This window comes from Manis pentadactyla, chromosome 9, assembly GCF_030020395.1.
Source record: "Manis pentadactyla isolate mManPen7 chromosome 9, mManPen7.hap1, whole genome shotgun sequence".
Lineage (NCBI taxonomy): Eukaryota > Metazoa > Chordata > Mammalia > Pholidota > Manidae > Manis > Manis pentadactyla.
In genome coordinates, this window is record NC_080027.1 from 11011161 (window position 1) to 11147754 (window position 136594).

Genomic DNA, 136594 nt, shown 5'->3' on the forward strand with positions numbered 1-136594 from the left:
ATTTAACCTAGTCGGTCCTCTAGCTCATCTACATAAATTTATTTGAACCGTTTGTGTACACTGATACTTTCCCTTAATTGTATGGTTATTTCATTTTTTATTTCAGATTTTTTCTTTGCCTTCTGTTTATCTCCTTTGGCTCCCAAAACACACCCCTACCAACTCGGTGTTTAAACAACAGGAATTTTTTTTTCCTCACAATTGTGAAGGCTACAAATACAATATCTAAGGGTTCATCCACATCGTTTCCGGATGAGGGTTCCGGTGCCATCCTCTCTCTGTGGCCTCAGGTGGCCTTTCTGCCTCCTTTCTTGTAAGACACCAGTCTATGGAATTAGGGCCCTACCTTGTGACCTCATTTAACTTTAATCACTACACTAAGGGCCCTGTTTCTAATTATAGGCACATTGGGGGTTACAGCTTCAATGTGTGAGTATCAGGGGCACGTCCAGCCCGGGGCGACTGTGTGCAGAGCGGCCCTGTGCACATCCCGAGGCTCTGCTCGCTCTCGTTCCTGCTCCTTTTCTTCCCCTCCCATGACTGCATTCCATCCGTCTCTGGCCCACTGACTCATCCCCTGAACTCAGCCCTCTCAGACCCTTCAGCCGATTCCTCATCTCAGTGATTGTTCTTCTTTACTGTTGAGTTTTAAGAATTCTTTGTGTATTTTAGTTAGCAATTTTTCTATCAGTAATGACTCTTTGCAAATGTTTTCTTCCAGTGTGTGGAATGTCTTTTTATTTTCTTCAATTAATTTTCATTTCACTCAAATTTGTTTTTTATTTTATACTTAAACATTGTTAGCTGACCTAGAAAAGCATAATATGCATTGTTTCTCTTTAATCTTAATTTACAGACTGCAAAACAAGCTTCCCTGAGATTTCTGTTGTCAGGAAAAGGAATCTTTTCTGGATGGGGCAGCAATATACAAACAGATGACAGAGAAGCTAATTCCAAATAAATGGAGACAAAGAGTTCATATTCTTTTTACTTGGAAGAACAGCCTCTCATTTACAGTGTAGCCATCATTGGGGCGTTATATGTAGAGCTATACTAGCTAATAAACAATAAAACTATCAGAACTCAGGCATGATTTACATATAAATTATAAATAAGTTCAAAACCAAATGAATTTCTTGAAAGAAATAATATTAAGGTAAAAATCTAACAGAGAAGGGTTGATATCCAAAATATATAAAGGGCTCGTGCACCTCAACAAACAAAAAGGAAGTAATCCAATTAAAAAATGGGCAGAGGAGCTGAACAGACACTTCTCCAAAGAAGAAATTCAGATGGCCAACAGGCACATGAAAAGATGCTCCACATCGCTAATCATCAGAGAAATGCAAATTAAAACCACAATGAGATATCACCTTACACCAGTAAGGATGGCTACCATCCAAAAGACAAACAACAACAAATGTTGGCAAGGTTGTGGAAAAAGGGGAACCCACCTACACTGCTGGTGGGAATGTAAATTAGTTCAACCATTGTGGAAAGCAGTATGGAGGTTCCTCAAAAAACTAAAAATAGAAATACCTTTTGACCCAGGAATTCTACTCCTAGGAATTTACCCTAAGAATGCAGCAGCCCAGTTTGAAAAAGTCATATGCACCCCTATGTTTATCACAGCACTATTTACAATAGCCAAGATATGGAAGCAACCTAAGTGTCCATCAGCAGATGAATGGATAAAGAAGATGTGGTACATATACACAGTGGAATATTATTCAGCCATAAGAAGAAAACAAATCCTACCATTTGCAACAACATGGATGGAGCTGGAGGGTATTATGCTCAGTGAAATAAGCCAGGCAGAGAAAGACAAGTACCAAATGATTTCACTCATCTGTGGAGTATAACAACAAAGAAAAAAACTGAAGGAACAAAACAGCAGCAGAATCACAGAACCCAAGAATGGATTAACAGTTACCAAAGGGAAAGGGACTGGGGATGGGTGGGAAGGGAGGGATAAGGGGGGGAAAAAGGGGGACATTACTATTAGCAGACATATGTAGGGGGGCACAAGGAGGGTTGTACAACACAGAGAGGACAAGTAGTGATTCTACAGCATCTTACTACGCAGATGGACAGTGACTGTAGTGGGAGGGGACTTGGTGAAGGGGGGAGTCTAGTAAACATAATGTTCCTCATGTAATTGTAGATTAATGATACCAAAATAATAAAATAAAATAAAATAAATCTAACGCCCATTTCATTTATTAGAGATACAATATCTCACATCTGTGAACATTAACATTTTGCAGGCTTTGTACCCAGCTCTGAGTCCCCAAGGCCACATCCCGGAAGGTGGCACCCAGCCTTGAAGCATCATCATTGCTGGAAAACGTCAGGTACATCTGATATCGTGGCATGGAAAATAGCTCAGACACCACTTTCCAAAGCCACCACCACACAACATACTAAGGGCCTGGCTAACGAGACAGACTCAGAACAAGTAACAGTAGCAAAAATATTTTTCATTACAACTTGATGAATCCAGTTATTGATAACATAGAAATTCTTTCAGCATATAGGTGATTTGAATATAGCGATGATGTGAAAATGAGAATTTTGTTTTTAGCTTCACTGCCATCCAAACTATGAGCTCTGAACCAAATGAAACCATGAAGGTTGCCCTGCCAAGAGATGTAGTTTGATGTAGTGTATAGTTTGGGGTTGTGTGTTCTGATGGCACAGCCACAGTGAGAGGAAACTGCTGCACAGCAGTCAGCAGAGCAATGAGCTTAGGCCAGAATCTGAGCCAATGCATCGCTTTCTTTAGTGACGATGTCTTGCTTTGGAAAAGATGTCAGCTGACCCAAGCAGTATGCTTATGGATACACTGAAACCGTGGCTTCCATAAACACTCATGCATTAGATTTGAGATCGTTCTATTGTAGAACAATATGGAAGCTGATCCTAAACAACTGTTGATGCCTTTTTAGATATGATGGTTATTAAGGGGAAAGAGTCCTGCTAAGAATGCTTGATTACAGAATGACTTACTGCTTCTGCAAGAAAAGAAGCCACTTCGGTCCCTGCTTGTTGATGTTGTGACTTGGACAGTCTGACTAGCTGGTTTGTCTCGTATCTTCAGTGTTTGATGACCTTAGTATTTCCATGCAAGAACAGTATTTTTATTATGGTACTGTGTGGAAGTTGGGGTTCCTATGGCCAGGATCCTCACTGAACTTAAACCACCTGATGATGTAACTGGCCTGTTGCTAGGCTACCATTTCCACACCTTTGGGAAATTAGCTATTATTGCTCTATATAGAGAGCTCGGCCCAGTGCTCTGGGTGGAGACAGAGATGCTAGTGCTCAACCTACCACCAGGAGAACAAGCCAGATAATAAACCCTTTCACCCCAAAGAACATTTTGCTGTCAATTTCTTTGGTCACATTGACTCCATAGCGAACTTGCCTGGGGCTGAAACCCATTGGCAAGACAATTGGCATAGTTGGCAGGGTTCACTGTTGACCAAGGAAAAAGACAGGCTGCCCTTATGGGAGGGGTGCTTCAGCGGGCTGCCCCTGTGAATGGGGAGACAGTGGATTGTCCCTCAATGGGTATGGGGTCTGAGGTGGCTTGCCTCCTGGAGGACTGGGCCCCACCCCAGGACTGAAGGCAAGTGGAGTGACACCTGAGGCAGTAGGGGTGATCCTTGGTATAGTAAGTAGATCTTTTGAGAGACAGAGTGCCCATGAGGCAGCGGGGACTGTGGGTTGGCTGCTTCTCACAGTATTAAAAAAGTCTACAGAAGAGACAGACGTGTTCCTGAAAAAGATCCAAGAAATGTGGCCCAAGAATGCAAGCTGCAAACTTCTGTGGATTCCCTGAGGAAGGAAATGGTATTGATGCAAGAGGAGGCAGCATGAGAACACCAGCAGCGAGGTGCCATTGAATATTCCTTACAGAACAAGATGGCAGAGCTGCCAGGTGCTCTGAAGGAGGAAAAGGCCATCAAGGAAAAAGACGAACTCCTGAGGGAAGCACGGGCAGAGGTGGCACAAGAACGTCAGCTGCGAAGTATTGAGGTGAAGGTAAAAGAGCTGCTGAAGACTGAGCTGGCATTGCTGCGAGGCACGGTGGAAAAGGTAAAGGATGTGGCGGAGAAGGACTTTGGGGAGGGGAGAGAAAAGTGCCATCAGCCCCGGAAACGGAGGAGCTGGGGAGGGATGAAGGGCTGGTGCTGGAGGCACTGGCCCCTCCTGTATTGAAAGCACGCCAAGTGGTTGTAAAGAAAATAAAGACCCAGCAGCTGAAAGTTCCCCAAGGAGAGGAGCGGCCCCCTCCCAGGTCACAGAGGACTCTATGCTCCGCCCTTGTACTCAGGCTGGGCTGGTGGGTTTGGGCTCCCCGTTTAGGCAGAAGCCATCGGAGTCAGTATCAGCTTGGCTCCTGCGTCTGTGGGACTTGGGGGTGGATGGAATTGCTCTGTGGGGATCAGAGATGGGAAAGCTGGCTTCCCTGGTGGTTCAGCCCATCTTGAGGCAGCGATTGCAAAATACACATCAGACCCCAGGGAGTCACTCCCTCCTCAATTGGCTTATGGCTGCACTTCATGCTGTGTGGCCCAGTCAGGGTGATCTGCCATCCTCTCCTGTTAGATGGCAGATGTATGCTGAGCTCCAACAGGTGTCAGGAGAGCTAGGCATAAGAAATGCCATCTATAGTCCAGAGAATTATGGCCTAGATCAAGAGATTTTCACTGCTGGGATGAGAAATGTTGTGCTTCAAATGGCTCCCACATTCCTCTTTGGGTCTCTAGCGGCCATTCTTTCCCCTCTCTTAGGGCAGCCCATAAGCGAGGTGACATGTACAGTAGCAGACTTAGGAGAGGCAGAAGCAATGAGAACATGGAAAGAAATAAGATCTGCTACTCACAAGAAGAATTTACAGGGCCCCATGAAGGTTACGAGGACCCAGATGTGGGTTGATTTAATACGGGCAGGAGCAGATGGAAGGAAATTAGATGGGAAGCCAAATAGGATCTTACTAGAGCTATGGCAACAGCTGAAACCAGAGCAGCAGTTCCAGCCATTAAGACCAAAGAGGCAGAGGCCAGAGACAGAGCCATGAGTCTGGCCTGTGTGTTTGCAAGACTTCCTTCAACCTCACCCAAGCCCACACAGAAAGGTGATTGGGGAACATGGTTTGACTCAGGGGAGGGTCAAGGTACCTGCCCTGAGGGAGCAGCGGGGGACTGGAGGCCACATGTCGAAATAGCTGTCCATCAGTCCCCAGTGAACATACAACGTGTCCTGGCCCTAGTGGACACAGGGGCTGAATGTTCACTGATTCATGGTAACCCTGAGTGGTTCCCCGGGACCCCCACTATCATAGATGGATACACAGGGGTAAGGCTATCAGAATGAAACAAGCCCAAATCCCTTTGGGAATAGGGCATCTATCCCCAAAGGAGTATACTGTATATATATCTCCTATCCCCGAGTATATTTTGGGGATTGATCTCCTGCAGGGTCTATGGCTGCAGACCACTGCACATGAGTTCAGTCTGAGAGTACCTGTGGTGAAGGCAGTTCTGAGGGGACATGCTGGGCACCCGCCCATAGCTTTGCCTGTGCCTCGGTGGGTGACTAATACCAAACAATACAAACTGCCTGGAGGGCATAAAGAGATTGCAGAAACTCCAGGAGCTGGAAAAGGTGGGTATTATAAAGCCCACTCATAGTCCTTTCAATTCCCCAGTGTGGCCAGTAAAAAAGCCAGATGGCTCCTGGTGTATGACTGTGGATTGCAGAGAATTGAATAAAGTCATACCCCCTATGCATGCTGCTGTTCCCTCTATTGCAGGCCTGATGGATACCCTCAGCCATGAACTAGGAACGTACCACTATGTGGCAGATCTTGTTAATGCCTTCTTTTCCATTGACATTGAGCAGGAAAGTCAGGAACAGTTTGCCTTCAGGTGGGAAGGACAGCAGTGGACTTCCACATCCTGCTGAGTTGGCAGGCAGGGAGGAAGAGGTGCAGTTGTCCAGAGCTGGTGACATGGTGGGAGGCAGCCAGGGACGCAGGTGTGAGTCGGGGCTGGTTGTGCTGAAGGTGCAGCAGACCCAGGCCAGGTGGATTCAAGCGGGTGAGGGCTGTGGTGGCCTGCCAGAGTGCTCCCTGAGGAACAGCAGGGCACCAGAGGCAGCCAGCACAGGGCGGGGAAATGTACTTGGAGTAGAAATGTAGAAAGGAGGGCATCAGGTGCTGTCAAGGCGAGGGAGGTGAGGAAGCCGGGGCCGAGGGCTGAGGTGTCAGGCGGGTCAGCTCTGTGCATGGCAAAGTCGCCAAGAAGGCAGACTGTGGTGAACAGAGCCAGGCAGAGTCTCATCTCAGATCCTCAGCACTCGCAGGGACTGTCAGTGACTCTGTGGCTGGCAGTGCCCAGGAAGGGGTGCAGAGCATGTGTTTCAGGGGTGCTATGGGCTGGGGCAGAAGGGAAAAACCACAACCTGAATGCAGGCAAGGGGGCACCTAGTTCACCCCCAGTTCAGGGAGCACCCTGGAGAAGTGGGAGGAAAATGGGCAGGAAGGGAAATAAAAGCTGGGTGAGCAAACTCCATGAGAACGAGCCCAGTGCGTCAGAATCATCTGGACTGATTCTGAGCAACAGATGCCCAGGCCCACCCTCTGCTCCTGGGAGCCAGGTGGCCAGGGAAGCACTGAGTTAAAGAAGGTGATGAAGAAGCCAAACTGTCACTGTTTGCAGATGACATGATATTGTACATAAAAAACCCTAAAGACTCCACTCCAAAACTCTTAGAATAGCTGAATTCAGCAAAGTTGCAGATACAAAATTAATACACAGATATCTGTTGCTTTCCTATACACTAACAATGAGCTAGCAGAAAGAGAAATCAGGAAAACAATTCCATTCGCAACTGCATCAAAAAGAATAAAATACCTAGGAATAAACCTAACCAAGGAAGTGAAAGACCTATACCCTGAAAACTACAGACACTCTTAAGAGAAATTAAAGAGGACACTAACAAATGGAAACTCATCCCATGCTCTTACGTAGGAAGAATTAATATTGTCAAAATGGCCATCCTGCCTAAAGCAATCTACAGATTCAATGCAATCCCTATCAAAATACCAACAGCATTCCTCAATGAACTGTAACAAATAATTCTAAAATTCATATGGAACCACCAAAGACCCCGAATAGCCAAAGCAATCCTGAGAAGGAAGAATAAAGTGGGGGGGATCTCGCTTCTCAACTTGACGCTCTACTACAAAGCCATAGTAATCAAGACAATTTGGTACTGGCACAAGAACAGATCCACAGACCAGTGGAACAGAATAGAGACTCCAGACATTAACCCAAACATATGTGGCCAATTAATATATGATAAAGGAGCAATGGACATACAATGGGGAAATGACAGCCTCTTCAACAGCTGGTGTTGGCAAAACTGGACAGCTACATGCAAGAGAATGAAACTGGATCACTGTCTAACCCCATACACAAAAGTAAACTCAGAATGGATCAAAGACCTGAATGTAAGTCATGAAACCATAAAACTCTTAAAAGAAAACATAGGCAAAAATCTCTTGGACATAAACACGAGCAATTTCTTCATGAACATATCTCCCCAGGCAAGGGAAACAAAAGCAAAAATGAACAAGTGGGACTATATCAAGCTGAAAAGCTTCTGTACATCAAAGGACACCATCAGTAGACCAAAAAGGCATCCTACAGTATGGGAGAATATATTTGTAAATGACAGATCCGATAAAGGCTTGACATCCAAAATATATAAGGAGCTCATGCACCTCAACAAACAAAAAGAAAGTAATCCAATTAAAAAATGGGCAGAGGAGCTGAACAGACACTTCTCCAAAGAAGAAATTCAGATGGCCAACAGACACATGAAAAGATGCTCCACATCGCTAATCATCAGAGAAATGCAAATTAAAACCACAATGAGATATCACCTCACACTAGTTAGGATGGCCAACATCCAAAAGACAAACAACAAATGTTGGTGAGGATGTGGAGACAGGGGAACCCTCCTACACTGCTGGTGGGAATGTAAACTAGTTCAACTATTGTGGAAAGCAGTATGGAGGTTCCTCAAAAAACTAAAAATAGAAATACCCTTTGACCCAGGAATTCCACTCCTAGGAATTTACCCTAAGAATGCAGCAGCCCAGTCTGAAAAAGACATATGCACCCCTCTGTTTATCGCTGCACTATTTATAATAGCCAAGAAATGGAAGAAAACTAAGTGTCCATCAGTAGATGAGTAGATAAAAGACGATGTGGTACATATACAATGGGACATTATTCAGCCATAAGAAGAAAACGAATCCTACCATTTACAACAACATGGATGGAGCTAGAGGGTATTATGCTCAGTGAAATAAGCCAGGCGGAGAAAGACAAGCACCAAATGATTTCACTCATCTGTGGAGTATAAGAACAAAGAAAAAAACTGAAGGAACAAAACAGCACCAGACTCACAGAACCCAAGAATGGACTAACAGGTACCAAAGGGAAAGGGACTGGGGAGGATGGGTGGGAAGGGAGGGATAAGGGGATAAAGAGGCATTATGATCAGCACACATAACATGGGGGAAGGCAGTATAGCACAGAGAAGACAAGTAGTGACTCTATAGCATCTTACTACACGGATGGGCAGTGACTAATGGGGTATGTGGGGGGGACTTGATAATGGGGGGAGTCTAGTAACCATAATGTTGCTCATGTAATTGTATATTAATGATACCAACAGAAAAAGAAAAAGAAGGTTATGAATCCCCCCAAGGTGGGACAGCCCGGCTGGAGAGCTGGCACTCTGGGCCTTTGCAAACGGGATCAGGTTTGTGCTGAGTGTTGTCTGGCCGCACAGCCGTACTGTTTTGTTACTAATGACCTGACTGCACATCACTTGTCCTATGCTTCTGGGGTCGTGCGCTAGTGCCTTTTATGTATATCATTACGGACTTCACCTCATGCTAGCACCAGGGATTGCAGGGTACCTGCTGTGCACAGCCGCTTGAGGAGAAGCTCTGTGTGTTTGCAAGGGCACCAGACTAGGACATAGGGTCTGTGGCAGACTCGGGGCCAAAGGGAGGCAAGTGAAGGACAGGGTGACAAGGGACGCCATGGTACGGAGCCCAGACAGGTCGACCTGGGGGCCTGGGGGAGTGCAAGCTGGCACTGAATGAGGAGCGCCCAAGGGCGGGTGAGGGGCTGAACCCCTGGTTCCTCCCAAGGGTCCTGCGGGCGAGAAGGCCGGTCCCGCCGGACACCATCAGCCACCAGGTGGCAGCAAAGGGACAGGAGGACAGGGGCCAGGTCCCACAGTGGAAGTGCCAGGACTCCATCAGCCCTGAACAGCGGCCCTGAGGGTGGTCGGGTTGGAGGCCTGAGTCTCCTACCCTCCCTCCATTAAAACATGTCTCCCCCAGACCCTAGACCTCCCTGGGGTGGCCATACGCAGACGTGTCCCAGACTGCAGCCCCTCCTCACGTCCCGCCATGCCCCAGTGTGGCCAGCTGCTCACCCTGGTCCCTCTCAGCCCACTCCCACCCGGACGCCCCGCCCATTTCAGGCCCCACGGAGTCCTGGGCCCATCCTCGCCCCCACCTCTGAAGGTCCCAGGAAGCTCCCAACCCCTGCCCAGTGGAGATCTAAGGCTGAGTCGCAGGGCTCAGAGCCGGTGCCAGCCCATGAGCCTGCATTCCCAGTTCCGGGCGGGTGTGGCCAGAGGCCCTCCACGTCCCATCCCCCCAACCTTCCTCACTGACCAGGCTCACATCCCCCTCACCCCAAACCATTTGCCAACCGCCCCTCACTGCTAGTTGGCAGCCCCAGGTGGGGGGTGAGGACGCGCCCTTGGCATCCCCACCTGTGCTCGCTGCCAAAGTCCTGTGGGGCCGTCTGGGCCCGCCCCCGGGCCCCGTGCCACCTGGGAGGCATAAAGCCGGCCGCCGCAGCTCCCGAGGGACCTCTGATGTCGGCCATGAAGGGGAGCGGCGCCCTTCTGCTGGCCCTCACGCTGCTCTGCACCTGCGGTGAGTCTGTGCACATGCGCGGGGGGGTGGGGGGGCGAGAAGCTGAACTCCAGGCACCGGGCCCCTCACAGTGACGGGTGTTCCCTTCCCCGAGGCCCGACCCTCCTCCATTACGACACAGACGTGAGCCGTGGTCCCGGGGTCCCTGCTGACCCTAGTCCCCACCCTAACCACAGACCAATCCCAACTGACCCCAACCCCAACCCGGCTCCAAGCTCTGCTCCAGGCCAGTGTCACCACCAAGCCCAGTGCCACTAGCCCAGCCTGAACCCAACCCTCCAAGTCCCAGGTCAGCCAAACTCACATGGAGGGGAAATCCCTGCCACGTCAAGGGCCTGACTTTCCTTCCCCAGTGACGCCAGGGAGCCCAGAGTGGACAAAGGCAGCAGCATTAGGGGTGATGGGAGGGGTCTAAAGGCAGGTAGAGCTGGGGGGTGTTATGAAGGAAGATTTGGGGCCGGAGAGGAGGGATGGCCATGGGGCACACCTGGGCATGTGAAGGGGGCAGTGACGGGGAAATCTGGAGACCACTGAGATTCCGGGGTTGGCAGGGAGTTCTCCCATCCCAGTGTCATCTCACCCCCACGACACAGGGCTGGCTGCAGGGGAGGACAACACTGAGCTTTTCATGGACTTCCTGCAAACGCTGCTGGTGGGGTCCCCGGAGGAGCTCTATGAGGGGCCCCTGAGCAACTATGATGTTAATGCTGATGCCAAAGCAGCGATGAATGAGCTCAAGTCCTGCATAGACAGCCTGCAGCCCATGCACAAGGCAGAGCTGGTCAAGCTGCTGGTATTGTGGCTGGGGGGTGGGGACACCCATTCCCTAAAGGCCTGCAGCCATAGCAGGACCCACAGCCCTGCTCCCCAGGCCCCCCACCAAATGCCATTGCCCCTGGTTGCTTGCTCAAGGAAGCTCCCATAGCCCACCATCCCAGAGACACCCTATCTGTCTCAGCCAGCAGAGGTGGACACCCCAGCCCTTGCTGTCCACAGGCGACTCAGTCTCTCTTGCGCACACAAACATGCATATGCAGGTGTGCACATGCAAACACAGCTGCACGCACCGATCCACATGTGCTCTCACACTATGACCCCAGCTGCTAGGAGGGGACAGGCCAGCAATGCCAGAGCCCACCATTCCCCTAGCGGCAGCCCTGGTCTGCTTAGCTGATGCGACGATGCCTCTCTAGTTACTGACCACCAGGCATGGGCCCCCCCAGCCTCTTGGCCCACACAAGTCTGTCTTTCAGGTGCAAGTGCTGGGCAGTCAGGATGGCGCCTAGTGGACCCCAGATGTGGCTCCAGCGGCCACAGAAACAGCTACCCAAGCAGCCAAGGCCACACCACCTCACTACCCCTTCCCCGGGTGTGAATTTGCCCTCAAGCTGCTCAATCAATAAAGCTTCCTGCAGCTCAGTCTCCGGCTTGTCTCTTTCCACACTCAGGGATACAACTACGCACTTGCAGACTCACACATGTGGGGTCGCATGCTCAGAGCACACACGTATATGTGACTCCACACAGGGCAGGCCCGCCAACCCATCCAAGGTGGATAGAACAAGACAGGCAGACGGGAGGATGCAGGGAGGCCTGCAGAGGCAGCAGAGGGAGGCAGCATCAGGGACTCAGAGCAGGGAGGGGAAAGAGCCCCAGAGAGAGGAGGTGGTCGGGCTGGGTGCGCGCACGTGCGCACAAGCACACACCACAGACACGGTGGCTCGGGTCCGGGGCTGAGAGCAATCTTTCTCCCCAAGTCACCCAAGGAAACAGTCTGACTGGAAGGGGCACAGACCCAAGCAGGACTCCTTAAGAGCAGAAAAGGTGCACCTGCTCACAGGGACACCCAGGGGGCCCGACGGAGGGCAGAGTCTCAGGAGAGCCCCATGGGAGAGCAGCTGCTCCCCATGCTGACTGCCCCCCACCCCCTGCAGCCAGTGCAGACCCCACCTCAGCCTGCACCCCAGGGCCCCCATGCCTGTCTCCTCAGATCAGACGTCCCTGCCAGGGGCAGGGCTAAACAAGGTCAGCTCTGCCCTCACACACTGCTCCTTGGCCACACCGGCTCCGGGTCCCACGGCCATGCTGTCCCTGCCTGGGACCTCACCCTCCTCTTTGCTGCCCTCGGGGCCTCTGCCCGCCCACCACAATGAAAAGCCAAGTCCTGGGCCTGAGCCATGCCTAGGGAGGGGGATCCTTTGAGCAGAGGTCATTGTCTCATCATACAGACAGTGATCTAGAACCCGCCTCCCACAGAACCACATTCTAGAGCTCGGGGGCCAGGACCCCTCCCAGTTCTCAGCACCCAGCAGGGAGAACAGGGGAGAGGCCCTCCTCTCCGTGCTCCTTTTTCGCGAACTCCCTGGCAGCGAGGCTGGCGTGACAGGACCACCTCTGAGGTGGCTGGGTCCATAGATTGCTCTGAGTGCCACTCCTGGACTGGAGAGGTAAAGGCCCCACCCCACCCCACGCACAGCCTCACCCAGGGTGTTCCCCACCTGTGCCCACTGTGCTGGCCCAGTTGCACCAGGGTTTCCTGGGGAGGAGGAACCTGCCAGTGAGCCAGTGAGGGGTGGTCAGAGAGGGCTTGCCCACAGGGGCCTGATGCCCCTCCTCTTGGGGGCTGGTCAGGGACAGGGACAGGCAACCCACTGCCTTGGCCCAGGCTCCAGCCTGAGACCCCACCAGGGCGGCTGTAGCTGCAGTTCTACTATCAGTAGGAGCAAGGATCGGGGGGTGCCTCCAGCACCTGGTCACCCTCCCATCCGTGGACAGAGCCGGCCATGGCCAAGGAGGTGTGGGTGGGCACCTGGAGGCCCCACCGGCCCCGGGGGCCTATCGTGGCCCTCTACAGCAGCCCTGGGCCCAAGTACCTGATTCCACCCACCACAGGTAAGCCCCTGGGGGCCTGGGAGGGGAGGGGTGGGAGGCCGGAGCCAGGAGTGCGGTGGGCCCGGGGAGGCCTGGGGTTCATCCCTAACTCCAAGCCCATTGACCCTTCTGGGGCCAGTCGGCTGGGAGGAAGGGCAGGGTCTGCTCCAGGCCGCTCAGAGCCGCTGCCCCACAGGCTTTGTGAAGCACACGCCCACCAAGCTGCGCGCACCAGCCTACAGCTTCCGTGGGGCTCCCATGCTCCTGGCAGAGAACTGCTCCCCAGGGCCCCGCCACAGCGTGAACCCCAAGGTACTGAGGACTGGCAAGGACCTCGGCCCTGCCTACTCCATCCTGGGGCGCTACCGCACGAAGATCACGCTGACCCCTGGCCCCAGTGAGTGACCCCGGCCCGGCTGCAGCACCTCGTAGCGCAGCTGCTGGCCCTGCACATCCTGGGGAGGCACCCCCCACCTGACCCATCTTCCCCACGTGAGGGGACATCAGGCCTGGGCGGGGCAGTCGCTGACCCTGTGCAGCCTCTAAGACCCCCAATCCTGGCTCAGACCTGGGCCTTTTGGCCAAGTCCCAACTCCAGGTCCACGTCAGACCCTCCCTCCGTCCTCAGGTGGCCTGTCTCCTGCCTCTGCACCAGGGCTTCTGCCCGGACACCCCCGACCAATGCTGGTCGCCATCATGTTGGGCTCAGAGGCCCCGTGCCTGGGACGTCAGGGGCTCCTCGAGCCTCCGAGCCAGGCCAGGCACCCACCTGTGTGGCCCGTCCCCTCCTGGCACCCCCTCTGCTCCCTCCTCCCCCAGGTGACTACTTTCCAGAGAAGTCTACCAAGCACATATTCGACTCGGCGCCCAGCCACTCCATTTCTGCCCGGTCCAAGACCTTCCGAGTGGACAGCACCCCAGGTCCTGGGCAGTCCCGACAGCCCCCAGCTGGCGCAGTTGGGCCCCGGGTGGGGGTGGTGAGGCAGGGCAGCCTGCCGGCTGGAGGCAGCAAACCCCAGGGAAGGAAGCAGCAGGGATCCCGGGTGAGGACTACAGTCCAGCCTGAAGCTCAGTGCCCGTGCACCGCACAGGTCCCGGCGCCTACATGCTGCCCGTGGTGATGGGGCCCCACACGGTTGGCAAGGTCACGCAGCCCTCCTTCTCCATCAAAGGCCGCAGCAAGCTGGGCAGCTTCAGCGACGACCTGCACAAGGCAAGGGCCCCCCCTCCCCAGCTGGGGCAGAAGGCCGCCTCTCCCCCAGGAGATGGCCCAGGAGCCGCCAGCCTGGCCTCACTCCTGTGACGCCCCTACACCCTCCGTCCTCGGTGCCTGGCACCACCTGCATCTCCACAGGTCACATTCCAGTGCTCGGGAGGGTTGAGCAGGGAAGGTGAGCACAGCACCCGGGGTCAAAGACCCTGAGGTGAACGTGTGCCCAGGAGCCTGAGGTGCCCGGGAAGCCTGGCGAGGTGGCTTCACAGCACGGCAGGCCTCGCCAGCACAACACAGCCCCTGGTCCCCAAGTCCCACAGGGCAGCGTCCCAGCCGGGATGGAGCCTCTCACACACGGAGAGGGCAAGCCTGGGGGTGGCACACACTGGTGTCACTGCCACGATGAGGCCAAAGCTGAGCGGCGACATCGCTGAGATGGGGCCCCACAGCACTGGGGATGTCCCCACAGAGTGACTACTGTTGGGAGAAGGGTAGTAGAAGCAGCCCTGACACACAGACACGCAGTGACCCAGGGCCTGCAACCCACTGTCCACTGTTGACCCCCTGCCCTCTGGGGTCACGTGCCCTGTGAAGCTGAGACTATCAGAGCCTCTCTTGCCTCCCAGACCCCAGGTCCTGCCGCCTACCACCAGACTGACATGCGGGTGACTAGGTTCAAGGCTCCACAGTACACCATGGCGGCCCGGGTGGAACCCCCAGGGGATAAGACCCTCAAGCCAGGACCAGGAGCCCACAGTCCTGAGAAGGTCTGAGAGGTGCCCAGCCCACGGGGGTGGGGGGTCGGGGGGAGGTGGGAGTGACAGCCCAGAGGGGATGGGGCAGGGGGCCACTGGGAGCCTGCAAGGGGCACGGGGGCCATGCACCCCCAGAGTGCTGTGCGCCTCCAGCACCCGGTCCTTCTCCCCAGAGGACAGGCTCGGAATCCCCAGGCAGTAGTGACAGCCAACACTGAGTGCTCACTGCTACCGGCTCTTTGCTCCAACCTGGCAGCGTGGCCTTTGGCTGGTCAGCTCAGGCTGAGACTCAGGAGCCCCAGAAGGGCAAGGCCTGTGGGTGGGGGCAGGGTGGCTCCTCCCACAGCCTCTCCTCTCCTAGGTGACAGTGACCAAGTACTGCGCCCCCATCGTCACCTTCGGCATCAAGCATTCTGACTACATGACACCCCTGGTTGTGGATGTGGACTAGCCCTGCCCCCCCCCGTCACCCAGAGCCTCTGCCCACCACGTTCCCACAGCAGGCTCCTCGGCCACAGGCTCAGGAGGCCTCTTCTACCAGCTGGGCTGCAGCTGCCTGGCCCTGCAGGGCAGCGTGCGCATTTGGACAATTACGAGCAGCTACTTTTTCTGTGCCACTTTCCCATTTGTTATATTGTTTCCTGCTCTGCCCAGATATTTAATAAACAGGATTCTATTAGCATCGGGCTTGTCTTGGGGGAAGAGCAAGCTTTTCCAGAAAGGAGCCCCCTGGGCCGTCAGTGCCAGCCGTGTTGGGTCCCATCCTGGCTTCCAGGACCAGGGTCTGAGTGGAGAGGGCGCCAGACACCCTGCCCGCCTGCCCTCCACGTTGCTGTACACTCCCCGCGCTCGTACGTGCATCCATCCCCTCCCACACGGTCTTCCCCCTGCGTGACTGATGCTCCCCGCGGAGAGATGGGGTCTTGTCCCTCCCTCAGATCTGGGTCAGAGCCTGGAACCGCCCTGAATAAAATGCCGCTGTGACTTCCATGGAGAGGGCATAACACACCACGGAAACAGCTTCGGCCACACGCCCCCCACCCTGCTCACCTTCTCCAGGCACCACGCTGCGAGGAGGCCACACAGTGAGGCCACGTGTGGCATCCAGCCCAGCGGGCCCCAAGCTCACGGCAACACTGACCTGCAGACCCGAGCGAGCCTCAGGTGATGGCAGCCCAGCCTCCCATCTCCCAGCCGAGGCCCTGACACGCCAGAGCAGACACAGGCAATGGCGACCTGAGTTCTAGGTGATGTTACACATCAGAGCCAACATGGGCAGCACAGCAGGACACAGGCAGGGAAGGGCGGTGAGCAGGGCCTGAGGGGCACTTCCAGAGGCCGCCCTGGAGTCCAAGGCCAGGCCTGAGGAGTGGGGTCTGGATTCCGCCTCAGCCTCGGGGAGGTTGCGAGGACTCCGGGGCAGGTGGCCCTGTCACCCCGTGGGACTGCCTCAGCTGTGACCGTGTCATGCTGTCCGAGCATCTGCTTATCATTTAATTGTTGAAGCAATTCTATCATCATCCCCATTTGAGTTACAGGAACTTGGGGATCAAGTCGAGCAGCAGAAGTAGTGAGCCTTGGTAGTCCCTACAAGCAGGGACGCGTGAGCCGTGCAGGGACCCGGAAAAACCAGACAGGGAAGGAAGTGGGGTCTACCAACAGTGCCCACAGCCAGTCTGTGGGTCAGGGTCAGTTCCAGACAAAACTCTATTAAAGCCCCCAAATGAGGACGCCAAACACTGTGTTTGCATCATCACAGAGCTGTTTATTCCACTGTTATTGTCAGTGTCCTGTCCACAATGACGGGTAGAGCCTGGCGTTCATCCTCATGTGGCACAGGCTGGGCCAAGGCCCTTTTGTTTTACTGGCCTCAAGCATCAACATCCGCAACCCAGGATCAGGTGCTGAATGTACAGGGCTGAGCAAGAGGGTGCAGGCCCTGCGGGACCCCTTCACGCCCCCTTCAGAGTTCATCCTAATACACAAGAATGAGAAGCAAAAGAGTAAGTCAAAAAGGCATCCAAACCCAGACCGCAGAAGAGCTGGAAGGGCTGCAGAGAGCTGCGGAGGTGGAGAGCACGAGCCCCCCGAGGCCTGCGGCAGTGCATGTGGTTCTCAAGGCCCCCCGAGGCTCAGACCTACCCTGCCGACTGCATCAGCAGGAGGGGCACGGCACAGCGGCATCCTTGGGTGTGGTGTGCTGGCACGGCTGAGCCAGGCTCTCAGGAACTGAGGTTGGCACGGGCCCAGGACAAGGTGGGGGACACGGAGCTCGGGTTCAGGTGTCTGTGGTGCCCATGGCTGCCAGATGGAGACACCACCCAGGCAGGAGCTATGGGGTCTGGTGACCACGGACAGGCCCCTGTGGTGAGGCTTAATACAAGTTGAGCAGATGGCTGGCCCACAGCCGGAGCCCAGGGACATGGCTGCGAGCAGGACCACGGGACCTGCCGAGGAGTCAAGGATGAGGTGGAAACAGCAAAGCCCCAGGTGCACGCAGGTGCGCCTCACTGCCTTGCTGTAGAGTTGGATCCCCCGCCTCCAGGAGGCTGAGGGGCCGGCCAGCGTGAGGGAAGCCCGTGAGTGCAGGGAAGAGCAGGGCGTGCGGACAAGGAGAGGAGGGAGGGCCGGGAGGAGGGGGAAGAGGGCCACGGCCAGGGCTGGGCGGGCTGTGGGAGCCATGGCTCATGTGTGGTGCTTGTGGTGAGAGCGCGTCGGTGGGCAGTGAGCTGCTAGTTCCCAGTGGGAGGCAGAAGATGGGAGCGAGGCCTGAGGACACACAGCGGACAGCCGGTGCTTTCAAGTGCTTCAGGTGCAGACAGGCTCTCACTGTAGGGTGACAAGAAGCCGCTGGTCCAACTAGGTCTGCAGTTCAGTTCCTGTGAGCAGGCCAGCCAAGTGGGCCGTGAGGGCCCAGGGAGAGGTGGGCGGGGACGGCAGTGTGCAGAGGCTGGGGACAGTGGGGGTTCAGAGCTCCCTCATAGCAAGGTGAGGCGCACGTGGCGGCAGCCTTGGTGGAAGGAGAACTGACCAGTGACCCTCAGGCAATGACCTATGGATCCTATGAAAAGAATCCTTTGTGGAAAAGCCTCCTGTCTTAACCCAAAAAGGCCCCCCCGACCCTGCCTGACTCTGAAATGCCAGATGAGCCTTTCTGGACATCTCCCAGAAATATATCTACGGTGCTGGGTAGACGCTGAGCCTTGGTGTTTCTTCTCCCAGATACATGGCTGTGAGGTCTGAAGTGCAGGCCTGGTGTCTCCAGCCAGAGCCCCAGTACACTCCTCCATCCACAGCCTCTCCCCTTCCCCGAGGGTGTGGCTTCACTGGGGGGCTGCAGGGCAGGCACAGAGACCTAGCAGAGAGACCCCCAGCACTGGCCAACCCGCACTCCACAGCCCTGGCCAAGAGTAGCCCCCATCTCTGGGTCAAGGACTCTGGGTTGGAGAAGATGGCACTGATTTGAGATTCACGGCCATACCCCATCCTGCGTCAGCTCCAAGTACTTCAGGCACCAGACATGTCCTCATGCGAACAAGAATGAGGCAAAGGAGGCTTGAGATGTCAGAGCCCCAAGGGCAGGAGAAGGGCTGTTGGCCTCAGGTAGCCCCATCAGCATTCCCAGCTACTCTGCTCAGACCTGGCTCTGCTGGCATCTCTGGCACCAGGGTGGTAAAGGGGGCTGGACCTCTTGGACCTCGGTTTCCCCAAGAGAAAGAGCCCCTTGAACCCATGGCAACAGCCAACATGAGTTTGTCGGGTCAGATAAATGTGGGCTTCCAGCCACACAAGAAGATTCCTAAGTCACAAACATCATTTCAAAGACATATTTCGCTGGTAGGTCCTCTGGAGTCCAGGACACCAGGCAAGGGAAGGCCCTGGTTTTCCTGGGCATCCACAGAAGCCAGCTCCCACTAGCTCATGTCCTTGCCCTCGATAGGAGGTAGGAGAGGATGAAGAAAGCCACAATCAAGCCCATGGCCATACTGCACAGAAGCTTCCGGTTGTCTCGCCCAGATTGTGCCATTGTGGAAAAGCGCTTCACGCTCCCCGTGAGCAGGCCTGTCATGCTTGTGAAGTCCGAGTCCTGAGGGAGCAATCCGACTTGGTTACATGGGAGCGGTGCTTCCATGGCCCACGTGTGGGTGCTGCAGGGTATGCTGGGGCCCACACTGCAGGTGGTACAGGGCAGAGCTGATGACACTCACGCACGATGCAGGCCCTTACCATGCCATCCAGGTACCGATTTTGGTCCTCCGTGTCTCTGTCGATGTCCAGGGCCAGCTGGTCAGGACACAGAAGGGGCAGGGTCAGGCCAGGGCAGACACCCTAGACATCCCCCCAAGACCAGCAGATCCTGCCCACTCTGCCACACAGTGCCATCAGCCAAGGTCAGGAGATCCAGGTATCACTCAGGCCCCACACAGGTAAGCACTGCCACGGATGGGACAAGGATGGGAACTACCTGAAACCCTTCTGGGCCTCCACCCTCCTTCTGATCCACATTCCAGGGCACCAGTTGGAGGTAAAAGGGGGCCCACCACTAACCGATTTGAGCCTGGTGACCTTGGAGGCCAGGCTGTCGGCCATCCTCTTGTTCTCCCGGTCTAGAATCTCCTCCACAGTGCCAGAGCTCTGAGCTATGAAAAGAAAGACGCTGGTGGGGTGCATCCATCCACAAGCACTGCCTTTCAGCTCTGCCTGTCAGGCCTTTGTGGCCTCAGGGTTCTCAGTCCATCCCACCTGGCCCAGTCAGACATCTGGGGGCCTGGACACACTTCAGCCCTGATACACCTGACAGACTGCATGAATGACAATGTATGCGTACGCGTCCACGCCAGGACAGGCAGGCTCCCTCAAACACACACACACCCAAAGGGTTTGATTTAGTCTAACCAGCACTTTCTCATACTGTGACAGAACCTGTACCATTGCTTTGAGGACGTCGCCATCAGTGTATACATGACCTGCTCTCAAAAAAAAAACCCCTGTAAATTCCAGTATGGACCTAGGAAGACGCAGGACGAGCACCAGGGGGTGAAGAGTAGAAGGAAGGCCCTTTCAGGGACGACTTGTACACTGGTCCTTGAGAAGTGACAAATTAACCACGGAGGAAAAAGCCGATCAAAGCTCCCAAACACCCAAAATCGCGGCTGAGGTCGACTCCGAGGGCGGGGCCTATGGCCGCTCACCCAGGGCCCAGAGACCCAGAGCTTGATGCTTGCTGAGATATGGCCTAGCGCTAGGGCTGGGCCGGGTGATCCAGACTCGTCACACCACGCGGGTGAGAACCGCCTCCCCCAAATTAGGACTGCAAGTTTGCCGCAGGCCAGACGCCTCAACGGGACCCATTTAATGGGGGCGCAGCCCAAGGACGCATTGACGTGTACAGATAGATTCAAAGGAAGGAATATCAGGGTCCCACCAACCACTTCCAATTTGTTCATTCCTTAACGGCCACAACAGCCCTGCGAGGCGAGCTCCGGCACCCCATCGGGCAGATGAGAAGAGCTCCCAGAGAGCAAATGCACGACGCTCCCGGGCACTGGGGGACAGCTTGGGGGCCGCAGCCGCCACGCCCAAGGGCTAGTTCCCGGGGCCCTGTCGACCGGGTGGCCCGGGGCTGAACGACCTCGAGGGGAACGGACGGAGAAACAACTGCGGGCGTTGCGGACCGCTTCGCAGAGCAGCCGGACGGGAGCCCCCGCAGGGCCCTGACGACCCCCGCACGGCGCGGCTGATCTACCGCCCAGGGCTCCCAGAGAGGCAGGGCGGCTCCTGAGGGCGGTGGCGTCGGCCACGGCCGGCCCCATAGCCATCCGGTTTCGTTTCCCCGCGCTCACCCCGAGCCCAGTCCGCCATCGTGCCTGCCACAGTAACGGAGACCGTCAGCGTCACATCCACCACCTCGTCGGACGTGGCGCAGTTGTGGCAAAGGGCTTCCGGCACCGCCCCTTCCGTCCCGGGGTGGTCAGCTTCCGGCCGAGGCCCTGGCCGCGAGGGCTTCTGGGGTGACGCCATGGGAACGGAAGTGACGTGCGCTCCGACGCCTAACTCGGGACGGGCGAAGCATTTGCTCTAGGAGCCGCTTGATGGTTAGCGTTATTCTCGCCAGCCGTGGTGCAGACGGTCACCGTGGTCCGCCATTCCCGCCAAAGGCGACGGCGGGGCCTAAGAGGAGCTCGCAGGCCTTTTCCCAGGCGAGAAGCGGTGCCGGGGCGCGACGAGGGGCCGCCTCTACCGGCTGTTAAGGCGCGGACTCGGTGCGAACCCGGCCCCTGTTCCTGTGGGCGGGACAAAGTGAATCAGTGTCTAGTACAGGGCCTGGGACAAGCGAGCCCTGCAGATGCTGGGGTGGGAGTGTGGCCGTTAGGAGCCAGTGCCTCTTGCCTTTACCCTGGCACTGAGGGCCTGGCGTAGGGTAGATGCTCGAGTAAGGCCTGCTGCGGATTGGGTGGACTGTACCTACTACCCGCTCTACTGGAGCATTTGCTGTGTCATTTGCGCTTCCTGACAACCCACTGAAATAGAACTTTTTGTTATTTCTGCTTTTCAAAAAGGGAAACAGTCCAGGCGAGTGTGTGGGATACAGCTAGGAAGTCGCCGCACGTGATAAGGCCTTGCCTTCATCCTGACGTCCTCTCCCCATTCTCCCGTCAGCCCCAACAATGATGTCTATTTCGCCCTCCCGCCACAGCCATTTCCACTTTAGCACTGACTGTTGCTTCTGACTAGAATGACCTTACCCCAGATCCTTTTGTGGCTCATTACCTACCCGCCAGTCCCAGAAAAAAAAAGGCATTTCCTTGGATCCCTTTGCCAGCCCACCAGGCTCCTTTTCTTTTTCAATTACGGCACTATGACTGCCTAAAGTCTTATTTCTTGGTATGCCTGTCTATTTCCACCAACGGAAAGCTTCACAAAGGCAGGGACCTGTGGGTCCTGTTCATTCGCATCTCAGTGCCTCGCATGCTGTAGGTACTCAAATCCCAGTTCAGCAAATAAAGCGTTCCGGGGCTGCAGATTACTTTCCCCCGGGACGTCCCTTTAGTTTTGTGCATCAAGAGCGGCTTCGGTGTGCTTGTGCTAGGAACGGGGCTGACGGGAATTCCGGCCCAGGAAGCTAGGGTCACTGTTCGGTTCGACGGAGAGAACCAAAGGTTGGACCACTACCGAGTGACATCTTTGAGGCGCAGGCTAAGTGGATGGCAAAGCCTTTAATCTCCAGGCGGCTGTTTAGGGTCTTGCCACCTTAAGGCGCACCGCCTTAAGAAGACGCCGCTCACGGCACCCCGCGCACGCGCGTCCCGGTCTGCCCCGCGCGCAACCCAGTTCGCGTCCCGGCCTGCCTCGCGCGGAGGCTGGGAGGGGCGCGCGGACTCTAGCTCGAGCCTCGGGGCTAGCTGCTCGCACCTTACCGCCGCCTTTCCCAGGGGCGCCATGGAGCCCCGGGCAGTTGCGGAGGCTGTGGAGACGGGGGAGGAGGACGTGATTATGGACGCCCTGCGCACCTATAACCGGGAGGTGAGCAGGAGCTGTGGCTCAGGGAGGCGGCGGGGCTGGGTGCGGCGCGCGCGGCCGCTGCGGGGCGGGAGCGAGGGGTGGCGGGGCGGGGGCGTGGCAGGGCGAGGGCGGGGAGGGCTCGGTGACCGCGGGTTGGGGTGGGAGCGCGGGGCCGTCGGCTCCCGTGGGGTCCCGTCCATGGGGCCGGGACCTTCCCGCGGAAAGCGGAGCCCCCTGTGCCTCTGGTCTCTGCAGAACTCCCAGAGCTTCGCGTTTGATGCCGCCCAGCAGGAGGACAGGAAGGTGGGTGCTCGCTGAGGGCAGGGGGCCGGGGGCGGGGCCAGCAGAGAGATCTGGTGGAGCCGCTCTCCTCCCTGTGCACAGAGGCTGGCGAAGCTCCTGGTCTCGGTCCTGGAGCAGGGCTTGCCCCCCTCGCGCCGCGTCACTTGGCTGCAGAGCATCCGCATCCTGTCCAGGGACCGCAGCTGCCTGGACCCGTTCACCGGCCGCCAGAGCCTGCAGGCGCTTGCCTGCTACGCTGGCATCGCTGCTTCAGAGTCGGATCCTGAGCCCTTGGACGCAGACGTTGTGCTCGAGTCCCTCAAGTGCCTGTGCAACCTTGTGCTCAGCAGCCCGGCTGCACAGGTGCTGGCGGCAGAGGCCCGCCTGGTGGTGAGGCTGGCGGAGCGCGTGGGGCCGCATCGCCAGAGCTGCTTTCCGCACGACATCCAGTTCTTCGACCTGCGCCTGCTCTTCCTGCTGACGGCCCTTCGCGCGGACGTGCGCCAGCAGCTATTTGCTGAGCTGCAGGGCGTGCTCCTGCTGACCAAGACGCTGGAGCAGACGCTGGGGGCAGCCCCAGAAGAGAGTCCTCCCGAGCGCCTCCCTCCCCAGGAGACCGAGCGGGCCATGGAGATCCTGAAGGTGCTCTTCAACATCACCTTTGACTCCATCACCAAGGATGTGGATGAGGTGAGGCTGGCCGGAGCCTGCAGGCAGGGCTTGACTGCTTGGACGTCTGGGCCTGCCTCCCTGCAGGTACCTTGGAGTTTCTGGGTGTCGCATGCAGGGAGGACAGGAGGCAAAGGAACAGATGTCTGTTCTGGCCAGGGACCTCAGGAGGGTTTCTGAGGGAGGTGGAGGTCCATCTGGCTCTTGCGCCTGGAAGGGGAGAGCTGTGTGGTGCTCTGGGAGCTGTGGCAGTCCAGGGGATCCTCCCCCAGGGGATCACGCTGAAAGTCACATCGGCAAGGAGGAGTGGAGTTGCTGCACAGTCAGTGTGGGTAATCCTGGCATGGGGCAGGCAGTAGGGCCTCAGCTGGCAGCTGCGACGGGCAGGGCTCCCTCACAGGAACCTTCCTTTCTTTGGTCAGGAAGACACTGCCCTTTACCGGCACCTGGGGACCCTCCTGCGGCACTGTGTGATGGTCACTGCTGCCGGAGACCGCACGGAGGAGTTCCATGGGTGAGGGAGCCTGTTGCGAGGGGGTCCCTGGCTCGCATGTCAAGACCTGCCCAGCCCTGCCCATGCACCAGGCTTCGCCCAGAGACTCTTCACCCAGTGGGTGGGACCAGATATCAATGTGTTTCCTGGGGGCCTCAGCGCTTACAATACATGGCTAGATGAGAGCTATGAGTTGGGATGGGAACGTGCACTGGGCCTCGGGCAGGAGCAGTGGACAGTGTGGCCACTTACCCATTCTCTGCGACCTGTGCCTCAGCAGGTCCTGTTTCTCCATATGTCGTCTGTGGTGCTTCAGCCCAGACAAGAGGACAGCAGGTGGGGTGTCTGCAGAGAGTGCCCCACTCTGAGCGGGATACCCCTAAGATCAGTCCCCTCTCAGCTCTGGCCCCTCGTGCTGCTCCTCAGACCCCAGACACTGGCTCCCGTCACATGTGGCCCCAGCAGGACTTAAAAGCCCCCCTCTCCGTCTTTCAGCCATGCGGTGAACCTCCTGGGGAATTTGCCCCTCAAGTGTCTGGACGTCCTCCTCACCCTGGAGCCACTCGAAGGCTCCCTGGAGTTCCTGGGAGCAAACATGGATGTGATTCGTGTCCTCCTCAGCTTCCTGGAGAAGCGTCTGCAACAGGTGGGCAGGGAGCCCTGCTGGGTGGGCTCCCCAGTGGCTCTGGCCCAGGCTTTCCCGAGCAGCTGGGGTCACTGCTTTACACCATATGCACTGGTAAGTAGAGATCGGCCCAGCAGGGTGAGGCTGGCGATTCCTCCAGCTGCTCTGTGGTCCAGCCAGGCAGAAGGCCAGGCCCCTCCTCCCTGAGCAGCATGCAGATCCTCCCCCACACACTCGAAGCTCTCTGTTGTTCTGGTCACAAGGAAACAGGTTTTCAGTCTAGCAAAGTACTTGTGGAGCTCTTTGTGGGTCCCTCTTGAGTGGTCCTGAGAAGCCCCCTGTCCCTGTTTATGACCCTGGACTCTTAGCGCTGCTGTGCACAGGTGCCTTAGATGGGCCAGCTGTCCTTCCACATCTCTGATGGGATCCAGGAACCTTGAGCCAGAGGCACTCTGGATCCTGCTGCTCGCTGGCCAGGGGGTCCTACCAGCTCCTCCAGGATCCAGGATCCAGCAGACGGCCTGTGGGCTGAAGGGCAGGTGGCTCCCTGGGGATCTCCATCACCCTGAGCTGCGTCACACACACCTGGCAATGGAAACCCTGGCCGTGACTATCCTACCACTGCTGGTGGTATTGGGGTCCAGGGAGGTAACTGGGAAGAGGCCCAAGTGGGGACAGGAGTTCCCTGCTCTCTGTCCACAAGGCTACAGCACAGGGATTTTGTTTCTTTGGCCACCGTTTTCTGAGGGCAGCTTGTGTGCCCGTGTGCTGACAGCTACACACTGGCTTATGGGTGAGGAGGTCAGACTCAGTGCAGAGGAGTGGTTTTCCCAAAGTCACAGGTAGTGGCCTCCTGCGTTAGGTTCCGTCCCCGTCCCTCTTGAAGCTCCCGCAGACTCCCCATTGCCTGCACTTGACCCCTCAGCTGAGGAACAGCAATGGGGCCTCTGCCCACGCACCTCCTTCCAGGACCCCCTGGTGCACATGTAGCGCCCATCTCAAGTCCCGTGGGGGCACAGCCCTGGTGACACAGGCTCTTCTGCAGACACACAGGCTGAAGGAGAGAGTGGCCCCCGTGCTGAGCGTGCTGACCGAGTGCGCCCGCATGCACCGCCCTGCCAGGAAGTTCCTGAAGGCCCAGGTAGGGACAGAGGGGATGGGGCCAGTCCCAGGCGCAGACCCTGGCCGCTCCAGGCCCAGGCTGAGGGACGGCTGCCCCCCAGGTGCTACCCCCGCTACGGGATGTGAGGACGCGGCCTGAGGTCGGGGAGCTGTTGCGGAACAAGCTCGTCCGCCTGATGACGCACTTGGACACCGACGTGAAGCGAGTGGCAGCCGAGTTCCTGTTCGTCTTGTGCTCCGAGAGTGGTGAGTGCACAGGGAGGGCCAGCCCTGCCTGCGGCCTCCCAGCCCCGCCTGCATGCTGACCTGCACCTTGCCCCTCAGTGCCCCGGTTCATCAAGTACACAGGCTACGGGAACGCCGCGGGCCTGCTGGCTGCCAGGGGCCTCGTGGTGGGGGGCCGGCCGGAGGGCCAGTACTCGGAAGACGAGGACACAGACACGGATGAGTACAAGGAAGCCAAGGCCAGGTGTGCACCCCAGCACTCAGCCTCCTCAGTCTGTATCCCTGCTCCCGTGAGGGGGGTGGGACAGGTTGACAGATGCCTGAACCTTCCCGGATCAGATACCTGCGCCTGAGTGACGCTCTCCTGACTTCAGCATGTTTTGCAGAGAACACAGAGGCTGCAGGGGCCCAGGCAGCCTGGGGCACCAGCTGGGCAGCTGTCACTCCTGGAGGGAGGAGTCTTACAAGTTGCCTTGCCTCCCCCATCCCCAGGAAAGTGGGTTTCTTGCCAGTCTAGGCCCAGGCAGGAGGCCCTGGGATCCGACCCACCCCACGCAGCCCCTCCTGTCCGGGAGAACCTCTAATGCATTCCCCCACCCCCTTTCTGGGAAGCAGCATCAACCCTGTGACTGGGAGGGTGGAGGAAAAGCCGCCCAACCCCATGGAGGGCATGACGGAGGAGCAGAAGGAGCACGAAGCCTTGAAGCTGGTGAGCATGTTTGACAAGCTCTCCAGGTAGGTGTCTGGCAGAGAAGGGAGAATGGGCCCGCATCCTTACTGTGAGCTCCAGTGGGTGGTGTCCGAGCTGGGCTTAGGATCCTGGCAAGGCTGCATTACTAATGTCAGGTATTACCTGCCCTGGGGGAAATCCCCCAGGGAAGGGTTAGGGTTAGGTCAGTGTTGTGTCCATTCCACAGATGATGTAAACTGAGACTCAGAGAAATCAGGAGACTGTCTAAGGTCTCAAAACCACTGGGTAGCAGGGAGGATCCAGGCCTGACTGACACAAGTCTGCACCCAGGCTTCAGCAAACAGGAGCAGCTTGGTGGGACAGGTCAGAGTAGGGCTGGTTCCCAGACCCCACTGTGCCTTTCTTCCATAGGCACAGAGTTATCCAGCCCATGGGCATGAGTCCCCGGGGTCAGCTCACATCCCTGCAGGATGCCATGTGCGAGACCATGGCAGGGCAGCTGTCCTCAGACCCAGACTCGGACCCCGACTGAAGACAGACCCCCTTCTGCTCCCCTTCAGAACCGGTGCTGCTGGCAGAGATGTCCTTGGGACTGTGACCTGGGGAAGCCATGTCCAGCTTAGAGACCCCTCTTTACTTGCAAAGTTCTTGTCATGATTTACCTCTGGTCCAATTTCTTATCTCTGGGACTGCAGGGGTCTTGTCCTCTGGGAATTCAGCCTTGATTTCTGCAAATGAAGTAGTTTCGTGGATGTGTGCAGAGGCTGCTGCCTGAGCGCAGGATTTAACTGCACATACTAATGAACTTGTGGGAGGGCAGGGGCTGAGTACATGCATGGCTTGCTGGCCCCGAGCTGGTATGTCAGGCAAGCACTGCATTTCACAGGGGAAAAGAACCTGCTAGCAACTTTATGTGCTAACATCAGAAACACTTCCAAGGTGTGCTGTGCTATTTCTGTCCCCACTGAGCTACAGACTGGTGGCCTCTTCTACATTCTCAGTCCTGTCTCAGCCACCTGCTGCGGCGTCCACTGCACCTGAGTTCTCACTGGTTGTGACATCAAATCTCGATGCCTCCCCACTGGCTTAGAACATAAATGCATGGAGGAAAATGCCCCCGTAAACCATAATTCTGCACTTCTCCCACATGCCACAAGTGTCACGGGAACATATCCTGAAATAGAGTTTCAGGCAAGAATGTATACATGTGAGAAAGTGTAAAATACCAAGTAAAGGAACCAGTAGAAATGTTAATCTCATTCTTTCCAAAATTCAGTGCTTCTCCTAGATCACCACTGATATCTTTTGTTCTGTGGAATGAGACTACCACACCCTCTTCTGGGGAGTCTGTCAGTCAAATCAGCTCTAGATGGGCCGTGGAAGGGTCCTGGGGGGAAACAGGACGCTAGGAAGGAGGGTGCACACAGCGGGGGTGGGGGCAGCTGGGTACCAGGTATGCCCGGGAGGGCTTTGGGGCAATCCCAGTACAGGAGCAGGAAGCTCAAGGCTTCAAGTCCTGCCCAGACTGCACCATGGCCTGAGCACAGGTTGGGGAGCTCAGCAGGTGCGCAGGAGCCAGCCAGTTTCAGAGCAATGCCGTTCACATTTAGACGCTAGTTCTATAGCTAGGAGACACGAGGAGGTGGCTTTTTAACCACCTGCAATGGTCTGAATATGAACTGCTGTGGGGAGGCTGATGTGGGCATCACGGTAGAAGGACCAGGGTGTGGTGACCTCCGGCTGGGTGCTGAGGGCTGTCAGCTGGAAGAGTGCTAGGCCCTCCAGGGCGAATCCAGGGGTAAGTGTTCTCAGTTCTCAGATTGTCTCATAGAGGGGAAACCACCACACCTCCCCAAAGTCGTCTCCACATTCACAGTCAACAGTCGCCACCTCTGAGACAAAAATAAAGCAATGCTCAATCTTTAAAGTGTATTTCATGCCAGAAATGAAGGGCAAGCTTTCTGTAATTAGAAACAACTACCACAGAGACCAACATGCTAGAAGACCCTAGTGCATTACTTGGGACCCAGGAACACACTGTAGGATGTGACAGGCTGTGTGGTCCATGACGGTCTAACGGGCAGAAATGCTGAGCCTGCCCTTCAGCTGGAGGTCTGGACATAGTAAAAGTGGAACCAATCTGGGATTCCAACCAGTCTGAGTTCAAAAGGGTCACCCCAGAGGGCAGCTTTTGGCACGAACAGCTTCAGCAGACTGACATTAAATAGCATAAAGGTAGGCCAGGCAGTTCCTCGGCTGGTGTGGCTGAGCATAAACTCAACCATCCATCAGTGCAGAGCTCGAAACAGGGAAGACGTCCCGTGGCAACCTCAAGCTCCATTCCTCAGGGCATGTGTGGTTCTCCTGAAGTTTATAAAGCTGCCCAGGCTGTCCAGGCATACGATCGCATCAGAAAAGGGCAGTGACCCTGCCATGAAACCATTTCCGGTGCGGGGGCAGCCATCACCCTCTTGCTCATCCATCGAGCTGGAACACGGGAGAAGAGCAATCAGTTACCCGAAAGCACACCTGGGCAGGCCTGCGGCTCTCAGCGTCGGGACTCCAACTCTTATAAAAGGGATGCTTTTCTCTCTACGTATATTGCTGTTGAGCTGAGTGAAGACGATGCCAACTGGGCTTACAAAGCTGGGTAGCTAAATGGGGCGCCTTTTGGCTCTTTGGTTTAAGTAGCCACCTGAGATGCGCTGAAGCTCACCTGCTCGAGAATAGTTACTACTTGGAAAAGTAACTCAAGACTAGAATTCATCCGATGTTTATTCTTGAAGAGCAACTCTAAAACAAAATTTAAATAAATAAAAATGACACCCCACTTTACATAAATGTCTGTGAAACCAGAAAATAGCATAGGTAAAATCCCACAGAAGTACTTCCAAAAATCCACTGTGGCCACTCGACTTACTCTTGCTGTTGTATGCAAGTACCAAGTAGAGAGCCTGTAGGGGCCCCGTACAAGCTGCCGGGGGGCTGCCCTGTGGGCAAACACCTGCTGCCTCTCCTCCCGTGTGAAGTGCAAGCTTCAGTATTAGCCAGACCTGCTGCTTCCGTCGAGTGACCCAGCAAAGGCACCGTGGCATTCACAGGGCCTCACTTCCCTCCGTATAACGAGGTGGGAAATGGCACCAGCCTACGTATGAGCCACGGGCGCCACGGGGAGATGGAAGGGTGGAAGTACCGGTGGATGAAGTTGGACGCCTCTTATCCTTAGTTAGCCTTGCAACTGTGACGGGATGGGGTGCAAACTCCAGGTGGCCTGCACCTGCCACCCTCTCCCCATCCCGGCCCACTTGGCGCCAGGTTCGCCACCTCCAAACAGGTGGTTAGAATCACAAGACCCGACTCAAAACCCCAGAGAGGCCGGGCAGCACCTGGCGCAGGACTGCCTGCCAGGACCAGCTCCTATTGCTCGAGCCAAATGGTTTGACATGGGGTCCAGACGCCGCAGCCGTGAGGGGACAGCCCCCCAGATGGCCCAGCTCAGCAGCCTTTACCTTCCCTTCTTCCCGCCGCATGAGCCCCTGAAGCTCCTCCGTCCAGCCCAGAAGCTCCACCAGCTTTTCCACGCTGCGCACCACATCCCCCAGCTCAACCACATCCCTACGGCGAGGACGCCAAGCCAAGGGCCCCACCAGGTCCCGGTTGATGAGCAGTCGGGGCACCGAGCTTCCCACAGCCTCAGACAAGCTGGCGAAGGGCTCCACCTGGAAAACGGTCCAAACGTGAGGACACGGTGCCCAACCCCGAGCCCCTGAGGGCCTTGGGGGGACGGCACAGACTGGTGAGATGGACACAGGGAGGACCCACAGCCCCCCTCTTCCAGTCGTGCTGCCCCCCTCTTCCACCCTCCATCCACATCCACCTTTCTGCTCCCACACCTGACTCTGCGGGTCCCCCGCCCAGGCTCACGCGGGCTCAGCTCCAGCAAGGACACACAGTCTGAGCTGCCCTCCCCCACACCCCATCTTGTGCCAGCACACCAGCTTCACACACCACCACCCATCTGTCTGCCAAGGACCTGGTCCCACACCAAGGGTCCTGACGTGCCCACAGACAGGGTGGTTGTCCCACCTCCACAGCCTTCACCATCTAGACCTCCTGAGAGGCCTCACTAGGCGCCTGTGGGCTTCTTCATCCAGCTCCCAAATGAAATTTTCACTTGAGTAATAAGGTAAAAAATGGAGATTACTACATGCTATTGAGACTGGCCCTTTTATCTGGGAGGAAAATGCTCAATTCCTGCCATCACCGAAAAAAATTCAAATAGATTAAAGATTTTAAAAGGACAGTTCTTAAATAACGCAGCAGGGGAGGGCGCGGCATGGAGGAAACGCTGTCCCCGTCTATTCATGACTTGGCACCAGAGGGTCAGAACATCTGACTGCTGTCCTTCACGCCCATCACTGCTGGCTTCTTCTCCTCACCTGTCACACATGGTCCGTGGGACACCAGCAGTGTCTCCTTAGCTGGCACCCTCACCTTCAACTCACCTCCTGAGCACCTGGGGCCCACCCCACCAGCCCCCACCTCCGCTGCCCCGGCCGCCAGCCTCCTCCCCACATACTCGGTGCGCCACCAGGTCGGCTGACAAACCTCCAGGGAAGTCCCAAGGATGAGCAGCAGATCTGCCATGGGGAAATCAACCACATGCAGCATGAACCTCTGGGGTAGCAGCTCCCCGAAGAACACGATGTCCGGCTTCACAATGCCAGTGCAGACCGGGCAGCAGGGCACCCGGCCCTCCATCACATCGGCCTGGGGCAACACAAACAAAAAATGGGCCCAAGGAAGATCTCACAGCACACTTTAAAAGGAAAAGGCTCAAGAGCACCTGGAGACATTTTCAGGCCTTCACTGTAACCGAGGGTAGTATGATGAGCCCCAAGGTAGACAATGAGCCGGGCTCCAGCAACTGTGCACATTTTGTCAGTTTTGCTTCATAAACCACCAAAACTTGGAGGCACATCCTGGAGACCACATGGCCGCTACACCCTGCACCCTGGGGGGTCACCAGAGACACCCAAGTGCTAAGAAAATACTCGAAAGTTCACACAGAAGGCATGCTGTAGGCATCTGGCCTATAAGGGGGTGTGACACAGATCCCTGATTTGAGTTGAAGTGATGGTGACTGGAAAACATTGTCAGCTTCAATCCACTGGCTGGAGGCACAAGAAACGGCATTTGCCACTGCTCCTCCTGGCGGGCCAAAGCGCGGAGAAGGCATGGTGCTTCTGCACCCCACGACCCCTGATTCAGCGTTAAGAGGAGGCAGCCCAAGGAAGAAGCATTTGGCGGAGACGCACCGTGACGGCTAAGACGGCTAATGGGATTCACTTTGCAGGATGAACCCAGAGAGACCCCGTAGAAACAATGGGTAAATGAGGCCGACTACAGAAAGACTTCAGATGTTATCAGATAAGGTTAAAGCTCTATTACGTTTAAGTTTAAGGAAAAATGAGACAGTCTAGAAATGTGTATTGGAGGTATAAAAAATAATGTAGCAGATTTGAAAAACCAAACATAACCAAACAGAACACTCAGTAATAAAAAGTAGAGTAATGAAAACAAAAACTCGTGGAAGGGCTTTACTCTGCACAGCAGAGTAGAATACTGATAAACTGGAAATAGACCAAAGGAAATTTCTCAGAATGGAACATGCAGAGGAGCGGCCAGCACCTGTGGGCAAGAGGGTGAGGGCGTCTACTGGCGTGTCTAATCCGCGTTCCGGCGGTGGGGTGGGGTGGGTCAATCTCTAAACAGATGATGGACAGTTCTAGCAATAATAAAAGATACAAAAACACAGATGCGGAAAACCTTACAAATTTAAAGCAGAATAAACATCCACATAGAGACACACCACAGTAAAGTCCAAAACCCCAAAGACAAAGAGAGAAGTTCTGAGAACATGAAGAGAACAGACAGTGACAAACTGACTCTAACGTCTACATGGAGAGTCAGAAGACCCGGAAGAGCCAGCACAGTGCCGAAGGAGAGCAGAGCTGGAGGGACAGCCCCTGACGGCGGTGCTGCTGAGAAACAGGTCGGCGGGACAGCAGACGACCCAGGAAAAGGGCCACCACAGAAACACTCACTCGCCTTTGACAAAGGAGCCAAGGCGATGCCAGGGAGCACAGAGTTTGCTGAGCAACTGGTGCTAGAACTAGACTTTGTGAAATGATAAAATAAATAAATAAAGGGAAACCTCACCAAACTGGAGTCCAGAGGCTAGAGGAGGGAGCCCAACCCTGCCACTTCAGTTACAGGAAAAATCTCATTTACGAACCCCAACAGAAACAAACACTCACCAATTACAGCCCAAACAGGGCAAGATGCACACGGCATCCCCTGCAAGAAACTGACTACCTCTGCCAGTGAGGAACCATCACCACCCTGGGTTCTTGCTTTTCTCCAGTGGACTTTCTTCATAACACTCCCTCCCAACTTCCTCCTCCTTTTCCATTAAATAACATCCCTCTCCTTTGCTGGACCTGCCTAAGGTTTTGCCATTGCTTGCTTGTCCCGAAACGCAATTCTCTCCTGTTCCTGAATAAGCCCATTTTGCTGGCAAAATGAGTGACAGTTTTAAGGGAAATGTTACCTGGTGTCAGAAGTGGGACCCAGAAAAAAACCCCAAGAGCTCTGGGGCTTGTGAGCACACAGGTGAGGTGCCCACAGCCGACAGCTCACTGCTTCCCTGCCGACCCTGGAGCTGGAGGGTCAGTTTTCTCCTGGATTTCGAGCTCCGCCGTCTTTGCCTTTTGAGCTCCCCCTGCTTTATTTGGGACCTGCTTTAAGGCCTTGTTCTTTACTTGTTTGGCCTTTGGTCCAATTCCTTTCTGGAACCGGACTGTGGAGCTGTGCTGCTTAGGAATAGTCCTTATTGCTCCAGAGGAAAACCGCTCAGGAACAGGATCCCATTCATTTAAGTACTTTGAGGGGCCCCCCAAAGCATTTCCAGGGCCACAGCTGGTTTTGTGTTTAAAAGCCATGAGCCCTCCTCACGCACACTTCTAACTAAATGGGCCAACATAACTAAAACTGATTCAGGGCACCAATGGCTATTAAATATGGGGAACTTTTCATCTCCCTGAACCTAGTGTAAGATAAATTCTAACCGAAATAAGCAGGCAAAGAGAGGCAACAAAGGGCCAGGTAGTTTATTTGAATGCAATTCTCGGGCGAGGTTTCTCAGTCTACAGAAATGAAGGCTGGGAAAGTCACACCCAGCAGGGCAGGCAGCAAGTTTTTAAAGAAGGTAGGGGGAGGGAGAGCTTAGATTTACAGCGGGGAGAGGATTGGCCAGCCTAAGGCACATTTTTCAGGTTGGGAGGGGGTAGCAGCCGGGGACTTTGGCACATCATCAGTGTCTGACGTGCTCACTCCTCCCCCCAGTGCCTTCAACCTTACATTCCAGCCTTTTGGTCATAATGGGCAACGACTTGATCTGGCTACTTCTGGGTGACAAGGGGCGTCATGGGGGGGGGGGGGGGAGTTTCGTAGCATGTAGTTACATTGCTCTGACTGCAAATATTTTGCCTTGCTTTCTCCAGAGGCTCTCACTTTATTCTGTCTAAGCTTATGGTCCCTGTCTCATTCTCTCCTCTACAGATAGAGAGTCTAGCTGCTGCTAGGGAAAAGGGGCAACCACCACTCTGGCTGCTTCATGCTGAGAGGGGGCGCAGTAAAGGGTGCAGCCAGATCTCCATCACTGGTCAGTTGAGAGGGCCTCAGAAGGTTGGCACTTTTATTCTGGGTTTCATTTCTATTACTATTTGTAGTTTTGTGGCTTCTAGGCAAGATAGAACAAATTGTTATTAGGTTAAGTAGCAACATCTGGAGTTGGATTTTCTATTCTGGAAGGACGAACTTAACGAGATTAAGAATGCATGGCTGAATATGAGAACTAGAAATATGAAGGGTTTAATTGAGAATCACAGCCAGGTGTCATGGGGAAACTAGAATTCTGGATCGAGTTTACATCTCAATGACTAGTATTAGGATTTAGTATAGATAAGACTGCATTGTTGAAACAATACTTTTCTCTAAAATCACCCTCATTTTTATTAGAAGTAACTAGGTTAAGAAAATAAGTAACACTTGGCTTTATTATTTGCGTAAATGCAGCAAGAAGAGCAATTGATTACATAGGCTCTTTTAAATATGCTTCGCTGGAACTTTTTGTGAGGAATTTCAGATTGAACTTTTAAGGGCTTTTTGAGGTCAGAAAGCCAAGCCAGACTTGCCATCAGGTTGTGCCTACAGTACCTGCAGATTTGGGTGAATTCCTCTCTTCTTGAGCTTCCCAAGACATTTCTGAGGTTCCTGCACCTGCCAGGAAGTGACCTTCCTTACTCACCTGGTAAGGCTGCTGGGAACTCTGTAAGCAAGGTACCAGGCCAGTTCTTCTAAGGGGCTTTGTTGGCTTTATAAAGTCAATCTTAGTTCCTTAAAGCTGTCTGTTCATATCTGAGTTTACACACGTGTCTCTCAGGTATGACGTTCCAGTCAAAGCCTTGGTAATATAACCAGTGTTTCTAATTGGTCTTCTTACAAGGAAAGCAGATTCTTATTGAACTTGTGCAAATAAACATACTGCCATGAAATATAAAAATAGTCATTGAGAGTTTTTTTTTTAATTCTGGAGGGATCAGGTAGAGAGAAAGATAAAGTCTCAATTCTGCTTATAAAGGCAGTCATTTACTAAACTGTTGTCAGCTTAAGAGAAAAAGCTTAAAACACTTTATCAGCAACATTTGAAACAAAAAGCTACAAAATCATCTTCTTTAGTTTACTTAATCCTATGTAACTAATACCTGTTCTGCTGAAATCTAGTTCTTTACTAGCTTAAGAGTAATAAAACTGACTATAAATACTAAAAGACTTACAAATGACAATGGTTAAAGATCTGATGAGAGCTTACTGTAAGACAGTTGACAAGGAAATTCGGATATTTCTACAACACAAAACATTCAGTAACAAAGTTTAGCATTATTCTTTTTGACAGTGCTTTCTAGGTAATTAAGCAGGTGATTATATATCAGGTAAATAAGCTAAATTAGCTAAATACTTTCTCCAATGAGAAAAAGTTCCTCTGACATGTTCCAGGGGCCCTCTGGAAAATATCAGACTTAACTAGAGGTAAAAGTACCTTTTTGAATTTGATTTTGGGAAGCTGTTAAAAGTTTTAAGGCACTTGCTTAAATAGGATTATAGGTTGCTATGAAGCAATACTTATCTATTTAACCAAAATGACAACAAAATACCTAAAAGGCAAATAAAGAAGGTTACACAGTTGTTAGCACTTTAGCTTTTAGTCCTTTTAATATTAAGATCTCATTTTCTTAAATAATCCGACAACTCATTGAGACTTTAAGCATGAGAAACTGCTTTGATAAAACAATTAGAGAACTTTTTGCAATTTTTCAATATTAAGAGCAGACTAACAGTTAAGAAAACTTTGTCTTTTTAACTAAAAACAAAATTCTAATTTTGCTATGTACTTGATACTGAGATTTATTTGCTTTAATTTTATATAGCAGGACCATATTAAATTCTTCTACAAACTTTCTACAACTTTCTTTTTATGTTTAGAGTTCTCTCTCTAAATAAACAGCTGTACTTTAGAACAAAGTTACTTTCTTTTATCAAGACACATTCTTTAGTATGCAGAAATGTTTTCTTTATTACTTTAAGTAGTTTTAATTAGAACTTAAAGCCATTAGGTACTTTAATTTTTAGTGAACACTGAGTGGCAGGCTATTGTAAACTGTTACACTAGCATTGTTTGGACTGACAAATTTATGAACATTTTATAATTTCTGTTAACTATGAGCTTTATAACACAATCTCTCACTAAGCACAAAGTATATCTTTTTAACTTAGCAAAATTTTAAGGTTTTAGGTTACTACAAAGATTTTTAGGCTCTAGATAGGTATACACACTGTAACACACAATTAAAAAGGTGTTCACTTGCCACATTTACTTAATTCACTCATTCGTAACAACTATGCTAGATTACTTACAAGACCTTTACTGAATATTAGACAAAGCTAAGCCTTTAAGCATTTTATTCTTATAAGATTTAGCAGATAACATCAACTTAAATGACCTTAGGTAAACTTAGGCAGCTGATAACCACAAGGACATGCCTGCCTCAGCCAAACCCAAATTAGCATTAATGCTTAACATTTTTTATCAGATTTTCTGGAAGTTTTAGAATGCCCACTTTTCACAAGTGCTTGTTTTTAAATCAATTTTTATTAATACCATCCGGAGGTAGGAAAATATTTTTCATTTACACACTTAGACACACAAACATACAAACTGAGACACGACTACAGTCAGCAATACTTCCCACACAAAAACATATACACAGACAGACAAACAGATATAAAGACTTGAGTCACTGATATCCAACTGCCTTCCTTCTCTTCAGCTTCTAGTCTGTGGCTTCCGGAACCTGAGGGCGGGAGGAGCGTGTTCCGGTGGGGGAAGAGGGCGGTGAAGGCGGAAGAAGAGGGGGAGGGGGTGGTGCAGCCACCGGAAGAGGAGAGCAGGACAACGGCATGGCTGAGAATGCAGGACTTAAAGATGGAGGCGACACATGGGAAGACAAAGGACTTAGAGATGGTGGTAGAGAGAGGGGGAGGGGATTGCGAGCTGAGGGAGGCGGGCGACTGAGGTTTTCTGGTGGATCTGAAAAGGAGGACTGGGCAGAGTAAGAGGCTGACAATCCTTAACTGGAGGTCGGGCCAGGAGAACCTGAGTCATTGAACACTTAACATAAAGGTCTGAACGGGAGCACAAAGTCCAAAAAGCCTGCACATATGGGATTTCACTCTATTCTCCGCTCTAGTGGCAATAATTAATCAAGTCGGTGAGGAGGCCAAAATTGAAAGTTCCCTCAGGGGGCCAGCGGGATTGATTGTCCAAGGGATACTGAGGCCCGGCCTCAGAGCAAAGAAAGACTAGCTTCCGTTTGCAAACTTCCCGGGACAAATATAGAGCAGCCAGATTAGAAATGAGACACCGCAGCGGGGTCTGAGCCTCTGCTTTTGAGGCCTGGTTCCCCATGTCTGCGCCACTCCCCAACTAATCCCGCTGAGAGGAGCGCCCAGCATCCCAAGTGCACCAAGTCAGGGGAGACGTCCTGAGAGCTTGGGTGAAGGACGTTTCCCACACCACAGGGCCAGGGGCAGGCTGGATGCCCGCAGAGGGTGGGCTGGATGCCCCACCTGGACGTAGCTACGATTTCTAATAGACCAGGTAAAATGGAGTTAGGAAGGGAAGCAGACCGGGGGAAGCTGAGGGACTCACTGGAAAATAGTCCACGCAACGGAGAGCAGGCTGAAGTCCCAGGTCGGGGAAGGAGGGGGCAGGGCCACCGGTGGCCAGTCGGGACCCCACGCTCACGCTCCTTCCTGGGATTTCAGCACCAAATGTAAGATAAATTCTAACCGAAATAAGCAGGCAAAGAGAGGCAACAAAGGGCCAGGTAGTTTATTTGAATGCAGTTCTTGGGCGAGGTTTCTCGTCTACAGAAATGGAGGCTGGGAAAGTCGCACCCAGCAGGGCAGGCAGCAAGTTTTGAAAGAAGGTAGGGGAAGGGAGAGCTTAGATTTACAGCGGGGCGAGGATTGGCCAGTCTAAGGCACATTTTTCAGGTTGGGAGGGGGCCGCAGCCGGGGACTTTGGCACGTCATCAGTGTCTGATGTGCTCACTCCTCCCCCTCAATGCCTTCAACCTTACACCTAGTCTTCCAAACCTGAATTTAACAGCGTGGCTCTAAAAATAGTCAAAGCTGAACAGGGCACCTATGTTAATTGGTATAAGTTTGGGAAGAGGAAATCTGGGGGCAAAAATACCTCTAAAACCAAAATGAGTCAAAGGGAGAGATAAAGTTTAAAACCCGTTTATTGCTTACAAACTGCAGACTGGGCCCTTTCTCTTTCCTGCTCCAGCAGAAGCAAAACCAACGCCTCCCCCCCCTCAGGTACAGATAAGCTCTCTGTTGCCCAGGTAACTACCCACTGATACAGAGATGAACTTCTCTCCACCCCTGAGGAGTGATGCAAATGCACTACAGCCATACTTCTCTCCACCCTTCAGTGCCTGTAAAGCCAAGAGAGATATTCTGGAAATATTACAATTTTACCCACAATTGGTATCTTGAAGCTTTCAAATGTTACCAGGAATCGCAAACTGCCTCGCTGCAAGGTACAATTTCTGGACTAACTACAGAAACCAACAATTGAAAGAGGCCCAAATGGCCTGGGAGGCCTCTTCTTCCCCTTCCCCATTTTCTTTGTCCCCAGACATGGGGCAGCCCCCTCGGGCTCAGGGTCCGCCTCCAGCGACAGTTTCCTCTACTGCCTCTGCACTGTCCCCACCTCCTCTGCTCCCTCCTCTCCTAGTCAACTAGAACCTGTCTTGTAGAGTTAAGTCTTCTGAGGATCCCAATAAATGCCAAGTCTCTCATGTTCCCTGGACTAAGGCTGAAATTTGAGGCATAGTCAGAGTTCCCTAGAGTGACTGAGGAACCCATAGATTTGCTAAGCTTAACATAGCTTTTCAAGCTTACCAACCTGGTTTCTCAGATTCATGTACTTTTTCTTGAGGGTTTTTTAAAAATTTTGGTATCATTAATCTACAGTTACATGAGCAACATTATGGTTACTAGACCCCCCCCCATCACCAAGTACCCCCCACATACATTACAGTCACTGTCCACAGCGTAGTAATATGCTATAGAATCACTACTTGTCTTCTCTGTGTTGTACAGCCCTCCCCATGCCCCCCCTACATTATGTGTCCTAATTGTAAAGCCACTTATTCCCCCTTATCCCTCCCTTCCCACCCACCCTCCACAGTCCCTTTCCCTTTGGTAACTGTTAGTCCATTCTTGGGTTCTGTGAGTCTGCTGCTGTTTTGTTCCTTCAGTTTCTTTCTTTACTCTTATACTCCACATAGGAGTGAAATCATTTGGTACTTCTCTTTTTCCACCAGGCTATTTCACTGAGCTCCATCCATGTTGTTACAAATGGTAGGATTTGTTTTCTTTTATGGCTGAATAATATTCCACTGTGTATATGTACCACCTCTTCTTTATCCATTCATCTACTGATGGACACTTAGGTTGCTTCCATTTCTTGGCTATTGTAATAGTGCTGCGATAAACATAGGGGTGCATATGTCTTTTTCAAACTGGGCTGCTGCATTCTTAGGGTAAATTCCTAGAAGTGGAATTCCTGGGTCAAATGGTATTTCTTTCTATTTTTAGTTTTTTGAGGAACCTCCATACTGCTTTCCACAATGGTTGAACTAATTTACATTCCCACCAGCAGTGTAGACGGGTTCCCTCAGATTCATATTAATTAGTTAACCCACATGCTTATAGCTGACGGCCAGGCCAAGTAGCCTGATGGGAACATCCTATCCTGAAAGGGATCAGGAGAAACAGACTCCTAACTTTCGCAAGATGCTAGAACACTCGCTGGAAACCTCCAGGGAGCAATGACAGTTGCTTCTCCTAAGCCTGTTGATTGGAATAAATTCAGGTTTCCGTACAAAGCCTGATGCACCTGTTCATGACTATTACAACTGACTTCAGATTATTCTCAAAGAAAACCTTGGTCTCCTTTAGACGCTGAATCCAGCCCAGTAGCATTTCACTCTATTAAACAGGCTAAAACCTGGGTCTTAACCTTTTCGTTAAAAGGACTAGGACAGAATGGAGACCTGAAGGGACTGGAATCTGTCCTCTCCGATTTGGCTGACCTGGCAAGCCAGCATGCTCACACCCTGGAGGAGTCACCTAAAACAGCAATGCCAACATCCCAACTTTCAGCTCTGGCAAGTGAAGCAGCCCTGGCCTTGGGGCACTAAAGCGGCTCCAGCAGCGGGGCCTCCACAGATTCCTGTCTCTGAACCTGTCCCCTTCTGTTTAGGCCCTGGAGAGAGACACACCCCTTCCTCAGTTCCTCTGCCCTATTCTTGGACCGGGCCGAGATTTCTTAGAAAAATACCAGGCTGTAATTTCTTTCCCTCCAAAGGGGGAAATAATGTAGAACTTGACATTAGTAATCAAGATGGCCAACCAGGGGATTTAAATGACACTTTGACACCTTTTATCTGCTGTCTCTGGCAGCACCATAGCTGAGTCTGTGGGCACTGATCACCTGTTCTTGCAGGATCAGCCAACATCCTCCTTATGAACCAATCTTCCAGTGATATTCCAGAATTTACAGTGTACCCCCCATTAAGATTCAAAGAGATCCCTCAAAATTAATCAGTACCAAGAATTAATCAATACCGTATGGCTAAGAAGCCCTTTTAAGGCATTGAGCCCAGAATAGAGGAGCACAGGCTCGGGGACTCATCATCCCATGCACCCCATGCCCTAGTCCTACCGATACCCCCATTTTACCTGTGAGAAAACCCAAAGGCCAAGGATGGAGGTGTGTCCAGGACCTCCAAGCAGTGAATTACATGCTATCCCCTGGCACCCTGTTGTACACGAGCCCCATAAGCTGCTGACATCCACTCCCCCAAACGCACATTAGTCACTGTAACTGACCCACAGCACCCCAGCTGGTAAGGGCAACAAGCATCGTTTTGCTTTCACTTGGGAAGGACAGCAATCCACCTGCACCGCACAGTGACGCCCTTACTTTCCACAACCCTTAAAGGCTGAGCTGGAGGATGGGAAGTGTTCTGTGGGCCCCACCCGGTTCCAATGCCCAGATAGATGGTCTGCTTCCCTGCTCTCTTCTCAATCCTCTGCACGGGAAGACAGCACCTGCCTGTCAGAGCTTCTGGCCTTAGAGGAGCACAAAGTCTCCTAAGAAAAATTGCAGTTTGCTCAAACTCAGGTTCAATACTTAGGACATCTGATCTCGGAACGGCGACTACATTTGGATCCAGGGAGGCTTCATGGCCTCATCCCAAACTTCCCAAAACCTAAAACAAAGCACCACTTATAAGGTTTTATTGGGCTGGCTGCCTACTGCTGGAACTGGACCCAACCTTCTCTCTTAAGGCTCAATCTCTATACGCCTTACTGTAACAATGAACCTGACCATTATTTGGAAAATATGGACGACATAGCTTTCGGGACTTTAAAGAGAAGCCTAATAAGCCCCTGCCCTCGGACACCCTGACCATAACTTCATTTTATCCTCTTTGTATGTGAGAAGTAAGGGAACGCCCTTGGGTCCTCACCAATAAAGCACGGGGACCGTCATCGACCGACAAGGTGTTAGAGCCAACACCTGGGCCCTGTGGCACCAGGACACACCCTTGCCCTGGAGCCACTCCTGCCTCTGCCCTTTTGGTTAAGGACACTGAAGAAACACCACAGGATGCCCCTTAACCATCCTCGTGCCTTAGCCAAGGGCAAAACCACAAGCATTTACACGGGTAGCCCGTGTGCCTGCAGGGCACCTCGTGACTTCAGAAAGTCATGCAGAGAGCAAGGCTTCCCTACTGTCAATGGGGATAAGATAAAAAATGGCTCCTATGCCCAACATTTATTAGATGCCATGCTTCTGCCGGCTGCTCCAGCTAGCATGAGGTTCCTGACTCAGACCCTGTTGGCCGAAGGAAGGCACCTTGCTGATACTTCTGCCAGAAACACTGCTGTCAAGGAAACCAACAGCCAAACCTTGTCATGTTCCAAAGGGATGGTCTCCCAGGTGGCAATCTGGAATAAGTGGACAGAGATGCCCAGCACTTGGCCCCAGAAGAGGAATAATGATACTAGAAGTATCATAATTGTTGATTTGATGAAAAGAACTTGGCTTGGACCGGTAACAATCTGGCCCTACCAGAAAGTCTGAAAGTCTTTCTGTTTACCACTGTGCATGCATTAATCCATTGGCCTACTGACAAAATAATGATAGTGCTATTGACTCAGTATTGGGGGTGAAATATTAATAAGGCCACAGGAAGTGCCCACTTTCCTTGCCCCACCTGTCCAACCCAGGGAAACCTGTCTGCACAAACGTGTTTCATGCAGCTTCTCCATCTCAAAGATACAAATATGTTTTAGTCGTGGTTTGCATGTTTTCCCACTGGACCGAAGCTCTTCCTGGTAGACAGGCCACTGCTTCTTCTCTGGCCAAAATTCTGCTAGAAAGAACTGTCCCTACCTGGGGAGCCCCCTCAAACTTCGTAGCGCATCGGGAACCCATTTTACCGGTCAGCTGCTTTGGCGGGTCCATGCTGTCCGCCGGCTCTCACCACACTTCCGCTGGGCGCACCACCCTCAGGCCCGGGGGAGAGCCGTATGCACTAAGGGCACCGTAAGGTCAGCGGGGAAAGATCTGTAGACAATCCAAACCGGGGCCAACAGTGCAGCTGCTGGGCCTTCTCATCTCAGATCCACCCCTTTGGGGCTCGTAGACTCTCACCCTTTGAGATGCCCAGGACGTTCAATGCACGTGGCCCTGCTTCCTTTGACCCACAGCTGATAAAGGACATATACTTCAGGACAGTGAAAGGGTGACGCCTCTGCTAAAAATAACCACACCTCAGTGGAGCAGTGTTTTCACAGTGCACTCCCAGGAGATGACCTTAAGCATCACACCTAACGTGGAAACATCAACTCCTGGATAAGGCACCCCCAGAAATACACGTCACCCTCACTGGAAAGGGCCTCATCAGGAACTCCTAGCCACCCCTTGTGCCGCCAGACTCCAAAAAAATAACACTCTTGGAGTCACATGACATCTTAAGAGAGCACCAAATCCTGACCGGGCCTGAACTCCCTCTAGTGACCTGAAAATAAAAATTTCCCAGAACTGAAGCAGATGACATCTGATAGGACAGCATCCCCAAGATATCTGCACCAGGCCTGTTAGCAGGTCCGACATACACCGAGTCTCTTTTTCATCTGGACTAGTAACTGACTGTGGATCCTTATCCAGATTTATGGTCACTGAATTTACAACTTCAGTGGCTCTATTATTGATACGACAGTTGGTTTCACGGCTGGTTAACGTGGGGAGGCATGGACAGCTCTGGGGTTGCCTGTGTAAGAACTTTTCTCCCCTAAGTCAGAGTACCGATAAATATTTGCAGACCAGCTTCCTGGCTTAGAACCATCATACAATCTGTAATCGTCATGTTATGTTGGATTCTGAACTCACTGCCTGTTAAACTTTTGCAAAAACGATGTCCCCAATACAGAGATGACCTCCAGTGCTTCTGACCTCCATATATACAGACTTCAGCTGGGATGTGCCTGCGAATTCTCCCTTCTCCCCCTCCTCGTTATTTGAATGTGACCTCAGTAGGTTTCCAAGCTGTAGTTTCCCTGAGGTGGGACATGCCACCCAAGAAAAGTCCTTCCTATAGCACTTAGAGACAAAAGGCCACTGAATTAAGAACACCTGGCCCTTGATCAGCAGTGCTTTCCAAGAAAGGGGGAAATAAGAAAACTGATAAATGGAAGCCTCACTGACATGGTGAGGGAAGGGGCAGTGGCACCACTCCGTGCCAGTTACAGGAAGAAGGGCCAACTGTAGCCTCTGACAGAAGAGTTGTCACAGTGAGCAACACCCACACGCAGAACAGCGAACCTAGTCACAGACCTTACACCTTTCAAGGGCCTAAAGGTAAAACGTGGAACAGTCAACTTCTAAAAGGTAACAGGAGAAAATCCAGGTGATTTGGAGTTTGGCAATGAGTTTTCAGGTCCAACAACATTGAAAAATATACACGACAAGTCAGACTGTATTCAACACTTCTGCTCTATAATAAAGACACCATCCAGAGAATGAGAAGACGAGCTGCAAACTGGAAGAAAATATTTGCAAGAGACATATGTGATGACGGACTGTTAGCCAATCTGTTAGCACCAAGAACCCTTAAAACTCATGTGATATAATGAGTTATAAGAAACACGTTTGGTCACTCAGATGACCAAATACATTATTTCTTGGGTATATTTGGTCTTCATCCACAGTTCCTGAAAACACTGCGGAGTCTTAAAGGTGAAATGGGTGTTTCTGTCATGTTCAGGAGAGACTTCTGGACTCCCATCCGAGGGCGGGCGCTGGAGGCTGTACCAGCTAATGGCCAATAATTTAGTCCATCGTGACTACGCTAAGACACCCTCACAAAACCCATGAGAAGAGGCTTTTGCACTCGCTGTCTGCTCTGCTCTGCTCGGTTGGATCCTGCTTCTTGGTCGGAGAAAGCTTCTATGCCTGGGGAACCAGACTCTTCACCTGCCATGGAGCCCGGCCCCAAGCTCCAGGAGGACAGAAGCTCCTTTATTTGGGACCTTGCCCTACATCTCTCTTCATCTGGCTGTTAACATATCCTTCATGGGATCCTTTATTAAACTGGTAAATGTAAGTGTTTTCCTGAGTTCTGTGAGCTGCTCTAGCAAATTAATTGCACCTGAGCAGGAGGCTGTGTGAACCTCCAATCTGTAGCTGGGAGGTCAGAAGCACAGGGACCTGCCGGGGGCTTGAGACCAGCACCTGGAGTCGGGGGTGGAGGGCAGTCTTGCAGGATGGAGCCCCTAACCTGGGGAATGTGGTGCTGTCTCCAGGCGGATAGCATCAGAATTGAGTTGAGTTCTCAGACATGCTCCTGGTGTTCAAGAATTGCCTGGTGTAAGTTTATGTGGGAAGACCCCCTCCCACATACTTACACACATTGGCATCAGATCCGGGTGCCCAAATGAAATTATACTACTATTACTGCAGTGTATAATATTGTTACCCTTACACATATATGAAGGGAAACAAACACACCATTGCATTTGTGTTCGACAAGTGGGAAATCACAACTCAACATTAAGAAAATGAGCAGCCCAATTAAAAAATGGGCCAAAAACCACAACAGACACCTAACCAGACACAAGATGGCAAATGTGCACATTAAAGATGTTCCACATCTGAGTCGCCAGGGAGATGAGTGCAAATTAAACACACATGAGACCCCACCGCACTGTACCTATGAGAGTGGCCAAAATCCGGAACACTGAGACCCCAAATGCTGGCGAGGACGAGGTGAGGCAGGGACCCCCACTAGCCGCAGGTGGGAAAGCAGGTGGTGCGGTTGCACCAGAAGACAGTTTGACTGTTCCTTACAAAGCCAAACACACTCTTACCATGCAATCCAGCAATCACATTCCTTGTATTTACAAGAAGCTGAAAACTACGTCCACACCAAACCCCGCACACGGATGTTTACAGCAGATTTATCCGTAACTGCCCAAACCTGGAAGCAACTAAGGTGTCCTTCACGGGTGACGGACAGACTGTGGGCCATCCCGATGATGGGATGTTATTCGGCACTAAAGAGAGACGCACAATCAGACCAGGAAAAGACAGAGGGCCCTCACACGCTCAGAACCACAGGGGAGAAGCCGACCTGGGAAGGCCACGCGCTGTGAGTCCCTCTGTGATACTCTGGAAAAGGCGGCACTGTGGGCGGTGGGGGGGTCAGTGGTGGCCAGGGGCTTGGAGGAGGGAGAAAATGGGGTTGGCTAGTAGCTGCAGGATGAGGTGTCGCGGGATTTACCGAGACGGCGGCTGCACAGCACTGAATGTACCAGTGTCAGGGACACGCCCACTCTGAAATGGTAAATTCTATGCTGTGAGTTTCTCCTCAACAGGAAGTACAGACAGTCCTCTGCCATGCTGGTACTTCAGTTTCATTTTTACTTAAGATTCTCCACTTCATCCTATTCTACCTGAAGAAACCATCCTATGGAAATATTCCCAAAGTACACAGGGGTGTAAGCATGGATATCACGGCTATGTTGTATTTAATAGCAAAAATTACAAACATCAGAAAAGATGCCTCAGTAATACTCCATAGTTACTAAAACCATAAGCAGAGATGTAGATATAAACATAAGATGTCCATGTTGCTTGGTAACCAAGCAAGTTGTAGAATATTAAGTTTAATGATCCCATTACTGAAAAAAAAATAGTAACCATGTACTGTAGGTACACAGGTATGTGTGTATGTGTGCATAGTTTTTAAAAGGCCTGAAACATTGTACAGCAAACTTAAAAGTGGCCTATAGGCACTGACTGAAGGGAAATTCCTTTTTCCTGCATTCTGTACAGCCTTAATTTTTACAATATGTATTGCTCTATTTTAAAAATAACATTTTCACACTATTACTGTTCTGCTGTCCTCCCAATGTGATGCTTACAAAATACTATTTCTCCAGATCACTCCCACCGCAAAGCACAGAAGGGAGAGAACCATCCACGTGACAACTCACCCAGAAGTCCTCCCCTGGGCAGGGTCTTCGGCAGACAGTGCAGGTGGCAGAGGCAAAGGACCCGTGCGCTTCAACCAGTTTCGAGGCAGGGATTCCAGACACTGAAATTCAAACCAAAGCCAAGAGCTGCTGCCTCCAGGGTGGGCATACAAGCCCCAAAGCACAATCTCTGGGCTTGGCAGGACCCCCAAGAGTCACAGCCCTTAGTGGAAGCCTCTATTACCTACAGATGGCACCCCACTGACCAGAACTAGCACTGGGAGGAGGGCTTCCAGATGGAGCCAGTCACACTTAAAACAAAGAAACATTTGATATAAATTCAGATAAAATTAATCTAATCCCAGGGAAAACATTTTCTAATCTATAGACAGCAAGTTACCAAGTTAGAAAATAATATAAATATGTTTCCCAAAAACTCTGCTTCCAAACTCACGTCACCACTGTCAGCTTCTGAGAGGCTGTGGAAGGCAGACTTGGTCCCGACTGCAGGCACTGACCCCTGCCCCCTTCGCTGTCCCAACCACGACGCCGAAGCCCACAGCCAGATGCTCCCACCACCCCAGAGGATGCACTGCTGCATCTCCAGGAGAGGCCATCACCCCACAGATGTCTATGTGGTTCCAAGCTGAACGTGGTTCCAGAATCATCTGGCAAGGAAACATGTTCCTGGAGTCAAGGTGACTCCTGTCAAATCTCAAGATACATGCAGCCTGGCTGGGCCGCTGCTGACTTGCTGGCAGCTGACTGTCAGGACCTTCCGCATCACTGTGTGTAAGAAAAAGGCCCAGTAAATGCTTCCCCTGCAATGTACAGCCAGAGGTCGGCACCATCTGCAAGTCCCTGGATGTGGTCACCATCTAGACAGTTGAGAAACCATCACGCACAGAGTCTGATGCTATAAAGTAATTAGTGACTTGTGTGATAAATATGTCATAGCTATGTTTTAAAAGTTATCTTCTAGAAATACCTGTTGATGGCTTCATGCATTATTTACCGGTTAAGTCTGGGAGGGATCTGCTTCCCAATAACCCAGGACTGCAGGGCAGGGTGGGGGAGGACACAGACAGAACAAGGCCTGGCGTGACAAGGTGATGTTGGCATGAGGACTCATTACCTCCCTCGCTTCATTTCTGTGTACTCAGAAAATTCCATAATAAACTTTTTTACAAGGAAATCATTGTATCAGCTCAGCAAAACTAGAAGCTCCCTATGTATCATTTTTACTTCTATCCAAAACTCACGGCCTGGCAGGCATGCCACAAAAATGGGTCTGCAGGTGAGATCTTAGCAGTGAGCCTCGAACACACAGCAGACTTTCCGTTGGGGACAAAGGCTCAAATCAGTCATGAGGAGGCTGCAGCCCCACCTGACAGCAGATAGCTGAGCCCTTCCCACAGGAGGGCAGGCGTGAGAGGCCCGAGAGCTCACCTCTCTCCAGCCCGTCGATGTTCTGTGTGTACAGCCGCAGAAGCAGCCCCTTGTCATGCAGCAGTCGGAAGAAGTAGTGAGTGACATTGGGCCTGTACTTCCCGGGGTGCAGCTCCCTGGCCAAAGCGAAGAATGGCTTCGGGTTGTGGTGGAAGAAAGAGAGATCGAAGATGGCCTCGGGGTATGGGATGTCATACTGCCCCAGGTTGCTGTACAGGCCGCTCCCTGGAGATCTGCAGAGAGAAGCTAGGGGCTCTGAGCTTTAGGCGAGGGCAGGATGCGGGGCAACCCCCAGGGGCCAGAAGGAGCATGGGGCACCTGAAGTCCGGGATCCCGCTGGGTGTGCTGATGCCTGCCCCCACCATGCCCACCACCCTCGGGCAGGCTCCAGCTCGGATCAGCTCAGCCACATCTGGCAGAAAAAGCTTCTCCTCCTTCCTGTTGCCTCCACTTCCAAAGATGCTTGAGGCATTAGCAGAGAGAGAGATGGGCCTTCTTCCACCTGTAATACTGACATAAAAACAGGAAACTGAGCGTATTTCCCTTACTCATTTGTCCTACAAGCGAGAAATAAGCACCCCAAACACACACCTTTTAATACACGTCAGGATGACTGAGAGCTTATCTTCTAGGGACATGACCCTAACTTACTGTTTGCCTTGTCTTTTCCATTTTTCTTCTGCTTCTTAGAAAATCAATGTTGTAAAATCCCTGCACAGACTGATCCCTTTCACACCCTACTCCCCAGCCACGCTCTGCTTCCCACAGATGCTGACGGCCTAGTTCAGCATACCCCACCCACCCAGCTCCCCTGCCTGAAATGACCTTTCTCTACCTCAGCATGTCCACTCCCTGAGCCAAGGCGAGGACCCAATGCCACCTCCTTCATGAAGCCACTGCTGAACCCGAGGAGTCATGCCACCCTTTTCTGGAAGGTGGCCCCTCTGGCTCCCCACTCCTTTTAGGGTGCCTGCCACCACTTCCCTTCCTGCAGTCATACACAGCTGCCTCTCACATGTCATCTGGGGTGAGGGACTTGCTTGCCATTCAGTTCACTTGCATGCTTCCGTGCTGTCACCTCCAGTCACACAGAGCATTGTCTTGGTTTTCAAAAGAACAGACCTCTGAAAGGTATGTCAAGAGAAAGAGGCATGTGACAAGGGAAGTCGTGTTTATGTGCAGAGCTGAGGGTACCAAAGGAGAGGCAGAGCCCTAGCTGGCTGCCTGTGTCAAGTCACTCAAAGCTCTGAGCCTCAGCTGCAAAAGCCAAAGAGCAAGGGGGTGAGTGGTTTACAGCCTGCCTTTCAGACCTACAGCTGTGAACCTCCCAGCAGGAAGCACAGGAAATAAGCCCACCAGGAAAGGCAGTGCTGCCCCCTCCTCCCACGCTCCCGCAGAGATGCCCCTAGCTTCTCCGTCCGCGGGGTCAGACTCGCCTCAAGCACCCATCAAGGCAGTCCTAAGCTGGCGAAGTCTCCAATGGGGTTTCCTAATGAAAGGTGGCCAGCTGGTCAGAAGGAAAGAGAATGCTCTGGCTCCACTCACCCACTTACAGAGGTCGTCTTAAGTGCAAATTATTATGAGAAACAGAAAAGGAATGAGAAGGAAGTTGTGATATCACAATTCATAATAAACATGTACTTGGTCTTCATCCACGGCTCCCGGCTCCCCAAACCCTTGGCATTTCCCGAGGACGAGAGCAACGGGAGCAGCTCGGTACAGTACCTGGTCTCGTCCCCATCCTAAGCTCAGAGCCATGAGCGGAAGCGGGTGTCTTGTTACTCCTCCCAAGCCCCTCTCCCCGACACCTGAGTCTGTGTTCATGGGTGACTTTTGGAAATCCCCTAAGCACGGGGGGCCGGTGGCCAGGGGAACCTCCCTGCTTAGAGGGTTGGAGCCTCCATAAAAACCCAGAAGGGGCTTGGAGAGCGTCCATGTTGGTGAAGCAGAACATGTCCACGCACCAGGCCCCAGGGCTCCAAGGTCCACAGGGACAGCAGCTCCTTTGTTCAGGACCTTGCCCCACATGGCCCTTCATCTGCCTGCTCATGTGTACCCTTTGATTTTCTTTATAATAAACCAGTGATCTAGTGAGTAAACTGGTTTCCTGAGCCCTGTGAGCCACTCTAGCAAATTACTCAAACCCGAGGTGGGGGTGCTGTGCTGGGAACCTCAGACTTTCAGCTGGTTGGCCAGAAGCACAGGTGACACCCTGGATTGGCTTCTGAAGTGGGGGCCACCTTGTGGGACGGATGCCTTGACCTGTGGGATCTGACTCAAATCTCTGGGTAGACCATGTTAGAACTGAGTCACCTTTGTAGGATATCTGGTCAGTGTCCATGGAAAATTAGAGAGTTGGTGGTGTTGGAAAAAAAGAGTTATCATAGAAGTTGCCATCATTGGGTGCCTACTGAGTGCAAGGTATTGCTCCCAGTACTTTATGTGTATTTCTCATTTATGTAAATAAAACATTTGGCAGTGAAAAATACGTGGACAGAATTTTACCAGCTATCAAGACAATGCTTACAGGTGTGACAAAGTATGTCTTTAAAGAATGAGACTTACTGGGAGTAGGGGGCCCTGAGAAGCAGGCACAGGTACTGCCTGGGTCTAAGTCCGGGGAGTGGAAATCTCGGGGCAAAATACCTCTAAAAAACGCAATCAGTCAAAGGGAGAAATAAAGTTTAAAACCCCTTTATTGCTCACAAACTGCAGACCCGGGCCAACTTTCCCCTCTGCTCTGGAAGAAGCAAAACCGGCCCCGCCCCTTACCTCTTCGGTACAGATAAGCCCTCGCAGCCCAGGTAATTACCCATTGTTACGGAGATGAACTTCTCTCCAACCCTGAGGAATGATGCAAATGTACTAAGGCCATACTTCTTTCCACCTCTGAACGCCTATTGATATGCAGATAAAGCCAGGCGAGATACTCTGGAAATGTTACAATTTTACCCACACTGGGAAAGGAAAATAAAGCATGATTTCACACACGGGGACAACTCAAAGGGCAGAAATTCCAAACTACTGCCCACAGGCACCCCATGCCTCCTGTTTCGGGTGAGTGGCAGCAAGGATGAGATTGCTATCTCAAGAAGCCCTTGGTAGACCATGTCACTATTCAGCCATGTCCCACTCACACAACTGCCTGCAGAGTCTGATATTGGAATATGTTCCATGGAAGCAAGCGTTTGGCCCTACTCTATTCTCAGCCCTCAGAAAAGGAGTCTGGCACAGAACAAGAGTTCAATAAAGGTTTCTTGGATAAACAAAAGAATCGTCAGTATGCATTCAACTCTTCACCAGTATTTTCAGTAGCTGCTTAAGATGGCATTAAGTGGATGTACCATTATTTATTTAAATATTCAACCATGAATGCGCTTCTAAATTAGTGTCCTAACAACTATGAGTAAAGACTATGGGCCTTAAGTTTAACATATGTAGGCTCAGGTCCTAGGCAATAGGAATCTGATAAAAGGAACCTCCACAACATGGCAGGGAGGACGCGGCAGGAGCTGTGGCGCCCACCCACCTCCTCGACTGCACCCCACCAGAAAGAAGAGTTTTACTCCCAGCAGGCGCAGGGGATTTCCACCTCCCAGGAAGAGCACAGCCAATAAGAAGCTGTCACAATTCAGCCAAGGAGCAGCCAGGACACATGACACCTACCTTCCTCCAATAGGCTTTCCGCTTAGAACAGCCCCCAACTCTTCCTTTATGAAAGTGCCTCCAATCTGTTCTCTGAAATTGCCTGCGGATTCTGCACAGCCGGCTCGGCCTGCATTGTAATTATCTGCTGTTCCTAAACAAACTCACTTTGCTAATAAAATTACTGATAGTCGAATTTTTAATGTTAACAAATCTAGCTTTAGGGTGGAAGGGTCAACAGAGAACATACAAGTGTTGCTTGCACGCAGCCAAAGCACCCATCAGGAGAAACAAGAAACCGAAGCCACTAGTGGCCTCCAGAACTCCCTTCCAACTGGTGGACGAGAACCTGGCATTTTCAGACTCTGCGCTGCCCCCCGCCACGCAGGGCCACCCTGCGTGCTTAGACGCCCGGTGGCCCAGCAGTCCACCTTCGCTCCGCAGGGCTGCCGCCCCACACGAGCGGAGGCCGGCTGGCCCAGGCCCACTCACCTCCCCGAGCCGAAAGCCAGAGGGAAAGGACGGCAGGACGAACCCACGTCGCCATGTCGCTCCACCGCCCGCCGGCGAGCGGGTCCCCGAGAGTCACGTGCCAGCCCGTGCGCCTGGCCCCGCCCCGCGCGCCCCTGCTCGGCGCCACGCCCCCGCTCCTCTTGCACCGCCCAGCGCGCCGGGGTGAAGCGGCCCGCGTGAAGGTAGACGCCAGGTGCGGGCGCTTCCCTGGTCTGTTGAGGGTCCGCCTCTCGTCCGCCGACCAAGCCGGCGTCCTACATTGCTCTCCGGCGCTTCCCCGTTTCTCACCGGGGTCAGGCATTACGTTTACACTTGGTCCTCGCAGGACACTAGAGGGAGACACTGCTGTTCTCAACCCCATTCGAGAGGAGAACCTGCGGACCACAGAGGCCGAGGCCACACAGCCAGTCGATGGCCGAGCCGACCCCAGGCGCCTCAGTGGCCCTCAGAGGCGCGGGAAATCCTGTACACGCCCAGGCGGAGATGCTCCTCCAGCACAGAGGTGCGGTCACCGGGGCAACCAGCGGCGCTCCCAGGCTGCCCCGCGCGCGCGCGCGCCGCCGGAAGTGAGTGAGCACTTCCGGCGGCCATACCTGCGGCGCTGCTGTCTCTGTGGTGCTGCTGTCCCGGTCTCGCTGCCGTCATGAAGGATGTACCCGGCTTCTTGCAGCAGAGCCAGAGCTCAGGGCCCGGCCCGGCCGCTGTGTGGCACCGCCTGGAGGAGCTCTACACGAAGAAGTGAGCCGCGGGCCGCGAGCCCCGGGGTGGGGAGACCCGAGGCGCCGAGGGGCGGGGCCTGGGTGGAGCCATGTGGGGACGCGGGGCCGGGGCCCGGCGGCGTGACAGCTCGGGAGGCCTGAGGAGCAGAGGCGTCCGCAGGGTGTGGGGTCTCGGGTTCCCTGCCTTCCCGACCGACGCTTCTGAACTAGTTCTATGAAAAGATCTCAGGGCTTTAAAAGATTCTATCTCTTGATTCCAGTCAAACAAGCAAATGCCCTTTCAGGATTAGGCTGCCGTCCGTTTTCGATGACAGATCCTTGTGTTGCGCGTAGCCCTGTTACAGTGGGACTGTGTCTACAGCTCTCAGCGGTCTGCGGTCTGCAGCGCATAAGCCAGGCGCCAGTGCAGTCGTTTCTTTTCCCTGTTAGTTCTGCGACTGGCTGCACTCTAAGGCACAACCCTTCTCCCTCCCACGGTCCCAAAGTTTGGGTTTGTTTATAGACAGGGTAAATTTCGAGTTCTCTGTTGCTAAGCACCAACTTCTTGTTAAATGAATAGACTAAATTGCTGGCATTGAGCTAGCGATGTTCTATAGGAAAATACAGCCCTGTTAACCCTAGCGTCAGCCGGGTTGCCTTCCACTTAGATAGTGTGTTATGATGTTCAGCAGCCTCTGCCATTAGCGGTTTTGAGAAGAAGTTATTTGCTAAGTAATTGTTGTGCTGGCTAGAACTTTGCATTCTTCAGAGCATTTTTTTGCATTTTTTAAAATTAGCCTTTGGTCTCCAATGTGCTATAGCATTTTTCTAGAGGTTTTATGCATAGCTCATTCTTTCCTTCATCCCATTCGCAGGTGAGGACACTGAAACTCAGTTTCAGCTCCTTCCCTGAGATACTCAGCTGATAAGTAGAAGAGCCAGGATTTCAACTTAGATACGTATGTTTCCAAAGTTCTTGTTTCCAGCCACACCTCACATTAACCCTTTGAGGTAGTCTAGAAAGATAACCTCCATTTATAACGGAACACCTGAGTCTTGGAGAAGTTGGGTGATCTGGGGTGACATAACTGTTGAGTAGCAGAGCCAGGGAAAGAACCCAGGCTTACTAGCATCCGCGTTAGCATTCTTCCTGTTAGCAAGTAGAGGCCGGTTGCTGTTGTTATTTGATAGGACTATCAAGGCTGAAGGTGCCTGTGACCGGATATTAGTTTATAGGTGTTAAGGGCCTTATGTCTTGCAGGTTGTGGCATCAGCTGACACTTCAGGTGCTTGATTTTGTGCAGGATCCATGCTTTGCCCAAGGAGATGGTCTCATTAAGGTAAATGATTTGCCATGTTAGGTCAGATTATATAAATATGCTCAAGGACTTTTTAAAATAATAGGTGGGCTTCAAAATAATGTACTATACCTATCCAGCAATCACTTTATGTCAGGTGGTATTCTAAGAACTTTATATATTTACTTGTTTACTCCTCATAACAACATTGAGAGATAGGTTATCTCTCAATAGATACTGTTATCCTCTTTATTTGTGTGGAAGCAGATACCAAGAGATTACATAACTTGGCATAGATCACAGGTAGTAAGTGGCAGAAGAGGGTTCAAACACAAACATTCCAACTCCTTCTAAAATTCCAGCCAGCGTATATCATAGTATGGCCCTGTACCTTATTGTTCATAGACTTTTTAAAAGTACTGTACTTTTGGAAAACTTACTCAAGATTGAAAGTTCAAAACCAGTTAGGGGTGCAGTGGGTTACAGAGGAAAATGACCATAGGAAACTGAGAGGGCTGCCATCAGTGCTCTCTCCTCCCCCTACCGACTCTGCCTGCTTTGCCCAGACACTTTGTCGTGGTACCGTGGAAGGTCAAGCACCCTTTGTGCTTCACTTGGAGGTGAAGAGGTTTGCAGGGGGAAATCCTGTGTAATACCACGCTGCCCTGTGATAGAGCACTTTTACAATTTTGTCAGCAGGGAAAAAAACACTGCCCCAGCTTTCCCCCATATCCTGACAAACCCCCATGAATTTGTTCACTCATAGCTTCCTCTTTGAAATCTTCCCGGACATCTTATACTTTGATGCATTTCTCTTGGATTCTCAGTAAATCAGAGATTTGTACCTGCATTGGAATTGAAAGTTAGTTCAAGATAGTTGAGTTAACTGCCCCAAAAACACTGTATTTTCTCACAATGAAGCTTGCCACCTGTCACTCCATCACCTGGGCTCCTAAGATTTTCTTGTGGTTTATACCCATCGGTCTGAAATTTTACTACTCAAAGAACTTGGAATGATACATAAGCCTAAAGCTTTTGCTGGGCACTCTTTGTCTTCTAAATTATATGGGAAAATGATAGAATTGTCTTAGGATTTGTTCCCTAAGGTTCTGTATCATAGTGATGGATAATATAATTGTCTCTATCCTTTGCTTGCTTGTCTTTAAATAATTTTCTACACATAGCAAAATATGTCCTCAATCTCATGGTAACATGACACTTATTCAGGTCAGCAGATTAAGTTAACTATTTCAATAGACAAAATAAACCTCTAAAAATTGTTGGGACCTGGCCACATAACTTACAGATAGGTAGTATTCATGAATATGCAGTCGTCAGAAGCAAATTTTGAGTGTCTAGATTTAGTGGACTTACTTTTTTTTTTAGGTGGTCCCATAAATTAGATATCAGAAAGTTGAAATATTCCCTTTTAAAGAGGACAATATATTTGAAGTAACTCTTTGTAGTGAAAAACCCATTTTATTTAGATGGCACTTTGCTCGGTGCCAGGTTTAAATATCAATTGGCTGCCTCAGGGACATTTTCTTTCTCCTAGTTTTAATGAGAAATAATTGATATATAACTGTGTTACTTTAGCATGTAGTATGTAATGATGTGATACTTGTGTATATGGGAAAGGACCATCACAATAAGTCTAGTTAACACCCATCACTACACACAGTTAATAGTTTTTTTCCTTGTGGTGAGAATGTGTAAGATCTCTCTTAGCAACTTTCAGCTATACTGGACAGTGTCATTAAGTATAGTCACCATGCTGTGCACCGCACCGCACCCCCAGGACTTGTAACTGGAAGCTCGTGCCTTGTGACCCCCTTCACCCATTCCCCCCCACCCCCACACACACCTCTGGCAACCATCGGTTTGGTCTGTTTGTATGAGGTCACTTTTTTTTACATTGCTTATGTGAGTGAGATCATACAGTATTTGTCTTTTCCTGACTTGTAGCATAATGCCCCCAAGGTCCATCCACGTTGTTGCAAATGTCACAGGATTTCCTTCTTCTTCAGGGCTTAGTAGTTTTCTGCTGTGTATAAACATATATACACATACATATGCCCCAAATTTCCTTTTGCAAGGACAGTGCCATCTTCATATCCGAGAGGAACTTAACTTCAGACTCCCCATATCCAAAGCTGACCTCATCTAGAGGTCCCTCTCCCAGCTTTGCCCCACTGAGCACCCCTTTTGCAGTTACCCAGCCATAAGCTCCAAGGTTGTCAGCTCCCCTTCCCTGTGACGTGCCCGTATCTATCTGATCAAGTCTAGTTCACCTCACCAGCAAACCTCCCTCAGACTCTCCGTCTGTCTTTGCTGCTATTGGCCTTCCCTCAGTGTCTTGCCTGGTAGCCTCAGCTGGTCTCTCCCCTGGTCTTTTCCCTTGCCATCCTCTGCCCTGAGTCATGTTTCTAAAATGGAAGTTGATCATGTGTCTCCACTGTTTTAGCCTTGCCGTTAGGACAGGCATCAAGCCCCAGTGCTACCCACTCTATGCCCTTCAGAAGTACTCTGAAGACATCGTGTGGTTTTTTTCTTCAATGCTTTTGAACGTGTTTGTTACTATCTAGAATGTTCTCCCAGCTACACCCATCGCACAACAAATTTGTCCACCTCTCTAACTGCTCTTCATTCCTTAAAACTCAGTTATCACCATTTCTAGAATAACCTTTGAAACCTCTCCCTTTGGCTGATCCACCTATGTCCTATTTTTCCTTTGCTCGTAAATTCACAGTATTGTCATTTTTCTGTTTCCAAGTCTGCTCCACTAAGCCAGGAGTTCCTTGAAAGATCAACTTTTGTCCTACACTTTCTGTGTCTATAGTACCTAGCAGAGTCTGAGTAAGTGCTCAGATGTTTGTCAAATGGCTAATAAATGTGGTAGTGGTACATAATTAGTCTGCAACCTTCTAAAATCTGAGGGGACTCCAATCTGTTAGGTTAGTGATAGTCAACTGAGAGTCTATTTTACTTAGGAAGAATATGGGAATTGGGTTTCAGGAGTTTCTTATAGGGCAGTGCTCTTAATTCCCAAAGCCAGAAAAAGCCCTAGCTTTCTTCAGTAATCCATTGGTGGTCATTTATGTAAACTTAATAAACCCAAATATGGAAGTCCTGTTATTCAGCAAAAAATGTATGCAGTGCCTACTGTGTGATGGGCATTGTGGTAGTGTTCAGAATCTTGATTTTGCAAAATGAAAAGTATCCTATAATTACTCCATGTTTTGGTTCCACAGCTTTATGAAAACTTCATCAGTGAATTCGAACACAGGTAAAAGTCTTTTGTCATTTTTTTTACTTTGAAAAATGAAAACATTGGTAGTTGTTGGCACTCAAAGATTGGTGGTCTTTATTTCAGGGTGAACCCTTTGTCTCTGGTAGAAATCATTCTTCACGTAGTTAGACAGATGACTGGTGAGTCTCACTTTGTTTCCTAAAGGAGCAGATCCAAATGTTAACGATAAAAGTTAATTGAATGTTTACATTGTAAGTAATGGTTCTTGTGTATTTTGTGGCCTAAGCATAAAGATTATCCTACCTACAAATCTCCTGGTTGGTAGAGACCAATCTGTAAAAACACTCTTGGATGGTTCTTCTGACTTTGTTCTTCTGTTCTTTCTAGATCCTAATGTAGCTCTTACTTTTCTGGAAAAGACTCGTGAGAAGGTAAATGTGAAGTCTGAGCCAGACCTTTTAGAGTAGGTGTGACTTAAAGTTTGCATGTGTATCACTGTCACACCGCTAGAAACCAGTATGTCTCTAGCTGTGCAGGTTAAGCCAGCGTATAGACGCCTTGCCTTGCTCTCTGCAGCCCACACTTCTGAGGTCCCCTCTCTGATGTCTTAGGTAAAGAGCAGCGACGAGGCAGTGATCCTGTGTAAAACTGCGGTTGGAGCTCTAAAATTAAACATCGGGGACCTCCAGGTCACCAAGGTGAGGCCACCAAGCGACAGACTTAGCTTTGGTTTAGATGCTTGTTTAGAACTGTAGGGGGAAAAGTCCTATTTTTCCTCTTTAACTCTTACTTTTAAACAATTGTAAGTTACCGAAAAGTTGTAAAATTTGCACAAAGAACTCTTCCTCTACCCTCACCTCGTGTTCCCGTTGTTAACATGTTACCATTTGGCTGTCATTCTATGCGTGCAGGGGCTTTTTTCCTTTCAAAACCAGTTAGGAGTACTTCACTGACATGATGCCTGTTAACCCTTAAACAAAGAGCCCCGGCCCATGTGACACAGCATGCTCATGGAGCCGGAGTCCAGGCCTGACCGCCCGCAGCACGGGGGCCTCACTGGCCGGGCCGGCCTCCTCACCACCGACAGACAGCTCGGAGCCATGCCCTCGCTCTCATTCCACCTGCTGATTGGTGAACTTCCCTGTGTTTATGCCTTTCCTGCTTTTATTTCAGTATAATTTGGGGGGCAGGTGTGGATATGGGTAAGACCAACTTGTGTGGTCAGTTCACTTTTTTTAACCAGAGACTGCATGTGTTTATTTGGGGGAACCATAATCTTAAATATTGGGGGTAAGTGTTCATGTTCTCATTGCCCTCAGAGAACATTGTTTCATGCTGATTCCGAGCCCTAGCCTGCATGCGTACTCACTGCATTTTGTCGACTGTGTAAGACATGCCGACAGCTATGAACTGCGGACCGCAGTGGGCCTGCCCGTGCCACAGACACCTGAGGGCTGAGCAGCACAGCACAGGGGACTCCTGGGCACCTCAGGCACATTCCTCCCCGGCAGCGCCTCCCTGCTTGCGCTTCGTTTTGCTCCACTAGATAAGGGTGTACAGTTCCAGGGACACATGGCATTGTTTTATCTTGTTGGCTTGAGGTTAGGTGACCAGTTTATTTTCACTGTTTTTTGGTTTTATGGTTTTTCACTGTAGAAATGTTTCACAGCCTACATATCCAGTCTCCTAGTGAAGGAATTCAGGGTTTTTTTCCTATTGTTAAGCATGCTGTTGTCAGCAATTCTGTGTCCGGTTCCTTGTGTATAAGGGCAAAATCTCACCAGTTACACACCTGGAGGTGACACCACAGGTGTAAGGCATGTGCGTTCCACCTTTACCAGATATTGCCAGTGTTCCTCCAACGTGGCCTTGCACCACCTCTTCAGCGCTTGGTATTTTCAGACTGTTTCATTCTTGTCAGTCTAATGGAGATGAAAGGGTATTTCGTTCGGGGGTTAATTTGCATTTCTTGATTACTACTAGTTTCCTGACCACTCCATTCATGTCTCCACTTCTGTAAATTGCCTGTTAATACCTTTTCTTTGCCTGTTTCTCTGTATTGCTTGTCTCCTGTTGATCTGTTGGAGCTCTTTATATAGCTTTGGTCACATTCCCTTGTGGGTTACGTGGGCTATAAACATCTTTTCCCAGTCTGTACCTTGTCTTTGTTCTTTTTCCTGTTTTGGATGAACTAAAGTTTTCCATGTTAGTGTAGTCATATATTTTTTTTATTAAGGTATCATTAATATACACTCTTATGAAGGTTTCATAAGAAAAACAATGTGGTTATTACATTCACCCTTCTTATCCCATTACAGGCACTGTCCATCAGTGTAGTAAGATGCCACAGAGTCCCTATTTGTCTTCTCTGAGTAGTGTAGTCATATTTATCAATTTTTGTGGCTTATGCTTTTCATCTTGTCATGTATTATTCTAAAAATGCTTTGAGTTGAAAAGAAAGGGCATCTTGCATCCTGTGTTTAGGAAACAATTGAAGATGTGGAAGAAATGCTCAACAACCTCCCCGGAGTGACATCAGTTCACAGTCGTTTCTACGATCTCTCCAGTAAATACTACCAGACAGTTGGGAACCATGCATCCTACTACAAAGATGCGCTGCGATTCCTGGGCTGTGTTGACATCAAGGACCTGCCAGGTAACCCGGGGTTGCTGAAGCCCATGTGCGTGAGGAGCTGTCTCTCGACAGCAGCTGTGCAGTGGTTGAGGCAGCAAGTCTCAGACGAGACGTGTTGTCTCACCTTTTTGAATAAAGCCCATGTGATCAGAGGGTGGGGACAGCTCTTGGAGTTTTAGTTTCACCTTGTATTTGTCTTCTGCATTTGGTTCAGAAGAAAATCAGGCTAACTCCTCAAGCCCCCTCCCCACCCCTTCTCCAAGTCTTCACCATACCTGAGTCAGAGGTCTTGGTGAGAAGCCCAGGTGCGGGGTGAAGGGCACCGTGAGATCCCGTCCCCTGAGGAGCTTGTTCTGCAAGCCCAAGGGCCGGGCCCAGCGGATAAGTTACAAGAACCTTTCAAGGATTTGAAGGTGAAGAGAAAAGTGACCAGTGAGTTTTGTGGACAGTGCAAGGAATGTGTGTTTAGAAAAAAAATTATAGCATGTTTTAAATGTTCCTAACAGTCTACTGTTGAAGCTGAAAAGATCAGCAACTCTAAATATGTCACTGCAGTTTTAACTGCTGCATCTCAAGACAAATGCATTGGAAAAAACAACTGATGTGGTTAAAAGATTAAGGGAATCATTTATTGGAACAGAAAGGAGTTAATTCTAGTCTGAAAAGAGACTAAATGGGATGACTTCAAGATAAGTAGAATGTGGTACTAGTTCCCATAGCAGGCAAGGGACGCACTACTCTAGGAAGTAGATAGGTCGGCTGGAAATATAGGCTCCCATGTATTAAGGTAAGAGTAAATAAGCAAATGAATGGCTTTCCCGTAAAACCCGTGTATGTGGATCCAGGTATAATCTAAGGGCTTTTTAACGACCGTTACAGAGAATGGCTTCTTACTTTTTCATGTGAGGTTTTCAGAGCCAAACAGGGTGGGTTCTTGTAACTGGCACTGTGCTATTACCGTAGTGTCTGAGCAGCAGGAGAGAGCGTTCACACTGGGACTGGCAGGACTTCTTGGCGAGGGAGTCTTCAACTTCGGAGAGCTCGTAAGTGGACCCTGGGCACAGGATCCTTAACGAGGGGGAGACTGTGCTCCTCGCTGACTGACCCCCTCCACCCTCACAGCTCATGCACCCCGTGCTAGACTCGCTGAGGAGCACCGACCGGCAGTGGCTGATTGACACCCTTTATGCCTTCAACAGTGGCAACGTGGAGAGATTCCAGACCCTGAAGGCCTCTTGGGGCCAGCAGGTCTGTCACGGGGAGGGTGGCTGAGCGCTCCCACACTTCATCCAGTGCCTAAAGATGCTGATGTGCCCCTTCCTTCTCCAGGGCAGGCCCTGGGGAGAGCCAGTCCTGCTCTCAGAGCAGGTGGCTAAGTAGTTACTTACTTATCATAGTAACTCGGGTATTAAAAGAGTACTCGGTACTACAGATGGACAGAATATGATGTGGGAGCTTCATCAGTGCTGGGCGGAGGGGTGTCACAGAGGCTGCCCAAAAGAAGCTCGGTTTGTGGCCTTAGGGATGAATAGGATTAGCAAATGCAGCATAGGAAGCTTTTAGTGTATTCAACTGAAACAGGGTGTGTGAGGCCAAAAAGAGGGAGCATTTAGAGTGGAGGAGAGCAAGGGGTGTGAGAGAGGGTCGGTAATGGGGGGCCGGTGCTTGAGGGAGGGGCCAGCAGGGGAGGGAGCACCGAGTAAGGGGAGGGAGAAGAGGTGCTTGAGGAGGAGGCCTTGAGCTTTAATAACAGTAAGTTCTTTTTTAAATGAAAATATCAGGAGCAAGTATTATTGAAATGTTATGCTGATAGGAATAGGGCTGTTACTATGTTTTTACTTTTCTGAACTTTTCCATTTTCTTGAAGTTCCAAATAAGCTTGTAGAATCACACAAATGGAGCAGAGTAGATAGAAGTGGACTGTGATGAGGCCACAAGCAGGTCCAGAAAGCAAAAAGTAAGACACACATCCCACCAGCACCTGTCAGAGGGAGCGGGCCCTTTGTGGCGAGCCTGACCTGTCCAGTGCCTGTGGCAGGATGTCCCTGTCAGGCTGTCTGTGGCAGGGGATGAGCTGAATGTTGGAATCAAGTAATCCACTCTCCTTGCTTTGGTTCTGTGCTCAGCAAATGACCTTTTGATCCACCTGCAAGGAGAGTGTGTAGGTCATGCCGAAGGGCATTTTCAGTTCAGAATGAGTCCCTGGAATTTAAAGAGTGCGTCCCTCCGGCCCTGCTTCCCCCAGCTGATTGAGCAGGCCGAGCCTCCAGCCCCTCTCACATGGCCATGTTCTTCCACACCTGCGGTCCTGCGCCCTGGTGTTTGTGGCATTAGTACAAATCTCATTTGCAAATTCCTTGTCTTGGAAAATGGCCTTTCAGCTAGGCACTGTTCTAGTGGTTTCCTAAGGAAAGTGACATTCCTGTCCCTTGAAGCTGGTAACAAGTCTCTGATCTCTGTGCAGGGTTTGGACCTGCCTAGTTTCTTCCTGTTCGATCTACTGTTGTAGAAAGAATTCCAAAGCCCAGTTAGGCCACTGATGTCTTTCCACTCTGTAGCCTGATTTAGCAGCCAACGAAGCCCAACTTCTGAGGAAGATCCAGCTGTTGTGCCTCATGGAGGTAAGCAAGCACACTGACCCGCTCTGATTCAGGACCCTGTAGGCAAGCCCGAGGGTGCTGCAGACGCCCCAAGCCTCCCTGAGTGCCCTTGGAACTGCAGTGGTAATTTTTCTATCCCCTCCCCTCTCTATTAACTTTCCTGTTTGTCTGCCACCACTTGCTTTTTAAAGTTTGTATTTTGGTCTCAGCTTAGGTGACCCCTCCTAGAGAGGTATTCCCCGGTCATCTGAGCTAAGGTAGCTGCCACTTCATCGCACTTACCATCCTCTGTCTACATTCGTGTCTGCCTTTCCCTACTAGAATTTAAGCTTCTTGAGGAAATGGACCTTGTTCACCCAGTCCAGGTACAGCCCTGGCACTCAGCAGCCTCAAGTACTTGTTCAGGAAATGAAAAATGACTGTTGTAGATGAGACTGTAGGGCTATTTCCCCTTCCTGTCTAAACACCAAAAGCTTGTTCTCATTAAGCTACGTGACTAAGGAAACTTGAGTATTTGGGTACTAAGAAAATCTATTTTCAGAGCAGGTATTGACAAAAATAACCTTAGCAAGCAGTTCTGTGACAAATTTTATTTTGAAAAGTAGTTAATAAGCAGACCTTTGTTTCCAGATGACTTTCACACGACCTGCCAACCACAGACAACTCACTTTTGAAGAAATAGCCAAAAGTGCTAAAATCGCTGTGAATGAGGTACAGTCGTTGGGCTCGGGATTCATAACAAAGCTGTGGCCAGAGGGTCAGGGCCCTGTGCCAGCACGCTGCCCCCTAGACCCAGAAACCACACCCAAGGAGCTCCTGCCCCTTCATGTTGCAGGGCGGGCAGGCCCACGGCTCGGGCCTGTCGGCAGCGCGCGTCTCACTGCAGCCCCTCTCCATGCAGGTGGAGCTGCTGGTGATGAAGGCGCTGTCGGTGGGCCTGGTGAGAGGCAGTATTGACGAAGTGGATGAGCGGGTTCACATGACCTGGGTGCAGCCCCGCGTGCTCGATCTGCAACAGGTGATCAATAGGAATGCGTGGTTCTCCTTTAAACAGTGTTCTGGGTTATATCTGTGTGTGTGTAAGTTCCGTTTGGGTGGAAGCCATGTAGGAAGAAGGCATTATTAGACAAACTTTAGAGGATGAATTGCTGCTGTAGGGGTGCACCTGATTTAATGCAAGCCCGGGGTTTGAACCCTGTATTTAAAAGCTTATCTCTTAATAACAGTGCTGGTTGTCCTGGTGCTGCCTTTTAATCTTAAAATTGGCACTTTGATAAAATACACCCCTGGCTCTGTGATTTGAGCCCAAATCCATCTTGTATCATATTTGCTGGAAATTTAATCCTGTGGATTTCCTCTATTCTTGCCTGTTTGCCTTCATTCAAGTTTTTTAAATGTCCTTGTGACAAGAATTGACTGGGATAGCCCATTGCCCACACCCTGCTCCCACTCTGATGCCTCTTCTGTTCGTGCTGCCCCGAGGCACCCGCTGGAAAGCTAGACCTGCACCACCAGGTGCCGGCTGCCCAGTGTCCTAATGCCTGTGTGTGGCCCTGGCTTGCCTCAGATCAAGGGCATGAAGGACCGCCTGGAGTTCTGGTGCACGGACGTGAGGAGTATGGAGATGCTGCTGGAGCATCAGGCCCACGACATCCTCACCTAGATGCCCCGCCTCGGCCTTCTGTGGCCCGTGACGCTGGCCGCCCAGTTCTGCATTTCACTGGGGGTGTGGCTGGGATTCTGTTTGGCGTCAGGACTGTTCTCACCTTAGACACAGGACCATCACTGATGGGGTCCTGGTCACAGGGAGAAGCCTCCTTTGTGGGCATCTTGTGTAGCCTGCAGTGGGAAGGGGTCCCTGGGTCTCAGGCGATGGGCAGGCAAGGGTATGGGCCCGAGGGCTGGGAAGGAGTAGGCCAGAGGCTGAGGAGGACGCCCACACAGATGCTCTCCATCGCACCCTCCTGCAAGGACCTTTCCCAGCAGGTGTGAGAACCTTCCTGTAATAAACACCTTTGCTCTGTCCTCCTGTGGCTGTTCCTTGGGCAAAGACGTCAGACAGCAGGGGATGGCGCCTAGGGAGGGCCTGGCGGGGATTTGGCTGTGGCCCTCCTTTCCCACCCTGGGAAAAGGGCCTCTGCGCAGAGGGTGCAATGACCTGGCAAACGAGTCCTGACTGCAGCGGCTGCCCCACCACTGCCTGGCCTGCAGCTTGTCCCCCCAGTGCTGACACAGCCAGGGCCCAGCCCAGTGCTGGTGGGGCAGGGGCAGAGCGAGTACACAAGAAACACTGAGGAGTGTTAGTTGGCAGGAGGGGTTTAATATGGTCTCCCGTGCGCGGATCCCTGGCCTCAGGCCTTCAGTGCGTGGAGCCGCTCTTGTAGCTCTCCAGGTGGGCCAGGACCCAGCCTGCAGGAGTCAGGAAGCTGAGGATCATCACCGAGAGCCCGAAGGCCTGCTCCTGGGGTGAGGGAAGCACACACGAGGCCGCCAGGTCACCGGGGAGGTTGTCAGCAGGCCTGTCTGTCCTGGGGCTGGCGTGGGGGGCCAAGACCCAAGCAGGGTGGCAGGCAGAGGCGGGCTGTGCCTCTGCTCGATGGCGGCCGACTGCCCTGGCTCCGGCCCTGACCTGTGTCAGTGGAGGGAGCCTGTCTGTGGGGCCGTGTCCTCTGAGCCCCACCCCTGCGAGCCTCCCTGGCAGCCTGTGCCTTCCCCAGGGCCCCATGCCCCTCGACCTTGAGCTCTACCCTTTAGGCACGAATTATGCCCCACTCTGGTTACCCGTGGATGTGTGCATGTCAGGTGCCATGCAGAAAGGGTCTTTGTGTGTGTGCGTGCGTGCGTGCGTGTGTGTGTGTGTACAGATTCCCCGCACTGCGTGTGGCTGGGGTGGGGGGTTCCCTGCTGGCTGTACTCCACTTCCACTCAGTTGCCATCTGAAACAGTGAAACAACCCGGGCCAGGCACCCTCCCATTTCTAAGCTGCCTCGGATGGCAGGTTGGAGACCCCCTTCCCTTTTGACTTTAACCCCCAGAGGCTAAACCGCAACATTGGCCTAGAACAGAGACCTGACTGGATTCACATTGGAGCCGCGTGCAGCCGTATGACCTTGGGCAGACCTTCAAGACCTTGGTTTTTTTATCCTTAAAATAGGTACTTGTGCTCTCCTAAAGGGAAACAGGTTTGCATTTCCTCCTGTGCTCTTGTGGTCCCTCGAAGCAGCCCCCCAGTTCCCTCTAACGGTGGTGGGACCGAGTACACACTGAGCCTCCAAGCTCAGTTGCTAGCACCCCTCACCTGCCAGGTGAGTGGGAGTCTGAGAACGGGGGGCCTCTGCCTCTGAGTGACTCTACTGGCTGCTTTGGGACCCCGGCAAGAGCCCCTTCCCTGGAGCAGGGATGTCGTCACCGCCGTAGGACTGAGACCCAGCCCCAGGGTTACCTCCAGACGCTGCTGGGCTGCGGATGTCCCCTCCCCTTCATCAGCCTGGCCTTCTGTGGGGTCCGCAAACCCACCCCAATCTTGAGCAGGTCTCAGGACCGCCCGCGCCCCTGCCCCATCAGCCCCCTGCCGCCTTGGAGGGACTCACTGCAGGAGAAGTGGGTGTTCTGGCCGGCTTGGCGGAGATGTGCGCCTTGGGTACCAGCCAGCCCCTCAGGGGGACCTGCAGCAGCCTGATGGTGGGGACCAGCCTCAGCATGTCTTGGGGCCCAGCTCCTTCCTGAGTCCAGCGAGGTTCTGTGTGACCGCTCAGTGTGTCCTCTGCTTGCTTGGGCGTTGGGCTTTTTATAGCTTGATGGGGGAGCAGCAGCTGTCCCCTCCTGTCACAGGCTTGGCAGAGAGGCCGCGGGCTTGGAACTGAGCCTCAGACCAGCAGCCTCCAGGCAGTGTCCCCTTGCTGTGGCGCCTGGGGGGCTTGCAGCGCTCCCGGGAGGCTGGGCCTTCTCTGGAAAGGGCCGTCACTTGTGAACAAGGGAGCCCACCAAGGAGCAGGGCCAGTGAGGTCAGGTGCGAGGTGCTGCAGGGAGGTGACACTGTTTAGGAGTAAGCCTGACTCCCGGGTGTCTGCTGGCAGAACCATGGGGCTACTTTAAATTCTCTGATAGGAATTCCTGGCAGAGCTGCCCAGCTGTCTTTGTTGCCTGAGGGGCTCCCGGTCAAGGAGCCCTGCTGTACTCTGGGCACAGTGTGTGGTGGGTGGCCGATGCTGAGTCGGGCAGCGCAGTGACCCTCACGATGGCGCCGTGGAGGTGGTGGTGGGAAGGAGCAGAGCTCTGTGGGCTCTCAGACCCTGGCCCGCGGTGGCTGCCCATGCCGGTCAATGCTGCCCACTGGCCCACACACCATGGTGTGAGCTCAGAGCCTACCTGCCTCTCTTCTCTCGCTTCCGCAATGCTCATTCCTGCCACGGCAAACATTTTTGGGTGACCTTACTCTGCGACCCAGGCCTGCAGGTGGTGGCCACAGACCTTGGAGAGATGCTTTGCCCCTTTCCTCTGCAAACACCCTGCCCCTGCGCATTGGAGGCCCTGCCTGCGCTTTCCCTGAGAGAATGGAAGGGCCCACATGAGACCCACTGCCCAGCCCAGTGGGTCCTCCAGGGGAGCAGCAGCGCTGCCACCCAGGCAGCCCCTGCCTGCGCCCCTTGCCCTTCCTGCCAGGTGAAGGGTCAAGTGTCCGAGTCTTCCCCAGCTGCCCTCTCCTTGGCTGCTGGACACAGGCCCTGGTTTTCCTCCCACTTTGTCCAGACCCTGCCTAACGTGAGGGCCCCAGGACCCTGGCAGTCTCCATCTGCCCTCCCCAGACCTCAGCCAGCCTTCACACCCAGCTGATTTGCAGTCATGATATTCAGGACGTGCTGACACCGCTTGCCCCAGGACCTGAGAGAACTGACCAGCACCTGCTCTCTCCCCGACCTGCTCCCCACACCCCAAACACCAGCTCCCTCACACCTCCTGCTTTGTCCGGACACACCAGCCCCACCCCATCTGGTGCCTTTCCCTCCTGTTTTCATGTTTTCAGATCATTTGGGCCCTGTTCAATGACATCACAGATGTACTTGTTGGCTTTTGTGGCTGGAATATAAGCCCCACAAGGGCAAGGACTCTTGTGCTCGCCACTGAAGCTCTGAGGCCCAGAGCAGTGCTGGCTGAGCAGATTTTCAACCCATGTTGGAGGGGCTTGGGTGGATGGACAGGTGGAGCTGCATTTTACTCCAGGCACTGGGCTGCGCTTGAGGGATGGAGAGCTGCAGAGTTAACCACATCCATTCCCTTGGCCCCAGGACTCAGCTACGGTCGCTGTCCTCAGCAGGGCCGACCATGCCCCGATCGGTCTGTTAGAGACAGTGTTGAAGTGAATACATTGCACAAGGAACATTTTCTCTTGCATTCTTGCCTGGAAATCACACTTGCTCTGAACGTGGGATGTTTCTGGGGTCCCTGCCCTGCCTCCCAGGGCCCACGCTAAGCCATCTCCCTGTGACTTGGTTTCCCAGACAGAAGCCAAGTCCCGGGAGGCCAGGGGAGGAGCATATCCTGAATGTTATCTCGGGTGGTGCAGGGTTCCGCTGCCAGCCTCAGCCCATGGGGGCATCCACCCCTCCTGTGGGATAATCCCTTCCGCCTGAAACTTTAATTATAGCTTTGGGGTCCAGCGGGGGATAAGGCCGTGGATCAGAGGATCAACCACCCAGCCTTCGGTGTTTCTTCTTTCACAGATAAGATGTGCTACCCCAGCCACCCCGGCCTGGCTCTGAGGGGGGCCTTCTCCATCCTCCCCAGCTTGGATGGGGATCACTGTGCTCCAGGTGTCAGACCAGGCTTCCTCGCATGTCCCCAGCCAGCCCAGCACTGGACGGGTGAGGCTCCCAGGGAGGGCCAGGCCAGGAGAGCTGGGGGCTGCCCTCCAGCAGGGAGACATGGCAGGCCTGCCCCTGCAGCCTAGATGGCCACACCAGCCCCAGCCTTCCATGCCCCAGGCCTTCTGACCTTCCCGACGGCTCCAAGCTCAAACCTGCCTTGCTCCCCTGTGCTTGCAGCCCTGGACGGCTCCTACAGCCCACAGCCGGGAGCCTCAGGCCCCCCGCTGGGGCTTTAGTCTCCCAAAAGCACTTGCCCAAACCAAACCCAATCCAGGGCCTGCTGTCCCCACCCCACACGAGGCTGCCAGAGGTGAGCAGCCTGGGACCACCCCAAGACCATGCTGGGCCCACCCAGAGCACAGCCCTGTGTCCTGGACCCTCCTCCACCAGCATCTGCCTTTTCCTGCATACAGGTGGTAGCCAGGTGGGGGTCACATGGAACAAGGCCGTGGGGCGTGCGGGGTGGGGATAAGGCCCCTATGACAGCTAGAGAAACCGAGGTGTGGAGAGAAAGCCGCGACCAGGGCTCCGGCCCAGCCAGGCCTGTTTTGGCCTGTGTTGGATCGGGTGGCATCAGGAACAGCTGTCGGGCTCTGCTGGACAGAAGTAGCCCTATTGCTTCAATCCTCACCCTCACCTCCATCCTGCAGCCACTCGGCCTCCCTCATCCCTCGTCCATCATCTATCATCATCTGCATCTCTCTGCTCTGGACCTGTCCCTCTGCCCCTCGGGGATGGGGTGGGGAGACCAGCCATTGTGCACACCCTCCTTCACAAAGCTGCATGGCCACCTGGAAGGTCTGGGGCGGGCACTGTGGGCACATGGCACCACCCTGTGTCCACACTCAGAACCGCAGACTGGAGAAAGGTACTGGCTGTGGGGCACCGCTCTCTACAGCCAAGGTTCTTTGCATCGGGGACCCAGAACAAATGCACATGCATGCAAACATTTGCATATCATCTTCATTGCATGAGAAATCTGTTTTCATCACATAAAACATTCTCAAAGTGTGGCCCAGCAGCAACAATGTCACTGGGGACTTGTTAGAAGTCAATCCTCACTCAACTCTGGGGTGGTCAGTCATCCATTATAACAAGCCTCGCAGGGAATTCTGACACACAGACAAGTTTGAGAATCATTTTCATGTCATATAAACGTGATGCTTCACACTTTTTCATTCAAAACTAAATGGCCACCTTCAGAAAAATTAAAATCTCATCCAGATTGCAAAATTCAGCCCCTTCCATCTACAAGAACACACTTCCACTAGGTGTTTCTTAGGTTTAGCAGGATTTACTGAAACCCCGGGGCTCATGAGTACAGATCCAAAGGAGGCGACTTGCTCCCACCCCACCCCCACACCTTCTCTGGGGCTCACCTTCCACCCAGGCCTTCATCACCTGGGACATGCCCGCAGAGCAACCCCGGCTGCTTTCAGTAGCCACGGCATTTCACAGCCCTGGCGAGCTGGTGTGAGGGTTAATTTATGGGTCAACTTGGCTGGGCCACGAAGCCATGATACACAGTCAAAGGCTATTCCAGGCGTATCTGTGAGGGTGTTTCTGGATGAGACTAACATTTGAATTGGTGGACTGAGACGACTCCCCCCACTGTGGGTGGGCCTCGTCCAATCAGTTGAAGGCTTGAATAAAACAAAAAAAAGGTTGACCCTCCCACAAGTGAAAGCAAACTCCTGCCTGGCTGCTTCATCTGGGACACAGGTCTCTTCCTGCCTTTGGAGTCTAACTGAAAAACCAGCTCCTCTTGGATTCCAAGCCTTCCAGCTTTCAGACTGGAACTTACATGATCAGTTCTCCTGGGTCTCCAGCTTGCTGACTGCGGATCTTGGGAGTTCTCAGCCTCCGTAATTGCATGAGCCAATTCCTTATAATTAATCTATATCTAGACTCTATCTCCAGCTCCCTATCTTGTTAGTTCTGTTTCCCTGGAGAACTCTACTAATAAAATTGGTGTGGTACATTTGTCACAATTAGGAACCAATATTCATACATCATTATTAACTAAATAAAGTCCACACCTTATTCAGATTTCCTCAGTTTCCCACAAGGTCTCTTTCTGTCCCAGGATCCCATCCAGGATACCACATGACATTTAGTTGTCAGTCTCCTTAGGCTCCTCTGGGCTGTGACAGTTTCCCAGCCTTGGCCTGTTCTGGATGGTCCAAGGAAGGCTGTCCAGGTGTATTGTGTGATGTCCCTCTATTGGGATTTGTCTGCTGTTGTTTCTCACAATTAGTTTGGGGCTGTGGGGGCTTAGGAGGCAACCAGGAGGTACAGTGCCATTCTTACCACATCATATCAAGGGCACACATTCTCAACATGACTTACCACTGTGATGTTGACCTTGGTCACCTGGCTTGGTCATTAGGTAAGGTCTGTCAGTTTTCTCCACTATAAAATACACTTTTTATCCCCTGTTTGTATGGAACCATGAAAGACCTCTAATAGCCAAAGCAATCTTAAGAACAAAGCTGGAGGCAGCATGCTTTCCAATTTCAAAGAAATCAATGCAAAGCTACAGTGCTCAAAACAGTATGGTATTGGCATAACAACAGATAGTTCAACGGTACTGAATAGAGATCTTAGAAATAAACCCACACATACACAGTCAATTAGCTTATGACAAAAGAGTGAAGGATATACAATGGGGAAATGACAGTCTCTTCATTAAATGGTGTTGAGTATAACCAGTGATGTTGAATAATGGACCCCTAGCTTACACTAGTCACAAAAATTAACTGAGAATGAGTTAAAGATGTGAATATAAGACCTGAAACCATAGAACTTCTAGAAGAAAATATAGGTGGTGAGCTCCATGACATCAGTCTTGGTAATGATTTTTGCATTTGAACACTGAAAGCACAGGCGACAAAGGCAAAAAGTAAACAAGTGAGATGACTTTTAACTAAAAAGCTTCAGCACAGCAAAGGACGCCATCAACAAAATGAAACGCAACCTACTGAATAGGAGAAAATATTTTCAAATCATATATCTGGTAAGGGGTTAATATCTAAAAAATATAAAGAACACATACAACTCAATAGCTGAAAACAAACTGATTTTAACATGAGCAGAGGATCTGAATACACTGAATTTTCCAAAGAAGAAAATCTGAATATTTCCAAAGAAGACATACAGATGGCCAACTGGCACATGAAAAGGTGCTAAGCATGCATCATCAGGGCACTGCAAATCCAAACCGCAATGAGATATCCCCTCACACCTCTTAAATGACTAGTACCAAAAGGGCCAGAAATAATAAGTGCTGGTGAGAATGTGGACTAAAGGATACCTTTATGCACTGTTGGTGGGAATGTGAATTGGTGTAGCCACCATGGAAAACAGTATGGGTTCCTCAAAAAATTAGAAATAGAAATACCTTATGATCCAGCAATTCCACTTCTGGGCATTTATCTGAAAGAAACACCTTTCAAGGATTTGAGGGTGGAGAGAAAAGTGACCAGTGAGTTTTGTAGAAAGTGAAAAGATACCTGCACCCCCTTGCTCACTGCAACATTATTTATAATACCCAAGACATGGAAGCAACCTGACTGTCCATTGATGGATGAATGAATAAAGAAAACATGGTACATATACACAATGGGATATTAGACATAAAGGAGAATGAAATCTTGCCATTTGCAATAACATGAGTGGAACTTGAAGGCATTATGGTAAGTGAAAAAGGTTAAACAGAGAAAGACAGACACCATATGATTTAATTTATATGTAGAATCTAAACAGACAAACAAAAACCAAACTCACAGATACAGAGAACAGATTAATTACTGTCAGAGTTGGGGATAGGTAGGAGGTGGATGAAATGGGTGAAGGTGGTAAAAAGGTACAGACTTCCAGTTATAAATTATATACATCCTGGGGATGCAATGTACAGTATATAGTTAATAATACTGCATTGCATGTTTGAGTAGATAAGAGAGTAGATCTTAAGAGTTCTCATCATAAGAAAAAATTGTAACTGTGTACAGGTGGATATTAACTAGACTTTCTGTGGTCATTTTGCAGTATTTACAAATATTAAATCATGGTGTCACATACCTGAAAATAACAGTAAGTCAATTCTATCTTGTTTTTAATGACCCATTATTTCTCTAAGGCCTGATCCCATCTTTCTGCATCACTCTACCTGTTGCCTGGCCCTCTGGCACTAAAAAGCAAACCAAACAACCACAACAATCATAGCAAATCACTAAGGCCATCAAAACATATGCTTTACTAACAATCTACCCTACCTACGAAAGAAATGGGAGAAAGGACCGTCGATCTCCCACCTCTTCTCCCTCATTTTATATCCCACATATTTTGTTACTTCTCTTCTACTTCAAGTCTTCTTTAAGCATTTATTCTTTCCTAATTTCACCTGCATGAAAATAGTGGAGCCCAGAATGAAAATGGGCTACAGGACCTGGTTACCTGTCCTTGGTAAGGATGTTGATGGAAAAAAACATCTAAGCAAATCTCTCATGATAGACAAAAATTCTCAAGAAAATGTTAGCAAATCAAATCCAGCAATATATAAAAAGAATATGACATTGTGACTAAATTCAGTTTATAAGCTTGTTTAAATTAAAAAAAAAATCAAACAATGCAATTCACTATGTCAACAGATGAAGGAAAAAATCATATAGCTACCTCACTAATACAGAAAATACATGTGATACAAATCAATTTCCATTCATCGTTTTTTTTGTTTTTTTTTTGAGGGCATCTCTCATATTTATTGATCATATGGTTGTTAACAACAATAAAATTCTGTATAGGGGACTCAATGCACAATCATTAATCCACCCCAAGCCTAATTCTCAACAGTCTCCAATCTTCTGAAGCATAACAAGTTCTTACACAGTGAACAAGTTCTTACATAGTGAATAAGTTCTTACATGGTGAACAGTGCAAGGGCAGTCATCACAGAAACTTTCGGTTTTGATCACACATCATGAACTATAAACAATCAGGTCAATTTTGATTATTAGTTTGATTTTTGCACTTGTTTTATATGTGAATCCCACATTTCTCCCTTATTATTATTATTATTTTTAATAAAATGCTGAAGTGATAGGTAGATGCAAGATAAAGGTAGAAAACATAGTTTAGTGCTGTAAGAGGGCAAATGTAGATGATCAGGTCTGTGCCTATAGACTAAGTATTCATCCAAGCTAGACAAGGGCAACAAAACATCCACGGATGCAGAAGATTTCTCTCAAAACAGGGGGGTTGAGGTTCTAAGCCTCACCTCTGTTGATCCCCAATTTCTCACCTGATGACCCCCCAGCGACTGTGCCTGTCTTAGGTTGTTCCTCCCTTGAGGAATCTTACCCGTCTCTGGCTAACCAGTCATCTTCCGGGGCCATACAGGGAAATGTAAAGTTGGTAAGTGAGAGAGAAGCAATATTGTTTGAAAAGGTTAGCTTTTTATTTCTTTGCAGATTTATGCCCTGTGGCTTCTATGCCCAGCATTTGTCTTGAGGTATCTTTACCACTTGGAAGAATTATGATACTCGGTAATTTTGATATGAGGCACACCATTCATCGTTTTTTAAGGCAGCAAAGTAAGCATAGAAGGAATTTTCTTGGTGTCATTTTTATTTAAAAAAAAAAGATAAGTAAACATCATAGCTAAGTGTGAAACACAGAGACCATCTCAGAATCAGAACAAAGCAGCAATGTCTATTATCACCAATTCAAGTCAACATTATACTGTAGGACCTAGTCAGTGTGATAAGGCAAGAAAAATAAATAAAAGTTGTAAGGACTGGAAACAAGAGAAATGAGCTATATTTATTTAAAGACAATATGGTTGAGGAGGTCAAAAGACCAAAAGAATTGGCAGACAAGTTACTGCAATTAATAGATATTTGCAAGGTCAATATACAAAAATCTGTTGTAGTTCTATACCATTGATAAGCAATTAGAAAATAAAACAAAACCCAACATTTTACAGAACAACAAAAAGTCATAAAAATATCAAAAGGGCTTCAGTTTCCAGTCCAGCATGTAAAACACTTGGAGGCCAATTGTTGTCTAATTCCATGCACAAAAGTAAATTCAAAATGGATCGAAGATCTGTATGTAAGTGATGAAACCATAAAACTCTTAGAAGAAAACATAGGCAAAAATCTCTTGAATATAAACATGAGCAACTTTTTCTTGAACGCATCTCCCCGGGCAAGGGAAACAAAGTAAACAATGAACAAACGGGACTACATCAAACTAAAAAGCTTCTGTACAGCAAAGGGCACCATCAGCAGGACAAAAAGGCATCCTACAGTAGGGGCGAATATATTTGTAAATGACATATCTGATAAGGGGTTAACATCCAAAATGTATAAAGAACTCACACACCTCAACACCCAAAAAGCAAATAACCTTATTAAAAAATTGGCAGAGGATCTGAACAGACACTTCTCCAAAGAAGAAATTCAGATGGCCAACAGACACATGAAAAGATGCTCCACATCGTTAATTAGAAGGGAAATGGAAATTAAAACCACAGTGAGATATCACCTCACACCAGTTAGGATGGCCAACATAGAAAAGACTAGGAACAACAAATGTTGGCAAGGATGCAGAGAAAGGGGAACCCTCCTACACTGCTGGTGGGAATGTAAGCTAGTTCAACCATTGTAGAAAGCTATATGGAGGTTCCTCAAAAAACTAAAAATAGAGATACCATTTGACCCAGGAATTCCACTCCTAGGAATTTACCCAAAGAAAACAACTTCTCAGATTCAAAAAGACAGATGCACCCCTATGTTTATCATAGTACAATTTGCAATAGCCAAGATATGGAAGCAACCTAAGTGTCCAACAGTAGATGAATGGATAAAGAAGAGGTGGTGCATATACACAATGGAATACTACTCAGCTGTAAGAAAGAAACAAATCCTACCATTTGCAACAGCATGGATGGAGCTAGAGGGTATTATGCTCAGTGAAATAAGTTAGGCGAAGAAAGACAAATACCAAATGATTTCCCTCATTTGTGAACTATAACAAGGAAGTAAAACTGAAGGAACAAAACAGTAGCAGACTCGCAGAACCTAAGAAGGGACTAGAGGTTACCAAAGGGGAGGGGTGGGGGAGGGTGGGTGTGGAGGGAGGGAGAAAGGGATTGAGGGGTATCATGATTGGTGCACATGGTGTGTGTGGGGTCACAGGGAAGACAGTGTAGCTCAGAGAAGACAAGTAGGGACTCTGTGGCATCTTAGTACACTGATGGACAGTGACTGCAGTGGGGTATGGGGGGGACTTGGTAATAAGGGTGAATGTAATAGCCACAGTGTTTTTCTTGTGAAACCTTCGTAAGAGTGTATATCAATGATACCTTAAGAAAAGAAAAGCTTGGAGGTCAGTGCTCCATTCTAACAAATAAGAAGCTGAACAATCAGCAGTTGTTTTTAGATCCATTAGACAAATAGGGTCACAGGGAAAACTAATGCTCCCCAAATTGGAGAAACAGACAGGTGGACCCAGGGAATCACAACTTACCTGAGCAGAAACCTCCTTGGGGAACCAAAGCCGGGGTGGGGAAAGCTGAGCCATAAATGATGAATTTCTGGAGGCTCCGTGTGGACAAATCCGAGTCAAAAACCCTAGGGGACCCTGTCACTGGGGCCCTGCATGTCAGTGTCACCCGCAGGAGCTCCACCACGTGGCAGTGACTGTCACTGACTCCTTAGTACCCCAGGCACTGGGAGGGAACAGGAGCACCGGAGCGCTCCGTTCATAACCGGGCCGCCCCCGGGGAGAACTCGCCAGCAAGGGCCCGACAGCCCGGCTCAGCACAGCCTGCCTGGCCTGCGGGGCGGCCACCCCGGCCGCCCTGGGCCGCCAACGGGAAACCGGGGGAGCGGTGGGCAGGCTCACAGAAGGCTCACGACGGCGAATGAGCACGTTAGAGGCGCTCCGCATCTGAGTCGCCAGGGAGATGGGCGCAAACTAAACGCCCGTGAGACTCCACCGCGCTGCACCTATGCGAGTGCCCGAAATCCGGAACACTGGCACCCCGAATGCTGGCGAGGACGAGGCGCGGCAGGGCCCCCCACTCGCCGCGGGCGGGAACGCAGGTGGCGCAGCCGCGTCCAAAGACAGTTTGACGGTTCTGCAAACCCACACTCATTCTTACCACGCGATCCAGCAATCACACTCCTTGTATTTACCCAGGGAAGCTGAAAACTACGTCCACACCAAACCCCGCACACGGATGTTTACAGCAGATTTATCATTTACAGCCCAAACCTGGAAGCAACCAAGGCGTCCTTCACGGTGACGGACAGACTGTGGACCAGCCCGACGACGGGTGTTAATTGGCACTAAAGAGAAACGCACCATCAGGCCAGGAGAACACACGAGGGCCCTCCCACGCACAGGACCACGGGGGAGAAGCCGACCTGGGAAGGCCACGCGCTGTGAGCCCACCTCCATGACACTCTGGAAAAGGCGACACTGTGGGCCGTGGGGGGTCAGTGGTGGCCAGGGGCTCGGGGGAGGGGGGTGAACAGGTGGGTCACAGAGGATTCTTAGGGCCATGAAACTAACTATTCTGTAGGATACTATAATGGTGGATATATTTTATACATTTGTCCAAATCTATAGAAGGTAAAACGCCAAGAGTGAATTTTAATGGAAACTGTGGACTTTGGGTAAAATAATGATGGGTTGGCATAAGTTCATCAGTTGTAAGAATGTACCACCCCACCCTGCATGTTGATAGAGGGGGAGGCTAGACGTGTGAGGGGGCAGGGGATATGTGGGAACTCTTGCACCTTTTCCATTTTCTGTGAACCTAAAAATGCCCTAATAATATAATAAACTCAAGTAAAAAGCAAAAACAAAAAGGGATGATGTGCAGAAAAAAATTAATATAGTAAGACTAAGACGTGTCTCCTTAGGAAGGTTTTGCCTGCAAGCTTTGCCCTTGGCTGGCAACTGGGAACCTGGATTTGAGGGTATCAGCACAGTTCCTGAGCTAATAAACGAGGTTTACTACCTAAAAAAAAATCAAATGTAAGATGTGTAAGATGTCTACATAGAAAATGTGAAACATTCTGGAGAGAATTTAAGGTAGCCCTAAGTAATTGGAGGGACATATTTATCAGTTAAAAGACACATTGTTGTAAAATGTGAATTCTCCCCAAATTGAACTAAAGTTTCAGGGCAATTCCAACCCTAACCCCGACGGGTCTGGTGGGTGGGTGTTCAGACACGGGTTTAGAGATGGAAGCAGAGGTGCAAAGCACAAGAACACCAGCAGTCTTGCAGGTGCCAGGGAACGAACTTGGAGAACTGAAGCCCTGTGACCATGTGGCTGTGAGGGGCAGCTGAGGGGTGACAGGCAAAGGCTGCTGGGGCCCATTCAGAAAAAAACGAGCCACCCACCTCACACCACATGCAGACATCAATTCCAAATAGGTGGTGAAGCAATAAAGTTCCTAGCAAGTGATACAGAATACCTTCATTCTTGAGCTGGGGAAGGATTTAAAAGGACAAAAGGAAATGATGGATTAATTGTATTTCATTAAAATTAGAAGTGTCTTTTACCAAAAAGACAGAAAGGACAGACCTCAAGTTAAGAAAATATTTTCAGTCTCATGACAAAGAAGTCACTCTTGTTAAGTCCACAAGTAGGCAACCTGATAGGAAATGGACCAAGCCTCGTACAGACACTTGACAAAGTGAGACGCCCAAGCGTCCAATAAAACCATGAGGAAATGCCGTGCTCACACTCGAGCGGCTAAAACTGAGAAGCAGGCTCTGCCGTTGTAGGGGAGGTGAGTGTGAATCAATGCAAGAACCTAGGTGCAGCCTGGCAATTAGAACGAAAGTGGGCCGCACGCACCCCGGACAGAGCAGAGGACGCGGGCTGGGCGAAACGTGCGCAAACTCACATTGGGCCTGGCCTATTCTAGCAGCAGTGTAGCCACAGCTGGGCATGTCCACCAAAGCTGAATGGAAAAATAAGTTATGGTGCGCTCACATAAAACCATGCAGCCGCCTGGATCTCAGTCATAACACTGAGAGGAAGTGCCAGACCTGAGAGAATACCGTGCGTCCCACACTGTGAAGGCTCAGAACAGGACGGTTGGAAGTCGGGGTCCTGGGCAGGGCAGGGGGTGTCCACACCTTGGGCATGGGGAGGGCCTCCAAGCGAGCTGAGGTCCGTCCCCTGATCCAAGCATTCACTTTGTGATTACTTACTGATTTGTATTATGTTTTGTGTCAGAAAAATTAATGAAATAATAAAAAACATGTTTTTATTATTTGTTTATGTTTCACAAGTCTTCAAATTTAAATGAACATATAGCCATTTACCCATGTAATTGCACCAAAACTGGTCTGCGGTGTCAGACTGCACAGTTAAGTGATGATCTGCAGAAACAACAGGGGCAGGCGCGGGGGGGGGGGCAGGGCCACACTTACAGTTAAAGTCACATGATTATCGTCAGATTTTCTTAGGAACAATGTATTTAACCATTGCTTGTAAAATTTCAAATAATGCCAGTGGGGAAGAAATCCCTCAGGCCCCTTCCCTTGCCTGCTGAAAATCACTGGGCTCATTCATTCAAAAATTCTGACTGTACACCTCCGATGTGTGATGCGCTCTCAAAGCCAGGGCACGTCAGTGAACAAAGTGAGAAGGCCTCAGCCTCACAGAATTTTCAAGGGTGGCCTGGACGACCCTCACAGAGAAAGTGGCATTGGAGCAAACGCTGGAAGGAAGCTAGGATGTGAGCCATGTGGGCTTCCCGGAGGAGGCCCTGGAGTGGCGGGTTCAGAAGGAGCAGAGCAGCCAGAATGGGGAGGCGAAGACAGAGGCAGCAGAGGGGCCTGAAGACCTCTGGGGCCCTGGGGCCATTGCGGTGAATCAGGAAACCGTGGGGTGCATTGAGCAGGAAGGGCTACAACCCACTGAGGTGTCCTCAGGGGTCCTTCTGGCAGTGGAGTTGGGGTAAGGTCAGGGTTAGGGCACCTGCCACAGGGGAATGTGGGGAATCTGGTGGCAGGCAGGCAGCTTGGACCAGAGGGACAGTTTGGAGGTGGGGGGGCCCAGATGTGACTCCACAGAGAACCTTAGGACCCACGAGGAAGCCAGGGTTTCAGGCCAAGCAACTGAATGGGCTAAGCTGCCAAAATCTGAGATGGGAAGGCTAAGGTGAGGCACATTTGGGGAAGAACGGAATTTGCTCTGGACATGAGCTTAATGTAGCTCTAGGATCTGCCACGGGAGAGGATGGATGTTTGGAGGGAAGCTTACATCAGGGAATTCTGCACATGGAGGAGGTATTTAAAGTCACAATTGGCACAGGAGTGCAGGGAGGGGAGGGCAGGCCAGGGACAGAGGTCAGAGGGAGGGAGCCCAGCAGCAGAGAGAGGAGACCCCGCGCGCAGGGCAGGGGCACGTGGTGGGCAGGCAAAGTGGAGTACGGGTGCCCAGGAGTCAAAGTGGGTGAAGGAGACTCACACGGGGGAGCAGCCCGGAGGACGGAGCAATGGTGGGGAGGGGGCCAGGGCAGGCAGGCCGCAGTGGGCGCAGACACAGGGATGTGCAGCCAGGGGCCAGCAGGTCGCCACGGGGGCTCTGCCTTGCAGCACAGGTCACATGTGGGGTCAGTTAGGTTTTTGCCAAGTGGGAACCGTGAAGTGAGAGGAGGTCCGGGGTGGTGACAGCCACCCTAGTAATTGCCACAGAGAGTGAGCTGGGGACACGAGGGCAAAGGTCAGCAGAAGGTGGTAAGGTTCACAGCTCAGAGGTCCTGGTTGGCAAAGGAGTCCAGGGGGAGTGAACTTGGGTGGCAGTGATTAGGACCATGGGGGCCACTCCAGGGGGCCGGGGGCCAGGCGGCTGCACTGTGACAGGAGCAGCCATGAGCCAAGCCCTGGGGCTCCCCAGGTGCTCCCTGAACACGGTCCCGCCGAGGCCTCTGCAGGCCAGGAGCCCCACGTCTCCAGGACAACAGGGACTGCCCTGCTGCCCCCAAGGAAGGGCTCTGCGCAGCTGCACCTCAGATGCCACCTGGCTCTAGGCTTTGGGCCTCCTACAAAGCTGCCCCCCACCCCTTCCAAGGATCAGGCAACAAGGTGGCGTCTGTGCCCTGAAGTGTGGGTCCAGGCCACCATTTGAAGGAGAACTCCACCTGAGACCCAAGCCCTCCACCAAGCCCTGCCCACAGGAGGCCCCAGGGGCAGGAACCTTGGGCCAGGCAAGGCAGGCGCTGCCCTGCCCTCCCCTCGGGGGCTGCGGCCAAAGGTTGGGGCCCCAGGCTGGCGGGACGCACCCCACAAGCTGCCAGTAAGGCAATGATTAATTCAGCCTTGAGGGGTTTCAGGGTTCAGAGCAGCCCAGGCTCTGAGAGGGAGGTGAGCATAGGGTGGTAAGGGTCAGTGTGCGATAAGCTCAGGAAGGTTTTATGGGCCCTGCCCTCCCGCTGGGACGCGGGACCGCTGTTCTAGAGCACCTGCCGCAGTCCTTCCTGACCGAACAAACAGAGCACTGGTTTCTGATCTGTCCGGGGAGAACACTTGAGCTAATAATTAATCAGATTATGGATACACTGACTTTCTTTGTCTTATTTTTCTTAATTTTGGTAAAATAAACCTAGCATAAAACTCACCACCTTAGCCACATCTCAGTGCACACTCGGTGGCATTAGGCACATTCACGCGGTCTGCAGCCACCCCCACCACCTCCAGGGCTCCCCATCTCCCCAGACTGGAGCCCTGTCCCCCCAAACACCCTCCTCCGCCCCTCCCCAGCCTGGGCGCCCCCACCCACTCCCTGTGCCCATGTATCTGGTGGCTCCAGGCCCTCCTGGGAGGGGGTCACGCAGCGTCTGTCCCTCTGGGTCTGGCCCATTTCACTGAGCACAGCGTCCTCAGGTCCCCCGCGCTGCAGTGGGGCCAGGAGTCCCTCCTTTTAAGGCTGGATAATGTTTCTTTGTCTCATTTCAAAGGCCAGTGAAACTGGCCCCCATCTGGCTTCTTTGCCAAACCTCTTGGTAAATCAGGTGCCCAGTGGTGGAGTGTCTGACCGTCAGCCTGCTCTCTGGATCTCTGAGGGGAAGAAGGGCATTTGCAGAGGGACATGGACACAGGGGCAAGGGGGGCTGGATTTTGATGCAAGAGACACAGCACGAGCATGGCGGTCGCTGGAATACACTCACGTGGAGGGAACTGGTGGGGTCGAAACCCTATCCTTTGGGAGAACAGACCCGTGGCGGCGTGTCTTTGGAATTCAGGCTGGGCACCCAGACTCCCTCAGCTGAGTGGGGCCCACGAGTGTGCAGCCAGAGGGCGAGCAGAAGGGACATGTGCAAACCGGGGTCTGGTCCGGCAGCAAGGGGCATGGCCTCATCCCTCCTGTCTCACTCTTCCCACCTGCTGGCGGTGAGGGAGGGAGCGGCCCCAGATGGTGGGAGCTGGGTCCAGGGCCCCTCGGAGCTCCCCTGGGCCAGCTGCTGCTCAGGCTGTGTTGGTCCATCAAAGCCCCTGACCGCAGCCAGGCCACCCCAGCCTGTGGGAACCCGGCTTCCTGGTGCTGGGTGTGTGTGCCAAGCAACTGCTCAGAAGACTCCCTCATGAAGCCACAGACTGGATGAATAGTTTTAAAATCGCTTTAGTTAGAGATAATTTGCATACCATAAAATCCCCAGTTTATTCATACACTTGTACAGCCATCATCACCATCGGTTCTAGAACATTTCATCCAAAAGGAAGCCCCTGCCCTTTAGCAGTCTCCCCCATTCCCCAACCCCCAGCCCCTGGCAGCCCCTCCTCTGCTTTCTACCTAGGGGTTTGCCTCTTCTGGACATTTCATATGAACAGAGTCGGACAGTGTTTGCCCTTCCAGGTACAGCCTCCTTCACTGAGCATCAACGTTTTCAAGGTTTGTCCACGCTGTGCCAGGTGCCAGGCTGGAAATGCACGATAGGTCACGCAGCGCTGGCCCATTCATCCACAGACATTCAGGGTGCTTGCACTTCTCCACTATTATGAATAATGCTACTGTGCCCTGTCGACAGATCTCTCTGGAAAACTATAAGTTTGATCAAGGAGAGCTTTATTACAGAAAGACGGTTTGCAAACGGGGAGACTCAGCCTTTCTAAGTGTGCTCCGAGGGAGGGGAGCTGGAGGGGCTTGTTTTAAAGCTGAAAACCACAAGTCTCTATGACACTGCCCCACCGGCTGGTTGGCACATCCCCCCAAAGTCAGGCTCGCTGGGGAGCCCAGGGGTGCTGTCAAGGGCTCCCAGTTTCTTGGGTATTCGGGTTACTTCAGCAGGAAACGGAAGTGTGTCAACAGCCGTGTGGTTTTTCTGAGAGCACAGAGAGCACGTGTGATGCCATCAGCCAGCAGCTGCCCGACTCCTCTGTTTTGGGCTTAGCGCAGTGGGGTCTACCCTGCTTCCCGTGGACTTTGGGGCTCAGAATTTAGAGCCAGGTCACAGCGCATTTGTGTAGACAGTATGTTTTCAATTCCCTGTGTACCTACCTCAGGGGCAGTTCTGGGTCACGTGATAACACCACGTTCAACACTTTAAGGGGTGTCCACACTGTTTTCCACAAGGGCTGCACCAGTTCACGTTCCCGCCAGCAGCCCCCCAACACCTGTCATCTTCCAGCCTTTTCACTGCAGCCATCCTACTGGGCGTGAAGTGGTATCACATTGTGGGGTTTTATGTTTGTTTGTTTAATAGACTTTTTTAGAGCAATTTTAGGTTTACAGAAGTTTCCCAGAAAGTACAGAGTTTTAACCCTCCTCTTTCCCTTAGTATTAACTCCTTAATGTAGTGCATTTGCTACAATTGATGAACCAATTTTGATACCTCCTTATTAATTACAGCCCATAGTTTTCATTTAGGTTCAATCTTGGCTTTGTACCTTCTGTGCATTTGGATAAATGTGTACAGTCATATTTCCAAGATTTAGTACCCACATGTTGGCCACCACTGACCCTTTTATTGTCTCCACCATGTTGCCTTTTCCAGAGCTGCACAGAGCTGGAATCACACCGCATGTGGCCCTTAGAGCCCGGCCTCTCTCACGTGGCCCCATGCGTGCGAGGGCCCTCCGTGTGTTTTTATGGCCTGAGAGCTCATTTCTTCCTATCACTGATTAATACTCCATTGTTCGGATGGTCCACAGTTTGTTTATTCATTCACCTACCAAAGCAGCTGTTTCCAAGTTTTAGCAATTATTAATGAAGCTATAAGCATCCATGCGCTGTTTTGTGTGGACATAATTTATCAGTTTCTTTGGGTAAATAACCAAGGGGTGAGATTGCTGAGTAGTTGGTGAGAGTATGTTTATTTTAAGAAACCGCCAAACCGCGTTCCCGCCTGTGGTGAGCGGAGGCCCCTGCCGCGCCTCGACCTCGCCAGCATTCAGGGGGTTAGTGTTCGGGATCACGGCCATTCCAATATGCGTGTGGTGGTATCCCATTATTTTAATTTGTATTTCTCTGATGACATACGATGTTGAACACCTTTTCATATACTTATCGCCATCTGAGCATCATTTTTGGTGAAGTGTCCAGCTCTTTTGACCATTTTTTAAGCAGGTCCTTTGTTTTCCTATTGTTGAGTCTTGAAAGTTCTTGGTATATTTTGGATAGCAGTTCCTTATCAGGTGTGTCTTTTGTAAATACTTTCTCCCTGTCTGTGGCTTGTCTTCTCACTGTCTTAACAGCGCCTTTTGCAGAGCAAAAGTTTTTAGTTTTAAATGAATCAAACATATTGTTTTCTTTCATAGATCATGCTTTTGATGTATCTATTTGACCTTACCAAACCCAAGATTACCTAGACTCTATTATCTTCTAAAATTTCACTGTTTCACACTTAACATTTAGGTCTATGATGAATTTTGAGTTAACTTTCGTGAAAGGTGCAAAGTATCTAGATTTTATTTTCACAAAGATGTCCTGCTGTTCCCTCACCTTTTGTTGAAAAGGCTATTCTTTCTGGGTGAAATAGGCAAAAAGGATTAAGAGGTACAGACTTCCAGTCATAAAATAAATTAGACAAGAGTACTAAAATACAGCATAGGGAATATAGCCAATAATACTGTCATGACGATGTGTGGTGACAGATGGGAACTAGACTTGCTGTGGTGAGCATTTCATAATGTATCTAAAGGTTGCATCAAAATATTGTACACCTGAAACCAATATAATTTTGCATGTCTATTATACTTCAATTAAAATAAAATAGAATAAAGGATACCTAAGCCTTTTAATCTAGCAAAAAGTTGAAAAGATCCTTTCTCCATTATATTGCCTTGGCTCCTTTGCCAAAGATGAGTTGACTGTATTTGTGTGGGTCTGTTTCTGAGCTCTCTCTTCTGTTCCATTGATCTTCTTGTGTAGCCTGTTGCCAAAACCACACTGTCCTGATCACTGTAGCTTTACGTAAGTCTTGAAGCCAGACAGTGTCAGTGCTCTGACTTCTCTTGTTTAGCATTATGTTGGCTATTCTGGGTCTTTTTCCTCTCCATATAAACTTAAAAATAAGTTTGTCAATAGCCACAAAATAACTTGCTGGAATTTTGATTGGGATTGCTTTAAATCCACAGGTCAATTTGGGGAGAACTGACATCTTAATAATATTGAGTCTCCCTATCCATGAAAATAAAATATCTCTCCATTGATTTAGATATTTGATTTCTTTCATCAGAGCTTTGTAGTTTCCCTCATATAGATCTTATACATATTTTGCTAGATTTATGCCTAAATATTTCACTTTTTTATTTTTGTGCTAATGCAAAAGGTTAAAGTGGGCTGCTCAGAACACAGAAGGAAGGACCCTGCTTTAGGCACTAGACGTACTCAAGAACTAAGGGGAGGGCCCCCCCAAGAAGAGTGGGTGACATTGAAGACTCCAAGGAGACCTTGTTGGAAGCTTCCATGAAGAAATGATCAGGTTCCCCGACTGAGGAAATTCACAATGCAGTCTAAATTTTTTGTTAAAGATTTCAAAGTTATGCCTTTAAAAGTGACCCTGCTCAGAAGCTAACCTCGTGGGTGACAAGATCCAGAATGGACTGGCACTGTGGCCACGCTGGCTCCCCACCCGACCCTGCTCTTATTTTCTCTTTTTTGTCTGCCCGCTCCCCTCTCTCCTCCCCGCACTCCTTTGGCCTTCTCCTTACCCCCAGCCATGACCCTCTCCTCATCCCCATGCGTCCACATCTCACCACATGGCAAAGTTTCCTATATGTTGCCTCCCAAGTGTTATCAGACTTTTCCAAGGATTTTATCAGCAGCTGCTGAGAGTTTATGGGGCACAGAGTCCACTCAAGTAGGGTCTGTCTTAGGAGACAGGGATGACCTTGGCATTCCCAGATCACATCCTGCAGAATGTATCAGAATGCAGAGCAGGTGCCACATGGCTTCCCGGCCCCGCGCCACCCCAGCCCATCGTGCTCCGACCTTCATCCCTCAGTTCCTTTGACAAAAGGAAAAGAGCATTTTGAGGGAAGGTTCATGGTCAGCAGAGTGAAGTGCTGGGGAGACGTGAGCAGGAGTCAGAACTGAGGCGGATTCAAATATTCAGAGGTCCTTGGTGACCCCAGAAAACATGGCTTCACAGCGGGGGGCCTCCAGAACAGGCATGATAGCAACAACTAGCGCCGGGAGTGGCCCAGGCACATGCACACGGCCTCGCTGCTCTGAGCCCTCGACGCCAAGGTGCCACACCACGCGCTCTACAGACGAAGACGCGGAGGCACAGAGAGGCTAGCGGCTTGTCCAGTATCACCAGCTACTGGCAAGTGGAGCCAGGACCTGAAGCCAGACAGTCTCGCTTAGGACTCTGTGTGCTTGATGGTGGCACTTCCAGTTTAAAACAAGAAAGGGGGACAGCACAGTTGTAGAGAACTTGCCTTCAGAAATGTATGCTGTGGAGAGACAAAGGTGTATTCAGGAGGGGCGCGGCAGGGGCCTACACGGGACATCTGTCTACTATCAGTGCTCGAGTGTGTGGGAGCGGGACTCAGCGAGGGGCTGGTCGGGGCACACTGGGGTGTCTGGGCATGAGGCTGAGACCCAGGGCCCTGCAAAGCCCACCACACTATGCACAGTCCAGATTCCATCCATGGTCAAGCTCTGAAACATCTGCATTTGCTGTCCTGACTGTCGGCTTACTGGCAAAGCCCTCTACAGAGTCCCAGCATGTAGAGGGGCTAAGCCAGGGGCCAGCAAGTCCACGGAGCTGAACCCCACAAGCACTCAGGGGAGTCGGTCCTTCCAGCAGCTGAGACCAGACTGCTAAAGGCTTGTCTCAGGACTCTGACCCCGTGGAGATCCTGTCCCCTCCCTGGCTTTCCTGGGTGCTGCCCACACCGGGGCCTGGGAGCTGGTCACCTCCCTGCGCAGGGCCTGGCCCAGGTGCAGCCACTTCAGCACACCAGCCCGCTGCTCCTGCCTTTCCGGGCTCTGCAGAGGCAGTGAGGTGTGTTCACAAAGTTCTTTAGGATCAAACAGTGCCCCTCCCTCACCCACCTCGCCCATGCCCAGGAGGACAGTCAGAATAGACAGGCGGGGCCCTAGCAAGGACCCACAGAGGAGGGGAGCGACCTGGGAGGCCGCCGGGGGACAGGGGTCTGCGAGCAACAGGCTGCGCCTTTGAAACCCTGAGCTGCATCCTCCTCGGGTTTGTCTTAGATAGGAGGGAAATAGATGATATAGACAGATGATGATAGATAGATAGATAGATAGATAGATAGATAGATAGATAGATAGATAGATGATAGATAGATAGGATCAGGCATCTTCGTGGAATAGAGGCCCCCGGACTTGGGGATTTCTCCCCAAGAGCGGATCTCAAGGCCCCTGGAGGAAGCAGGACTGAGCACAGGGATGACGGCGTGTGACAGAGGCCCAGGTGCGAGGGCGTCCGGAGCCGCCAGTCCACATGGGCTCTCGGACTGTGCTCACCTCCTGCGGTGCCGTAACAAGCTACTGGCCATGACGCACGCTTGTTCTCCTGCAGCTCTGCAGGTCAGGGGCCCGCAGACAGTGTCACTGGGCAGAGGTGCAGGCGTCGGCTGGGCGCCCTCCCCGCGGCCTCTCCCAGCACCTGCTCCTCCTGCTCCCTGGCCCTCGGCCCTTCCTCCCCGCAAAGCCAGCAGCCTGGATCTTGCTTTGGGGTCACGGTGCCTCTTCTATGCCAGCCTCCCTTTGCCCCCATCTGTGACATTGTGATGACACCTAGGGCCTACCTGGGCAATCAGGGACCTTCTCCCATCCCCAAATCCTGAATGTAATCACATCCAAGGCCCATTTTGGCTTATGAGGAAACATTCTCAGGTTCCAGGAATTAGGACCTGTTCAGTCCTGCTTCCCTCAGGGGTTTGAAAGCTGCCCTCAGGGAGAGATCCCAGAGTCCTGCCTCAGTTCCTCAAAGGTGCCCGTTCCTCTCTCTGTTTTTTTTTATCTTGGAGACTATTATTTAGCCTACCACTGATACATCCACACAAATGCCGTATTAACACGTTCACACAGACAACACAGGCAGTCGCTGTCCTAAACCCCACGTTCACGGCACATGCGGTGCCCCGTTGGCCACACACGCTCCCCATCGGCCTGCTCAGGCTGGGAAGAGCCTGTGTCCATGTGCTCTGGCCCAGGGTGGCAGCCTGCCTACCCCTGGTGCTGCTCTGCAAGCCCCTCCTGCGTCCTCAGCACCCCGTGCCCCGGAAGGCCCTCCCCACTCCTGCCTTCAGAATTTGACCTGTCTGAGGCGCTACAGCTTAAGGTCTAATTCAGAGCCAGCTACTTCCTCCGCGCAGCACCCCTGCTCTGCCGCCACCTGATGACTGCCTGGCCTCGCTGCCACACCCGTGGGTTCTCAGAGATCATTATCCTAATAAAGGAGTAGAAGAAAACCAAAGGTCACCAGTCACAGCTCTTAAAGGGCGACTGTGCGCATGTGCCACACACGGTGCCTGAGATTGGGAGCCTGGTGACTGTCAGAGGACGTGCCAGTGGTGCCCGGGTCTGCGGTATGGATGGGGCTGCACAACCCCACTAAGACTTGGCTCCAGTCAACCCGAGGAGGGTGCGCCTCTCTGGTCCCTACCGCTGCCCTGTGGGCTAGACCCACAGGCCAGACTCCATGGACCCGCCGGAGGCCACCTGCTCCAGGTGAGTGCCGGTTCTCAGAGCGGTCGCTTGGGGATGAGCTGGCTTCAGCCCTCACCCTGCGGACGCCCTGGGGCTTCACACCGCCTATCCCCATCCTTCCCCCACTGCCTCCCAGGGTCAGGATTCTAGGGACTCCATCCCCACAGAGGGCATCCATGAGGCGGGTTCCCCACCAAGGGCTCAGAGTTAGCCCTGGGTGCAAGCCCCCAAGGCTGGGCCCCAGCCAAGGGTGCAGTGAGAATGGGCATCCTGGAAAATTCAAGAACGCAGCCTGGGCCGGGTGGGTCCACCCCCTGCTGAGGCCGGCCCTGCTCCAGGCTCCCAGGAGAGAGAAGGGAGGAGAGGGGAGTGCCCAGGCCCTCTAGGCACCTCATCCTGGGCGTTGGACTTGGTCTGGCCAGGTGTGTGCCAAGTCAAGCAGGGAGGAACCCCCCAGCACTTGGTCAGGGGCGCCCGCTGTGGGCCCTGGGGTGAACCCAAGTCACCAGCTGCCCCGATGCAGTGGGAGGCTAGGCCTTGGAGCAAAGCGCCGGACCAGGGTCCTGGGCGGGGAGGAGTCCACTCCCGGTAGAGGGCTTCCAAGCCCTGGCCTGGAGCCACCTGAGGAGATGGGGGCGCATGGGAACCTCTCAACGCTGTGGCCACTCCAGCGCGGGGACCAGGGACTGTGGCACGGATCTGGGGCTCACGTGCTGACCCTGCGCCACCCCCAGCCCACCCCTCAGCATGGAGGCCAGGGCAGCAGCCGCCCGTGGTCTGCTCCTGGACACGTTTGAGCAACTGAGTGAGGCGCAGCTGAAACGCTTCCGCCACAAGCTGCGGGATGCGAAGCAGGATGGACGCAGCATCCCGTGGGGTCAGCTGGAGGGCGCGGAGGTCACGGACCTTGCTGACCGTCTGACCAGCTTCTTCGGGCCGGAGACTGCCCTGGACGTGACGCGCAAGACCTTGAAGAGGGCTGACGTGCGCGACGTGGCTGCACAGCTCAAGGAGCAGCGGCTGCACAGTGAGGAGGGGTTGGGGTGGGGGTGCTGTGGGCCGCCCTCCATCCAGCTTTCATGGAAAAGTCCTGGTGTGCCCAGGCCGGGGCTCGTTTCGGTCACACATTCTCAGGCCCCAGTGCTCGGATCCTGGGCGCGCCTGAGGGTGGCCCGACCCCCGATTGCGCCCCCTCGTCCCGCACATTTGGCGGGGCCTCACCACAGGTCTCCCTTGCAGGGTTTGGACCCACCCCCTCGGCGCTGCTCACAGGTATATCTCTTGGCGGGAGCATCCTCGACGCCACTGGGAGGTTTCCCGCAGCTAATGCCAGGGAAGACTGGGTGTGGGAAGGCCGGTGGGGGTGGGGGCTGTGGTGCAGCAGGAGAAACTGAGGCCCGGGCCGGGCGGGAGGGGCAGAGAGCTCCCCACATACCCGTCCCCGTCCCCTTCCCACCTCCCCCAGAGTACAAGAAGAAGTACCGAGAGCACGTGCTGCGGCGGCACGCCAAGGTGAAGGAGAGGAACGCCCGCTCAGTGAAGATCAACAAGCGCTTCACCAAGCTGCTCATCGCGCATGAGGAGGCCGCCCTGGAGGACCAGCCTGTGTGGCCCCTGGAGGAGCCGCCGCCAGAGCGCGCGCGGCGCTCGGACACCCACACCTTCAACCGCCTGTTCAGCCCCAGCGAGGATGGGAACTGGCCGCTTACGGTGGTGCTGCAGGGCCCAGCGGGCATCGGCAAGACCATGGCCGCCAAGAAAATCCTGTACGACTGGGCGGCGGGCAAGCTGTACCACAGCCAGGTGGACTTCGCCTTCTTCATGTCTTGCAGCGAGCTGGTGGAGGGACCCGACACGCGCAGCCTGGCAGACCTGATCCTCGACCAGTGCCCGAGCCGCAGCGCGCCGGTGCGACTCATGCTGGCGCAGCCAGAGCGGCTGCTCTTCATCCTGGACGGCGCGGACGAGCTGCCCAGTGAGGAGGGGCACTGCACCGACCCATTCCAGGCCACCAGCGGCGCGCAGGTGCTGGGCAGCTTGCTGAGCAAGGAGCTGCTGCCCGAAGCCCGCCTGCTTGTCACCACGCGCGCCGCCCCCAGGACGCTGCGAGGCCAAGAGAACTCCCCGCAGTGCGCCGAGGTGCGCGGCTTCTCCGACAAGGACAAGAAGAAGTACTTCTACAAGTTCTTCCGAGACGACTGGAGGGCGGAGCGTGCCTACCGCTTCGTGAAGGAGAACGAGACGCTGTTCGAGCTGTGCTTCGTGCCCTTCGTGTGCTGGATCGTGTGCACCGTTCTGCACCGGCAGCTCGAGCTCGGCCAGGACCTGTCGCGCACCTCAAAGACCACCACGTCCGTGTACCTGTCTTTCGTCGCCATCGTACTGAGCAAAAAGTTCACCGACAACGCAGCCCGTGCGCAGGGCGAGCTGCTCAGGCTGTGCCTCCTGGCCCGCGAGGGCGTCCTCAGGCGCAAGGCGCAGTTCACCGACAAGGACCTGGGTCGACTGGAACTTCACGGCTCCGAAGTCCAGAGGCTGTTTCTGAGCAAGAAGGAGCTGCCGGGCCTGCAGAAGATTGACGTCACCTACCAGTTCATGGACCACAGCTTCCAGGAATTCTTCACCGCGATGTCCTACCTGCTGGAGGACCGGGGGGCTCCCGGGACTCCAGCCGGGGGCGTGGGGGAGCTGCTTTCGGGAAAAGTCGAGGTGCGCCGCCACCTCACGCTCACCACGCGCTTCCTCTTCGGGCTGCTGGGCACACAGAACGACATCAAGGTCCCTTTCAGCTTCAGGGCGTCAGAGCGCGTGAAACAGGACGTCCTGAGGTGGGTGCAAGGCCAGGGCCTCCCGAGGCCGGCGCCAGAGGGCGCGGGGAAAGCCGACGCCCTGGAGGGCGCGGAGGAGGCCGAGGAGCAGGAGGAGGGCGAGGAGCAGGAGGAGGGCGAGGAGCGGAGCGACGCCCTGGAGCTGCTCTACTGCCTGTACGAGGCGCAGGAGGACGCCCTCGTGACCCAGGCCCTGCGCACCCTCCCGGAGCTGGTGCTGGAGGGGGTGCGCTTCCACCGCATGGACCTGGCGGTCCTGAGCTACTGCGTGCGGTGCTGCCCCGCGGGGCAGGCCCTGCGGCTGGGTCACTGCGCACTGGCCCCAGCGCAGAAGAAAAAGAAGAGAAGCCTGATGAAGCGGCTGCAGGGCAGCCTGGGCGGCAGCTCGTGAGTCCCCAGGGCAGGGCAGCCTCTCCCGCAGGCCCTCCGCGAGGGCCGGTGCACCTAAGTGTCCGTCTGGGCATGGGAGTGTCCCCGACCACCATATGCCATGAAGTGTGCCCATGCCTGTCTCCTCCAGCGGGCTCTCCGCGCCTGCAGGGCAAGGCTTGTTGCACTGTGTCTTGCACACAGCTCCTACCCAGCACCTGACCCAGGTGCTCAGCCTCTGCTGAGAATGAATGTCAGGATGTTGACAGGGGACTGGGACGCCCACGGCAGGGGCAAGGACAGACCCACATCAGGAATGTGGGTGACATGCCCCCACTGGACTCCCATAGATGGCTTCAGCAGGGAGGGGCGCGGTTTCACTGAGTTTGGGGTGAAGGAGGTTATGGGGTCCTGGCTTAGCTTGGGGGTGAGGGCAGAGGATCACAGGAAGGCATATTTTGTAGGAGGGAGGAACTGGGAGGGGGCCACTGGGCCTCACCTTCCTCTCTTTCCTAGCAGTTCTCAATCCTCTTCAAGAAAACCCCAGGCCTCTGCGCTACGTCCACTCTGTGAGGCCATGACCAGCCAGCAGTGCGGTCTCAAGAGCCTGACGTGAGTGGCCACACCCCAGCCCCTCCCCTGCAGGGGACACAGACAAAATAACCCATGTGGGACAGCCGGGCAGACAGGCTAAGCGCCCACACAGGGCAGAGGAGGGAAGAGCTGGGGCAGGGGCTTTACGGCCAGCTGAGGTGCTGGTTAGGGAACACCCGGTCTGCGTGGAGGGCAGGGTGCAGCTAAGCATAATGGGGAAGGTAAAGTAGACCAGAAAGGATTTTTCTCTCAAAGGAAGACTGCTAGGTGCCACTAGAAACTTCTGGTCAGTCGCTCTGGATTCTTAGAAGCAATAGAGAAAGGAATTCAGGGTGCAGCTCTGGGCAAGTCCGTCTGTCTGAGCTTCCATCTCCACCCTATGAAGTGGAGGCAGTAGACTCTGCCTCAGAGGCCGGTGTGAGGATTGAGGTGGGTGCAGGACCCAGCCGAGACGGCCCTCCAGTTCCTGCTGGCTGTTGCCAAGTGGGCAGACAGCAAGAAAGACACCAGGAGTTGGTGCTGATGGAGCTTGGTGAAACGGGAAGGCCGGTGTTGGTGGTGAGCTGCATGGTAACAGCTTACATGGTGGGCGGCACTTCCAGCAACCTGGAAATAAACCCAGGGCACCAAAAGTGATCAGCACACCTGGCCCATCGACTCTACCGCCAAACCCCGTGCTCCTCAGTAGAAGAAACACAGCCGCCCCTTTCCTAGGGACTGGCTAGCTAAATAAACTCTGGCCCACCTTAGCTGGATGGACAATTACATGAAATGAAACATAAGAGTAAGGTTTGTGTCAGCTCACTGAAAAGCCAGCAGAGAATAGTGAGTGCCCTAGGGAGAGTGGAGCATCATCCAGCATGTCACGATGGGCATGATGACAAAGGAGGGGGGCCCTGTGGAGCCAGCACCTCTCCTGACTGACCCTCAGCTCCCCAGGAAGCAAGCAGCTTGCACAGTTGGGCTACAGCAAGGTGGCCAAGGGGCCTGCACACAGACCCACATGCTTTTGACCACAGGCTGTACCACTGCAAACTCCCCGACTCCGTGTGCCAAGACCTCTCTAGGGCCCTGAAGGAGGCCCCCGCCCTGACTGACCTGGGCCTCCTCCACAACGCGGTCAGTGAGGCAGGCCTGCGCAAGCTGAGTGAGGGCCTGGCCTGGCCCCAGTGCCAGGTGCAAACGCTCAGGTGAGGCCTGGCCCGGGAGGGACTGGGGGAAGGACAGGGTCGCCACCGCAGCTCCTGAGCCAGCCCTCTGCCCAGGCTGCAGCAGCCGAGCCTGCAGGACACACTCCTGGTCGGCCTGCTTCGGCAGAGCCCTGCCCTGACCACCCTGGATCTCAGTGGCTGCCAGCTGCCGGGACCCACCGTGACCTGCCTGTGTGTGGCCCTGAAGCACCCAGAATGCCGCCTGCAGAACCTCAGGTGGTGGAAGGGGGAGGGTGCTGGGGACACAGCCTCTCAACCCAGGGTTGGGGTGGGTGCCTGAGAACTTCCCCTGGACACGGAAGAGAAATCCCCCCAGGGCCCTCTGGAGTGGCCACCCACACCCAGCCCCTGGACACCGGCTCTCCAAAGCCCTTGGCCTCGCCACTGTGCCAAACCAAACATCCATCTGCTTCCTGGTGCTGTGGCCAGTCTGGGCCAATGATTCTGATACCCCATCACTCCCCAGGGGCTCTGGCTCCCAGTCCCTGCCCCCTCCCCAGCCTCTGACAGCACCCTTGCTGGCCAGCTAACATCACCGTGTGCCTTGGCATGGCCCAGGCCAACAGCCCGTCACTGCCCCCCCACTGCTCCCCTGTCACTGACCCCCAGCCCTGGCCTACCCTCAAACAACCCCCCTGTTTTGTCCTGTGCCCCGGGCCTCAGGCTGACCTCCGTGGAGCTGAACGAGCAGTCACTGCTGGAGCTGCGGGCTGTGAGGACAGCAAAGCCGGGTCTGGTCATCACACACCCAGCACTGGACAGCCAGCCCTAGACTCCCAAGGGATTCAGCAGTGCCTGCTGAGGCCCCGGAGCCCAGAGCAGCAGGGAGGACTCGAGTCGGCCCTACAAAACAGACCTCCTCATTCCAAGGCTGGAAAGGTGCTGCTCTCAGCTCTGGGCAACTCTGGAGCCTGAGGGGCTTTGGACAGGCAGGTGGGAGATGAGCACACAGCCACTTACCCGCCCTGGACAGGCCCTAAGACATGCTCCTCCCCACACTCAGAGACAGGTTATGTCTCTGTCCTCCATAGCCAAGGACCCCTTTTCCCCCAGTCCCCACTGCTACTTCCTGCCCTGGGACCCTTCAGCCCCAGAACAACAGTGCTGCTGAGAGCTCCCGGTGACTGCACACCTAGCACACACTGGCCTTTTCCTGACTTTCTCAGCACAAAGGAATCCCTTTGCTGGTACCGTCCCCATCTGGAGTATGGGCCCCTCAGCCCCACAACCCTGCTCCTGGCCCCAGGGGATCGAGCAAGGGCTAACACTTGACTGAAGGTATGCAGGGTCACTATCCATCCCCAGGATGGTGGCATTAGGAGTGAAGCCATCTCCGAGGCTGTGTGGTCTGAGCCCAGAGGTGTCCACTCACTGTCTTGACCTTCAGGAATGGAGACCAGGGGAGGTAGAGATGGAGCAGTGGCCCCTGGCTCAGGGTGAGCACTGTGACACCACAGGTGGTGGGCAGCCCTTTATGCACTGATAATACACCCTCCTTTGGATTCATTTCTGCAGGTTTCTGTTGCATGTGGTCAGGTGTGCTATCAGGTGCCCACAGTCTTTCCTGTATGGGGCGTGTTCTAGTCCTAATTTCATGGATGAGGCTCAGGAGACAGACTGACTGCAGGAAGCTCTGAGATGAGGCTTGGGCTTGATGGACAGGTTCAGCAGCAGACAGTCCCCCAAGCCTCAAGTCTCTTCTGCCAGCTCCTGAGACCCCAGTCCAGGTGGGACGGAACCCTGGGTGTTGGCCTCTCCAGGTCTCAAGGGAAATTCCCCTCCTTAATCCACTTTCAAAATCCAGTCATTCATTCTGAAAAAAGACAAAAATCTCTTCCTCCTAGAGGCAGCAATCTAGGAGAAGGCAGACAATGCATATAGATCAGGGCTGATAAATGCTGTGGAGGAACTAAGGGAGGCAGAGCCGCAGGAGGAAATGGGCCAGGATCTCCTGCTGCAAGGAGGGGACCCGGGGAAATCTGACTGGGACAGGCATTTGGAAATGAAAGGAAATGACCGATTAAGCCCTGAGGGTATCTTGAAGTGGAGTGTTCCAGGGCAAAGGCCAAGAAGGGTATGTCTTAGCTCGGGTGGTTATAACAAAATACAATAAAGTGGACGGCTTGTCAACAACAGAAATTTATTTCTCAGAGTTCTAGAGGCTGGGAAGTCCAAGATCTAGGTGCTGGGAGATTCGGGGTCTGCTGAGGGCCTCTTCCAGGCTGTAGACACTGTCTTCTTGCTGTGTCCTCACATGATAGAGTGAGGTAGCTCTCTGGTCCCCTAGTATAAGGGCGTTAATCCCATTCTTTTCTGTTGTTGTTTTCATTTTTGTTTTTTTGAAGCCATGTCTAGACCACATAGAAGAGACCAAGGAGTCACTCCAACTCATTTTACAATGGCCCAAGGCTATTTTATCCCTGATAACTGCTCATACCATTGAAAGACAACAGCAGCCAATGAATGGGAAGGACAGATCCCATTCTCGAAAGCTCTTGGCCTAATTACGCCCCAGAGGCCCACCTCCAAAGCCATCACATTGGGATTAGAGTTCAGTGGGTGGATTTTGAAGGGGACAAGACCATCCAGTCCATAACGGGGAGCATCCCTGAAATGTGCAGAAGCAGCAGGGAAGCCAGGGTGGGAGGCGGCAGGGGCTGGGGACACTGCTTGGCTTGTCCTCCTGGTGAGGTGGGCAGCGCTGCGGGCCTCTGAGCACCATCTGACCTAACCACTCGCAGGACGGCTGTGGCCCTGTGTTAACGAGGTGGGGACAGGACGTGAGAGCTGGCATGCCCTGGGAGGTGGGACCAACAGGACAGATGGATGTAGGTAGGGGTGGGGACAGAGGGGGCCTGAGCTCTGGACAGGCCATCGACTGTGCCGGGAGAGGCTGCTGCAGAGAGTGGGTTCCGCGCGATGTGCTGTATTTGAGCGTCTCCGGCTGGGCTGAGTGGTGGGAGCACAGACATTTGGGTCCCGGCAGCCTGAGGGAGACAAGGAGACGGGCCCAGGGCCCAGCGGAGCGTCCAGGTGGGCAGGGGGGAGATGTAGACCGGAAGGTGGCACAGGGAGAAGCGAAGGGCATGTCTCCAGGAGGGCCCCCAGACCACCTCTCTAAAGGGGTACACGGATGGCGCGGCGACAAGGAGGGAGCCCGTACAGCAGAAGGGCAACCCGCGTCAAAGCCCCTCCTCTCAGATCCACCGTGGGGGTGTCAGTGAGGTCAGAGGTCACACTGTGGTCCACAAGGAGGTGCCCGCGGATCCCATCCGCGCACCAGCTGCACCTGGTCCCCAAACGAACCCCAAGGAGACAAAGGAAAGGACGTGAGGGTACAGCCCGATTCAGCCCCGCCTCGGGCCTGCGTGGTGTCTGGCCCAGCTGTCCCGCCCAGGGGGCGGGGTCCCAGCTGACCACCCCCCCCATCGTCCCGCCTTGGAGGTGGGTTCCCAACTGCCCCGTCCTTCCGCCCTCCTCGCACTGCCCTGGGGGTGGGGTCTCGCCCCGGGGATGGGGGTCCCAGCTGCCCTCACATCGTCCCGCCCCGAAGGTAGGGGTCCCAGCAGCCCCTCATCGCCTCGCCTCGGGGGCGGAGGTCCCAGCTGCCCCCCTCATCGTCCCGCCCCGTAGGTGGGGTGCCAGCTGCCCCGTCCCTCCCGCCCTCCTCGCACTGCCCTGGGGGTGGGGTCTCGCCCCGAGGACGGGGATCCCAGCTGCCCCCACATCACCCGCCCCGTAGGTGGGGACCCAGCTGCCCCTCATCGCCCCGCCCCGGGGGTGGGGTCCCAGCTGCCCCGCCCGTCCGCTCTGCGGCCTGACGGGCGGCGACCGCGGAGCCTTCCGCCGACTCCGCTGCCGCGGGCTGCCGCGCCGTCCCGGCCCGGACTAGCAGCGGTGAGCCCCTGGCAGCTGGCGTCCGCAACCCCCAAGCCCCCAGCCCAGCCGTCGGGAGCGCGGTTGTCCTCTCGGCGGAGGCCTCCTCACTTCCCCTAACACGACGGCGCTCGTGGGGGTGCGGCCTGGAGAGGCCTGGTGAAGACTGACGGGAGTCTGTGTTCCCAGGTCGAGGGCGTTCTCCAGGGAGGCTCAAAAGTGGGGGCACTGGGGCATCCGGGCTGCCCAGGTGAGGCCACACCCCTCCCCACCATTTGTAGGGGGCATCAGCCAAGTTCCAAGGGGAGCTTTAGGGGTTTACAGGCACGAGAGGAAGACCCATCCAATTGTGGGGGGCCCCCCGACCCTCCCTCTTACAGGCCACTCTGCTGAGCAGGCCTTTCCATGGAGGACACAGGCGAGGACCCCACCATATTCACTGCCCATTCTCTGCCCAGTGACCCCCGCTTCTTGGCCACTGTGACCAGCACCTACCTGGGCACACGTGTGTATCATGACACACTGCATGTGAGTGGTGTGTACAATGGGGCTAGAGGGGACACGCACCGGGCCGTTCTGCCCAGTCCCCTCAATGTCCAGCTGGAGGCCCCTGCAGGGACAGGAGAGCAGCTGACCAAGACCTTTGTCCTGGACACTAACACAGGTATCCGCTGCTGGTTCCCCCACCCCCAGAAGCCATTGTCCCAGGGGAGTGGGAGCAGAGGGCAGTCCCATCCCGACCCGCCCAACTCACAAAGAAAAAGAGGCATCTGGCCAGGCGGGCCTCCTGAACTGCGGGACCCTGGGTTCCCCTAGGCGGCTGAAGCTTTCCAGGGTGGAAAGGCCAGCAGCTTTATAAGTGTCTGCAGTGGCCCTGAGTGGGGCGGACCAGTGCCCTGTCTTCCCCTCCGCCCCTCCCCAGGCTCCTTTCTGCACACTGTGGAGGGCCCCAGCTTCCGGGCCTCCCAGTGCATCTATGCCCACCGCACGCTGCCGCACGTCCTGGCCTTCAGTGTGTCCATCACCCGCCTGGCTGCGGGGAGCTGGCCTATCACGGTGCTGCTGCGGTCGGACTTCTCCCCACACAGCCCAGACCTGGAACTGCATCTAGGTCCTGACTTCCAGGGAGCCCGGTGAGCTGGGGACCAGGGACCTGCCAGGGTGGGCTTGAGGAAGGACCCCGTCCCTGAGACATGGCCATGCTCTTGCAGATACCTGTATGGCCACACACTCACCCCCGAGCAGCCTGGGGGGCTGCAGCAGGAAGTGCATATGCTGTGGACACCTGTGCCCCCGGCTCTGACCCTGGGGGAAGGCGAGGAGGACAGGACCTGGGAGTTCCTGACCGTGGTGGGTGGCAGCCAGGCTGAGGTCCAAGTCTGCCTGGCTGAGGCCCTGCAGCTGCAGGCCAGGGGCACTCTCTATACTGCCCATACCCGGGCCTGGGCCCAGCTCTGGGCAGCCTGTGGCCTCGATGTGGAGGGGCCCATGCCCCTGCGCCAGGCCCTGCGTGGCGCCCTCTACTACCTGCTCAGCGCTCTGCCCCAGCCTGGGGCCCCAGGAGACCTCTGCCATGGCCTCAGCCCCGGGGGCCTCTCCAACGGGAGCCGTGAGGAATGTTACTGGGGCCACATCTTCTGGGACCAGGTGTGCACCATTTACCCTCCACAGGGCAAGCAGCGCACAGGTGTGGAGGGTCCTGTGGCTGAGGGTGAAGGCAGAGCCACTGCCTCTGCCCTACCTGGGATGGTGGCTGTGATTGGCGAAGCACAGGGGTCATGGCAGAAGGGAAGGCTTCCTGGAGGAGGTGGTGGCTCAGCCAAAGGATGTGTAGGAGTTTGATGGAAAAGAGTGATTCAGGCAAGGAGGCCAGAAGTTCAAAGGCCCAGAAATCAGAGGGTATATGGCATCTGACCAGGGTGGAGGGGCCCTCACCGAGGCAAGCAGAACAGCTGAAGGGAGGCTGCGGGAGCCGTGGGGACTAACGGGAGAGAGATGTGGACAGAGGTTGTTCCCTAATGAGCCTTGTGGCTGCCGACGGAAGCGTGGGTGGAGGAGGGGGCGGAGCTGGGCCTTGGTGTGTTCTGGATGTGAGAAGGGCCCATCATCACCTGATTTGAGAAGCCACCACTGGGCACCTTACAGGTGAGTCTCAGGGAGGCTGCGTCCTCCACTCTAGGCCAGGCAGCTGGTGGTGCCCACCCTGGCTGCCCCTGGGTGGACCCAGATGCCCACTGGGGAGGTGAAGCACTGGGCTGGGGACCAGACCTGAGGAGCTTCTGGGCTGGAGGTGGGGACATGGAGTGGGCAGGGAGGGTCTAGAACAGACCCAGCTGGGCAGCATGGAGCATGCTGGCTCTGAGGCCCTGCCTGGGCAGGATGGGGGCAGGTCAGGGAGAGGGAAGGGTGTGCGAGCTCAGAATAAGGGACCCTGGGCTGTGCTCATAGGATCTCTGGATGTTCCCAAATATCCTGATGTTCCACCCAGAGGCTGCCAGGACTCTCCTGGAATACCGCATCCGGACGCTGAGTGGGGCCCTGGACAATGCCCGGAACCTGGGCTACCAGGTGAGGGGGTCCTGAGCACCCAGCCTGAGGGACCCCGAAGGCCTGATGTCCCCACACCTCTCCAAGGCCTGCACCCCTCTTCCTTTCGGGCCTCTCTCTGCATGGGCCTGGACCTCCTGGATTCTTATAACGGGCTCAGCAGCATTTCCCAGCTGCACCGTGCTGGTTAGAGCGACGACCGGGCTGGGTCTCAGCTAGGGTCTCCCCACTGCCCTGCCCCAGGGTCAGCACACAGTGGAAACCAGGCAGAAGCCGCGTGGCCCATGGCGGAGACACGTAGTGGGCACTCAGAGCCATCAGGCTCCCGTGAGGACACCGGGACAGTCGGCGCCCCTATCTCTGCCCCTCACGACTGACAGCTGAGAGCATCGGGAAATGGGTGGGCTGCCCCTGGTCCCCTGAGAACAGAGTCTTGTCTGCTCATCCCCCTGACCCCTCAGGGCGCCAAGTTCGCATGGGAGAGCGCAGGCTCTGGCCTGGAAGTGTGCCCTGAGGCTATTTATGGGAGCCAGGAGATCCACATCAATGGGGCCGTGGTGCTGGCCTTCCAGCTGTACTACCACGCCACCCAGGTGGGTCAGCGCGTGCCTGCCAGGTGTGAGCGCCACCCCGTGTGCCCATACTCCCCTCCCCACCACGACTTCTTTCTCGGGCCAGGCCTGTGGAGCAGCGCAGAGCCTGGCCCGCATTTCTGGGCAATCGGAAGGGTGGGCGTTGGCAAGAAACACTGACCAGTGGGGATGGGGATCACGGGGTGCCACGTCCCACCCTCTCCTGCTCCCCCAGGACTTACAGCTCTTCAGAGAAGCTGGTGGCTGGGACGTGGTCAGGGCCGTGGCTGAGTTTTGGTGCAGCCGTGTGGAGTGGAGCCCTGGGGAAGAGAGGTACCACCTGAGGGGTAAGGACATGAGGGCCACTGCCGGGGCGTGATGGGGGAGGGTGGGGGACGGGGGGACAGAGAGTGGATGGTCACGTGTGGGGCAGATGGATGGGTTCAAGTCCCTGAGGCTGCCTTGCACTTGCGTGTGCAGGAGTCATGCCCCCCGATGAATACCACTCAGGCGTCAACAACTCCGTGTACACCAACATCCTGGTCCAGAACAGGTCAGACCTGAGCCCCCCGCCCCACCCCACAGTGGGGGGTCCAGCCAGAGCACCAGCAGCAGCCCCTCCACTCCACCCCTAGCCTGCGCTTTGCTGCCGTCCTGGCCTGGGACTTGGGTCGGCCTGTCCCCAACCAGTGGCTGGTGGTGGCTGATAAGATCAAGGTGCCCTTTGACCCAAAGCGGCATTTCCACCCAGAGTTCGATGGGTACCAACCTGGTGAGTGGACTCAAAGCCCCTTAGGGGCCCCTCCCCGTCCACAGGACCTTGTGTCTGCCCTGGATGTCCCCTTAACACCCCCCTCAGCAGCTCCTGCCCCCCAGGAGAGGAGGTGAAGCAGGCAGACGTCGTGCTCCTGGGATACCCCGTCCCGTTCCCCCTCAGTCCTCATGTTCGCAGGAACAACCTGGAGATTTATGAGGCCGCGACATCCCCCCAGGGTCCTGCCATGACCTGGGTAAGAAGACTGTGGGGTGGTGGTCCTCACGGCCGCCTGGCCCTGCCCCACTGGCCACAGTCTTCCCTCCCAGCGCAGTGGGCCTCACCCCAGTTGTTCTTTGACCTCTGACTCCTGACTCCAGAGCATGTTTGCAGTGGGCTGGATGGAGCTGAAGGACCCCCAGCGGGCATGGGGCCTCCTGGAGAGGAGCTTTGCCAACATCACCGAGCCCTTCAAGGTCAGCCTGTCTGTGGCCTCCACCTACATGCTGACCACACCTGCCTCCTACCAGGGCCCCAGTTGGTGGGCATGGAAGCCCAGCCTCAGGGGGTCACAGCCCTGACCTTGGTCCCCTTTGGGAGCAGGGACATAGCCTCAGGAGGGCGTGTCCTCAGGGTCCAGGCCCTGACTGCGCTGCCCCCTGCAGGTGTGGACGGAGAACGCTGATGGTTCAGGTGCTGTGAACTTCCTGACTGGCATGGGGGGCTTCCTGCAGGCAGCACTCTTTGGGTTCACGGGGTTCAGGTGAGTGTAGTGGCCAGCAGAGGGTGGTCACCTGTCTCCACCCACCCTCCTCACAGAACTTCCCCCTCCCACCAGGATCACCCATAGTGGCCTGACCTTCGACCCCATGTGTCCAGCGGGGGTCTCTGGAGTGTGTGTCTCTGGCATCTTCTACCAGGGGAACAAGTTTGACTTCTGCTTTTCTCGGGGCTCTGTGGCAGTTGAGGTCACAGCCCAGGCAGGGCCCTGGGCCCCCCTGCTGGAGGCTGAGCTGTGGCCATCACAGGCTCGGCTCCCCCTTCCCCCTGGTAGGCAGCCACCCCAGACCCACCCACGGGTCCAGGGCATGTCACGTGGATGGGTTCAGGTCCCTGAGGCGGTCTTGCACTTGCGTGTGCAGGAGTCATGCCAGAGAGCCAGGGTATGTGCCCTCACCCACAGGGTGCCCACTCACCCTACAGGACACAAGGTCTACTTCCCCTACTCAGCTGGCCGGATACAGAGGTCACTCCCGTAGGAAGCAGAACCAGCAAGTTCTCCTCAAAGAGAATTTGAGAAGACATGGGAGAATCTTTTGAAGACATTGACACCAGCACCAGAGCCCACAGGACCCCCTCTGGGACCCCCTGGGCCCTGCAGCCCCACCATGTCTTCACCTGGGCACTGTCCTGGGCACTGCCCTTGAACAACAGGGCCCTTTGGCCTTAGAGCCCTCGGGTGCTCCCCGTTGACCACTCTTTCTACGGTCGCCACCACCTATCGTTGACCCCCTCCGGGCCTACCATCCTCTGTAGCCCAGCTCAGGCTCCACGTAAAGTCTGATTTTTAGCCAGTTCAAGACTGTGTGCCTCAAGCCCTCCCCAACCTAAACACCCCAGATGGGTGGCTTCCCCACAGCCTCCCACACCAGCCACCTCCCTGCCGGCCCCTCTGGGCCCACACCTGCACCTGCACCCCAAAGATGCCGTGGGCAGGCCCGGGCCTCCATCCCCTGTGGGGTCACACGGGGCTCTCCTTGCAGCTCCACCCCAAAGGGACATCACACAGTTGATGTGGGGCCGTGGTGGGACTCAGCATCCGCAGTCCTTGGCCGCTCTGGCCTCTGGACCACTTGAGTCAGGTTGCAAGCCTTCATTGCGTGCCTTTCCGCAGCGAGGAAGGGACTGGGGTGCGGAGCGCTGACCAGCCCGAAGGACCAGGGCCAAGTGTGGCACAGGACCTGTGGGCACAGGACCACCTTCTGCCCACCAATCCCTATGCCGACATTTGGCTAATGGGCTGCAAAGATAAGAGTCTGCTGCCCTGGGATGACCCCTGGCCACCCTGTGCATGGGCACAAGGCCGTGGCCCTGGGCCCATCTGTCCCCGGGCAGGCTGCCGTGGCTGGAGGCTCTGCCCCACCTCTCCTGGGCCCTCATCCCCTCAGTTGGCACGTCACCCTCGGGTTTCCTAAGAATGAGGTGCGACGCTTCTGCCACCCAATCTTGGTGAGGCCTGAGGAATTGCACGTCAGTGCCGGCCAAGCCTCGTCTCTGTGAGAGGCTGGTGTGCCCCTCCTGGAAGTGAGGGTTTCTTAATGGATCAGTTCCCCTGCCACTTGGAGAAGTGCAGTGACGCTCCAGGAGAGCATGGGGGTGCATCCCAATGGCACCCTCCCCTCCTTCACTCTGGCAAACCGCTCTCCTCTGTTCTCCTTGTTGAGCTAGTCCAAGTTCAAGAAGCAGACACCAAGCCGCAGCGGCGGACAAAGCTGCGTGAGGGAGAGCGCCAGATGGGGAGCGCCTGCGCCAGGGCCTGTCTCCTGTGTTTCTGTGGGAGAGCATGTGGGGACACAGCAGGGCAAGTAGCAGACCAGCATGCTGTGCTGACTGCCCGAGGACATGCGGCCTGGGGCAGTGGGGCACAGGCTCTCTATCAACTGCTGGCTGTGCAGCAAAGGCCAAGGCCGGGCTGCTAAAGCAGCACAGGGTGGCCAGGGGTCATCCCAGGGCAGCAGACTCTTGTGCCCACAGGCCCAATGCAGCCTGAGACCTGCTGCTTGCACCCCACGTGTGTGTAGCCTTCAGCTCGGAGTGGAGGTGCTGTGGCAGGGTGATACATATTGGAGTGGCTGCTCCGGGTCCCATGGCAGCCAATTACCTACACACGGCCAGGGGCCCTAGCCTGCCTAGGAGACGGCATGTGGGAGTGTGGGCTGCTGGTGAACCCCGCCTACACCCAGCTTGACTGCCTGCTCTGTCCTCAGCACCTGGGCACAGGCCAGACAATCTCTGCTCCTCTCACCAAATGTGGGGACCAGCAGACCCTGCCATGCTTGGAGATCTGTATTCAGCCACACACAAGCTCACCCCAGCTCCTAGCCCCTCTTCGAGCCATACCTGGGACCAGAGTTGGCCTCTGTCTCTCCCCTGGCCCAAGTACTGGCTTTGCCCTTGGTCTGTCATGGGACCAGGGCCCAGCACAGGCCAGCATTCCGTCCCTATCCCAGGCCCCAGCCAGCACACACCAACCTCCAGGGCTGTCTTGGAGCAGCACACACTCCAGCTTGGGGCTGGGCACTGCTGGCATGTGGCCAGGACACTCTCTACACTCGCTGTGGAGACAGCTAGGCCTGCTGTTGCTGCCACAGGAGGGAGGGTATTCTGGGGGTTCCAAGAACAGCAGCTAGACAGAGACACCTCCACCCAGCCCAGGGAAAGGGGCCTCCCTTGGGAGGGAAGGGGCCCTGGGTGGAGTGCTCAAAACTGTGAGCCACCCTGCGGTTAAGGCCCCTGCAATTAGCCTGCCCTTTCATTGTCCTGGCCACAGTGAGGCCCAAGGGGCCTCACCCCTAGCCACACAGGGTGTGTGTGTATTTAGCAGTCCCCCTCCCCATCCCGTCTCTGCCAGGCTCTTCTCTCTCTGGTTGGGAGAGGCACACGAGGGAGGTGAAATAATACAAGGACACGCAGCTAGCAGCAAAGATGCTCAGAAAATGTCCTCATCCCCCAATTTTTTCCCTCTGCACAACCCTGTGTGGGTGTGTGATCCTGTGCATGTGTGTGGTTCATGGCCTGATAACAGCATGACCAGCCCCACTGACCCAGGAGGGGAGAACTGGGATTTCTCAGAATTAAGGGACGCAGGGGTCACAAGGATGTCAGAGTGACCTAAAGAAGGTCAGCACATGCCCAGTCCACCGAGGAACATAAAGACAAGGATGAGAGAGGTCCCTGGCCAGGGGCTCCTACTTACCTTGTGCACACACACATGCACCCGTGTGTGCACACAGACTTGGGGATGGGCAGATGTGGACTTGGGAAGACACCACCCACATTCCGGAAGACAGGCCACTAATCCACAGCACCCAGCAGGGCAGCAGAGTCCGAAGCCTGGGTTCCCAAACTTCATTCTAAAATACTGAGGCACCTCCACCCCAGAAACCACAAGCTGCCCAGTGCCTGAGCAAAGAGGGCAACCCCGCAGATGGAACGGGATGTCGCCCATCAACGCTGGGGTCAGTCCAAGAGGATCTGACTGCGGGGGTCCCTAGGGTAGCTCCCTTCCCAACCCCAGCCAGGAACAAGCTCCAGGAGGCATTTTCTAGAACTCCGTGCTTTTAATTGTGAAACAAGGCTGGCTGATGGGAGGGAGGGTCTGAGCTGGGGGCAGTAAGGTAGGGGTCAGGGTCTAAATGGGGGCTCTTCAGGGTCAGTGTTAGGTTCCCAGGCTGGGGGAAGGGCACCAGGCCCTGCAGCAGAGTGGGGACCCCAGGGGGTCAGGCTGGAGCCCCTGGGGCAGCACCATGGTGGTGGGTGTCCTGGGGTCAGGGGCCCTGGGTCAGGATGGGGACAGAGTCCAGCTGTCAGTCGTAGTCTGAGTCATCAAACTTGGTGCTGAAGAAGGCGGCGGAGTCCTTGGCCAGCCGAGACAGGTGCAGGGCGCCGGTCACCACCAGTGCCAGGAGCAGCAGGGGTGGCACCAATGCCCACATGGTGGCCAAGATGTTGTAGCACTTGGCTTTGGAGCCGAAGCGCCGGGCTGCCTCCAAATCTCCGGCCACCTTCTGGTCTCGAGCCTGGGGACCAGCAGGCCAGGTCTGTGCATGGGTTTGCAGCCTGAGGGCCTTGCCTCCCCCACCAGGCAGCCACTGGGTCCACACCTTGGAGGACCCATATGGGACCCAAAATCTGGATGGAGGGGTCCCCTGAGGGGACATTGCCCTGGGCCCAACCCACCCCCCTCATACCCCCAACTGGACTCACAGCTTGGCCCTCTGGGGACCCCTGTGTCCTGCTCCAGCTACGGGCCCAGTGGACATAAGGCTGGCAGCAGCCTCCAAGGACCCCCACCCCAGGAGCTGAAGGGAGCCCCCAGCGTGTGAAAAGCCCCTGTTTGATGAGAGAGACGTCCTTGGCTAACACCCCCCCACCCCCGATGACTTCTCTGCTCTTTTGGGTGGGCTAGGACTAGGCTCCCCCTTGGCTGTGACAGCACCCCGCCTCTATGGAGGGGCCCCGGTGAGGTGAGGCGCCCGGCCATCGCCATGCTGTCGGGCAGCCCCTCACAAGCAGCGCCCGTGGGGTCCCGCTGCACCCAGCTTGACAAGCAGGCCGGGAAACAGCCCTCCCGCCCGGCAGCCCCGCGGAGCCGGCCCCCCCACCGGCGCGCCCACCTTGATGGAGTAGGCCAGCGCCAGGAAGCCGAGGCAGCACAGGTTCAGGTAGAGGGTGCTGAACACCGACCAGATCAAGTGGTCCCGAGGTGGGGGGCCCGGCGCCCCCGGCGGGAGGGCCGAGTGGGCCGCGCCCTCGGGCTTGCGCGGCGCCGGCGCCCGGGGGTCCTCGCGGGGGTACGCGGTGTCCATGGGTTCCAGCGCCGTCTCCTCCTCGCTCGGGCGGGCGGGAGGGTGGGCGCGCGGTCGCTTATACCCGGCCGCCCAGAGCGGCCCGCTAAATATAACTACAAATTACAGGCTGCGGCCGCTCCCGCCCCGCCCTCGCGCCTCGGGGGGCTGCAGGCCGCCCCCCAGGGCCCCGCCCCCGCGGCCCCAGGGGCTGGCGGTGCCGCCGCGCTCCGTCCTGGCCCCCTCCTCAGGACCACAGCCCCAGGGGGCGCCAGAACCCGGCACCTGCTGTCACCAGGGCCTGGCCTTGGGAAGGCGTGCTCAGCAGGCGGGAGAGGGCCACCAGGGAGAAAAGAGCGGGGAGCAGGGTCAGAGAGGGGCCCCAGGACCAGCGACGTGCCTGAACACTGCTGTCAGGGCTACAGAGCGCTGTCCAAGCCCGCTTTGGGGCCTGGCCCCTCCTGCAGGGGTTGGCAGCTGCCTCTCAGCCCCCTGGCAGGCTACTCCTGCCCACCATGCTGGGGGGGCGTGAGCTTAGGGCCCTGTCCTGGTCTCATCTCCCTCTCAGGGCCCAGCAGCCTTTTGCTTAAATGCATCTACACCAATGACTGCCCTTTATGTCCAAGGGCCAGACTTCCCCCAACCCCAGACTCGCAGACCCACGTGCCACTCTCTGGAGGAGGGCTCACGGAGTCACCATCCTAACTCCAACGCAAGAGACCTGAGGATCTTCTAAAACCTCCCGTCTTAGGCAGCTGCGGCTGTGATAACAAAGTGCCATAGACCTGGTTGCTCACAGGCAATAGATTTTTATTCCTCACAGTTCTGAAGACTGGCGTCCAAGATCAGGGTGCCAGCACAGTGGGGTTCTGGGAAGACTGTCTTGCTGGGTGCATACAGCCAACTTCCCACTGTGCCCATACATGGCAGAAGGAGCAAGGGAGCTCTGTGGAGTCTGCTTTACCACAAATCTTATCACTTGGGCTCCACCCTCTTGACCTAACTACCTGCTAAACCCCCACCTAACATCACACTGGGTATTAGGAGTTCAACATACGATTTTGGAGGCAGAGGAGCATTCAGTTCAGTCCATTGCACTCCGCTACCTGGTCTGCCCCAGGGCAGGGGATGGCAGCTCCACTGCCCCCTCGCCCCCACACCAAGTCCATGTGGCCCCACCTGCCAAGGCACGCAGCATCTCGCTGTCCCCACTGCCTCTGAGGCCGAGGCCCCTCCCCTCCCACATGAGTGCAGCCGCCGTGCTTGGGTCCTCAGGGCTGCAGCGGGAGCAGACCTGTCACAGTGGAGGACAGGCCGAGCCCCCCCTGCCCAGAGCCCTGCAGTGCTCTCGCCTCACTCCAGCTGAGATCCAGGGGCTAACGAGGCCCTGCCAGACTGCCCCAGGTTGTGGCCCCTGGGCAGCAGGCTCTGTGTAGGATGCAGAGAAGGAGGCCCAGCCCTGTAGAAGGCTGGGGGAGGGTGCGGGGGGAGGCAGATGAGCCGCAGGCAGCCAGACAAAGACCTGAGCTGGCCCCTCAGGAGCCCGGAGCTTGGACGGCCCTTTGGAGATGTCCAGAGCAGGGCAAAGGGTCCAGGTCTCTGCACCCTTGTGTTGGTCAGACAGTGGAAGCAGGATGCGCCTTGAAAGAGGTGTGGCCTCAAGTGGCAGCATTTTCCCCCACAGAGGCAGCCCCCAGCAGCTGGGGAGTGGGCCCTCCTCCCCGAAGGTGGGTCTGAATTCGCATCACAAGGACAGTCACAGTCCACAGCAGCTGCTCACCAGGGCTTCTTCCTGTTGGTTTTGGGAGCAGCCCCTTCTGGACCCTAGGAGGCTGGTCATCCTGGGGTAACACGAAGAGTGAGGTGACCGGGATGAGCTCTGGATCCCGCTGCTGCCGCTGGGCCCAGAGCCACACTGAAGTCGCTCCTCCAGAACCCAGCCTGCCTTCTCCCCGCCCTCAGCTACTACATTGCTAGGCCCAGCAATGCGTGATCGACCCCTTCTGAGGTTTAGGCCTTCATTGCCCTTGCTGGGCACATGTCTGTACCATCAGAACTGGGCCGGAGGGCGCTTTGTTCCCACCAACAAGCAGCAGCAGCCGGCCGTCCTCCCTAGGACTAGCGTCACGTGGTCCTCGCATGAGGAACCCCTTGTGGCATCCAAAGCTGTTGGGTCAACAGTACCTTGTCGTGTCCTCGGCTGGAAACGTTCCCTTTGGGAAGGCACCAGTGGTCTTGGAAGTGACGAGAGGCAGTCCTGTCCTTGGGTCCTGGACACAACTGTCCTACCCCTGACCACCACCACCTCACCAAGGTGTTTGACTGACACCTTGAGCCAGGAAGGGTGTCCACCCTCTGGACGACCACGTCTGCTCTGCTTGGTCCAGCAGGCAGCTTTCGGGTGGAATGGTGTGGGCCAACTGGCAGGTCTGAGCTGTGTCCTGCCACTGGGTATGACACTTGATGTGGGACTGTAGAACCTGAAGAATCAAAAGTTAGCATAAGCACAGCCATCTTAAAGGCTCAAACACCATTTTCTAACCTAGAAGGAGAAAAATTACTAGAACTTTGAAAAATAAGTTAGTCAGCCAGTGTTAATTGTAGTGACCTTTAGTTAGCCAACCTCAATCAGTTAAGCTTATCTTGCTAGAACCACCCTAAACATTCCGAAAGTGATTTTATCTAACCAGACCCCCAGGATGAGGCGTCAGCCGAAAATTTATGTGTCTATGAAAAAAAAACACTGTATTGTGACTGTAGAAAATACTGCCCCTTTGAAAATGCTATAAAAACTTCTGGCTTTGTGAGTTCGGGGTCCTCGTTGAGACCCGCTGCGTCGGGCTAACGCATGGACCCCAGCTAGCTGGCCTCTGAATAAATTCCTCTTGCTTGTTGCATCAAGAGACGCCTTCCGTGAGTGATTTGGGGCGGCGTCCTCCTCTGGGAGAATCCAACAGGACCCAGGGTCAATGCTCTGAGCCCCAAGAGGTGCCCCTGAGGTCTGGCAACAGGGCAAGCAACCACACCCCAATACATGCCCCCCTTTGGGGCAAAGGGTCCAGTGAGTAACGGGCTTGCAGCTCTGTCCATGGGGGCCTTTCCCCTCACAGAGGTCGTCAGGCCACCGGCGTGGGCTGCAGTGCGGCCCCATCTCTCTCCGGCTTTCTCCCTCACATTGAACTGACCCATGGAGAACCAGGCTGGGAATTCTTCCTTCTCTGTTATCTGGCCCTACAGGGATCCCCCTTTAGCCTCAGGTGTGAGTAGAAGGGCAGGTGCTGGAAGCAGTAAGGGATTGCACAGGGTCAGGGCAGCCTGCCTGTTTGATCCAGAACATTCCACCCCCATCCTCAACTGCATTGCTGCTGGGTCTGCCCAAAGCTCTGACTCGGTGGGTCCAACAGCTCTTCTCGTGGTGGGCCATTCTGCCAGCGGCTCACCTGCCGGCCCTTGCCCACCTTTGGGGACAGGACAGGAAAGAGTGCCCTCACTGGTCGGGCGCACACTCCCCAGCCCCGGGCCGGGTCACTCTGAGTCTGGCGCTGCAGCTTCACCTAGGGACCCCCCGGGTTGGTCCCCCTCCATCTGGCCTGCGGCCCGGTCGTGGCTCTTACCCAGCAGGCCATTGACCCTGTGACCTGCTTTACTCCAGGGGAAGAGGAAATACCTGCTGGGAGGGGCCAGGGGCTGGGGCTGCACTGACTGTGTGATTTGGGCCTGGAGCCCCATGATTCCTTGACACCATGTATCCCATGTAAAAGAGGGACCAATAATACTTTGTTGAGATATTGTGATTTATAATAAGATATATTTAATCTATGTTTGCCTTTCCAGCACAGAGACCCTAAAGCCCTGTAACCTCCCAAGTACTGAGAGCGGGCAGTGTCTTTTGTTACGCTAATAAGGGGGCTTTTGGACCCCGGCGAAGAATGAGCTTCACAGTCAAGGTAGGAGAGCAAAGTACAGGCTTTTATTTAGAGATACAGTGAAAGGACAGAGCTCCCGGCTCACGCCAGGAGGGGACAAGAGAGTCCGTAGTGGTGCGTTGTCTAGGGGGTTTTATAGACAGTTGAGGATTTTTCGAGAACATGAAAAAAACTTAGGGGTGTGGACTTGTTAAGTGGTCTCTGAATATTTAGAATTAACACAAGCAACTTCCTCTGATGATTTCTCCTTGAGATACCAGCATCTTGGTCTGGGGGCATATGAAACAAGGCCACCTGCTCAGCCCCCTAAGGTGGGCTGAGGTATTGTTTGCTTAAGAATTTCTAACGTCTTAACTTCTTGGGTATTAAAATGCAATCTTATCTTTAAGGTGGAATCCTTCTTGCCTTTTACTGTGTTGTTTATGCCTGGACTTACTTGCTAAATTAGTTGCCCAGTTTGCAAAATCACTTCATCAGATCTGAAGGAGGAAAGACAGCACAGAGGCCTGGGCCTTTTAGTATGCTAAAGAGAACCTTACACATGATTATAAATGGTTAGCATAATAAAACATGTGCTACTCTTCTTTATCTGGGGAACATTAACTGATTTCACTGAAGAATGATTCTATAGCTCAATGTTTAACATAGAATTTTAGCAGGGGGGGGGTTCCTTGCATGTAGTTACATTGCTCTGACTGCAAATATCCCGCCTTGCCCCCTCACGGGAGGCCCTCACCCTACTCTGACCACATCCACGGTCCCTGTCTCATAAGGATGGGGGCTGGTAGCCAGGAGAACCAGCCCTGAGCTTAGAGGGTCGGAACTTTCTGCTGCACCTTACAACCTCCAGGAAGGGAAGAGGGGCTGGTGGTTGGATCAGCTGCAGGCCAATGACTCAGTCACGCGCACGAAAGGAAGCCTCCATAGAGACCCAGAAGGAGAGGGCGTCAGAGAGCTTCCAGTTGGTGCACACCTGGAGATCTGGGGGCAGTGGAGGCAGAGAGGCCACGGGGGCTCCGGGCCTCCCCACACACCCTGCCCTGTGTGTCTCTTCCGTCTGGCTGTTCCTGAATTGTATCCCTTTATAATAAACTAGTGATCTAGTGAGTAAAATGTTCTCTGCATTCTGTGAGCCGCTCTAATCCAACCGAAGGAGAGGGTTGTGGGAACCTCAGGTTTATAGCTGGTTTGTCAAAAGTACAGTGACAACCTGAACTTTCCGCTGGTGTCTGAAGTGGGGTGGGAGGCAGTCTCGTAGGACCCAGCCCTTAATTTGTGGGATCTGACCCTATCTCTGGGTATAGAGTGTCAGAACTGAGTTGAATTAAGTTGAATTCTTGGACACCCTACCAGTGTCCAAGAATTGCTTGGTGTTCTGTGGGAAGCCCCACAAACACATGTTGGAACTGGATTTTTAACCTTAAATATAAAACTGTCAATCATTTTTCCAGCAAAAATGGGTTTATTCTGGAACAGCAGAGAATTGCAAATTGTGATACACGAGCTACAGCAAACCCCAGCTAGGTCCAGAGAGCAGAGGAGACCCTTTCATAGAGAAAGGGGGTTCTGGGGGTGTCAGTGGCCGCTCACCAGCTGAGTTGTGACAGCCTCTCATTGGCTGGACTGTGGCTGGGGGAGCGGAAACCTCCCCTGCTCCTGCTGGGAGTAAAACCCTTCCTTCCTGTGGGGTGCAGCTGAGAAGGGGGGTGGGCGCCAGAGCTCCTGCCACGGGGCACCCCTGCTGTGTGGAGCAGGCTTCCCTTTACTGATTTTCACATTTCCCCCTTTCAATGTTTTCTTTGAGAACATCGTTGGTCAAGGGTCAGGTTTTCCATATTTAGGGGGTTTGTCCCTTAGTGCCAGGAAGGACCTTTCCTGGTTGTCACGTCCCACACTGGAGGGAAAGTACATAGAAGTAGGAAACCACTTAGGGCCACATTTGAGTAACAAGGAAGGTTAGGAGGGAGAACGTAGGCGCCTCCCACCTATAGTCCATATTTATCAAGATTATAAGCATTGGAGATCAGCTCTTTATTGGGTACATTACTTTTACAAGTCTGACAGGCAACAAAATACAAAAGTCAATTATACAAAACAGAAGAAGTAGCAAGACAATTCCAGGTTGCATGATGGTCCTAAATCAGCACTCGAGGTCTGAAAGTAGTCCATTGAAAATATTATTGGCACTTATCTTGATATAGGGGAGGTAAGTGCCCCCTACAGAAGCACCAGAGTCATGTATACCTCCTGGGAGCCCCTGCTTAAAGCAGGCATAAAAGCAGATGGCAAGTGCGGCAAGGGACACAGGAATGACCCAGTGATCAGGACAGACGCAGTGTCCGTGTGATCATGGAGCAGATACCTGGTGAACTTTTTCAAAACAGCAAAACTTCAAACGTACTATAATAGCATTGTTATCTCAAAATAACTGTTTAGAACCAATTGTGTTATCCATAATACAGCCTGTAAGGTTGCAAATTCAGAGCCGTGACTTTGGATAAGAATCCTGAGTCAGTCAGTTAATAGTTCAGAAGAAAGAAAGACTTTGTGAGTTCTGAGCTTTCTAACCCTCCAAAAAGCTCACAGGATCATGATGAAGCTGTTTCCAAAAGACCGTAACTGAAAAAAGAGATTTCCTCCTTTTGCAAGGGTTTGGGAACTGAAGAGAAGGACAATTTCCTTCGTGAAGGAGACCGAAGCAGCAAAAAGCGAGAAAGGTACACAGGCCTGGCCCATTCATCTTGGGGAAGCTACCTTGTCCGATGTCATCTGCTTCAACTCTGGGAAATCTTTATTTTCGGGTCATGAGGTAGCTGCAGACCCAGTCAGGGTTTGGTGCTCTTTAGCTGTCACGTGAATCCAAGAGCCTGTTCCTGGATTTTGGCTGCACCAAGGGTGGGCCCCCCAGGACGCAGTGAGTATTAGGAAAACTGATCAAGGGAAGCCTCCCTGACATGACATCAGGAGGCCTGCAGGGGGAGCTCCGTACCACCCTCCCGAGCAATCCCGCCTCAATGGGAAGGCAGGCAAGGACACCTGCAACTTTGTATTTCCCACTTTACCACCCAGGAGGACAGAAGGCTTCCATCTACCCCAGCAACAGCCCAGCCAATGGGAGACTGTCACAACTCAGCCGGTGAGCTGCCACAACACGTGGGACTCCCAGATTCCTCCAATGGGCTTTGTGCTTAGAACAACTCCCAACTCCCCTTGCCTCTATCCGCACTTTCTTGGGGTTTTACAGTAGCTTTCTTGTCCCAAAGTGCAATTCCTTGCTGTTCCTGAATAAGCCCATTTTGCTGGAAAAATAACCGACAGTTGTAAGGGTAAGCTTACTTGGTGTCAGGAGTGGAACCCAGAGAAAACCCCCAAGAGCTCTGGGGCTGGTGAGCACCAGGTGAGGTGCCCGGCCCTGGAGCTGGAGGGTCAGTTTTCTCCTGGATTTCAAGCTCCGCCGTCTTTGCCTTTTGAGCTCCCCCTGCTTTATTTGGGACCTGCTTTAAGGCCTTGTTCTTTACTTGTTTGGCCTTTGGTCCAATTCCTTTCTGGAACCAGACTGTGGAGCTGTGCTGCTTAGGAATAGTCCTTATTGCTCCAGAGGAAAACCACTCAGGAACAGGATCCCATTCATTGAGGTACTTTGAGGGGCCCCCCAAAGCATTTCCAGGGCCACAGCTAATTTTGTGTTTAAAAGCCATAGCCCTCCTCATGCACACTTCTAACTAAATGGGCCAACATAACTAAAACTGATTTAGGGCACCAATGGCTATTAAATATGGGAAACTTTTGATCTCCCTAAACTTAGTCTTCCAAACCTGAATTCAGCAGCATGGCTCTAAAATAGTCAAAACTGAACACGGCACCTATGTTAATTGGTGTAAGTCCGGGGAGAGGAAATTCCGGGGCAAAAATACCTCTAAAACCAAAATCAGTCAAAGGGAGAAATAAAGTTTAAAATCCGTTTATTGCTTACAAACTGCAGACTGGGCCGTTTCTCTCTCCTGCTCCAGCAGAAGCAAAACCAGCCCTCCCCCTCACCTCTCAGGTACAGATAAGCCCTCAGTTGCCCAGGTAATTACCCATTGATACAGAGATGAACTTCTCTCCACCCCTGAGGAATGATGCAAATGCACTAAAGCCATACTTCTTTCCTGTTGCTGGATGTTGGCAGCACCAAGGGTGGGCCCCCCAGGACGCAGGGAGTATTAGGAACCCTCCGGCTCAGGGTCTGCCTCCAGCGACAGTTTCCTCTACTGCCTCTGCACTGTCCCCACCTCCTCTGCTCCCTCCTCTCCTCGTTGACTAGAACCTGTCTTGTAGAGTTAAGTCTTCTGAGGATCCCAATAAATGCCAAGTTTCTCCTGTTCCCTGGACTAAGACTGAAATTTGAGCCGTAGTCAAAGAGTTCCCTAGAGTGACTGAGGAACCTGTGGGTTTGCTGTGTTTAACATAGCTTTTCAAGCTTACCAACCTGGTTTCTCAGATTCAAATTAATTAGTTAACCCACATGCTTGTAGCTGACGGCCAGGCCAAGTAGCCTGATGGGAACATCCTATCCTGAAAGGGATCAGGAGAAACAGACTCCTAACTTTCGCAAGATGCTAGAACACTCGCTGGAAACCTCCAGGGAGCAATGACAGTTGCTTCTCCTAAGCCTGTTGATTGGAATAAATTCAGGTTTCCGTACAAAGCCTGATGCACCTGTTCATGACTATTACAACTGACTTCAGATTATTCTCAAAGAAAACCTTGGTCTCCTTTAGACGCTGAATCCAGCCCAGTAGCATTTCACTCTATTAAACAGGCTAAAACCTGGGTCTTAACCTTTTCGTTAAAAGGACTAGGACAGAATGGAGACCTGAAGGGACTGGAATCTGTCCTCTCCGATTTGGCTGACCTGGCAAGCCAGCATGCTCACACCCTGGAGGAGTCACCTAAAACAGCAATGCCAACATCCCAACTTTCAGCTCTGGCAAGTGAAGCAGCCCTGGCCTTGGGGCACTAAAGCGGCTCCAGCAGCGGGGCCTCCACAGATTCCTGTCTCTGAACCTGTCCCCTTCTGTTTAGGCCCTGGAGAGAGACACACCCCTTCCTCCTTAGTTCCTCTGCACTATTCATGTACCAGGCCGAGATTTCTTAGAAAAATACCAGGCTGTAATTTCTTTCCCTTCAAAGGGGGAAATAATGTAGAACTTGACATTAGTAATCAAGATGGCCAACCAGGGGATTTAAGTGACACTTTGACACCTTTTATCTGCTGTCTCTGGCAGCACCATAGCTGAGTCCGTGGGCACTGATCACCTGTTCCTGCAGGATCAGCCCACAACCTCCTTATGAACCAATCCTCTAGTGATGATGCCGGGGTTCTTGTTTGCGGAGTTGAAGAATGAACTTAGCAAACATCCAAGGTAGGAGAGCCAGGGAGAGGCTTTCATTTAGAGATCAAGTGAGAGGGCAGAGCTCCTGGCTCACGCCAGGAGGGGACAAGAGAGTACGGGGTGCTGCATTGTCTAGGGGATTTGAGAGACAAAGGGCTAGGGATGCAGACCTGCCAGATGGTCCCAAAATGTTTATTTTTGAAGAGATACCAAGTTTCTTATCAGTGGGTTATTCTTCAAAGTTAGCTTAACACAAGAAATTTACTGCTTTGATTCTTTTCCAGGGTATCAGCTTGTCTGGAAGCATATTAATGAAGACTGTATGCCTTGCCTTCAATGTGAGCTGAGCCACTGCCCTTTGATTAAAACGCAATCTTACCTTTAAGATAGAATTCTTCCTGAATAAGCTGGGCCTTTTAGCAGGTGTTAAAGTAAATCTTACAATAGTATGTTCTAATTGACATAGTGAAAACAGGCTATGCTGAGATACTTCTCTTTATCTGGGGAGTATTCAAACTTTTAGGTCAAGTTGATCTTGGCTTTTTAGTTTTAACTAACCTCACTGAAGAATGCTTATATTCCTAGTTTGATATTTTTACTTTAGAGAATTAATGTGACTTTGGCTTTGCTTAATTGTTTAATACGTAGTTTTGAAAGGGGTCTTTTTCCAGAGGCCCTCACCCTACTCTGACTGCACTCACGGTCCCTGTGTCAGTGATATTCCAGATTTTACAGTGCACCCCCCACTAAGATTAAAAGAGATCCCTCAGAATTAATTAATCTCCCCAGAATTAATCAATACCGTATGGATAAGAAGCCCTTTTAAGGCATCGAGCCCAGAATAGAGGATCACAGGCTCGGGGACTCATCATCCCATGCACCCCATGCCCTAGTCCTACCGATACCCCCATTTTACCTGTGAGAAAACCCAAAGGCCAAGGATGGAGGTGTGTCCAGGACCTCCAAGCAGTAAATTACATGCTATCCCCTGGCACCCTGTTGTTGTACATGAGCCCCATAAGCTGCTGACATCCACTCCCCCAAACACACATTAGTCACTGTAACTGACCCACAGCACCCCAGCTGGTAAGGGCAACCAGCATTGTTTTGCTTTCACTTGGGAAGGACAGCAATCCACCTGCACCGCACAGTGACGCCCTTACTTTCCACAACCCTTAAAGGCTGAGCTGGAGGATGGGAAGTGTTCTGTGGGCCCCACCTGGTTCCAATGCCCAGATAGATGGTCTGCTTCCCTGCTCTCTTCTCAATCCTCTGCACGGGAAGACAGCACCTGCCTGTCAGAGCTTCTGGCCTTAGAGGAGCACAAAGTCTCCTAAGAAAAATTGCAGTTTGCTCAAACTCAGGTTCAATACTTAGGACATCTGATCTCGGAACGACGACTACATTTGGATCCAGGGAGGCTTCATGGCCTCATCCCAAACTCCCAAAACCTAAAACAAAGCACCACTTATAAGGTTTTATTGGGCTGGCTGCCTACTGCTGGAACTGGACCCAACCTTCTCTCTTAAGGCTCAATCTCTATACGCCTTACTGAAACAATGAACCTGACCATTATTTGGAAAATATGGACGACATAGCTTTCGGGACTTTAAAGAGAAGCCTAATAAGCCCCTGCCCTCGGACACCCTGACCATAACTTCATTTTATCCTCTTTGTATGTGAGAAGTAAGGGAACGCCCTTGGGTCCTCACCAATAAAGCACGGGGACCGTCATCGACCGACAAGGTGTTAGAGCCAACACCTGGGCCCTGTGGCACCAGGACACACCCTTGCCCCGGAGCCACTCCTGCCTCTGCCCTTTTGGTTAAGGACACTGAAGAAACACCACAGGATGCCCCTTAACCATCCTCGTGCCTTAGCCAAGGGCAAAACCACAAGCATTTACACGGGTAGCCCGTGTGCCTGCAGGGCACCTCGTGACTTCAGAAAGTCATGCAGAGAGCAAGGCTTCCCTACTGTCAATGGGGATAAGATAAAAATGGCTCCTATAGATATCTAAGCTGGCCTGTGCATACAGTAAAACAACAAATTTGACTGGATCTATACTGTTGGAACTCAATCAAGAATTAGGAGAAGTGCAAATTGTAGCGCTCCAAAATCTTACAACTACAGATGATTTACTGTTAAAAGAACATAAGGGATGTGAACATTCCCCAGGAATGGGTTGTTTTAATTTGTCTGATTTCTCTCAGACTGTTCAAGTTCAGTTGAACAATATCCACCATATCATAGATAAGTTTTCACAAATGCCTAAGGTGCCTAACTGGTTTTCTTGGTTTCACTGGAGATGGCTGGTAATTACAGATATGCTTTGGTTATGTAACTATACTCCTATTATGTTAATGTGTGTGCGCAATTTAAGTAGTAGCTTAAAACCTATACATGCTGAAGTTACTCTACAAAAAGATATGTCAAAGAAATAATCAATCTTCCCATGTTTTCTTCCGCCTGCTACTTCTATAGCTTTTCTTCTTCCTTCCTAATTACAACCCTTAAATAGAATTCGTGCCTCATATCAAATTTACCGAGTATCATAATTCTTCCAAGTGGTAAAGATACCTCAAGACAAATGCTGGGCATAGAAGCTACAGGGCATAAATACGCAAAGAAATAAAAAGCTAACCATTTCAAACAATAAGGCTTCTCTCTCACTTACCAACTTCACATTTCCCTGTATGGCCCCGGAAGATGACTGGTTAGCCAGAGACGGGTAAGATTCCTCAAGGGAGGAACAACCTAAGACAGGCACAGTTGCAGGGGGGTCATCAGGTGAGAAATTGGGGATCAACAGAGGTGAGGCTTAGAACCTCACCCCCCCCCCCGTTCTGAGAGAAATCTTCTGCATATGTGGATGTTTTATTGCCCTGGTCTAGCTTGGATTAACACATAGTCTACAGGCACACACCTGATCATCTACATTTGCTCTCTTACAGCACTAAACTATGTTTTCTACCTTTATCTTGTATCTACCTACCACTTCAGCATTTTATTAAAAATAATAATAATAAAGAGAGAAATGTGGTATCCACATATAAATCAAGTATAAAAACCAAATGAGTATTCATATTTGAACTGACTGTTTATAGTTCATAATGCATGAGCAAAACCGAAAGTTTCTGTGATGACTGCCCTTGTACTGTTCACTATGTAACTCATTCATTATGTAAGAATTTGTTCTACATGTAAGAACTTGTTTGTTATGCCTCAGAAGATTGGAGACTGACGAAAATTAGGCTTGGGGTGGATTAATGATTGTGCATTGAGCATTGACTCCCCTATACAGAATTTTATTGTTGTTAACAACCATTTGATCAATAAATATGAGAGATGCCCTCACAAAAAAAAAAAAAAAAGGACAGACTTCCAATGGTAAAATAAATAAGTAACCGGGATGTAATGTATAGCATAAGGAATATAGTCAAGATATTGTAACAGCTTGGTAGGGTGATAGCTGGAACCTAGAATTATGTATATAAATGTTCTACCACTGTGTTGTACACTTGAAACTCATGTAATGTAATACTGTGCGTCAACTACCCTTCAATAAAAAAATAATTATCTACAAAAAAAAAAAAAAAAGGCTCCTATGCCCAACATTTATTAGATGCCATGCTTCTGCCGGCTGCTCCAGCTAGCATGAGGTTCCTGGGTATTCCAGACTCAGACCCTGTTGGCCGAAGGAAGGCACCTTGCTGATACTTCTGCCAGAAACACTGCTGTCAAGGAAACCAACAGCCAAACCTTGTCATGTTCCAAAGGGATGGTCTCCCAGGTGGCAATCTGGAATAAGTGGACAGAGATGCCCAGCACTTGGCCCCAGAAGAGGAATAATGATACTAGAAGTATCATAATTGTCAATTTGATGAAAAGAACTTGGCTTGGACCGGTAACAATCTGGCCCTACCAGAAAGTCTGAAAGTCTTTCTGTTTACCACTGTGCATGCATTAATCCATTGGCCTACTGACAAAATAATGATAGTGCTATTGACTCAGTATTGGGGGTGAAATATTAATAAGGCCACAGGAAGTGCCCACTTTCCTTGCCCCACCTGTCCAACCCAGGGAAACCTGTCTGCACAAACGTGTTTCATGCAGCTTCTCCATCTCAAAGATACAAATATGTTTTAGTCGTGGTTTGCATGTTTTCCCACTGGACCGAAGCTCTTCCTGGTAGACAGGCCACTGCTTCTTCTCTGGCCAAAATTCTGCTAGAAAGAACTGTCCCTACCTGGGGAGCCCCCTCAAACTTCATAGCGCATCGGGAACCCATTTTACTGGTCAGCTGCTTTGGCGGGTCCATGCTGTCCGCCGGCTCTCACCACACTTCCGCTGGGCGCACCACCCTCAGGCCCGGGGGAGAGCCGTATGCACTAAGGGCACCGTAAGGTCAGCGGGGAAAGATCTGTAGACAATCCAAACCGGGGCCAACAGTGCAGCTGCTGGGCCTTCTCATCTCAGATCCACCCCTTTGGGGCTCGTAGACTCTCACCCTTTGAGATGCCCAGGACGTTCAATGCACGTGGCCCTGCTTCCTTTGACTCACAGCTGATAAAGGACATATACTTCAGGACAGTGAAAGGGTGACGCCTCTGCTAAAAATAACCACACCTCAGTGGAGCAGTGTTTTCACAGTGCATTCCCAGGAGATGACCTTAAGCATCACACCTAACGTGGAAACATCAACTCCTGGATAAGGCACCCCCAGAAATACACGTCACCCTCACTGGAAAGGGCCTCATCAGGAACTCCTAGCCACCGCTTGTGCTGCAAACTCGAGGGAATAGACTCCTGGGTGCACAGGACACCTAAAGAGAGCGCCAAGCCTGCCTGCCCGGCTCTCTGTCTGCCGACAGGAAAATGAAGATTTCCTGGAAGTGAAACAAGTGACGTCAGGTGAGGCAGCTTTCCCAGGATGTCAGGACCGGGCTGGGTGCCTTTTCTCACTCTTTGCTGCTTCTGTCTTTCAAGGAAAGAAAACGGCCTTGGCTGCCTTTTCCAAACCATTGAGGGAGGGGAGACCCTTTCCTGTGGTTATGGGCTTTTGGAAACAGTCTCACCATGATCCTGTGAGCTTCTTCTGAAGGGTTGGAGGGCACAGTATTCAGTTCTTTCATCTGAACTATTAACTGACTTTGGATCCTTATCCAAATTCAGAGTCTCTGTATTTGCAACTTTACAGGTTATATTAATTTGATAGCAATTGATTCTAAACAGTTCTTTGGTGATAACAATACATTTTTTTTAATTTTTTAATTTTTTATTGAAGTATCATTGGTATACAATCTTATGAAGATTTCACATGAGCAACATTGTGGTTACTACCTTCACCCATAGTATCCAGTCCCCCAACCCAACCCATTGCTGTCACTGTCCATCAGCATAGTAAGATGCTATAGAGTCACTACTTGTCTTCTCTGTTACACTATTTTCCCAGTGACCCCACACACACACACCATGTGTGCCAATCATAAGACCCCTCTATCCCCTTCTCCCTTCCTCCCCACCCACCCTGCCCACCCCTTCCCTTTGGTAACCACTAGTCCCTTCTTGGAATCTGTGAGTCTGCTGCTGTTTTGTTCCTTCAGTTTTGCTTTGTTGTTATACTCCACAAATGAGTGATCTTGTCTTTTTCCACCTGACTTATTTCACTGAGCATAATACCCTCTAGCTCCATCCATGTTGTTGCAAATGGTAGGATTTCTTTTCTTCTTATGATTGAATAATATTCCATTGTGTATATCTACCACATCTTCTTTATCCATTCATCTACTGATGGACACTTAGGTTGCTTCCATTTCTTGACTATTGTAAATAGTGCTGAGATAAACATAGGGGTGCATATGTCTTTTTCAAACTGGGCTGCTGCATTCTTAGGGTAAATTCCTAGGAGTGGAATTCCTGGGTCAAATGGTATTTCTATTTTTAGTATTTTTAAGAACCTCCATACTGCTTTCCACAATGGTTGAATTAATTTAAGTTCCCACCAACAGTATAGGAGGGTTCCCCTTTCTCCACATCCTTGCCAGCATTTGTTGTTCCTTATCTTTTGGATGTTGGCCATCCAAACTAGTGTGAGGTGATATCTTATTGTGGTTTTAATTTGCATTTCCCTGATGATTAACGATGTGGAGCATCTTTTCATGTACCTGCTGGCCATCTCAATTTCTTCTTTGGAGAAGTGTCTGTTCATATTCTCCACCCATTTTTTAATTGGGTTATTTGCTTCTTGGGTGTTGAGGTGTGTGAGTTCTTTATATATTTTGGATGTTAACCCCTTGTCGGATACGTCGTTTACAAATATATTCTCCCATACTGTACGAGGCATTTTTCTACTGATGATAACAATACTGCTTTAAAATGCCTTTAAGTTTTGCTGTTTTGTACAGTCCATCTGCTGTTGCTTCATGTTCCTACCTACACTGTCTCTACCCACACGCACCTGGTTATTTCCTTGTGCTCTTGCTGTATCCACTATTCTGCTGTCATGGCCACTTTAAGCAGGGACTTCCAGAGGACACATATGACTCTGGGGTTGCCACCTCAAGAAGAAGTGTTCTGCCCTCGGTCAGGATAAGTGCCAGTAAATATTTCACTTGGCTCCTTTCTGACCTCAAGTCCTCATTTAGGACTATTGTACAACTTGGAATTGTCATGTTACTTCTGTTTTGTATAATTATTTTAAGTTCTGTATTTTGTTGCCTGTAAGGTTTTGTAAAGGTCTGTCCTAGCACTGAGGGAAAAAACAACTAGACAGAAACATGACTCTTGATCAGCAGTGCTTCCGGAGAAAGATCTTGATGAAAAGGGGAAATGTCAAAATTGATAAAGGGAAGCCTCACTGACATGGCACTGGGTGACCTGCAGGGGGAGCACTCAGGCCAAACTTCCTGGTCAATTGCAGACCCCACAGGAAGAGGACGCCTGGCAACCGAACTATTTTGGCCGCTTTACTACCCGGGAGGCCTGCAACAGTCCAGCCAATGAGAGATGGTTACAGCTTAGCCATTGACCAGCCCCTTCCTCTGTAAAAGGGCCTCTGCTCTGGATTCTGGTCTGGACTTGTCGGTGGCTTTGCCGTGTCTTCTGTAGCGACCGAGGCCAGGAGGCCGCAAGGTGTGCCCTTGGGACGTGCAGATTCTTTCGAACTGGAAACCAAGGCCCAAAAGACTGAAAGACGCTGACCTCCCACCCCACATGCATAAAAAGAATTTAGGTGGAGGCCTGTCCAGGAGGAGAGCTGGACCCTGGATAGCTGCCCTGCAGTGTGACGCAAGGGCGGATGCAGCTAAAGCTGCTACATTCCTCTCTGTGCCCCAACCCCCAAAGTTTCCGGCGCGGCCCAAAAAGCATTTGTTTACCAAACATTTACTCTCTTCATATTCCTGTGAATAGCTTCCCTTTTCCTCTGAAGTCTCAGGCCCCTACCCCCTCCTCCACATATATGCCTATTGTCCCTGACTCCTTGGAACCCATGTCTGTGGCTTCCCCATATAAACGTAATTAAACTTAGTGTTTTTGTCTCCTGTTAGACTGTCTCTTGTCAATTCGATTCCTGGACCAGCTAGAAGAACCTCAAGCGGTGGAGGAAATTTCTTCCTTCCCAACACTTGCTTGTCCTGAATTGCAGTTCTCCGTTATTCCCAAATAAACAGTTTTGTTTACATGTAAATAACCGACAGGTTTATTTTTAAGGTTAACATTGCATATAACAAAAGACATCATTCCTCAAAACCCATCGCTTGGCAGTCCTGTTGTTACGGAAAATACTGAAAAAAAAGCCTGGACTGGATCACCGACGGAAAAAAACAAGCAGCACTCGGAGGTCTTGGAGTGTTGAGGCTTTATTTCACACGGGCGGGCTCAGAGGGGAGTAATCTCCCAAAAAGTCTGAGCCCCGAACAAAGGAAAAGGGAGTAATTTATACCTTTCTGCTTCCTTATCTGTAACATTCCTACGTACACAGCAAGCGAGCAGGCAAGGGGGAGGGAGTTTCGGGAGCAAACCTTGGGACCCGGTGCTTGGCAGCACGGGGAAACCAAGGGAGTGTTTTTTTGTTTGAGTTGAGGAGGGGGGCGAGGAGGAGGAGGGGAGCCACCTCGTTAATTACTGTCTTTGTAGTGTTGTTTATGCTGAGGAGGGAGGGGTGCGAGACCGAGTGGAGCCACCCGCTAGGTTGCTGTCCTTGTAAATTTCCCTATCATTCCCCCCTCTGATGTCCCTTCAAACACTTCGTTTTAGGGGGCATCATCTCCTTGGCTTATGACAGGGTCATAGTGGCTCCGCATATACATGAGCTGTATGGAGGAAATGCACTCCTCCATAAAGTTAATGAGCCAGTTAAATATACACAGTGTTTCATTAATAGTTTAAGGAACAGCAGAATCCCTGGCCCAGCACGGCCAGTCAGAAGAGTTGTTAGCCATGGATTCTATTCAAACCATCCCTGGAACTAAGACCTTTTATTTTCTAACATTTTATTTTTATGCTGGATGTTTTCCTTTGCTTTGGCTAGATAACTCTTAACTATGCCAGACTTATTTGCATAAAAACAACAATCTTCTTTAAGGGCTATACATAAGCTTCCCTGGGACATGAACAGGAGGTCCAGTCTTCTACAATTTTGCAACACTTGAGCCAGGGAATCAATCTGATCTTGCGGCTGAATCATGGTGGTTTCAAGCTTCTCTAAACCTTGATCAACTTCCTCTGTTAGGGCATCAGGCCCTAAGTCTCTTTATTAGAGCTGCTGCGTCCACTGCAGCTGATCCTGCTCCACCGAGCCTGACTAGAGCAGGGATCAGTAAAGGGGCAGCTTGTTCGGCCTAGGAAATCTCACCGGGGAAAGGCGGTAGCTCCCGTTAGCCCACTATGCACTTTATAACTTTTGTACAATTAAACACTACAGAGAGGTACTTTGGCAATGCAGGCTGGGACTTGGGTCCAGCTAGCAGAGACAGGTAAGCACAGTAAAACAACTTAACGATTACCCAATAGACAATAGAAAGGGCAGCTTTTTTTTTATGAGAAATAGTCCAGTCCAGGGGTGCAACAGCACAGAGTCAATGCCTAGAATAAAAGACACTACTCCGAGGAGAGCCAGAATCTACGGCGCGCAGGTGTCTATTAGTCAGAGGGCAATCGTGGGATGCGGAGGCGGAGAGGATCTGGGGGTCTGGCTGGGCCTCCTGCTGATGTGCCTCCTTGTCAGGAAGACAGGCTTTTTTCACTCAGGAATGATGGACTCCTGGAGTGATGCCTGCAACCTTGAGGGCAGTAGGAAAGTTAGAACAATAATGTGGGGCCAGTCTACTGAGGTTTGAGGGGGTTCTTTTTTCCTACCTTTAACTCAGACTGAGTCCCTAGCCTGGAAGGAATGTACTGGGGCTCTTTTGAGGGTGTGGTTCATTCGCTCTACCTTCCCTGAACTCTGGCCTGTATACAGTGTGAAGTTTCTAGGTAATATTGAGGAATTTAGTTAACATTTGCACTACATCTGCTACAAAGGCAGACTCATTGTCACTGTGGATTGTGGACGGTAGGCCAAACCAGGGCACAGTTTCTCTCAGGAGGACTTTGGCTACCTCCCGGCTCTGTTCTGTTCCTGTTGGGAAGGCTTCGCCCCAGTCAGAGTACGCGCACACTATTACCAGGAGGTATCTGAGTCTCCTGCTTGCCTGGACGTCCGTGAAGTTTATCTCAAGGTCTTCAAAGGGGGCAACGCCCATTCTTTGGACACCAGGTGGGAGTCGTGGTGCAGACCGAGTATTATTTCTGGCACAGGTCACACACTGTCTACTCACTGCTCGGCATAGCGCTGGCAACTGGCTGATGCAGTATTGCTTTTGAGGAGGGCCTCCAGGGCAGTTTTTCCCAGGTGGGTGAGCTGGTGGTATTTGCTGACTAGTTGCCTCCCGGTTGCAGTCAGGACAAAGATACGTCTGTCTGGCAACATCCACCATCCGTTGTCAGTTAAAGTGGCTCCAGTCTTTCTCCTTTTCAGCGTACCTGGGTGGAGGGGCCTCTACCAGGGTGTTAGGGCCACAGCGAGGGAAGGAGCTCTCCCTGCCTCCTCACCGGCTGCTGCTGTGGCAGCTTCATCTGCCGCCCCATTTCCCTGTGCTGTAGGGTTGTTTTCTTTTTGATGCTCTTTGCAGTGCAGAATTGCTACCTTTATTATGTAGCGAAGAGACTGAAGGGCTTTTTCATATCTGGCAGGCCTAGGGCAGGTGCCTGTTCTGAAGCAGTTTTTATTTCCAGGAAGGTGGCTCTTGCCTCTTTTTTTCCAGGCAGGGGCTTTCAGTCTGGCCCCCCAGGAGGTTGCAGAGGGGCCTTGCCATTGCTGAGAATCCGGAAATCTAGATTTTTGCAGAACCTGGGGCCCCTAGGAACTTTCGCATGCCCCCCCTCGTCCTGGGCTGGGGCAAGGAGTTAACGACCTTTTTCTTCTCTGGCCTTGGTGCCCTTTCTCCCTGGGTGAGGAGGGAGCCCAAGTACTGGACTTGCTCCTGGCAGATTTGTGCCCTTTTCTTTATGAGGCTCGGTATCCTGAGTCTGACAGGAGTTGCAGGAGGGCCTTTGTGCCTTTTGCACAATTTTCCTGGGTGTCACTGGCAAGGAGGAGGTCATCTACGTACTGCAGGAGGGCTCAGCATGTGGCATCTCTCGGAAAGCTGGCAAGGTCTGCAGCCAATGCCTCTCCAAAGAGGGTGGGTGAGTTCTTGAACTCTTGTGGAAGCCGCATCCATGTTAACTGCATCTGCACCCCTATCCAGTTCAGTCCATTCAAAGGCAAATAAGAGCTGGCTTTGGGGGGCCAGCCAGAGATGGAGAAAGGCATCTTTATGTCTGTGTGAGTGAACTATTTGGCAGACTCTGGGATCTGGCTGAAGACAGTGTGCGGGCTTGGGACCACTGGGTGTAAAGAAACAGTCACTCTATTAATGGCTCACAGGTCTTGAACAGGCTGGTGCCCTCCTCCTGGCCTTTTGACTGGCAGAAGCAGGGTGTTCCAGGGCAACTGACGCTCGATTAGAATGCCTGCCTCTCTGAGTCTGATCAGGCGTTCCTGGACGCCTGCTCTCGCCTCTTGTGAGAGGGGTGCTGCCGCTGTCTTTGTGGCTCCAAGTGTAAGAATATAGTAATTTGTCCTCCATTTACTCCATGGTCTCAAGCACATAAGCCGGTGAGAATCATGCCTGGGCCTGCCCCACCTTATCTCTAAACATCCCAACCCTCCTCCAGGCAACAGGCCAAGGGGATCTATTACAATAAAAGGCACAACTCTCTGCACCATGCTGCTGCTGCGCGCGCTCTCTCTCTCTCTCTCCCCCACTGCTCTCTCTGCTCTCTCTGTCCCCTTCTCCCTCTGCTCTCTGTCTCTCTGTCTCTCTGTCTCTGGGGCAGCCACTCTCTCTTTCAGATAATAAAGTCTCTTGCGTGGGCCCGTGTCTCCTGAGTCATCCTGGGTAAGGAGGGTTGTGGCGAGATACTCTTTGATGGAGAATAGTTGCAGTCTTTTTCACTGAAGAGGGCTACAGGGAGGGTGACCACAGAGTGTTCTGCCCCTGTGTGAACTATAATAGTCATGTTTTGGCCCCTCACTTTCATTCTGACCGTGGGCTCACGGGGGCCGAGTGCAAGAGAGCCCGGTCCTTGTCAGTCTGAGTCTGCTCCTGCCAGGCCAATGAGCCTTTCCTCACAGGGCTCTTCCCGGCAACAACTGGGCTTTGGGGCTTTGCCTCGTTTGGGGCATTCAACTTTTTAATGCCTCCTCACCCCCTTTTTACAGTAAGCACACTGGTCCCTGGCTAGGGGGGTCCTGGGCTTCCCCCCTCTAGGTGACTGTCTTCTCTCTGCCTTCTGCCCTTCCGTCTCTTTCAGGACAGCTGCCAGGAGACTTGCCTTTTTTCTTTATTTTTCTTTTTGCCTCCCTGTCGGCCTGAACTTCTCTGTTTAGGTATATTTTATTGGCAATTTCAGTCATCTCAGTGAAGCACTCAAGCTTTTGGAGTTTCATCTGATGTCTGGGGCAGCTTGGGCTACGAATGTGGTGTTTACTATCTGCTGGCTCCCTGGTGACTCAAGAGTTGAAAGGGGTGTAGATGCGATAAGTTTCACACAGTCTCTCATCATAGTCTTCAGGAGACTCTTCTGGTTGTTGAGTGACTGAAAAAACTTTAGTCACGTTCATAGGCCTTTTGGACCCAGCTTTGATCTCCTGGAGGAGAGCGTCCTGATATCGGTGGATCTGGTGCTGGCCCTCAGGGGTGGTGAAGTCCCTCTTGGGGTGCTCCCTGGGAACAGCAATTTCAGCCTATGCACCCTGACCAAGGACCCCAGCTGCCTCTTCTCTTCTATTGTGAACAGGGTACTGCTTTCAGGCCCTGCATCTCTTGCACTGGCATCTGAAGGGCATCTACTCCCAGCTGAGGGTTCAGTCAGGCTGCTGGTCCAGGGGGAAGTGGGTTCACTGGTCTGGAGTTGGCAGGGAGGCTGATGGCGACGAGGTATCAGGGACCAGGGGCTGGGTGCTGACGGCCTTGGAGGCACATAATGCGGGGGCAATATTAGCTCTTCCTCTGGGTCACCAGTAAAAATGTGCGGAGGCTCAGGCTTCTGTTGTTTCTTTGCAGGCTTCCTTGTTGAGGCAACTAAGACCCTACCCTGTCCCTGCCTGTTGCAAGCGAATCGCACCCAAGGGGGAAGATCTGGGCAGCTCCTAACCGGGAGTTAAAGTGTGGGAACTGATTAGGATGACCTGGATCTCTAGGGATGACCCACCAGGCTCAGCGGATTGTTGGGACATCTAGGGTTCCTCCTGGAGGCCACCCTACACTAAAGGTGGCAATACAGATTCACACAGGGTTTTCAACCTGCCAGGAGTTAATTTTACTCTGTTGTTTTCTGAAATTCTTGATTATAGTGTCAAGGGCTGTGGGTTTACTGTGCCGTGACCCCATGACATGTCCGTGGACGGTGCCTCCTCTAGAGAGGAGACCAGTCAGATGCCTGTCCGTTCGCACTCCTCGCGGAGACTTTGGCCAGCCTTGGCTAAGGTGCACCTGTATAAGTCCTGGGCCAGGTCAGCCGAAGCTGAATCACCGATATGCCGTGATGGCTGGCCGCAAAAGCGGATGAGGGCCCACGCAGATTCCGTAGCGCAGGCCGTGGAATCACAGATTCAGTGCAGACTGAATGACTTCAGCCACCCTGCACACTCACTCACGCACACACACACACACCCAAGCAGACCAGAGTTTAAACATTCCCCCCCTGGGAATGTCTACCTGTGAGACTTCTAATAAGTTTCCCTGGAGGTGATCAGGCTCCCCTTCCACCCCAACGGGTGGGACTGGCTGGGTCAGGGGCCCCAGGGCCTTACCGGATTCAGTGTCAGAACCAGGTCCTCACGTGTCAAGCCTCCTTGAGTCTGGCGGGAACAGCGGAGTGGGGCTGGCCCAGGGCGACTGGGTGGGAGACTGCCGAGGGGTCAGGCAGAGCACGCCTTCTCCATTGCGATCTCCTGTTCCATCACCGTCCCGCCGTTGCCCCAAACCTGTGGCAACAAAGGGCCAGCGTGGTTGGGTTTCCCAGTTAGGGAACCAAATGTTACAGAAAATACTGAAGAAAAAGCCTGGGATCATCGACGGAAAAAACCAAGCAGCACGTGGAGGTCTTGGAGTGTTGAGGCTTTATTTCACACTGGTGGGCTCAGAGGGGAGTAATCTCCCAAAAAAGTCTGAGCCCCGAACAAAGGAAAGGGAGCAATTTATACCTTTCTGCTTCCTTATCTGTAACATTCCTACGTACACAGCAAGCGAGCAGGCAAGGGGGAGGGAGTTTAGGGAGCGAACCTTGGAACCCGGTGCTCGGCAGCACGGGGAAACCAAGGGAGTGTTTTTTTGAGTTGAGGAGGGGGGCGAGGAGGAGGAGGAGGGGAGCCACCTCGTTAATTACTGTCCTTGTAGTGTTGTTTATGTTGAGGAGGGAGGGGTGCAAGACCTAGTGGAGCCACCCGCTAGGTTGCTGTCCTTGTAAATTTTCCCTATCACTGTCACTACATTTACTGCCACCTACCCACTTGAGGCCACGTCTCCTCAGCCGCACGTGGAAAGCTGCACATGAGCTGGTTCCTGTTGGATTTTTCCCAGAGGAGAGCGCCACCCTAAATCACTCACAGAAGGCGTCTCTTGATGCAATAAGCAAGAGGAATTTATTCAGGAACCAGCTAGCTGGGGGCCAAGTGTCAGCCCGACGCAGCGGGTCTCAACAAGGACCTCGAGCACTCAAAACCAAGGGTTTATATAGCATTTTCAAAACACTTAACTCTTAGTAATTTTCCACAGCTGCACATTATCTTTGCAAGACATACATCCTGGGGTTAAGCGAGAGCAAGGTAAGACCACTCCTCAATTGTTAGGGAGGTTCTGCACGATAAGCTTGGTATGTAGGATTAACTGACCAAGGTTAGCTGACCGAAGGCCACAGCTGCCCCCATCCCGGTGTTCATGATTAACTTGTTTTCCAAGGCCTTACCCAGTTCCAGTTTTTTTTTCTTTTAAGTCACAACTTCAGAAAACTGCTTCTAGGCCCTTAAGATGACTACTCTCGTGCTAACTTATTCTCATTCTTACATTCCCCTCTTCTTCTTGTAACTATTTCAATCATGAAATTAGAGGTCATCTGTTTGGTAGTGCAATAGGGGAAAGGCACAATATGAACGGCGCAGTCTTAGCTTTTGAAGGTTGTCTTTGTCCAGCTGACGTGGTTATCTTGGAATAGTTTTTGAGAACGGTGTGTGGGTCAGCTAAACAGCGTTGGTGTCTCTGGACGCACACCTGGTCACTTTAGGGGTCTTCTGGTGATTTTTAAGCTGGAGAGGATTCTCAGTAGGTTGGGCTCTCCACGTGAGATGGTCGTCAGCTGTCTCGGCTGAGACAACGGGTTTCACATGAGATGCGTGGATCCAGGTGGCAATCTTACTAACTTTGACTGCTGTTGGGGTGGTCAGTAACACTAAGTAGGGTCTTTTCTACCATGGCTCAAGGGTCTGCGCTCGGTGTCGCCTTACAAACACAAAGTCTTAACGGGGAAGGGGTCTTTGAATATTAAAGATAATTTCTTTCCTTGATTTCTCTCTGGGACACTGGTGCCTTGGTTCGGGTGCATGTCAAAAGATTGCATGCTCAGCCTCTAAGGTGGGCTGAGATATTGTCTATTTGCTAAAGAATCTTGCTTTTTACTATGCCGTCTACAGCTGAGTCTGTATGCTAAGTCAATTGCTCAGCTTGCAAGATTACTTAGTCAGATCTGAAGGAGGAAAGACAGCACACAGGCCCGGGCCCTCCAGTATGCTAAAGCGAATCCCATACACGATTACAAATGACTAGCATAACAAAACATGTGCTACTCCTCTCTATCTGGGGAACATTAACTGATCTCACTGAAGAATGATTCCAGAGTTCTATGTTCAACATAGTTCCAGTAGGGGGGAGTTCCAGCATGTAGTTACATTGCTCTGATTGCAAATATCCCGCCCCGCCTCTTCCAGAGGCTCTCACTTTATTCTGTCTAAGCCTATGGTCCCTGTCTCATTCTCTCTTCTACAGGTAGAGACTCTAGCTGCTGCTAGGGAAAAGGGGCGATGACCGCTCTGGCTGCTTCATGCTGAGAAGGGGGCGCGGTAAAGGGTGCAGCTAGGTCTCTAGCACTGGTCAGTTGAGAGGGCCTCAGAAGGCTGGCGCTTCTATTCTGGGTTTTGTTTCTATTACTATTTGCAGTTTTGTGGCTTCTAGGCAAGATAAAACAAATTGTGTTATTAGGTTATGTACCAACATCTGGAGTTGGATTTTCTATTCTGGAAGAAGGCTGCGTTATTGAAACAATACTTTAAAATCACTTTCATTTTTATTAGAAGTAACCAGGTTAAGAAAATAATTAACAGCTGGCTTGATTATTTGCACAAGTGCAGCAAGAAGAGCAATTGATTACACAGGCTCTTTTAAATATGCTTTGCTGGAACTTTTTGCAAGGAACTTCAGATTGAACTTTTAAAGGCCTCTTGAGGCTAGACAGCCAAGCCAGACCTGCCATCAGGCTTTGCCTGCAGTACCTGTAGATTTGGATGAATTCTTCTCTTCTCGAGGTCTCTGCACCTGCCAGGAAGCGACTTTCTTTACTCACCTGGTAAGGCTGCTGGGAACTCTGCAAGCAAGGTACCAGGCTAGTTCTTCTAAGGGGCTTTGTTGGCCCTATAAAGTCAATCTTAGTTCTTAGTTCTTTAAAGTTGTTCACATCTGAGTCCATGCACATGTCTCTCAGGTATGACATTCCAGCCAAAGCCCTGGCAGTATAACCAGTGTTCTTAGTCTTCTCACAAGGAAAGCAGATTCTTACTAAACTCGTGCAAATAAACATACTGCCATGGAATACAAAAACAGTCACCAAAAGTTTTTAAACTCTGTAGGGATCAGGTAGAGAGAAGGATGTCTCAATTCTGCTTATAAAGACAGCCATCTACTAAACTGTTGTCAGCTTAAGAGAACAAGCTCAAAACACTATCAGCAACATTCGAAACAAAAAGACACAAAACCATTTTCTTGAGTTTATGTAATCTTATGTAACTAATACCTGTTCTGCTGAAATCCAGTTCTTTACCAGTCCAGGAACAACAAAACAGTGACTATAAATGACAAAAAACTTACAAATGACAATGGTCAAAGATCTGACGAGAGCTCACTGTAAGACAGTTGACATAAGGAAATTCTGATATTTCTGTAATACAAAACATTCAGTAACAAAGTTTAGCATTGTTCTCTTTGACAGTGCTTTCCTGGTAAATATATATATATATCAGATAAATAAGCCAAATTAGTCAAATACTTTCTCTAATGAGAAAAAATTCTTCTGACATGTTCTAGGGGCCCTCTGGAAAGTATCAGAGTTAACTAGAGGTAAAAGCACTTTTTTGCATTTAATTCTTTTAGAACTGTCTATCATTACACATTTATTATCTATATACCCAGCACAGTAAACGAGATATCTTAAAAAGGTGGGGCAGCAGGGGAGACTGCTGCTGTCAGTTTTTAAAGACAATATATACAAAGTCAAAATAATCTATGTTACCAAGCATTCTTGAGAGAATGGTAGCAGATGGTAGATTTTTCTGCTTTCATCTTCAGGAGGGGAAAAAAGCTACAATAAAAATTCACATTTAGCTGAAAGAACTGTCCAAACTCAAGGCAGATTATAATATCACCAGGCATACAAAAGACCTGTTAGAGATACATACAAAGAATGAATATGGCTATAGTCAAATTCAACTTAAAAGTTTAAGCAGAATCTCAAATTTAAATGTCTTTCTTTTACACAGATATTCAGATTTGACCAGAAATATGCTTTGAGATGAAAGAGATCAGGCATCTTACTTCTTCATTTAGGGATTGAGAAATGATGACCTTTGGCTTTCTAACCAGCTATTTCATTCATGGCATCAATAGTGGGTTGTGGTGACATGGAAATGTATGCTGGATATTTGGATGGTTTAAAGATTATATACAATTAATAGCTTACAAACAGTGAAAATAATAAGAACATAACTCAGCATAAGTGTCTAAGACCAGATACAAAAAAGCAGAGAAAGTGCTTAAGTCTACAGGTCTTCCCTGAAAGCTTCAAGAATGTTTTACTCTTTAATAGTAGATAGAGCTTTTAATAGAATTTGCATAGCAACTTATAAGATCATTTGCATTAAAAAATATGGAGAGTCCTCCATGTTTTTTAAAACATACAAACATATCCACAGCATATAAATTAAACAAGAAGACCTGGTGGTTCTCAAAAATATCTATTACAACCTTCTTCAAAAGTGGTCACACGTTTGCCCATCTAAACTTTTACAGTGAAACCTGTTTTTCTGGGAGAAACATAATCTTGTCCAGATTCTACACAATTTAATTTTTAAGAATAAATTTTGGTTTGTTAACTTAAATAATTCAATTTCTCATGCCATGCAATCGTTTTCAATAACAAAATATTTCAAAGGCAAATAAAGGTTACACAGTTGTTAACAAACTTTAGCTTTTAGTCTTTTTAATATTAAGATTTCATTTTTTAAAAAAAATATTCTGGCAACTCACTGAGACTTTAAGCATGAGAAACTGCTTTGATAAAACAATTAGAGAACTCTGCAATCTTTCAACATTAAGAGCAGACTAACAGTTAAAGAAAACTTTTTTTGTTTTGTTTTTTTAACTGGAAACAAAATTCTAATTTTGCTGTGCACTTGATATCAAGACTCACTTGCTTTAATTTCACATAGCATGACTATATCTGTAAGAATATAGTAATTTATTCTTCATTTGCCCCATGGTCTCAAGCACATAAATGGGTGAGAATTATGCCTGGGCTTGCCGGGGTTTGTCCCGCCTTATCTCTAAACATCTTGACCTTCCTCCAAAGCAACAGGCTGAGCGGATCCGCTACAACAAAAGGCACCACGCTGCTGCACCACACTGCTCTCTCTGTCTCTGTTCTCCGTCCCTCTCTAACATAAACAGCTGCACTTTAGAACAAAGCCACTTTCTTTTATCAAAAAACACATTCTTTAGCATGCAGATGAGTTTCCATTCTTTATACCTTCTCTTATTAAAACATACATCTTTTAGCATAGAGAAATGTTTTCCTTATTTAAGTAGTTTTCATTAGAACTTAAAATCATTTGATACTTTAACTTTCAGTGAACACTGAAAAACAGGCCACCGTAAACTGTTACACTAGCATTCTTCATCTATGAACATATATTATCATTTTTGGAAATGTGCTTTACAACACAATTTCTCATTAGGCACAAAATATGTCTATATAACTTAGCAAACTTTAAAAATTTTGGTTACCACAAAAATTCTCAAGCTGTTTGCATACATACACACTGTTATACATTAATACAGTATTATTATTAAGATGTTTATTTGCTACACTTGTTTACTTATTTTTAGCAACTATGCCAGATTACTTAGAAAACTTTTACTAAACATTAGACAAAGTCAAGCTTTTCTTCAAGCATTTTCTTGAAATGTTTAACTGGTAACATCAAGTTAAATGACTTTAAGTAAACTTTGGCAGCTGATAACTACAATGACATGCCCGCCTCAGGCAAACCCAAATTAGCATTAATGCTTAACATTTTCCATCAGATTTTCTGGAAGTTTTAGAATGCCTAATTTTCACAAGCGCTTGTCTTTAAATCAATTTCATTAATACCATCCGGAGGTAGAAAGATATTTTCATTTACACACTTAGACACACAAACATACAGACTGAGACATAATGATAAGGTTCCCTCCGGCAGCCAGCCAACATTAAAGGATGGCCACTTGAGGTGCAGAAACACGAAATTTTCTCTTCCTGATGTCCGTGCTCAAATTGTGAGCTCTCTCCCTAACGTCTGAGAAAAATGGTCTGTCATGAGAGACAAGGGGGTCGTCTGCGTCTGTCCCATTGTCAGTATAACAATAATTAGACACGTAAAAGACACAAAAAACAAAGACACACACAAATTAGACACACAGCGGCCGCGTTTAGTTCTCCTCAGAGTCTCAAACAGAAACCGAAAGGAATCAGAGGGTTGATACTCTCGGCGCCCAAAAACCAACCCTATCTCATCAGGTTCACTTTGCCGGAAAAACAGACGGGAGGCTACCAGGCGTCCCTGGCCCCCCAACCTCCCCGAGGCGTCCCCCAGGGCTGCAGCCTGCGGTGCTCCTAGTACGTCTACCGACCGCAGTCGCGACCCCTCACGGGACCGGGACGGCTGCCAGACAACGGGTACCCTTTCAGAATTCTGACCGGTCTCACCGAAAAACAGAAAACAGAATACAGACAACCCAAGGCGCCACTAATCTTACCTCTTCCTCCAAGAGCGACTTCGGGAGTGAAGCGGGGTGAGCGCAGATCCCGGACGAGCCCCCAAATGTTGGATTTTTCCCAGAGGAGAGCGCCACCCTAAATCACTCACAGAAGGCGTCTCTTGATGCAATAAGCAAGAGGAATTTATTCAGGAACCAGCTAGCTGGGGGCCAAGTGTCAGCCCGACGCAGCGGGTCT

General features: G+C 52.1%; 9 protein-coding genes and 1 non-coding gene across 34 annotated transcripts; 6 read left to right on the plus strand and 4 right to left on the minus strand.

Moving 5' to 3' along the window:
• The first annotated feature begins 9533 nt into the window (after positions 1-9533).
• Positions 9534-11462, plus strand: SCGB1C1 (secretoglobin family 1C member 1). Its single transcript, XM_036927138.2, has 3 exons — positions 9534-10042; positions 10636-10835; positions 11296-11462. Exons 1-3 carry the CDS (start codon positions 9982-9984, stop codon positions 11326-11328), a joined length of 294 nt encoding a protein of 97 aa, XP_036783033.1. The 5' UTR covers positions 9534-9981; the 3' UTR covers positions 11329-11462.
• A 124-nt stretch (positions 11463-11586) lies between these two features.
• Positions 11587-16510, plus strand: CIMAP1A (ciliary microtubule associated protein 1A). Its single transcript, XM_036927139.2, has 6 exons — positions 11587-12934; positions 13110-13310; positions 13733-13834; positions 14005-14126; positions 14753-14893; positions 15243-16510. The coding sequence occupies exons 1-6, from the start codon at positions 12826-12828 to the stop codon at positions 15330-15332; spliced, it is 765 nt and encodes a 254-aa protein (XP_036783034.2). The 5' UTR covers positions 11587-12825; the 3' UTR covers positions 15333-16510.
• A 115-nt stretch (positions 16511-16625) lies between these two features.
• On the minus strand, positions 16626-20946 carry BET1L (Bet1 golgi vesicular membrane trafficking protein like). 4 transcript variants are annotated; one of them, XR_008999120.1, is made up of 5 exons: positions 20725-20946; positions 19430-19521; positions 19109-19165; positions 17024-17328; positions 16626-16856 (listed from the first exon to the last, which is right to left on the minus strand). XR_008999120.1 is itself a non-coding variant. In XM_036927135.2 (4 exons), the coding sequence occupies exons 1-4, from the start codon at positions 20900-20902 to the stop codon at positions 17104-17106; spliced, it is 552 nt and encodes a 183-aa protein (XP_036783030.2). In that variant the 5' UTR covers positions 20903-20946; the 3' UTR covers positions 16626-17103. The 4 variants fall into 4 exon arrangements, 3 of the variants coding, with proteins under 3 accessions (XP_036783030.2, XP_036783031.2, XP_036783032.2); XM_036927135.2 differs by having other exon boundaries at positions 16626-17328; XM_036927136.2 differs by lacking the exons at positions 16626-16856; positions 17024-17328 and adding an exon at positions 18695-18968 and having other exon boundaries at positions 20725-20866.
• Positions 20947-21006: 60 nt separating this feature from the next.
• RIC8A (RIC8 guanine nucleotide exchange factor A) lies at positions 21007-27745 on the plus strand. Of its 3 annotated transcripts, none has more exons than XM_036927130.2 (11): positions 21007-21144; positions 21972-22405; positions 22640-22687; positions 22769-23356; positions 23758-23849; positions 24324-24474; positions 25499-25594; positions 25677-25821; positions 25900-26044; positions 26416-26535; positions 26903-27745. In XM_036927130.2, the coding sequence occupies exons 2-11, from the start codon at positions 22322-22324 to the stop codon at positions 27021-27023; spliced, it is 1590 nt and encodes a 529-aa protein (XP_036783025.1). In that variant the 5' UTR covers positions 21007-21144; positions 21972-22321; the 3' UTR covers positions 27024-27745. The 3 variants fall into 3 exon arrangements, with proteins under 3 accessions (XP_036783025.1, XP_036783024.1, XP_057362793.1); XM_036927129.2 differs by having other exon boundaries at positions 26416-26509; XM_057506810.1 differs by having other exon boundaries at positions 21011-21144; positions 22315-22405; positions 26416-26509.
• A 661-nt stretch (positions 27746-28406) lies between these two features.
• SIRT3 (sirtuin 3) lies at positions 28407-52449 on the minus strand. 9 transcript variants are annotated; one of them, XM_057506816.1, is made up of 7 exons: positions 52325-52449; positions 48506-48697; positions 48188-48420; positions 46760-46860; positions 31100-31261; positions 30001-30210; positions 28407-28978 (listed from the first exon to the last, which is right to left on the minus strand). In XM_057506816.1, the coding sequence occupies exons 2-7, from the start codon at positions 48550-48552 to the stop codon at positions 28967-28969; spliced, it is 765 nt and encodes a 254-aa protein (XP_057362799.1). In that variant the 5' UTR covers positions 48553-48697; positions 52325-52449; the 3' UTR covers positions 28407-28966. The 9 variants fall into 9 exon arrangements, with proteins under 9 accessions (XP_057362799.1, XP_057362794.1, XP_057362798.1 ...); XM_057506811.1 differs by having other exon boundaries at positions 48506-48689; positions 52325-52436; XM_057506815.1 differs by having other exon boundaries at positions 52368-52421.
• A 457-nt stretch (positions 52450-52906) lies between these two features.
• Positions 52907-64851, plus strand: PSMD13 (proteasome 26S subunit, non-ATPase 13). Its single transcript, XM_036927131.2, has 13 exons — positions 52907-53083; positions 54305-54383; positions 57593-57627; positions 57715-57770; positions 57979-58022; positions 58203-58289; positions 60076-60247; positions 61190-61269; positions 61349-61474; positions 62785-62847; positions 63457-63537; positions 63728-63844; positions 64394-64851. Exons 1-13 carry the CDS (start codon positions 52989-52991, stop codon positions 64487-64489), a joined length of 1131 nt encoding a protein of 376 aa, XP_036783026.1. The 5' UTR covers positions 52907-52988; the 3' UTR covers positions 64490-64851.
• Positions 64852-88648: 23797 nt separating this feature from the next.
• Positions 88649-94686, plus strand: NLRP6 (NLR family pyrin domain containing 6). 3 transcript variants are annotated; one of them, XM_036927180.2, is made up of 8 exons: positions 88649-88869; positions 89583-89875; positions 90088-90120; positions 90314-92063; positions 92562-92657; positions 93659-93829; positions 93905-94066; positions 94514-94686. In XM_036927180.2, exons 1-8 carry the CDS (start codon positions 88841-88843, stop codon positions 94620-94622), a joined length of 2643 nt encoding a protein of 880 aa, XP_036783075.2. In that variant the 5' UTR covers positions 88649-88840; the 3' UTR covers positions 94623-94686. The 3 variants fall into 3 exon arrangements, with proteins under 3 accessions (XP_036783075.2, XP_036783076.2, XP_057362789.1); XM_036927181.2 differs by having other exon boundaries at positions 89775-89875; XM_057506806.1 differs by having other exon boundaries at positions 88650-88869; positions 92565-92657.
• A 1509-nt stretch (positions 94687-96195) lies between these two features.
• Positions 96196-96321, minus strand: LOC118933180 (small nucleolar RNA SNORA20). The gene has a single exon (XR_005033027.1). It is a non-coding gene; the product is annotated as a small nucleolar RNA SNORA20 (small nucleolar RNA).
• A 1273-nt stretch (positions 96322-97594) lies between these two features.
• PGGHG (protein-glucosylgalactosylhydroxylysine glucosidase) lies at positions 97595-103174 on the plus strand. 10 transcript variants are annotated; one of them, XM_036927158.2, is made up of 15 exons: positions 97595-97747; positions 97916-97976; positions 98107-98390; positions 98649-98859; positions 98938-99373; positions 100175-100294; positions 100735-100866; positions 101081-101192; positions 101326-101398; positions 101481-101617; positions 101722-101855; positions 101980-102075; positions 102265-102362; positions 102438-102649; positions 102742-103174. In XM_036927158.2, the coding sequence occupies exons 3-15, from the start codon at positions 98132-98134 to the stop codon at positions 102894-102896; spliced, it is 2175 nt and encodes a 724-aa protein (XP_036783053.2). In that variant the 5' UTR covers positions 97595-97747; positions 97916-97976; positions 98107-98131; the 3' UTR covers positions 102897-103174. The 10 variants fall into 10 exon arrangements, with proteins under 10 accessions (XP_036783053.2, XP_036783054.2, XP_036783061.2 ...); XM_036927159.2 differs by having other exon boundaries at positions 98124-98390; XM_036927161.2 differs by having other exon boundaries at positions 97596-97747; positions 102803-103174.
• Positions 103175-106185: 3011 nt separating this feature from the next.
• Positions 106186-107824, minus strand: IFITM5 (interferon induced transmembrane protein 5). Its single transcript, XM_036927169.2, has 2 exons — positions 106996-107824; positions 106186-106398 (listed from the first exon to the last, which is right to left on the minus strand). Exons 1-2 carry the CDS (start codon positions 107185-107187, stop codon positions 106186-106188), a joined length of 405 nt encoding a protein of 134 aa, XP_036783064.1. The 5' UTR covers positions 107188-107824.
• Between the last annotated feature and the right edge of the window lie 28770 nt (positions 107825-136594).

Bases quoted from the DNA above. Each gene is read 5' to 3' on its own strand.
- SCGB1C1 (XM_036927138.2), top strand. From the start codon at position 9,982: ATGTCGGCCATGAAGGGGAGCGGCGCCCTTCTGCTGGCCCTCACGCTG. The intron at 10,043-10,635 runs GTGAGTCTGTGC...CCCACGACACAG, and splicing joins CACGCTGCTCTGCACCTGCG to GGCTGGCTGCAGGGGAGGAC. The intron at 10,836-11,295 runs GTATTGTGGCTG...TCTGTCTTTCAG, and splicing joins CAGAGCTGGTCAAGCTGCTG to GTGCAAGTGCTGGGCAGTCA.
- CIMAP1A (XM_036927139.2), top strand. From the start codon at position 12,826: ATGGCCAAGGAGGTGTGGGTGGGCACCTGGAGGCCCCACCGGCCCCGG. The intron at 13,311-13,732 runs GTGAGTGACCCC...CTCCTCCCCCAG, and splicing joins CACGCTGACCCCTGGCCCCA to GTGACTACTTTCCAGAGAAG. The intron at 14,894-15,242 runs GTCTGAGAGGTG...CTCCTCTCCTAG, and splicing joins GAGCCCACAGTCCTGAGAAG to GTGACAGTGACCAAGTACTG.
- BET1L (XM_036927135.2), bottom strand. From the start codon at position 20,902: ATGGCGTCACCCCAGAAGCCCTCGCGGCCAGGGCCTCGGCCGGAAGCT. The intron at 19,166-19,429 runs GTTAGTGGTGGG...TGTCCTGACCAG, and splicing joins AGGTCACCAGGCTCAAATCG to CTGGCCCTGGACATCGACAG. The intron at 17,329-19,108 runs GTAAGGGCCTGC...ACTCCTCGGCAG, and splicing joins ATCGGTACCTGGATGGCATG to GTCCCGTGGTCCTGCTCGCA.
- RIC8A (XM_036927129.2), top strand. From the start codon at position 22,322: ATGGAGCCCCGGGCAGTTGCGGAGGCTGTGGAGACGGGGGAGGAGGAC. The intron at 23,357-23,757 runs GTGAGGCTGGCC...TTCTTTGGTCAG, and splicing joins TCACCAAGGATGTGGATGAG to GAAGACACTGCCCTTTACCG. The intron at 25,595-25,676 runs GTAGGGACAGAG...GCTGCCCCCCAG, and splicing joins GGAAGTTCCTGAAGGCCCAG to GTGCTACCCCCGCTACGGGA.
- SIRT3 (XM_057506811.1), bottom strand. From the start codon at position 52,379: ATGGCGACGTGGGTTCGTCCTGCCGTCCTTTCCCTCTGGCTTTCGGCT. The intron at 48,690-52,324 runs GTGAGTGGGCCT...TCAGTATTACAG, and splicing joins CTGGCTTTCGGCTCGGGGAG to GTGGAAGAAGGCCCATCTCT. The intron at 46,861-48,187 runs GTGAGCTCTCGG...TTTGAATTTCAG, and splicing joins CATCGACGGGCTGGAGAGAG to TGTCTGGAATCCCTGCCTCG.
- PSMD13 (XM_036927131.2), top strand. From the start codon at position 52,989: ATGAAGGATGTACCCGGCTTCTTGCAGCAGAGCCAGAGCTCAGGGCCC. The intron at 58,290-60,075 runs GTGAGGCCACCA...TCCTGTGTTTAG, and splicing joins GGGACCTCCAGGTCACCAAG to GAAACAATTGAAGATGTGGA. The intron at 60,248-61,189 runs GTAACCCGGGGT...CTATTACCGTAG, and splicing joins TGACATCAAGGACCTGCCAG to TGTCTGAGCAGCAGGAGAGA.
- NLRP6 (XM_036927180.2), top strand. From the start codon at position 88,841: ATGGACCCGCCGGAGGCCACCTGCTCCAG. The intron at 88,870-89,582 runs GTGAGTGCCGGT...CGCCACCCCCAG, and splicing joins CCGGAGGCCACCTGCTCCAG to CCCACCCCTCAGCATGGAGG. The intron at 90,121-90,313 runs GTATATCTCTTG...CACCTCCCCCAG, and splicing joins CCCCTCGGCGCTGCTCACAG to AGTACAAGAAGAAGTACCGA.
- PGGHG (XM_036927158.2), top strand. From the start codon at position 98,132: ATGGAGGACACAGGCGAGGACCCCACCATATTCACTGCCCATTCTCTG. The intron at 98,391-98,648 runs GTATCCGCTGCT...GCCCCTCCCCAG, and splicing joins TGTCCTGGACACTAACACAG to GCTCCTTTCTGCACACTGTG. The intron at 102,650-102,741 runs GTAGGCAGCCAC...TTGCGTGTGCAG, and splicing joins TCGGCTCCCCCTTCCCCCTG to GAGTCATGCCAGAGAGCCAG.
- IFITM5 (XM_036927169.2), bottom strand. From the start codon at position 107,187: ATGGACACCGCGTACCCCCGCGAGGACCCCCGGGCGCCGGCGCCGCGC. The intron at 106,399-106,995 runs GTGGGCGCGCCG...GCTGGTCCCCAG, and splicing joins CGCTGGCCTACTCCATCAAG to GCTCGAGACCAGAAGGTGGC.